Genomic DNA, 144179 nt, shown 5'->3' with positions numbered 1-144179 from the left:
ACGCTCCTAGGCACCTGCCTAGAGGGAGGTTACAACCCCTCCCGGTTCCACAACGGCCCTGGTCTCATCTATCGGTAGATTTTCTTACTGATCTTCCCCCATCTCAGGGGAACGTTGTGGATCGGTTCTCTAAGTACTGCCGTCTCCTCCCATTGCCTGGTCTCCCTACGGCCCTACAGACTGAGGAGGCTCTACTCACCCACGTCTTCCGGCACTAAGGGGTTCCGGAGGACATCGTATCTGATCGAGGTCCCCAGTTCACGTCCCGGGTTTGGAGGGCGTTTATGGAGCATCTGGGGGTCTCGGTAAGCCTTACCTCTGGTTATCACCCCGAGAGTAATGGGCAGGTGGAGAGAGTGAACCAGGAAGTGGGTAGGTTTCTGAGGTTGTATTGCCAGGACCGGCCAGGAGAATGGGCGAGACATTTTAGATCCTTCCCTCCCTCCATCACCTCTACAATGTGATTTTATGGATTTTTTTTCTCATTTTGTCTGTCATAGTTGAAGTGTACCTATGATGGAAATTACAGGCCTCTCTCATCTTTTGAAGTGGGAGAACTTGCATAATTGGTGGCTGACTAGATACTTTTTTGCCCCACTGTATATCTTAAATGTCCAATTCAGTCGTTTTGATCTAAATATCTGATCATTCCTGTGTAACAATACTGCACCTTACTGTGATTGTTTTCAATTAAAATGCTTGAAAAGAAACAAAAAATGCTTCTTGGCAAAAAGCAATTTCTCAAGTAAGAATTTTGCTAGGACTGTCTGGGAGTGGTCTGAGTGGGGAGGGGGAGACAGAAAACTAGGTTTGGAACTATTTCTTATTGGAACTCAATTACCACCTGGTGATGTCACCAGGCAGGCCAAAACTCCATCCCACCAAAACAGGCTGAAATTTCAGATGATATTTCACTTAAAAGGCATCATCATAATGTTCACAATTTCATAGCATTATTCCAACCTCCTAGTGTGGAAATATACAAAACACAGAAAAATCCTGTTTTTGTCTGCACTGGGCCTTTAAGTAACCACGTTTTCACGATTTGAATGATACATTAAAGACCTTAACCCAACACCTAGCAACCTTGTCAAGAGGTACCCATGAGGCCATTGGACAGGCATGTACACATAAGGGACTTGGTATAAAGAAGTGTGGTGGGACACTCTAAAGAAGCGGGTAATATAGCTACCTTAACCCAACACCTAGCGACCTTGTAAAGAGGTTTGGCTCTCTTGGTGTAACATTTCAAGGTGTTGGCTTAACAGTCGCTGTACCTGGGTTTGAGTCCTGGCGGGGTTACCCCCCAGACACCAACTGTCACGTTCTGACCTTTATTTCCTTTGTTTTGTATTTATTTAGTATGGTCAGGGCGTGAGTTGGGGTGGGCAGTCTATGTTTGTTTTTCTATGATTTGGGGATTTGTATGTTTCGGCCTAGTATGGTTCTCAATCAGAGGCAGGTGTCATTAGTTGTCTCTGATTGAGAATCATACTTAGGTAGCCTGGGTTTCACTGTTTGTTTGTGGGTGATTGTCTATGTTGATTGCTTGTGTCAGCACAGGTCTAATTTGTAGCTTCACGGTCGTTATTTGTTTATTGTTTTGTATAGTGTGTTTCAGTGTTCAGTGTTTTCTTTATTAAATTTCATCATGAACACATACCACGCCGCATTTTGGTCCTCCGATCCTTCTCGCCTCTCCTCTTCAGATGAAGAGGAGGACGCCCGTGACACCAACGTCACTTTCCCAGCGTATTATGTCACTTGTTTTATATATTTTTTGTCTTTTAAGCTCTGGGTTTGTGTTAGAGCACATTGCAAATTAAATTGATGTATTAGAGCAGGATCTTGTTAAAGTATTCTGTAGGCAAAGAACATGAAATAAATATGCTTTTACTGTTGTATTAAGAAAATGTAATAAATGTAATGTAATAATGTAATAAATATGCCTTTACTGTTGTATTGCTGTTATTACTATTACTATGTTATTACTATGATGTCTGACTAAATGACTAGGCTACAGTATTCACATAACATTAAGATATGACATTTAAGATATGATATCATCACTTGATTGTCTGTTGTGGGAAAATGAAACATGAGAATTAAGGGCTAAATAAAGTGAAGCAGAAATATTTGAAAGTATTGGACAGTATGTATTTGACCCCAGGTCTGAGTCTAAGGTACAGTCAGGATTAGTTTATTAGAGAGCCACATCTGTTTAGAGGATTTTTTTTAACCTTTATTTAACTAGGCACGTCAGTTAAGAACAAATGGGTTAACTGCCTGTTCAGGGGCAGAACGACAGATTTTTACCTTGTCAGCTCTGGGGTTTGAACTTGCAACCTTCCGGTTGCTAGTCCACCGCTGTAACCTAGTGGTTACCCTGCCGCCCCTATTAACACATCCCTGACATAAGTGAAAGATGACGTTAATTTCTCTATGAAGAAATGTAAAATAAAATTAAGAGACTAATCGGTTGGTAGTCTTCTTTTGTATATTTACATTATGCCGTCTATGTTACTGTCTCTGTTGAACTTTGTTTGATGTCGGGCACATCATAATAAACTCAGCAAAAAAAGAAACGTCCCTTTTTCAGGACCCTGTCTTTCAAAGATAATTTGTAAAAATCCAAATAACTTCACAGATCTTCATTGTAAAGGGTTTAAACACTTTCCAATGCGTCCTTTTCCCATGTTCAATGAACCATAAACAATAAATGAACATGCACCTGTGGAATGGTCGTTAAGACAGTAACAGCTTACAGATGGTAGGCAATTAAGGTCACAGTTATGAAAACTTAGGACACTGAAGAGACCTTTCTATTGACTCTGAAAAACACAAAAGAAAGATGCCCAGGGTCCCTGCTCATATGCGTGAATGTGCCTTTGGCATGCTGCAAGGAGGCATGAGGACTGCAGATGTGGCCAGGGCAATGAATTGCAATGTCCGTACTGTGAGACGCCTAAGACAGCGCTACAGGGAGACAGGACGGACAGCTGATCGTCCTCGCAGTGGCAGACCACTTGTAACAACATCTGCACAGGATCGGTGCATCCGAACATAACATCTGTGGGACAGGTACAGGATGGCAACAACAACTGCCCAAGTTACACCAGGAACGCACAATCCCTCCATCAGTGCTCAGACTGTCCGCAATAGGCTGAGAGTGGCTGGACTGAAGGCCTGTTGTATGCCTATTGTAAGGCAGATCCTCACTAGACATCACTGGCATCAACGTCGCCTATGGGCACAAACCCACCGTCGCCTGACCCTCCAGCCCTCCATGACCCTCCAGCTTGACAATTCCACCAGCCATACTGCTCGTTCTGAGCATGATGTCCTGCAAGACAGGAATGTATGTGTTGTGCCATGGCCAGCGAAGAGCCCGGATCTCAATCCCATTGAGCACGTCTGGGACCTGTTGGATCGGAGGGTGAGGGATAGGGCCATTCCCCCCAGAAATGTCCGGGAACTTGCAGGTGCCTTTGTGGAAGAGTGGGGTAACATCTCACAGCAAGAACTGGAAAATCTGGTGCAGACAACAAGGAGGAGATGCACTGCAGTACTTAATGCAGCTGGTGGCCACACCAGATACTGACTGTTACTTTTGACAGTTAATTTTGACCCCCCCTTTGTTCAGGGACACATTATTCCATTTCTGTTAGTCACATGTCTGTGGAACTTGTTCAATTTATGTCTCAGTTGTTGAATCTTATGTTCATACAAATATTTACACATGTTAAGTTTGCTGAAAATAAACGCAGTTGACAGTGAGAGGACGTTTCTTTTTTTGCTGAGTTTACATATGTCTGTCCTCTGTAGCTTCGTTTCTCTCTTTATGAAATGTTAATCATGTACAACCATCGACTGATTCCTCTGATCATGTAACATCTCAATATGCAATTGTGGGAAAAACACAACTTTAGAAGCTTCGTCCCCTTGTTCAATAGCAACTATTTTACAACCAAGATATCTGATATGGCTTTGAGATATGAGGTGGCGCTCGTAGTGATGTGGACTGGTGTGGATAAAATGTTAGGGCCTAATTCTTGTCCCAGTCCGCCCCTAGTCATAGTAAAATGAAAGTGAAATCTAGAATTATGTAGAGCATAGGCAGTTGAGCAAAGACTGCAGGTATACATTTGCTCATTTGAGAATCCGGTTGACAAGGTACGTGGCAGTTTTTGACAAGGTACATTTCAAAGCAATTTACAATTGATAAAGGTTGAAATTCTATAATACTTATAAAACTTAATTATATAATAGTAATAGACCAATGGTAATAAAACTGTGCTCTACATTTTCTTTGGAATATGCTGGTGGACAAGATGCTGTAAATGTACAGAGAACAGATCACAGAGACAATAGAAATAAAGGTGTATATATAAGCTATGTATATCCTGATACAGCCATTTTTGGTGCTAGTGAAAATGAAAAATAAATGACTCCATGATAAATGCTGAATCATATATAAATATTTATATATATATGGCTCTGTAAAAATGTAATTATGAAACTGGTTGTTTGTATCCTGGATGCTGATTGGACGCGTTCCAAGCTGTGCTGTTTTGGCCATCATAGGCGCCCGCCCAATGCCTGCTAACACTTCAATCTGAATTATCACTGCGCCTCCATAAGAAAATCATCATGTTCATGTTGCAGTCTGTGATCATCTCTTGGATTTATCTCAAATCGCACATCATTTCCCCTTGCTTCTAGCGTTTGGTTTGGTACAGCGGGGGTTAACATGTCTAGCTGTCTGCCTGTCCAACCTTGGAAGATTGGTTTCACTATTGAAGGGCTGAACTCCCCTTTAGCCTACAAAAGAGAGTGAACAGACCAGACTACATTTTTTCTGAGCCAGGCGAAATGACGCATGAACCTCATTATTATGGATTAAACAAAACAAACTAAAATGCAGAAACTGCAGTAGGGGTCTGTCTGTAAAATAAATGGGGAAGCCAAGCCAGAAAAAAATACACATTACTGTCAGGTGCGTGAATGAGGACCCAAAAGCGATTTAACAAAACAGAGTTTCTTTAATGATGAACACACGTGGGCTCAGATGGACAGGCAGATTCCGACAGGACAGGACAAGGTTGCAGCAAACACGATGATAGTCTGGTTCAGGCATGAGACACACAAACAAGAATCCGACAAGGACAGGAACAAAAACAGAGAGAGATATAGAGGACTAATCAGAGGGAAAAAGGGAACAGGTGGGAAAAGGGGTGACGAGGTAGTTAGGAGGAGACAAGGAACAGCTGGGGGAAAAGAGGGGGAGAAAAGGTAACCTAAAACGACCAGCAGGGGGAGACAGGGTGAAGAGAAAGGACAGAAACAAGACACAACATGACAATACATGACAGTACCCCCCCACTCACCGAGCGCCTCCTGGCGCACTCGAGGAGGAAACCTGGCGGCAACGGAGGAAATCCTCGATCAGCGCACGGTCCAGCACGTCCCGAGAGGGAACCCAACTCCTCTCCTCAGGACCGTACCCCTCCCAATCTACTAGGTACTGATGACCACGGCCCCGAGGACGCATGTCCAAAATCCTACGGACCCTGTAGATGGGTGCGCCCTCGACAAGGATGGGGGGGGGGGGGGAAGACGAGCGGGGGCGCGAAGAACGGGCTTGATACAGGAGACATGGAAGACCGGGTGGACGCGACGAAGGTATCGCGGAAGAAGAAGTCGAACTGCGACAGGATTAATGACCTGAGAAATACGGAACGGACCAATGAACCGCGGGGTCAACTTGCGAGAAGCCGTCTTAAGGGGAAGGTTCTGAGTGGAGAGCCAAACTCTCTGACCGCGACAATATCTAGGACTCTTAGTTCTACGCTTATTAGCAGCCCTCACAGTCTGCGTCCTATAACGGCAAAGTGCAGACCTGACCCTCTTCCAGGTGCGCTCGTTGCGTGCGAGTTGGACAAAAGCCTGAGCGGAGGGGACGCTGGACTCGGCGAACTGAGATGAGAACAGCGGAGGCTGGTACCCAAAGCTACTCTGAAAAGGAGATAGCCCGGTCGCAGACGAAGGAAGCGAGTTGTGGGCGTATTCTGCCCAGGGGAGCTGTTCTGACCAAGACGCAGGGTTGCGAAAAGAAAGACTGCGTAAGATGCGACCAATAGTCTGATTGGCCCGTTCTGCTTGACCGTTAGACTGGGGGTGAAAGCCGGAAGAGAGACTGACGGAAGCCCCAATCAAACGGCAAAACTCCCTCCAAAATTGAGACGTGAATTGCGGACCTCTGTCCGAAACGACGTCTGACGGAAGGCCATGAATTCTGAAAACATTCTCGATGATGATTTGTGCCGTCTCTTTAGCAGAAGGAAGCTTAGCAAGGGGAATAAAATGAGCCGCCTTAGAGAACCTGTCGACACCCGTAAGAATAACAGTCTTCCCCGCTGACGAAGGCAGTCCGGTGACAAAATCTAAGGCGATGTGAGACCACGGTCGAGAGGGAATGGGAAGCGGCCTGAGACGGCCGGCAGGAGGGGAGTTACCGGACTTAGTCTGCGCGCAGACCGAACAAGCAGCCACGAAGCGACGCGTGTCATGCTCCCGGGTGGGCCACCAAAAACGCTGGCGAATGGAAGCAAGCGTACCCCGAACGCCAGGGTGGCCGGCTAACTTGGCAGAGTGAGCCCACTGAAGAACGGCCAGACGAGTAGGAACGGGAACGAAAAGAAGGTTCCTAGGACAAGCGCGCGGCGACGGAGTTTGAGTGAGTGCTTGCTTTACCTGCCTCTCAATTCCCCAGACAGTCAACCCGACAACACGCCCCTCAGGGAGAATCCCCTCGGGGTCAGTGGAGGCTACTGAAGAACTGAAGAGACGAGATAAAGCATCAGGCTTGGTGTTCTTAGAGCCCGGACGGTAAGAAATCACGAACTCGAAACGAGCGAAAAACAGCGCCCAGCGCGCCTGACGCGCATTAAGTCGTTTGGCAGAACGGATGTACTCAAGGTTCCTATGGTCAGTCCAAACGACAAAAGGAACGGTCGCCCCCTCCAACCACTGTCGCCATTCGCCTAGGGCTAAGCGGATGGCGAGCAGTTCGCGGTTTCCCACATCATAGTTACGTTCCGACGGCGACAGGCGATGAGAAAAATACGCGCAAGGGTGGACCTTGTCGTCAGAGAGGGAGCGCTGAGAAAGAATGGCTCCCACGCCCACCTCTGACGCGTCAACCTCGACAACGAACTGTCTAGTGACGTCAGGTGTAACAAGGATAGGTGCGGATGTAAAACGATTCTTGAGGAGATCAAAAGCTCCCTGGGCGGAAACGGACCACTTAAAGCACGTCTTGACAGAAGTAAGGGCTGTGAGAGGAGCTGCCACCTGACCGAAATTACGGATGAAACGACGATAGAAGTTCGCGAAGCCGAGAAAGCGCTGCAGCTCGACGCGTGACTTAGGGACGGGCCAATCAATGACAGCTTGGACCTTAGCGGGATCCATCTTAATGCCTTCAGCGGAAATAACAGAACCGAGAAATGTGACGGAGGAGGCATGAAAAGAGCACTTCTCAGCCTTCACAAAAAGACAATTCTCTAAAAGGCGCTGGAGGACACGTCGAACGTGCTGAACATGAATCTGGAGTGACGGTGAAAAAATCAGGATGTCGTCAAGGTAAACGAAAACAAAGATGTTCAGCATGTCTCTCAGGACATCATTGACTAATGCCTGAAAGACAGCTGGAGCGTTAGCGAGGCCGAAAGGAAGAACCCGGTATTCAAAGTGCCCTAACGGAGTGTTAAACGCCGTCTTCCACTCGTCCCCCTCCCTGATGCGCACGAGATGGTAAGCGTTACGAAGGTCCAACTTAGTGAAAAACCTGGCTCCCTGCAGGATCTCGAAGGCTGAAGACATAAGAGGAAGCGGATAACGATTCTTCACTGTTATGTCATTCAGCCCTCGATAATCTATGCAGGGGCGCAGGGACCCGTCCTTCTTCTTAACAAAAAAAAACCCCGCTCCGGCGGGAGAGGAGGAGGGGACTATGGTACCGGCGGCAAGAGCTACAGACAAATAATCTTCGAGAGCCTTACGTTCGGGAGCCGACAGAGAGTATAGTCTACCCCGGGGAGGAGTGGTTCCCGGAAGGAGATCAATACTACAATCATACGACCGGTGTGGAGGAAGAGAGGTGGCCCTGGACCGACTGAACACCGTGCGCAGATCGTGATATTCCTCCGGCACCCCTGTCAAATCACCAGGCTCCTCCTGTGAAGAAGAGACAGAGGAAACAGGAGGGATAGCAGACATTAAACATTTCACATGACAAGAGACGTTCCAGGAGAGGATAGAATTACTAGACCAATTAATGGAAGGATTATGACAAACTAGCCAGGGATGGCCCAAAACAACAGGTGTAAAAGGTGAACGAAAAATTAAAAAAGAAATGGTTTCGCTATGATTACCAGAAACAGTGAGGGTTAAAGGTAGCGTCTCACTCTGAATCCTGGGGAGAGGACTACCATCCAGGGCGAACAAGGCCGTGGACTCCCTTAACTGTCTGAGAGGAATGTCATGTTCCCGAGCCCAGGTCTCGTCCATAAAACAGCCCTCCGCCCCAGAGTCTATTAAGGCACTGCAGGAAGCTGACGAACCAGTCCAGCGTAGATGGACCGACAAGGTAGTGCAGGATCTTGAAGGAGAGACAGGAGTAGTAGCGCTCACCAGTAGCCCTCCGCTTACTGATGAGCTCTGGCTTTTACTGGACATGAAGTGACAAAATGACCAGCAGAACCGCAATAGAGACAGAGGCGGTTGGTGATTCTCCGTTCCCTCTCCTTAGTCGAGATGCGGATACCTCCCAGCTGCATAGGCTCAGCTCCCGAGCCGGCAGAGGAAGATGGTAGTGATGCGGAGAGGGGGGCAACGGAGAACGCGAGCTCCTTTCCACGAGCTCGGTGACGAAGATCAACCCGTCGCTCAATGCGAATAGCGAGTTCAATCAAGGAATCCACGCTGGAAGGAACCTCCCGGGAGAGAATCTCATCCTTTACCTCTGCGCGGAGACCCTCCAGAAAACGAGCGAGCAAAGCCGGCTCGTTCCAGCCACTGGAGGCAGCAAGAGTGCGAAACTCAATAGAGTAGTCTGTTATGGATCGATTACCTTGACATAGGGAAGACAGGGCCCTGGAAGCCTCCTCCCCAAAAACAGATCGATCAAAAACCCGTATCATCTCCTCCTTAAAGTCCTGATACTGGTTAGTACACTCAGCCCTTGCCTCCCAGATTGCCGTGCCCCACTCACGAGCCCGTCCAGTAAGGAGAGATATGACGTAGGCGACACGAGCAGTGCTCCTGGCGTAAGTGTTGGGCTGGAGAGAAAACACAATATCACACTGGGTGAGGAACGAGCGGCATTCAGTGGGCTCCCCAGAGTAACACGGCGGGTTATTGATTCTGGGCTCCGGAGATTCGAAAGCCCTGGAAGTGGCCGGTGGATCGAGGCGGAGATGGTGAACCTGTTCTGTGAGGTTGGAGACTTGGGTGGCCAGGGTCTCAACGGCATGTCGAGCAGCAGACAATTCCTGCTCGTGTCTGCCTAGCATCGCTCCCTGGATCTCGACGGCTGAGTGGAGAAGATCCGAAGTCGTTGGGTCCATTCTTGGTCGGATTCTTCTGTCAGGTGCGTGAATGAGGACCCAAAAGCGATTTAACAAAACAGAGTTTCTTTAATGATGAACACACGTGGGCTCAGATGGACAGGCAGATTCCGACAGGACAGGACAAGGTTGCAGCAAACACGATGATAGTCTGGTTCAGGCATGAGACACACAAACAAGAATCCGACAAGGACAGGAACAAAAACAGAGAGAGATATAGAGGACTAATCAGAGGGAAAAAGGGAACAGGTGGGAAAAGGGGTGACGAGGTAGTTAGGAGGAGACAAGGAACAGCTGGGGGAAAAGAGGGGGAGAAAAGGTAACCTAAAACGACCAGCAGGGGGAGACAGGGTGAAGAGAAAGGACAGAAACAAGACACAACATGACAATACATGACAATTACAAACAGCGTTGTGATAACTGTGTTGTTTTCTCTACCACATAGCTCATAGTGATATAAGGCCTAGACAACAAGAACACAACAGCCGGTAACCATGTTTCCATCCACAGTTTTGTCCTACGATAATCATGACAGCTGTGATGGACACAGATCATTCATCCGACATATCATTTGTTCGTTCAACATGGTGGGATTTTGTTTGCATTATGTCATCATGCAAGGATTTTGATTCACACAAAACCGTGTGTTCTCTACTCCTACAAATAATCCCCAGATAAAAGGAGAAACCTTTAACTAATTTATATGTTTGTGTGCAAGTAGAAAAAACACATTAACACATCCTACTTGTAGAGGAACAGTCCTTGCTTTCCTGAATCCTTGGGATGACCCTTCCCCAATTGAAGTTAAACATTTCAAATGGTTAAGCTAAGAGTTAAGGTTAGGGTTAGCTAAGGGTTATGGTAAGGGTTGGGGTTAAGGTTAGGGCAGTTCTCAAACTTTTTTTGTACACAACTTCATTTGATATCTGAAAATTCTCTCGACCCCAACCATGTGAAAAAAGTATGTAATTAACCAACCACCTAGAGTCGATTGATGCACCGGTGTGTCATCTAAGTAACATTTTAAAAAATCCCCATCAAAATCCATCAGTTTAAACTAGAGATATTAGGTTTTTTGCTTTGCTTTTCAATCCCCTGCATCCCCCGATGTCGCACTTCCACATCTGTGTTGAAAGTTGGCAGAGCTACAACGCTGTGTACTACTCCCTTCACAGAACAGTGTAAACTGGCTCTAACCAGAATAGAAGGAGTGGGAGGCCCCGAAGCACAACTGAGCAAGAGGGCAAGTACATTAGAGTGTCTAGTTTGAGAAACAGATGCCTCACAAGTCCTCAACTGGCAGCTTCATTAAATAGTACCCGCAAAACACAAGTCTCAATGTCAACAGCTTCTAGCCCCGTCTGGATTGTCTGTTGAAACCTAGCACTATACAGCACACTTGTTAGCACCCACATGAGGGTGAAGCTAGAGTGGCTATCCGAATTAATGTGGATAGTGGAATTCCCCTGTAAGGGCTCTTTCCCCTACTCTTCCCTTCCCGTCAGGCCTAAGAACAGCCCTTAGTCGCTAGTTATTCACACTGTATACACAACAAACTAGAATGGTCCAAACACACCAATACAGTCATGAAGAGGGCACAACAAAGCCTATTCCCCTTCAGGAAACTAAAAAGATTTGGCATGGGTCCTGAGATCCTCAAAAGGTTCTAAGCTGCAACATCGAGAGCATCCTGACCCGTTGCATCACTGCCTGGTACGGCAATTGCTTGGCCTCTGACCGCAAGGCACTACAGAGGGTAGTGCGTATGGCCCAGTACATCACTGGGGCTAAGCTGCCTGCCATCCAGGACCTCTACACCAGGCGGTGTCAGAGGAAGGCCCTGAAAATTGTCATCGACCCCAGCCACCCCAGTCATAGACTGATCTCTCTACTACCACATGGCAAGCGGTACCAGAGTGCCAAGTCTAGGACAAAAAGGCTTCGCAACAGCTTTTACCCCCAAGCCATAAGACTCCTGAACAGATAACCAAATGGTTACCCGGACTATTTGCATTGTGTGCCCCCTAACCTCTCTTTACGCTGCTGCTACGCTCTGTTTATCTTATATGCATAGTCACTTTAACTATATATGTACATACTACCTCATTAAGCCTGACTAACCGGTGTCTGTATATAGCCTTGCTACTCTTATTTTCAAATGTCTTTTAACTGTTGTTTTATTTCTTTACTTACCTACACACACACATACCTTTTTTTCCGCACTATTGGTTAGAGCCTGTAAGTAAGCAATTGACTGTAAGGTCTTATTCGGAGCACTTGACAAATAAACTTTGATTTGATTTGAATTAGTAATTCCTGGATTCTCATGCGGTATTGCTTAAATATAACCGAGTTGCTAAAATAGTGTAATGACAATACTCACTTTTGAAGTTGTAAGTCACTCTGGATAAGAACGTCTGGTAAATTACCAAAATGTCAATTATATTTAATTATGCACACTATTTACATTATATGTAGTAGTTGAACAGACCTGAAACACTGGACAAAGATATGGCGGGAAACGGTACTTCAAAACCAGCAGCCCCAGCCCCAGCCCCAGCCGCAGCTCCACCTAAAGGTAAGATGTGCATGTGTTCAAATGCATGGGGTTAAATTGTGATTTAAAAAATGTATGTAAGGGATAATCAACAAGGAAAATAATGAATGACGTGTAAGGTGTGAATGACGTGTAGAGCCCCGAGTTAATTATCCCTTTTATACCATGGCTATAATTTAACACATTTGCAACTAGAAATGTGTTCATTTGCTGATATAAACTTTCAAGTCTGTTTGGTTACCTTGGCAAATGCTGTAGCTATCTAGAAAACTTGCTAACTAATTCAGTGGATGTAGAACACATTTCTATCTAGCAAATGTTCTACATAGCTACAGTAGTTGTCGTGGTAGCCAAACAAACAGACTTGCTAGTTTAGCAAACCAAACCATCAGTACTAGCTTGCTGAAAACATTATTCAACAATACCAATACGCAGCTCAAACAAAATGTAAAAATGAACTATAGCCATTGAATTCTACCGTGCAAATTCTACAGGTTTTTTTATAGGGAAATAATGCATGCTCTAGAATGCCCTTCAGGACAATCAGAAAAGAGCATTCAATCATGCCATGGTGTAATATTGTAACAACCCTGGGTTTATGAGCGCGGAAATCGACTCGTGCTGGAAGGTCGAGACCTGCTCACTGTTGTTTCATTACATTGGTGCCAAAGGTGCCAAAAGTGTCATTGGTGTCAATCAAGTTGATGAAATTGAATCAATAACAACAATACAGAGAATATACAGGTATTTGAACGTGATACGCCGTGTGTAACGTCAATTTTTATAGTATATTCCACTTCTTGAGTCATCCCTCTCCACACAGACCTAGCCCCACCCCGTTACTCAAGGAGCATATTTGTTGTTTGACCAGGAGACACTTTTGTTTTTTTTTAAGAACTTATTTTCAATGACAGCCAAGAAACAAAGACCCCAGAACTGCCTTGTTGAGGGGCAGAACGACAGATTTTTGACCTTGTCAGCTCGGGGATTTGATCTTGCAACTTTTCATGTACTAGTCCAATGCTCTAACCACTAGGCTACCTGCCGCCGCTCATTCAGTTTGCATGGTCACATGCAACAATGTTGATGACAACGATGTTGTTTCCAATTTGATCATGCCTAAATCAGCATGTTGTTTGTGCAACAGTATCTTCTAAATCAAAGAGGAATAAGCGAAGCATGAATACGTTGGCTACATGAATAAGGATTTAATGTAGCCAAAGACTATAGGGTCCCCTAGGAAACACTGAACATCACATTTGGTTCCTACCCTGTCACAATAACTCATCCATGGCATTTTAATTTGTTGTCATGTCAAACACTGTTTTCAAAATGCCCACTATTATTTATATTCTAACTATAGAGTTAGAATAAACATTATATTTCCATGATTCCAGAAGTTCACCTAAGTGTTTTGATCTAAATCGCAATTGCAACATTTGGTTAAAAATAGGGCCTAGTTTTTTTGCCCATATCGTGGCAGTGTGGAAATGATCTCAAATGAGTGCAGGAAATACAGAAATGGATGGAAATGCAGGAAATTATTTTAGGTTGAAGTTGAATTGAACAGTATAAAACAATCAGAATGGAGAAAGACCACATATATAATGGGTGCCACCCTAGGGTCACACACTACTCATAAAACACATTTTGAACTTTTATTAATCAAAAACATAAAATACTGTCATACTGTCAAAAATGTGAAGAAAAAAACATGATATGATATTTTTCCCATGTCGCCCAGCCCTATATCAAAGTATGCACTCAATGTATTTTGCAGTTTTTGACAAACCATGGAGGAACACACCTTGGGGGTAAGTTTTGAATAATCAACTCCCTTTGTGATTTGGAGTTTCTGAGCTTTTAAGAACTTATATAAAGAGGAGGTTAGTGATTTAAGTTCTTAAAGGGGAATTCCACCACTTTTCAACCTCATGTTCTTATCTTTTTAACTACAGAACATAGAAATTAGCCGTTTTCACAGACATTGGTATGGTGCTGGAGATAACGAATATGAGATTGAAAAGTAGTGGAATTGCCCTTTAAGTCACCAGCAGCATACCACCCTTTGTCCAGAGTGGCTCGCCATTTGAGTGCTATCAAGCCAACAGCATTTTCGGTCACAGGAGGTAGGTGGCACCTTAATTGGGGAGAATAGGCTTGTGGTAATGGCTGGAACGGAGTTAGTGGAATGGTCTCAAATACATCAAACATTTTTATTTATTTTATTTTATTTTTACTTTATTTAACTAGGCAAGTCAGTTAAGGACAAATTCTTATTTTCAATGACGGCCTAGGAACAGTGGGTTCAGGGACAGAACGACAGATTTGTACCTTGTCAGCTCTGGGATTTAAACTTGCAACCTTTCGGTTACTAGTCCAACACTCTAACCACTAGGCTACCCTGCCGCCCCATAGTTTCCATGTGTTTGATGCTATTCCATTTGCTTCGTTCCAGCCATTATTATGAGCCGTACTCCCCTCAGCAGCCTCCATTGAGCTATGTAGTGCTAGATATCAACAGCCAATCATCACCTGGCATCGCCTCTAGTGGACATAGGTTACTTACTGCATAATGGACATGGTTGTTGAGGTATTTTGACTTGAGATCCACACGTGCAACTTACTCAGACTTGTTACTCATGTTAATCAGTCATTGATGTCAAGGGGAGATTTATGTGAAAAATGTTTCTCACAATAGAATACCGCCCATCATCATTATTGTAACCCAGTATATACATTTTAAAAAGTGAATAAGGGCATTTGTCAGAAAGGTATTTCCCATATACTGTAACATTACATTGCAATCAGGACACTGAACATGTTTTTCTCTGACAGTGGAAGAGATCAGTTGTTGGAGGACCTGAAGGCATATGTTCCACGTAACCCTGGCATAGAACATGTTAGGATTCTGCTAAGTGGACCAATCGGAGCGGGCAAATCAAGCTTCATCAACTCCATCAACAATGTCTTTCAGAATAAAATGACAATGAAAGCCCAGGTTGATTCTGCTATGGCTGATAAAAGCTTCACCACAACAGTAAGTCTGTGTCCAGCTTATTTGTAGCCTAGACCTACTGCTTACTAAAAGTATATACTATGTATTAACCATTATACATACTACTTAGAACATACTATTTAGTAAAAATGTGTGTAGTATACAGTATAACGCATCATCTAATGCACAAAAGCTTTGTTTTACCACATTTGTTCATTTCATTACAGCCTGTCGTCCTTATCTTATTTTCAGCTGTTGTCAAAAACAATGGACTGAAAAGACAATTTGCTTCCTTATTAGTGCGCATCAAACTCATTCTAGAAGACGAAAAGCAGAAGTTAGTATGACATCCTGGCATTTAAAGTATACTCAATTTTGTAATTTCACATGCTAAAAACATTTCAATTATTACTGCATACCCCAAAAGCCTAAATTGAGTAAACTAGGACAAGGATTTGGTCATGGCCTAAGTCATTTTGCACATATGGTAAAAGTTCAGGGTAGCAAACATAGACAAATACTTGCAACCAGGGTATTAAAGGGTAAATGAATTTACGTAAATACAGAAAATACATGGGACATTTGTCTCGCCTCTACTAAAACTACATCCTGTATACTAATGGTACTATATAGAGTGCCTTGCGAAAGTATTCGGCCCCCTTGAACTTTGCGACCTTTTGCCACATTTCAGGCTTCAAACATAAAGATATAAAACTGTATTTTTTTTGTGAAGAATCAACAACAAGTGGGACACAATCATGAAGTGGAACGACATTTATTGGATATTTCAAAAGTTTTTAACAAATCAAAAACTGAAAAATTGGGCGTGCAAAATTATTCAGCCCCCTTAAGTTAATACTTTGTAGCGCCACCTTTTGCTGCGTTTACAGCTGTAAGTCGCTTGGGGTATGTCTCTATCAGTTTTGCACATCGAGAGACTGAAATGTTTTCCCATTCCTCCTTGCAAAACAGCTCGAGCTCAGTGAGGTTGGATAGAGAGCATTTGTGAACAGCAGTTTTCAGTTCTTTCCACAGATTCTCGATTGGATTCAGGTCTGGACTTTGACTTGGCCATTCTAACACCTGGATATGTTTATTTTTGAACCATTCCATTGTAGATGTTGCTTTATGTTTTGGATCATTGTCTTGTTGGAAGACAAATCTCCGTCCCAGTCTCAGGTCTTTTGCAGACTCTTTTGCAGATTCTTCCAGAATGGTCCTGTATTTGGCTCCATCCATCTTCCCATCAATTTTAACCATCTTCCCTGTCCCTGCTGAAGAAAAGTAGGCCCAAACCATGATGCTGCCACCACCATGTTTGACAGTGGGGATGGTGTGTTCAAGGTGATGAGCTGTGTTGCTTTTACGCCAAACATAACGTCTTGCATTGTTGCCAAAAAGTTCAATTTTGGTTTCATCTGACCAGAGCACCTTCTTCCACATGTTTGGTGTGTCTCCCAGGTGGCTTGTGGCAAACTTTAAACGACACTTTTTATGGATATCTTTAAGAAATGGCTTTCTTCTTGCCACTCTTCCATAAAGGCCAGATTTGTGCAATATACGACTGATTGTTGTCCTATGGACAGAGTCTCCCACCTCAGCTGTAGATCTCTGCAGTTCATCCAGAGTGATCATGGGCCTCTTGGCTGCATCTCTGATCAGTCTTCTCCTTGTATGAGCTGAAAGTTTAGAGGGACGGCCAGGTCTTGGTAGATTTGCAGTGGTCTGATACTCCTTCCATTTCAATATTATTGCTTGCACAGTGCTCCTTGGGATGTTTAAAGCTTGGGAAATCTTTTTGTATCCAAATCCGGCTTTAAACTTCTTCACAACAGTATCTCGGACCTGCCTGGTGTGTTCCTTGTTCTTCATTATGCTCTCTGCGCTTTTAACGGACCTCTGAGACTATCACAGTGCAGGTGCATTTATACGGAGACTTGATTACACACAGGTGGATTGTATTTATCATCATTAGTCATTTAGGTCAACATTGGATCATTCAGAGATCCTCACTGAACTTCTGGAGAGAGTTTGCTGCACTGAAAGTAAAGGGGCTGAATAATTTTGCACGCCCAATTTTTCAGTTTTTGATTTGTTAAAAAAGTTTGAAATATCCAATAAATGTCGTTCCACTTCATGATTGTGTCCCACTTGTTGATTCTTCACAAAAAACACAGTTTTATATCTTTATGTTTGAAGCCTGAAATGTGGCAAAAGGTCGCAAAGTTCAAGGGGGCCGAATACTTTCGCAAGGCACTGTATTTAGAACATACTGTTTAGTAACAATGCATGCAGTAAGCAATAACATCTAGGCTCACCCATACTGAGAATGTATTTTAATTAGCAATTGCGTTTTTTTCCCGCTATCCATTCCCTGATCTGATTAGCAGCTGTTGTCAAACACATACAACTATTGCCTTCCTCAATAGCATGTAACAAATTCTACTAGATGGATAGCTGAAATGAGAATGACTTCCTGTTATTTAAAGCAAACCACACTTTCTAAATGTCACATATTATAAAACGTTCTATTGTCATATGCCCTGTTTATCAAAAGTGTTGGAAAAACTTGTCAATAATCAACTGACTGGCTTTCTTGATGTCTATAGTATTCTCTGATATGCAATCTGGTTTCACCTCAGGTTATGGATGTGTCACTGCAACCTTCAAGGTCCTAAATGATGTCACCATTGCCCTTGATTCTAAGCAATGTTGTGCTACTATTTTTATTGACTTGGCCAAAGCTTTTGATACGGTAGAATATTTTATTCTTGTGGGTCGGCTAAGGAGTATTGGTGTCTCGGAGGGGTCTTTGGCCTGGTTTGCTAACTACCTGTCTCAAAGAGTGCAGTGTGTAAAGTCAACTGGACAGTTTCATGTCCATCTCTACATTCAAAGACTCAATCATGGACATCTTACAGTCAATTTCGGCTTGATCCGAAAATGTGGTCGGAGGCGCCATATGGATGGTGTGACGCATTTGCGGAGCCTCGGGAGTCATGCAGAGGCCAAATTGAGCTCTGTACCACATCGCCGTGCGCCTCTCAAATTTTGTAACAATGCAGAGGGCGCCGCATAGACATGATTGGTTGACGGTAGGTGAGGGCGGGAGGTCCTGTATAAACACAAACTCATTTCCATGACAACTTCCTTCACAACAGCTCTGCGCTGCTCTGTGAATCGTAAGAAGTATGAATGTCCTGACTTCTGCAGAGGCCATATCACCTTAAATTCACTTCTTAAGGATAGGAGTCCAGTTAACGAAGGACAGTTGTAAATCATACAGCGTCTTGTGTCACCATCGCAGATTTTAGAGAAACAACAAATGTCGGTACATATAAGTGTCTTATATCGGCTGAAAGCTTAATTTTTGTTAATATAACTGCACTTTCGTTTATACAGTAGCTATTACTGCAAAAAAATGCCACGCTATTGTTTGAGGAGAGCTCCTAACAGAATACTTTTTTCACCGCGATAGGTTTGATATATTCACCTCTGAAGGTGAAATGTGTACTTACATTCTGCAATCTTGCTTTGATTTATCATCCAAAGGGTCCCAGAGATAACATGAAGTGTTTTTTTGTTAGAAAAAAATATTTTTTCATATCCTAAAAATGTCCATATAGCATGCACGATCGATTTTGCATTTCCACTTGTTCAATTTGCAAAGAAAGAAATCTGAAAATCTAACCCTAAACGTTGCTTCAAGCAGTCAAATCACATTTGTATGTATTCCTCAGAGATCCTAGAACGTAACCAGACTTCACTATATCATTAGGGGTGTAGTATATCCTATAGGACACCAAATTTGGTCAGAGAGCTACGCCTTCATGGCACACCGATGCCAGTCTTAATTTGATCAACTGTATCTTTGTCAAATGAGCACCAATCGGGTACAAACAAAGCTAGCTAGATTGCCAATGAGATGGGCTTTATGGGAGTATCTGGAAACCCTGTATCTGTCGTAAAATGTAGCTTCTAACCTTTTGCGACAGCATGCCTTTTCCTTTTAGACAAAAATGATAAGAATATTCAGAGTAATGAAAACTGGTTGTTTTGCAAATGTTGAACTTATAATGGGGCGGCAGGGTAGCCTAGTGGTTAGAGCGTTGGACTAGTAACCGGAAGGTTGTGAGTTCAAACCCCCGAGCTGACAAGGTACAAATCTGTCGTTCTGCCCCTGAACAGGCAGTTAACCCACTGTTCCCAGGCCGTCATTGAAAATAAGAATTTGTTCTTAACTGACTTGCCTGGTTAAATAAAGGTAAAATAAAATAAAAAATAATATGGCTACTAATACCGGAAAAGCTAAACCAAAGTCCAAGTATACAGATTTGATGATATTCTTGCAAAAAAATGAAATATGAATGCAAATGTCTCCTTCACGATTTGCCCAAATGTACCTGGGTGATTTCACACTAAATGTCATGTAGTTCTTTCATACTTCAAGTTATCCGTCTAAATGACTCAAAATGGCGCCGGAAGAAATGGCAGCAGTTTTACGGACGCCCAACCAACTGCTGTGTTTTTTTTTTGTGTTATTTGCAACTTATTTTGTACATAATGTTTCTGCAACCGTATCTTACGGCAAAAAAGAGCTTCTGGATATCAGGACAGTGATCACTCATCTCGGATTAGACAAAGATTTGTGAGAATGCTATTCATTGACTACAGCTCAGTGTTCAACACCATAGTACCCTCAAAGCTCATCACTAAGCCAAGGATCCTGGGACTAAACACCTCCCTCTGCAACGGGATCCTGGAATTCCTGACGGGCCACCTTCAGGTGGTGAGATTAGGTAGCAACACATCTGCCACGCTGATCCTCAACACTGGAGCCCCCCAGGGGTGCGTGCTCAGTCCCCTCCTGTACTCCATATTCACCCACGACTGCATGGCTAGGCACGACTCCAACATGATCATTAAGATTGCAGATGGCACAACAGTGGTAGGCCTGATCACCGACAATGATGAGACAGCCTATAGGGAGGAGGTCAGAGACCTGGCCGGGTGGTGCCAGAATAACAACCTATCCCTCAACGTAACCAAGACTAAGAAGATGAATGTGGACTACAGAAAAAGGAGGACCGAGCACACCCCCATTCTCATCAACGGGGCGTACTGGAGCAGGTTGAGAGCTTCAAGTTCCTTGGCATCCACATCACCAACAAACTAGAATGGTCCAAACACACCAAGACAGTCGTGAAGAGGGCACGACAAAGCCTAAACCCCCTCAGGAAACTAAAAAGATTTGGCATGGGTCCTCAGATCCTCAAAAGGTTCTACAGCTGCAACATCAAGAGCATCCTGACCCATTGCATCACTGCCTGGTACGGCAATTGCTTGGTCTCCGACCGCAAGGCACTACAGAGGGTAGTGCGTACGCCCCAGTATATCAGTGGGGCTAAGCTGCCTGCCATCCAGGACCTCTACACCGGTCAGAGGAAGGCCCTGAAAATTGTCAAAGATCCCAGCCACCCCAGTCATAGACTGTTCTCTCTACTACCGCATGGCAAGCGGTACCGGAGTGCCAAGTCTAGGACAAAAAGGCTTCTCAACAGTTTTTATCCCCAAGCCATAAGACTCCTGAACAGATAATCAAATGGCTACACCGTACTTTTTGCATTGTGTGCCCCCCCAACCCCTCTTTTAAGCTGCTGCTACTCTGTTTATCTTATATGCATAGTCACTTTAACTATACATTCATGTACATACTGCCTCAATTGGCCCGACAAACCAGTGCCCACATTGGCTAACCGGGCTATCTGCATTGTGTCCCGCCACCCACCACCCGCCAATCACTCTTCTAAGCTACTGCTACTCTCTGTTCATCATATATGCATAGTCACTTTAACCATATCTACATGTACATACTACCTCAATCAGCCCAACTAACCGGTGTCTGTATATAGCCTCGCTACTGTTATAGCCTCGCTACTGTATATAGCCTCGCTACTGTTATAGCCTCGTTACTGTTTATAGCCTCACTACTGGTATAGCCTCGCTACTGTATATAGCCTCGCTACTGTTATAGCCTCGCTACTGTTATATTCTCGCTACTGTTATAGCCTCTCTACTGTTATAGCCTTGTTACTGTTATAGCCTCGCTACTGCTATTTTTCACTGTCTTTTTACTGTTGTTTTTATTTCTTTACTTACCTATTGTTCACATAATACATTTTTGCTCTGTTGGTTAGAGCCTGTAAGTAAGCATTTCACTGTTTAAAAATGTTTTATTTCACCTTTATTTAACCAGGTAGGCTAGTTGAGTACAAGTTCTCATTTGCAACTGCGTCCTGGCCAAGAAAAAGCATAGCAATTCGACACATACAACAACAGAGTTACACATGGAATAAACAAAACATACAGTCAATGATACAGTAGAACATAGAAAACAAAAAGGCTACCGTAATTTCCGGACTATAAGCCGCTAATTTATTCCCACGCTTTGAACCTCGCACTTTATACAATGACGTGGCTAATTTATGGATTTTTCCCGCTTTCACAAGATTCATGCTGCCAAAAAACTGAGCACCGTCACATAATGTGACGTAAATCGAGCGCGCTCAAACTTCCCATCATTCTGATTACGGTAGTCATTTTGTCACCCTCATCATGGCAAAGACACGGCGAAATGTATATGATGCAGCTTTCAAGTTGAAGGCGATCGATCTGGCTGTTGGAAAAGGAAATAGAGCTGCTGCACGGGAGCTTGGCCTTAATGAGTCGATGATAAGACGTTGGAAACAGCAGCGTGAGGAACTGACTCAGTGCAAAAAGACAACAAAAGCTTTCAGAGGGAAGAAAAGCAGATGGCCCAAAGTATTTGCAGCCACTCGACATCAGTGTAAATCGTGCATTTAAGGTGGCGCTCCGTGTTCAGTGGGAGGCTTCGATGACAAGTGGGGAGAAATCCTTCACTAAAACGGGCCGCATGCGAAGAGCAACTTATGGTCAAGTCTGCCAGTGGGTCCTGACAGCGTGGAGCATTGTCAAAAAATCCACTATCATCAACAGGTTTCGAAAGGCTGGACTGCTGTGTGTTGAAGAGGGCAACAGGAGCTCAGCGGGGAATTTGCCTCCGGATGAAAGTGACGAGAGCGACAATGAAAACGATCAAACATCGGATGAAGCAATTTTGAGGCTATTCAACTCCGACACCGAAGGAGATGACTTCAGTGGTTTCAGTGCACAGGAGGAAGAAGATAGTGACCAATGACTTTCTTGGTAGGCGACTGTTTACTGTTATTTTTTTTTTTAATTGTTACAAGCCGTGTTTCGTTAAAGCCTATTTATTTTTGTTACAAGCCGTGTTTCGTTTAAAAGCCTATTTACTTTTGTTACAAGCCGTGTTTCGTTTATAGACTGTGTAAAGTTAATTTGTTTCAATGTACCGGTAGGCACCTGCGGCTTATAGACATGTGCAGCTTATTTATGTACAAAATACATATTTTTTAATAATTCAGTGGGTGCGGCTTATATTCAGGTGCGCTTAATAGTCCAGAAATTACGGTATATGCAGTGAGTGCAAATGAGGTAAGATAAGGGAGTTAAGACAATATATAGGCCATGGTGGCGAAGTAATTACAATATGGCAATTAAACACTGGAATGGTAGATGTGCAGAAAATGAATGTGTAAACACCTGTTGTATTCGGTGCACGTGAAAAATAAACTTTGATTTGATTACAAGGTTTCAACTTGTTCCTTTTTCCACATCTCATAGCTTCCCTCAAAAACAGTTAGTTATGACTGAGTGTCTGTGTAACTGTGAGATGATTTGATTTGAAACTTTGCGCATACACTGCTGCCATCTTGTGGACACCATCGGAATTACAATCAGTGTGATGGCTAGAACTGGGACCTTTCTGTTGCATTTCAAACATGGTGGTAGAATTTTTTTTTTCTTTGTATTTTCTTCTACCAGATCTATTGTGTTATATTCTCCTACATTCAATTCACATTTCCACAAACTTCAAAGTGTTTCCTTTCAAATGGTACCAAGAATATGCATATCCTTGCTTCAGGGCCTGACCTACAGGCAGTTAGATTTGGGTATGTCATTTAAGGCGATATTTTAAAAAAGGGGGGGCTATCCCTTAAATTCTGCACTACCAATGCAGACGTTGGATTGACCATGCAGCGCCTTTTGCTGACAGTTGTGGCTGCTTCGCGTGATGCACTGTCATCTTTACCTTTTTGCCTTTTGTGCTGTTGTCTGTGCCTAACAATGTTTGTATCATTTTTGTGTTGTTTCCTTGTTGTCGTGTGTTGCTACTGGGTTGTTGTCATGTGTTGCTGACATGCTGTAGCCTTATGTTATTACACAATTATTAATGGCCATGTTTAATTAATTAAATTGGAAGTTATCAATTGTGATCATGGTCACAGCTCTATAGCAATTGCCGATCAGCTGTTGTTTGAATGCATAAGATTGACAGTAAGTCAGTCAGATTAGGCTACAGGTAAAATCTTTTAAAACTATGGCTGTTGTTGACAAGCATATTCAGTTCATAGTTAGTAATATTTGATTCAGTGATTGGAATTGCATGGGGTCGTAATTTCAACAGGCTATTGAGAAACACAAGCACTTCTTGGATTGATATTGCCGAAATGAGATGCAAGCCTATCAGGGGTTATATGCTACCTTCACCTAGCTAAGCAAACCATGGCAAAGTTGAATTACAATCATAAACACAGATTTTAGTCAATAGCCTATGCCTATTGAGATGACAATCTTACGAATAGGCCATTTATAATAGTTTGTTGTCTTGACATCTGAGTAGCTTGGATTAATAAGGTGCCCAGAGTAAACTGCCTGCTACTCAGGCCCAGAAGCTAAGATATGCATATTATTAGTAGATTTAGATAGAAACTTCAGAGTGTTTTCTAAAACTGTTTCAATGATGTGAGTATAGCAGAACTCATATGGCAGGCAAAATCCAACCAGGAATTGGGAAATTTGTAGGTTTTTGCCTATCCAAGATAGTGTACATTTTGTCCAATTGCACTTCCTATGGCTTCCACTAGATGTCAACAGTCTTTAGAACCTTGTTTCATGATTCTACTGTGAAGGGGGAGCTAATAAGAGCTGTTTGACTAAGAGGTCTGGCAGAATGCCATGAGCTAAATCATGCGCTCGGCCGCGAGAGCGAGCTACGTTCCTTTTCATTTCTAAAGACAAAGGAATTGTCTGGTTGAAACAGTAATGAAGATTTATGTTAACATCCTAAAGATTGATTCTATACATCGTTTGTCATGTTTCTACGAACTGTAATATAACTTTTTGGACTTTTTGTCTGGACTAACTGCCTGCGCCTCGTGAATTTGGATTAAATGCGTGAACAAAAAGGAGGTATTTGGACATAAATGATGGACTTTATCGAACGAAACAAACATTTATTGTGGAACTGGGATTCCTGGCAGTACATTCCGATGAAGATCATCAAAGGTAAGTGAATATTTATAATGCTATTTCTGACTTCTGTTGACTCCACAACATGGCGGGTATCTGTATGGCTTGTTTTGGTGCCTGAGCGCTGTACTCATAATGTGCTTTTTCCGTAAAGCTTTTTTGAAATCTGACACAGCGGTTGCATTAAGGAGAAGTATATCTTTAATTCTATGTATAACACTTGTATTTTTATCAACATTTATGATGAGTATTTCTGTAAATTGATGTGGCTCTCTGCAAAATCACTGGATGTTTTGGAAGCAAAACATTACTGAACATAACGTGCCAATGTAAACTGAGATTTTTTTATATACATTTGAACTTTATCGAACAAAACATACATCTATTGTGTAACATGAAGTCCTATGAGTGTCATCTGATGACATTTTATCTCTATTTCTGCTTTTTGTGACTTCTCTTTGGCTGGAAAAATGGCTGTGTTTTTCTGTGACTAGGTGCTGACCTAACATAATTGCATGGTATGCTTTCGTCATAAAGCCTTTTTGAAATCGGACACCATGGTGGGATTAACAACAAGTTTATCTTTAAAATGGTGTATAATACTTGTATGTTTGAGGAATTGTATTTATGAGATTTCTGTTGTTTGAATTTGGCGCCCTGCACTTTCACTGGCTGTTGTCAAATCGATCCTGTTAACTGGATTTCAGCCATAAGAAGATAACACGCAGTAATTATTTTGATAGAAAACCTCAGTTGTTTCTTACGACGATATTCCTTCTTAATAATTTGCTCAAACGTTATGGAAAAAGGGTTTAGACCATTTCTATTGGATATACAGTACGTGGCAGCTCCTCTCTTGCTTCACCCAAAAAATGTGGGCTAGTTTTTAGGCCTTGTGGGTAGGTTATGAGTGGTCACTGTGCTAGAAAGTTTGGCTACACCTGTCAACCCTGCATGTCATTGGAGGAGTGGGTGAGTGGCAGACTCCCCCCTCCCCCCATATAGTTTTTCTGTGGCTACAGCTAGAGATACAGGTGTCATTTGGTGTGAATCACTTTGCTAGCTTGCTATGTTGAACTTGAATGACTGTTATCCACTGTTAGCATATCTCTTAGTTGTCAATCAAATGTATTTGGCATCAACCAAATGTGAGGGCAGGCAGGAAAGTTTCCATTCAGTTGTCAACATTTGGGTCGGGACAAGCATGCAATGGCAGGCAAACTGCAGAAGGGCGAGCAGGCTACTATTCCCCATCGTTTATCAGTGCAATTATGACGGCCAACTACAAGCTGAAAAAGTTTGAGAGGGTTTATCTACTCCCAAATGTAAGAGGACTCCTGTGGTATTTACAAATTTGCAGAAATCCATTCAGGTGTATTTTGTGGCATTTGGTGAATGTTTTCGAATGATCTAAAGTCACGCGAACACATGATGGCAAATGGCTTATGTGCATATAGGCCTACTGTTGCTCGGACTGGCTATGGTTCACCGGTCTGTGTAGAGTTCGGTCCTGGACAAGACAGATGTTTTATTTACTTCAGTGACTATTAATTGTCCAAACACACGGCCACTTTCCCACTCTATATTGCTATAGAATTTTCACAAATGCCTTACTCTACGTAATTCCCAAACATTCTATGAAAGTAGGTGAAAATAACCACATTTAAGTGCTCGCTTGTCAGAAAATGTTTAAAAAATGTAGATGTTACTAAGATTTCATGTTGCTAAAATGCTGTCAGTTCCACTTTAACATGACCATTTTGTTTTTCTTGAAGAGAGATTGTGATATTGGTTGAGGGTTGGGGTCAATTCTGTTTAAATTCCAGTCAATTCAGAAAGTTAACCAAATTCCAATTAAACTATTTCCTAATTGAAAAGCATTGCCGAAAATTTTAATTGCAATTTAAGTGTATATCTTGAATTGATACGGAATTGACCACAACCCTGATTGGTTGATGACGAGTGGCAAAAATTCATGCACGTTTCTCTCTCATTTCAGTACACAACACACAAAATTGAGAATCGAAAAACTGGATCTTATTACCCATTTGTCTTCAATGATGTCATGGGTTTTGAGAAACCGAATGGCAAAGGAGTGCATGAAGATGACCTTAAGAAAGCACTGACAGGACATGTGAAAGAGGGTCACAAGGTAAAATCTATCTAGCACAACAGCACTGCATGCTCATTACTATGTGAAAGAGATTTTGTGATTTAATAATTAAATTCCTGCCATTGTTAATATGCTGGAACTCAATATGAAGTCTTGTTTTTGTACTTTGTCTCATTCTGTCTAGTTCAATCCGAGTCATTCATTGACCGAGGGCGATTTGGGCTACAATAAGTCCCCCAGTCCAAGTGACAGAGCCCACTGCCTGGTCAATCTGATTCCAGCAGATAAGATTGCTCTCATGGATGATGAGGTCATCAAGAAGATGAGGGCCATTAGATTAGTGGCCAGTGATTTGGGTAAGTGGAGAAAGACATTATTGAGCACTATTACTGTAGTCACTGATATATAAGATAAAATATATACTGTAGCGACGCTGGTTTATAAGCTTGGTTATCAACTATGACACTTGAGCATGTTTTTGTGGCACAGTCAATGGCACTCTGGCCTTCACGCCAGAAGGTTTAGGGTTCGAGTCGCACTCCTTGCCTGTTTCATTACAATACTTTATTGTCCTTTGTGCTTACAACCCAACCCACTGAGTCGCACACACTCCCCAATGGTCTGGAAGTAATGGGTCAGTCACAGGCAAATACTTATTACACATAGGCAAATACTTATCAGAGACTCTTTTTCAGGAATTCCCCAAGTGGTCATCCTCACCAGGGTTGATATAGCTTGTCCATTGGTGAAAGAAAACTTAAGAAATATGTATCTAAGCAAGTATATCAAGGAGATGGTGAGACATTTTCATGAACTTAATAGGGTCATAATATTCCAGTTCAGTATTTTACAACTTTTTCTAACAGGCAGCTAGCTGCATGCCCTTACCACTCTAATTAGCTAGTGGTGGTATGAGTTAACTGAAGCTTGTAGTGGCTATTTAAAGAAAACTAATGGATTACAGTTTATCCTTGCCCATGAACTACTAAAGTTGAGGAACCGTCTACCATTAAGTTGTAAAATACTGAACTTCCCATTTAAATCACAGTGTATAGTGAGCTCAAATGTATATGACAAATACTTTTGGAAGGCACGTGTGGATATATTCAACTAATTTTATGTTTTTGTTGAAGATGGAGAAATGCAGTATAAAGCTGGGCGTCCCAGTGAACTGCATCTTTCCTGTGAGGAACTACCACGAGGAAATCGAATTGGACGAAGACATGGATGTGCTGTTATTTAGAGCACTGAAGCAGATGGTCGACTTTGGAGACGATTTCCTAAAGGAGATGGAACAATCTTAAACAAGACTTGTGCCTAAGCTATCGACACCATCTGTGTGAAGCATGCCCGACATAGAATAACAGAGATTGTGGTCTCAGCCATATTTAAAAATGGCAAATACAGCTCCCCATTGATATAGTGAGATAGTTATTATTACGGCGCATTTCATTCTAATAATAATAATACAGCATCATCATCTAAATGTTGATAATACGATCTGTGTTCTCCATTGATGTCTGTTTATCTGAGTTTGATTGGTTATATATATATATATATATATATATCAAACATTATTTTAACATTTCTACAAACTTCAAAGTGTTTCCTATCCAATGGTACCAATTATATGCAAATCTTGGCTTCTGGCCCTGAGTAACAGGCAGTTTACAGAAATTCAGAAAAAATACCCTAGCCTGAGTAAGATATTTGTGCTCTATTGATGTCTGTTTTGAGCTGAGTTTGATTATACCTATAAATTCCTAGAGGTGCATGCCATGTTTGTTTTGTGAAAATACTTATTACAAGTGACTTGCAGCCAAAATCTACATCTCTGTGTGAGTTTTTTCTATATTTCCCTCCTTTCGAGGAATAACATTTTGGAAGTTCTATTGAGATTAATGCGCCTAGGATCGTCACCACAAGATACAAAGATCCCTCAACTGGCAACAGTGGAGGCTGCTGAGGGGAGGATGGCTCATGATAATGGTTGAAACAGAGCGAAAGGAATGCCATCAAACACATAGAACACGTGTGTTTGACACCATTCCACTCAAGTCATTACTCCGTCCTCCCCAATTAAGATGCCACCAACCTCTTGTGACTGATATTCATCTTAAAAAAAGAACTCAGGCAGACGACAGACTGGACGATGGAGGTTAGACAGACACTGGAAAAGGAGTGCGTGCAAATGAAGGTCAGTGAACATCAGGGAGCAGCAAGGTCCATTCAGTAAGAGAGACCCTTAATTAACCATTGTGTGGTGTTCAGGTCTGTGGGACCCATTTTCAATGTTAACAAAAAGAAAAATTATACCAATAATTATTTTTTCAACCTGAGACTCATTGGCCTTGGCTCATTTTATGTGAAGAACATGCAAAATAACACCTTTTCATTGAGTGCACCCCCTTCACATTGATATTACATATGTGGTGTTCGGGCCCACTGGACCCGAGGGTAATAAAAGTGTGGAGAAAAAGTGTGTATAGGTGAAAACAAGTATAAAATGAAACAAACAGGTTTTCCTCCTCCCTTGGCCTGATGTTTCAACATAGACAGGCAGGATCTTGGTGCTCCCTGCCTGTCTGCCACTTTTCTCACAGTCTTTACGCTTTGTAGAATGTAAAACTACACAATGTCTTGCGGGAACCTGAACCACATTATTACAATACAATATTTCAATACGTTGTAAAAAAAATATTAAAAAAAGAAGTATTTTCCCATACTCTACCCCAGCCTGGTGCAAATTGGGGGAAGGACACAACAAATAAACAGCTTTGCATGTGTGGCTCTTTACAACAATCAATCAGTATGGCAAAAATGATCACTGCTCAGAGGGCCATAGAAACATTTTTTTGTAGAGAGAGAAGCTGGTGTGGAAGGATCGTCTTCCACTTTGGAAGATGAAGAATTTTCTTAATATTATTATGAGGATCATGTCTCTGTCAATTCGGAGTCTGACAGTGAGTTCGAAGAAGAGGATGAGATTGACCCTAAGCCAGCCCATCAGCAGCCAGCCCCAGGACCAGCCGGTCAACAACCAGCTCATCAGCAGCCTGCAGGAGGAGAAATATGGATGTCAAAACATTTAGAAAATGAATGGTCTTCTTGCCCAAGGAATGAGCCACCCCTCATGGCTGCCAATGTGATAATAATGGAATCAGGGTGGACAAGGATGGTGGTTACTCATGTTCAGGACATAAAGTCTTCTTTTGAACTGTTCATCCCAGACAATCATTCTGGACTGCACTAATTTGGAGGGAAGGTGTGTTTTTGGAGAGAGATGGAAGGAGATGGACCAAGCTCATTTACATGCATACTTTGAGGTTCTTATCCTTTCTGGTGTTTTCAGATCCAATAGGGAATCCACAGAATCCCTGTGGGATGCAGAAACTGGCAGAGAACTTTCCTGTGCAAAAATGTCTCTGGAAAACTTCCACATGATTTCCAGGATTATCCTCTTCGATAACTGAGACACCAAAGCAGCTTTGCGGCAGAGAGACAAGCTAGCTGCAATCAGGTCAGTGTAGAACAGGTGGGTGACCCACCTTCCCCTGTTTTACAGCCCTGTGCCCAAAGTTACTGTTGATGAGAAGCTTATGCCATTTAGGGTCCGCAACCCCTTCAGGCAGTACATACCGTCTAAACCCGCAACATATGGAATCAAGATCTGGGCTGCCTGTGATGCTGCTTCATCATATGTGTGGAACTTGCAAGTGTATACGGGGAAGTCAGATGGAGGAGCCCCTGAGAAGAACTAAGGGATGCAGGTTGTCCTGGACGTGACACAGGAACGTGGCCACAACATCACATGCAATAACTTTTTTACTTCGCACAAGTTGGGACAGGAGCTCCTCAAGAGTGAGCTGATGATGGGAGGAACAGTATGAAAAAACAAGCCAGAGCTCCCACCTTAGCTGTTGAATACACGGAACAGGCCTATCAATTACTCTAAGTTTGTGTTCAGGGCCGACACATCCCTAGAGTCCTACGTGCCAAAGAAAGGTTGCTGTCTATATTGCTTGTAATTGATAACAGTCAACATCTAAGTATTAAGTAGTTTCACGTAAATTGTATTGGCTGTATTGTTTTAAAACCCCAATAATGTTGTGGGTTCATCAGACCTGCAAACATTGAGTGAATAATAAAAACATGAACACCACACAAGGGTTAACAGCACTGTTGTCAACTTTTCTGCTATTAAAGAGAATCAGCATTAAAGGATATGCAAATGGGAGTGGATGGAACATTGTATGAACTGACTCAAGATAATCCTATTGAAATAAGTGACTTTTTGAAAATATCAGGAACAAACCAAGAAAGAAAATGTAACTGGTAAAACACGCATGGCCCTTGTTTCACGTTATTAAATATCTTGAAAGGGATTAAGTAAAAGGGCTAGAGGATGATGGTATGTCTGAACCTTAAAGGCATGATAAATGAGATGCAGGAGGTTAGTGACGTTAGCTCCACAGCAAATTGAAATGAAGAGCAAGAAAACCTGCAAACAGAGCTAGAGCAATTAAGGCTTTCACTAAAACTAAAGGAAAGTGAGATGTTGGAGCTCGTTAACCAAAATGGAAATGACACAGACGCAAACCAGACCACGCAACCCTCCTCAAAACACAGTGCCAATACAGGGACACGCCACAGAATGGCACAAAGAGTTCAAGACATCCGGTCAAATAGGTGAACCAGGCCAGAAAGACAGACTCACGTTCTCCAGTCTAGCTCACCAAATCAAAAACGGACTGACTACAGGGTATCCAGAGATAGAAATAGTGGATGCAGTGGTAAGAGCTATTGCACCAGGGCTGCAAATGTGGAGCTATCTGGAAGGAAAGTCAGAAATTGCTCTCCACACACTGAGGAGAATAGAGTGCCACAGTATGAGTCATAATACCCATAAAACCTAGAAGTCAAACAGGGAAATGGTTCCAATCCTTTTTCCACCATTCATTTTAGAAACATAAAATAAGGACTGTGTTTTGTGGAGGCTTAGCCTAGCGTGAAGTTTTGATAACCGTGTAAATCTCTCTGGAACAAGGAGACTTTTAACAATATATTCGCTTGTATTTACAAATATGAAATGCTAATTAGCTGCTACTGTGACTATCATAAAAAAACTACAAATGCCATGATAATCTGGACGAGACTGCTAAATTGAGGCAAAGGATACAATCTCTGGATTAACGACCTAATGTTAGCTAAAGGCAGTATTGAAATGAATTGACTAAATGGCTAATTTTGTGAACTGCCTCGTGAAAGTTTTAAATTGACACAATACAATACTTGTTAGCAAAGGTGTCAGCTAGAGATGACGTGCAGGAGCTTGCAGGGATTTGTAGTTTTGTATTATGTCTACTTTGATGCTAATCAACAATTTCAAATCTGAGTAGATAGAGCGGAATATATAGATAAGTCACCTTGCCCTAGACTTACAGAGATTTAAATTATTATCAAAACCTCACGGCAGGGTACGCCTACATGAAACACAGACCTTATTGTAACTGTGTATTGGAAAAATGTATGGTGGAAAAATTATTGGAACCATTTCCCTGTTTGACCACTAGGTTTTATGGGTATTATTACACCTCCACTGTGGGGCTCTAAACTGCAACAGAACTGTATAGCCAACTCACATCAGAAATCCAGAGCAGCAAAGAGGCCCCACAAAATGTTCTTAGATATAATCCATTCCTTAGATATGAGACAGAAAATCCTATTTGCCTTACAGAAAGCAGTCTGTCCTCATGAATGTCCCAGCAGTGGTCCAGAGCATGTTCATGCATACTGGTCCACAAAATGACAACATAAGAACATACATGCAGCCATATCTCCTAGACACAAAAACTACAGATGCTGCTTCTAGAGAAACTGAACACTGCATGTGCTAATGAGACAGAGTAACAGAACAAAAGGAAAATGGATATGCCACAGCGGCTCGTCACCAGCAGAACACACCAAAACTCCCCACTGAGCTGGTATCAGAGCTAAAATGACTGAGGTCTGATATGATGGTGTTAAAGAACCTGAATGTTGGATTCTCACAAATCTGAGAATCCATTTAACAACCTGTGTTCATACCGCAGCAATAAAAATAAAATAGTGCTTTTCTTGTAAGAAAACACTCTCTGTTAAAGAGAATATCAAAATGAACACTGCTGAACACAGAAAATACTGCACACAGAGACCGTACTCCGGCATGAAGTGGAATGTAACGAAGAAGAACTCTAAGTCAGTGCTCTCCAACCCTGTTACTGGAGAGCTACCCTCCTGTTGATTTTCAATCAAACCCCAGTTGTAACTAACCTGATTCAGCTTATCAACCAACCAATTATTTGAATCAGGTATGCTACATTACGGTTGGAGAAAAAAACCTACCAGATAGTAGCTCTCCAGGAACAGGGTTGGAGACCACTGCACTAAGGTAAACCAGCCTTCTACTGTAACTGCCTTAGTCGGAAAACAATATCTTGTTGCTATTTGCAGGATCAGAGAACTCAGGCCTTGTGGGACACTGGCTCTCAGGTGTGTATCATTGATGAACTGTGGAAAACTTACCTGGTGTTAGGCTGAGAAATGTTTCAGATATAATTGACTCGCCTGACTCACTAAAGATAGTATCTGCCAATGGAATGAACATGCCTTATGTAGGTTGGATAGAAGTGACTTTCAAACTGGCCTCAAGAGGCAACTGACATTGATGAACAAGTCATCCCAGTGCTTGTGATGAAGGGAAGACATCTATCTCATTCCATTATTGACTTTAATGTGATTGAGAAAATTGTCAACAACAGTGAACAGTCAGGAGGCACATGCATAGAAGGTCAAAGGTGATGTTATCGGGATGATAACACGTTTTTAGGGGAGTGTGTGATAGAATGAAATGTGCCTTAATAATGCCGAAGTAGTACAGCATCATAATGTGTACGGGTAAGCGATATGCTGTTCATTTATTTGAATTTTGAAAATATGATCTGGGTGCTATGCTATATTGATGTCCATTTGATCTGAATATGATTGGTTATACCTGCGAATGAAATGTTGATATTACCGTCTATGTGCTCTATTCAGATTCAGAGATTTAGAGGGTTTAATAGTCACATGTACAGGGTTCAAATCTAATTTTATTTGTCACATGCGCCGAATACATCAGCTGAAGACCTTACCGTGAAATGCTTACTACAAGCCCTTTACTAACAATGCAGTTTTAAGAAAAGTAACAATAACAAGCCTATATACAGGGGATACCGATACCGAGTCAATGGGCGGTGGTACAGGTTAGTCGAGGTCATTTGTACATGTAGGTAGGGCTAAAGGTACTTTGCAGAAATAATAAACAGCGAGTAGCAGCAGCGTAAAAGAAAGGGGGGAGGGTCAAGGCAAATAGTCCGGGTTGCCGTTTGATTAGCTGTTCAGCAGTCTTATGGCTTGGGGGTAGAAGCTGTTAAAAAGTATTTTGGACCTTCACTTGGCACTCTGGTACCGCTTGCTGTGCGGTAGCAGAGAAAACAGTCTATAACTTGGGTGACTGGAGTCTCTGACAATTTTTAGGGCTTTTCTCTGACAAGCCTATTATATAGGTCCTAGATGGTGTTGTTGCCTACTCTTACCACCTGGGGTCGGCAGTCAGGAAATTCAGGATCTAGTTGCAGAGTGAGGTGTTTAGTCCCAGAGTCCTTAACTTAGTGATGAGCTTCGTAGGCACTAAGGTGTTGAACGCTGAGCTGTAGTCAATGAGCAGCATTCTCACATAGGTCCGGGAGGATGATGTTGATATGAGCCATGACCAAAACACTTCATGTCTACCGACGTGAAGTGGGGCGGTAATCATTTAGGCAGGTTACCTTCGCTTCCTTGGGCATGGGGACTATAGTGGTCTGCTTGAAACATGTAGGTATTACAGACTCGGTCAGGAAGAGGTTGGAAATGTCAGTGAAGACACTTGACAGTTGGTCCGCGCCTGCTTTGAGTACACGTCCCGGTAATCCGTCTGGCCCAGCAGCTTTGTGAACGTTGACCTGTTTAAAGGTCTTGTTCACATCGGCTACCGAGAGCGTTATCACAAAGTTATCCAGAACAGCTGGTGCTCTCGTGCATGCTTCAGTGTTGCTTGCCTCGAAATTGCATGAATCCCGGAACATATCCCAGTCTGTGCTAGCAAAACAGTCCTGTAGTGTAGCATCCGCTTCATCTGACCACTTCCGAATTGAGCGAATCACTGGTTTTTCCTGCTTTAGTTTTTGCTTGTAATCAGGATATAATTATGGTCAGGTTTGCCAAATGGAGGGTGGGGGAGGGCTTTGTATGCATCTCTGTTTGTGGAGTAAAGGTGGTCTAGGATTATTTTATCCCATGGCTGCACATGTGACATGCTGGTAAAAAATTTGGTAAAACTGATTTGAGTTTGCCTGCATTAAAGTCCTAAGCCACTAAGAGCACCGGTTCTGGGTGAGCAATTTCTTCTTTGCTTATGGCCTTAGAACTGGTTGAGAGTGGTCTTAATTCCAGTTTATTTATGTGGTGGTAAACAGAAGGCTATGAATAATATAGATGAGAATTCTCTTGGTAGATAGTGTGGTCTACAGCTTATCATGAGGTGCTGTAGCAGGCTCAAGGGTGTGGGATTTCAACGTCACTAAGTTCAATACCAAAACATGCACCAGTAGCACAAATAGAATGCAAATGGGGAGTTGTAGGGATTTCGGTACATGAGGAAAGAAGAGGGAATTCACCAATCACCTAACAGTTCACAAGCCGTTCTCATTGTCCGGTCCATTTTCCTGGGGAAATCCTCACACCCGGGTCCTCAGGCAATCCAGGCTGGTACACAAGGGGGGTTGTCCGACAGTCCAGGTCACAACGTGTTATCACACAGATATTGTTCTCGCTTCTTCCCCTCTTCATAACACTCTTGGTTCTCTCCTACTCTGCCCCTTTGTGCAGGCTGCTTCCTCCTTTATCCAAAAGCACTCCCTTGATTAACGAACAACAGCCTTGCCTCGTTGGGGCAGGAAGTTCAAATATGGCTAAGGGGGGGAGCCAGCGGCCTGACAGATATCTCCCCTCAATCCCCATTCCCCTCACCTCCCTCTGCCGTCTGCCACAGAACTCTACCTCAGGCGAGCAATACCTCAAGGCTTCTTTAATATTAGCATTCACGCACCAGCTGTTATTGACAAATAGACACACACCCCCACCCCTCGTTTTACCAAAGGTAACGTCTCTCTTCTGCCGGTGCATGGAAAATCCCGCTGGCTCTATATCGTCGTTCAGCCACGTCTTGGTGAAACATAAGATGTTATAGTTTATAATGTTCCGTTGGTAGGATAATCCTAATCGTAGGTCATCAATTTTATCTTCCAATAATTGCATGTTAGCAAAAAGAATGGATGGCAGTGGGAGTTTACTCGCTGGCCTACGAATGCTCAGAAGGCTGCCCGTTTTTCCTGCGTTTTTTCTTCACGCAAAAGGCAGGGGTCTGGGCCTGTTCCCGTGAAAGCAGGATATCCTTCTCGCCAGACTCGTTAAAGGAAAACATTTCTTCCAGTCCATGCTGAGTTATCGCTGTTCTGATGTCCAGAAGTTATTTTCTGTCACAAGAGATGGTAGCAGCAACATTATGTACACAATAAGTAAAAAAATAAGTTACACAAAGCGCAAAAAACGAACAAAATAGCACAATTGGTTGGTAGAATGAAAAATGTCAGCCATGTTCTTCGGCGCCATCTTGTGTGTGTGTATGGATAGAGTTCCAAGAAAAGACAGGAGAAGATGGCAAAGGAGATAGTGATGAGAGTGAGAGCATACAGTATGAAATTAAATACCCCTTGGGATCTAAAATGAGTTTGGGGTGCCCTCTTGTGTCTCTCTTTTGTTCATTTGAGGATACTACAGTCACCTCTAGTGGAGGTTCTTAGAACACTGCTATTCAAATCAAATCAAATGTATTTGTCACATACACATGGTTAGCAGATGTTAATGCGAGTGTAGCGAAATGCTTGTGCTTCTAGTTCCGACAATGCAGTAATAACCAACAAGTAATCTAGCTAACAATTCCAAAACTACTACCTTATAGACACAAGTGTAAGGGGATAAAGAATATGTACATAAAGATATATGAATGAGTGATGGTACAGAGCGGCATAGGCAAGATACAGTAGATGGTATTGAGTACAGTATATACATATGAGATGAGTATGTAAACAAAGTGGCATAGTTAAAGTGGCTAGTGATACATGTATTACATAAAGATGCAGTAGATGATTTAGAGTACAGTATATACGTATACATATGAGATGAATAATGTAGGGTATGTAAACATTATACTAGGTAGCATTGTTTAAAGTGGCTAGTGATATATTTTACATCATTTCCCATCAATTCCCATTATTAAAGTGGCTGGAGTTGAGTCAGTGTGTTGGCAGCAGCCACTCAATGTTAGTGGTGGCTGTTTAACAGTCTGTTGGCCTTGAGATAGAAGCTGCTTTTCAGTCACTCTGTCCCTGCTTTGATGCACCTGTACTGACCTCCCCTTCTGGATGATAGCGGTGTGAACAGGCAGTGGCTCGGGTGGTTGTTGTCCTTGATGATCTTAATGGCCTTCCTGTGACATCGGGTGGTGTAGGTGTCCTGGAGGGCAGGTAGTTTGCCCCCGGTGATGTGTTGTGCAGACCTCAGTACCCTCTGGAGAGCCTTTACGGTTGTGTACCAGGCGGTTGCCGTACCAGGCGGTGATACAGCCCGACAGGATGCTCTCGATTGTGCATCTGTAGAAGTTTGTGAGTGCTTTTGGTGACAAGACAAATTTCTTCAGCCTCCTGAGGTTGAAGAGGCACTGCTGCGCCTTCTTCACAACGCTGTCTGTGTGGGTGGACCAATTCAGTTTGTCCGTGATGTGTATGCCGAGGAACTTAAAACTTACTATCCTCTCCACTACTGTCCCGTCGATGTGGATAGGGGGGTGCTCCCTCTGCTGTTTCCTGAAGTCCACGATCATCTCCTTTGTTTTGTTGACGTTGTGTGTTATTTTCCTGACACCACACTCCGAGGGCCCTCACCTTCTCCCTGTAGGCTGTCTCGTTGTTGGTAATCAAGCCTACCACTGTAGTGTCATCCGCAAACTTGATGATTGGGTTGGAGGCGTGCATGGCCATGCAGTCGTGGGTGAACAGGGAGTACATGAGATGGCTCAGAACGCACCCTTGTGGAGCCCCAGTGTTGAGGATCAGCGGGGTGGAGATGTTGTTACTTACGGAGTAGTCTTTGTGTCTTGGGAACATTTGGTTATCAATATACAGTTTATCGACTACAAGAGCTACACGTTTCCCTTTTAATCTATTCTCCTTGAAGATTGGGTACAGAACTTTGCGCCGTTCTGCAATTTCCTTTGGGAACTGACCATTCATGCCTATTTTCGTGCCAGCGCGTCTTTTACCCAGGCTTTGAACCATTATTTTATCAACGACTGGGCGCTCATATCTCTGTCCGAAATGGTGTACAGGTTCGAGTTGGATTTTGTAGACAGCTTTGCGTGGAATCTGAAGCGCTGTAAGAAGGAATTCCTTCACCCCACTTTCAGGAACTTCAGGAACAGATTTTCTCTCATAGATCTAGTCTGTATGTCAAGTAACGCTTCTCTCAGAAAGATGTTCTCCTTTTAAAGTTCATTAATATCAATTTCAGTCCCTTTTAGCTTGTTTGTTTCTTTCTCCATTGTCACATCTTTTTCGTCACTCATCTTGAGGTTCGCCTTCAACTCCTTTATATCTTTACTGACTAATTCAAGTATGCCCAGTTTGTCATTTATTGATTTTAACAAGCATAAATCGTCTGTGTCTGTCGGAGTCGCGTTTTCTTTTGTAGATTGGATCTCCTTGTTTACTCTCCGTCATGTTTGGGTGTTGCTTGTTTACGTAATATTTGTCTCTACCTTTTTATAGTCTCTAATTTGTTTTGTGTCAGTCCGCCATCTTACCCTCTCCCATCTCACAGTTGTGTCAGTCCGCCATCTTACCCTCTCCCATCTCACAGTTGTGTTAGTCCGCCATCTTACCCTCTCCCATCTCACAGTTGTGTCAGTCCGCCATCTTACCCTCTCCCATCTCACAGTTGTGTCAGTCCGCCATCTTACCCTCTCCCATCTCACAGTTGTGTCAGTCCGCCATCTTACCCTCTCCCATCTCACAGTTGTGTCAGTCCGCCATCTTACCCTCTCCCATCTCACAGTTGTGTTAGTCCGCCATCTTACCCTCTCCCATCTCACAGTTGTGTTAGTCCGCCATCTTACCCTCTCCCATCTCACAGTTGTGTCAGTCCGCCATCTTACCCTCTCCCATCTCACAGTTGTGTCAGTCCGCCATCTTACCCTCTCCCATCTCACAGTTGTGTCAGTCCGCCATCTTACCATCTCCCATCTCACAGTTGTGTTGGACCGGTGTTTCCTGACTTAAAGGGAACCAGCAGCACTTTGTTCTCCACCCCCTCCATAGCCCCAATGCAATACTGTCCATGGGATACATTTAGGGTTGTGGAGGATAACTATTATACCTGTCTTAGCTAAAGTGGTGTGGGAAATGCTCAGTAGGGTCTCTACTAACCATTGGGGGCTGTGTCGTACATATCCAGCAGCAGTTCGTTCTCCACCCCCTCCGTAGCCCTCCGTAGCTCTCCGTAGCCCTCCGTAGCCCTCCATAGCCCCCAATGTAATACAGTGTGTTACAGTGTATTGCATTGGTGCCTATGGAGGGGGCGAATTGAAAAGCCAGCAGCAGGCCGTGCGACACAGTCCACCTCAAACTAACCATATTTGTTTAGTAGAGACCCCGATTGAGTATTTCCCACCCCAGATTATGACAGGGGGTAAAGTTCTCTACAACCAAATATGTATACCATTTACAGTGTATTGCATTGAAGGCTATGGATTGGGCAGAGTGAAAAGCCAGGACTGAGCACTCTCTATTAAACCTGTGGCCCAGCACACGAGACAAATTCAAGTTTTCCAGACTCTATTGAGTAATTCCAATAACATCTATTTGTACTTTATTTAGTGCATTTATTTAAATATAGCCTACACAGTAGTTTCAACATATAACTATTTGTTTAAACTTTCAAAAGAAATGCTGGTATAAATAATATAATATTTAAAGTAAAATAAGTCAAATTATCCATACATTTTTTCTAAGGTGGTTGCAATGCTGGAAACAGGAAACTGTTTCACATTAGGCCTGTCGTGACATTTTACTGACTATCCCTAATTGCACTGTGCTCTTGTAGTAAATCACATGACTTCTTCAGAACTCACACTCCTTAGATAGACATCTCTAACCTGTTCCCATGAACATGTGATCAAGCTAGTAACATTATAGATTTTTTAAAAGATACATCCTGATTAAGGTCAATAGACTGAAACGTGGAATAAACTGTGGTAACGTGCGTCTCGGTGAGAGGTGTAGGAGTCAGGCGCAGGAGAGCAGGGATGTCTGAGAAGCGTGTTTAATAATATAGTCCACCAATACAAAAATGGCACAGACGAAAATCCAAACGAAGCTCTCGAATACTCAAACTCGTGCAAACGCACGGAGGAACAAACACAGTTCCGACACTTTACATACACGTGCGTAATAGTGAAAACATCAAATATAATCGAGCACAATACACACAAATCTAATCCCGCACGAACTAAGGCAGGCAACAGGTACCCTATATATACACAGAAATAAACGTAAATTAAACCAGGCGTGAAAAGAATCACAGACAAAACAAACCGAAAAGGAAAAAGGTATCGGTGGGGGCTAGTAAACCGGCGACGCCGACCGCTGAGCGCCGCCCGAACAGGGAGAGGAGTTACCTTCGGTAGAAATCGTGACATAAACAGATTAAGAAAACCATAAATGATGCTATCGGAGCATACCTGATACAGTGTATTCTCTGAAATATATGACTACAATGGCACTAGATTAACCAGTAAATGCTTGCCTAACAACAGTGACCTTGATGCGGTGGCTAGACTTCACTGATGTAAGAGGGGCCTCTAACTTTTACTTTCACTATTGTCATGCCTGAAGCTGGTAGGGAAAACTGATTAGTAAGAACAGGTTATGTCCTTTTTGAAAGTAGACTTGAACAAACAATACCAAACAATCAATCCCATGTTGGTGTTCCACATGAGCATGTTGTCTTAGTTTATTCACTTAGTTTAAATCATTATTTGAAAACAATTTCTAGAGACACTATTTCAAACTGGTCTGTTTCTGTGTCCTCAGAGGTGTGTTGACATTGCACAGTACCATATTTCCGATAGAGTTAGTTGACACTTAATTTATGAAATACATATATAGGACTCATACCACTGGAATGCTAATTTTCAACAATGTCAGGTTAGTGGCGAGCCAGCAACCAGAGGGTTGCCAGTTCAAATCCCGGATCCGATGGGTAAATTCTGTGGGGAAGTGAGCTGGCAACCGGAGGGTTGCTGGTACAAAATCCCAGATGCCATTGCCTGCTGTTGTGCCCTTGAGCAAGTCACCCCACAACAACAGGTCCCAGGGCACCCAGTGTGGCAGCCCCCTGCACCTCTCCAAAACCTGTATGTGTATGTATGTATGTGTGTCTTTCGTAGGGGTTGGGTTAAAAGCTGAAGTAACATTTCGGTTGGACCTTGTGTGCATTTGACCAATAAACGGATCTTAATCTATAGTCTGTAAATGTACAGTAAATTATCCAGGACTGCAACAGCAACTTCAACAATTATGACACTCACTTTATAAAATATGAGCATAGACATAGCTACTCAGCCATTTCATACAGTAACAAGTTCACTTTGAACCTTATGATAGGTAAAGGAGGACTGAAACTATTGTTGAATGAATGTCCTACCAACACTAACAGACTTTCACAGACCATTCCCAGAGTAGAGGGACATAGATAAGCAGATTGGGAAGCAGTTGATTATACAGTACAGACAATTATAATTCAAACTCAAGATTTGAATGAAATTCTAAATGTATTTTCAGTTAGAAATCAGAAATGATGCCAACCCTTTTGTGGACGCACTGGACCATAGTTGGAGAGTAATCTGATCATGGTGATTGGATCACAAAAGTCAGGTGTAAATACCAGGTGTGAACAGGGCTTCTTTAGATGGAGGTATTATACAGTGACACGCTGTAGATCGAGTACTGTACATCCATCAGTCAGCTTGTGATAGCTTGAAGCCCTCTGCAAAGTCCACCATCTGCCTCAGTGCTCTCAATAGCAGCACATCCATGTCATCATCCAAGTCGATTTCCTCGTGGTAGTTCTTCACAGGCAGGATGCAGTTCACTGGTACCCCCAGTTCATTACTACACTGCTCCATCTGCAAGAAAGAATATGGTTGCAATTCAATCAGATGAGTAGAATAAGACATTTGGACATGTACCTCACAGGAAGACGAAAAAGCATAAATTAAAGTGCTCCCTCAAACCATTTATTTCATACTGTAGGCCAGGGCCTATGGTCCAGGAGTGCCTATCTTGGCAACCCGGAACCAGTCCGAGATACGAAACTCATGAAAACTGCGAAATCCTATAATTAATCCAAATAGCAAGTAACACAAAACCAGCGCACCAAAATAATCTCCCGACAGACATAACATGTAAATGTTTTCCTCATCAAGAGAGATTATGGAGCTCCAAATCTGCAAATACTTGCATTTCTAGCAAAACTTTCATAATATCATTCACTTACCTTCTTCTTTATATACTTGCTCCAATAGACCTTTTTCAGGTCTTCCCTCACCAATGGACAGGCTAAATCCACTTTGGTGAGAATAACCATTTGGGGAATCCCTGCCAAATACATGGAAACCAATTGAATCTTGTGTCTCTTCCATCTTATTACTACTAAACATCTAAAGTATCACATCAGTTTGTAAATTTATTAAATAATTTGTTTATTTTACATGAAAATATACTGTGTTATTAGTGAAAAATGCATATTTAAAACTGGGTTCAAGACCAGGGCAACATTCATTTTCCAAACGTTGTTGAATGTTGCAGATAGAAATGTCATGACCGGAGAGGACATGAATCCTTGGTCTATAGGTTGGAGAGGCATGTTTGTTCTACACTAAATATTTCTATCTGAACGATCCAAAACGTTGCATACTGCTGAACGCGCCCCAGGGTTCAAACTCTGCTCTGATATGGGCTGATAAGCACCGACTAGTCGAATGTATGATGAGGCCCCGCCACAACATTATATATTATAAACAATGTTCCATAAAACCTTGTTACCTATGTTACTTGCAACTAGTCTGATGGCTCTCATCTTCTTGAAGATATCATTCGCCTCGTCATTCTTGTTGGCATTCATCATAGGTAGTTTATCAGCTGGTATTGCACTAACTAGGCAGTGAACTGTGTCAGATGGAGTGGGGGCCTTGACATAGTACTCATTCTCCTCTTCTAAAGGTGATACAGGATTAAACTGGTGGAAAAAGAGGGGGAAACAATGTTTATTATAGACAGCAAACATATTTACAGACTGAGAAGTTGCTGTGTTCAGTTCTTACCATGTAACCCTCTTTTACATGCCCCTTCAGGGCCTTGACAATGTCCGCATCATAAACTCCTTTGTTAATACCATTCTCCAGCCCCATGACATCATAGAAGAGGAAGGGGTAGTAGGTTCCAGGTTTTTCTTTCACAATTTTGTGGGTTTCATACTGTAGAAATACATTGCAGAATTACAACTACGTACTGTTTTAAAACCATACGGCAATAATTCAATGCTCATGTCAGTTGTCTACCTTCTAGACCAGGGGTCGACAACAGGCGGCCCGGGGTTCAAAACCGGCCTGCAAGTGATTTTTCTTTTAACAAATACAGTGCCTTGCGAAAGTATTCGGCCCCCTTGAACTTTGCGACCTCTTGCCACATTTCAGGCTTCAAACATAAAGATATAAAACTGTATTTTTTTGTGAAGAATCAACAACAAGTGGGGCACAATCATGAAGTGGAACTACATTTATTGGATATTTCAAACTTTTTTAACAAATCAAAAACTGAAAAATTGGGCGTGCAAAATTATTCAGCCCCCTTAAGTTAATACTTTGTAGCGCCACCTTTTGCTGCGATTACAGCTGTAAGTCGCTTGGGGTATGTCTCTATCAGTTTTGCACATCGAGAGACTGAAATTTTTTCCCATTCCTCCTTGCAAAACAGCTCAAGCTCAGTGAGGTTGGATGGAGAGCATTTGTGAACAGCAGTTTTCAGTTCTTTCCACAGATTCTCGATTGGATTCAGGTCTGGACTTTGACTTGGCCATTCTAACACCTGGATATGTTTATTTTTGAACCCTTCCATTGTAGATTTTGCTTTATGTTTTGGATCATTGTCTTGTTGGAAGACAAATCTCCGTCCCAGTCTCAGGTCTTTTGCAGACTCCATCAGGTTTTCTTCCAGAATGGTCCTATATTTGGCTCCATCCATCTTCCCATCAATTTTAACCATCTTCCCTGTCCCTGCTGAAGAAAAGCAGGCCCAAACCATGATGCTACCACCACCATGTTTGACAGTGGGTATGGTGTGTTCAGGGTGATGAGCTGTGTTGCTTTTACACCAAACATAAAGTTTTGCATTGTTGCCAAAAAGTTCAATTTTGGTTTCATCTGACCAGAGCACCTTCTTCCACATGTATGGTGTGTCTCCCAGGTGGCTTGTGGCAAACTTAAAACGACACTTTTTATGGATATCTTTAAGAAATGGCTTTCTTCTTGCCACTCTTCCATAAAGGCCAGATTTGTGAAATATACGACTGATTGTTGTCCTATGGACAGAGTCTCCCACCTCAGCTGTAGATCTCTGCAGTTCATCCAGAGTGATCATGGGCCTCTTGGCTGCATCTCTGATCAGTCTTCTCCTTGTATGAGCTGAAAGTTTAGAGGGACGGCCAGGTCTTGGTAGATTTGCAATGGTCTGATACTCCTTCCATTTCAATATTATCGCTTGCACAGTGCTCCTTGGGATGTTTAAAGCTTGGGAAGTCTTTTTGTATCCAAATCCGGCTTTAAACTTCTTCACAACAGTATCTCGGACCTGCCTGGTGTGTTCCTTGTTCTTCATGATGCTCTCTGCGCTTTTAACGGACCTCTGAGACTATCACAGTGCAGGTGCATTTATACGGAGACTTGATTACACACAGGTGGATTGTATTTATCATCATTAGTCATTTAGGTCAACATTGGATCATTCAGAGATCCTCACTGAACTTCTGGAGAGAGTTTGCTGCACTGAAATTAAAGGGGCTGAATAATTTTGCACGCCCAATTTTTCAGTTTTTGATTTGTTAAAAAAGTTTGAAATATCCAATAAATGTAGTTCCACTTCATGATTGTGTCCCACTTGTTGTTGATTCTTCACAAAAAAATACAGTTTTATATCTTTATGTTTGAAGCCTGAAATGTGGCAAAAGGTCGCAAAGTTCAAGGGGGCCGAATACTTTCGCAAGGCACTGTATTTTAAAATATTTGTTCCCAAGTACTCCCACAAATATAAATAAAAGACGTGATCGTGTCTCAATGTAATCAAGGTATGAAATGATTGTTATTTTTCTATTTTTGAGCTTAGTTGCAGTAAATTTGCAGTGTACACGTTATTATAATTATGTTCTGGCCCCCCGATCATACACTCTGACAAAAATCATCCTGTGGCTGAATCTAGATGCCTACCCCTGTTCTAGGCCATGCAGTTACAGTATGTTAGATATAGGTTAATATATATATATATATATATTGTTGTGCTACTTTGAATGTGTCACACAATACCAAAGAATGTACCTTTCTTGTGAAGCTTGCACCTGCAGAGCAATTATCAGCTAAGGCAATGTTCATACATTTGTCCTGAAAGATATTGTTGATGGAGTTGATGAAGCTGGACTTGCCCGCTCCAGCTGGTCCATGGAGGAGGATTCTGATAGTCTTCACCTGAGGGTTTCCAGGCACATAGTCTTTCAGTTTCTGCAGCATTTCCTCTTTCTGACTGTCAGATGGCAGTAGAAACCAGAGAAAGGGTTAAAGAAAGGGTTAGGCTAAATCCTGATTAAGTTCTGAAGCACTTAATTCAACAACCCACCACCCCTACTTAAAAATATGTCTCTCTCTGGTTCATCATAAAATATAAGTAGGTGTAGTAGGGTAGATAACAACATAAACATCCACATTGGGGTTATAGTGACCTGAGACCAAACAAATTAGACTTGTGATCAATCTTACACTTCTCACATTTCCATGTATTTTTGTGCATCTGAAAAGGTTAGTGCATGCTGAACTTACCCCCAAGGTGTGTGTCTCCATTCGTTGCTAAAAGCTGTTAAACAAGAGAGTCAGTACATATTCTGATAAAGAACTTCTCACTAAATATTTTTTATGAAATATTGAAATTTCATCAATTTCAAATTACATAACACTCCCCTGGACTAAATATTTAAAAGCAAAACTCTCCCCAGAACTGAAATTCAAAAGGCATGATACTCCCCAAAATTACTCCATGTACCCGTTCCATAGATTCTGAAAGTTCCCTTAGCTATGTTACAAAACCATTCAGCCTCATTGAGGCTCTGTAAAGCATTACAATGTCCTCAAACTCAAAGTAAAATATTTTTACCTTAAGAAGTTTTATGCCTATTTACAGTATGAAACAATATTGTAGCTGATGTTTTTGGTGGCTCTTTCTGGGTCGGTTGAAAGCAGCCCAGGTAAGGCAAGAAGTGTCAACACTTTAGGGTAGTGGTTAGAGTGTTGGACTAGTAACCAGAAGGTTGTAAGTTCAAACCCTTGAGCTGAACAAGGTACAAATCTGTTGTTCTGCCCCTGAACAGGCAGTTAACCAACTGTTCCTAGGTTTCCTAGGTCATTGAAAATAAGAATTTGTTCTTAACTGACTTGCCTAGTTAAATAAAGGTTAAAAAAAATCACTGATTTGATTTTTAAAATGTATTTCAATGGAAGTTTTAATACATTTCTGGAACAATTTTTTATGAAAAAGTCAACATTTTGGGAACATCACCATCAAGTACAAAATGGTGATTAAACCCCTGCATACATATAAACATACTAATTACCTGGTGATGGAGGTGGAGGTGGAGGGCTAGGTTTGGATTTAAACAACCCCATGCCTTTCTCCTCAAATTATTCTTCAGTTTGTTTCAACTGAAATACAAAATAAATACTCTAAACAAACAAACAAAAACACACACACACACACACACACACACACACACACACACACACACACACACACACACACACACACACAGCATCGTTTATACCCGGTGCTTACATGCATCCTTTGTCTTCATCTTGTCCACAATATAATTGTTCCCACATTTTCTTTTACAGGGTAGAAAATTAAAGACGCATTGTGATATGATTGTGATCTGATCTTCCAGACCACTTCCGGAGGTAATCAGGGACAGATTGCATCTGGATATCAACCAAGTGTAAACAGATCTGGATGGTCAAACAATTCAAATCATAATTATACCGGCTTCTAAAATAATTGACAGGTAGCACCACTGACTTATGGCGTCAATAGTTGGTGTAAACTAGAAAATATTATTTTGAAATAAATAATATCTTTCAACAAATTTGCATACAGGCTGGCACCAGGAAATCTGGTCCCAATGCAACAAGAGACATATTTTAAAACCATGTCACTTAAAATATATATGGACCTCCCGGTCGCGGCCGGTTACGACAGAGCCTGGGCGCGAACCCAGAGTCTCTGATGGCACTGCCCCACCCGGGAGGCCTATTTAGTCCTATCATACAACAAGTTCACTTTGAACCTTATGATAGGTAAAAGAGGACTGAATGTCCTAACAACACTAAATAGTAGACAGACTTTGACCGACCATTCACAGAGTAAAGGCACATAGGTTAGTAGATTGGGTAACTGTTAAATTTGACAGTACAGACAATTTATAATTCAAACTCAAGATGTGAATTGGAATTCAAAATGTATCCTCAGTTCAATTCAGATGTGTAAACTGGTGTAAACAACAGGTGTGAACAGGGCTTTTTTAGATGGAGGTATTATAGTGACAGGCAGTTCATCCTTCCTTCAGCTTGTGGTAGCTCGAAGCCATCTGCAAAGTACACCATTTTATTTATGCCTAATTTCTGAACATAACATCAACGGTAAAACAAGAAACAAATGGACCAAAATTGTCTATAGCCTACCTCAAGTCTTCCAGTGATAAGATGTGTCAAGAATTTGATGAAGTCCCAAATAAGTGTCAAGGTTAAGTCTGACACTCCTTTTTATACCTCTTGAAGGATAGTTATTTCTGTTTGGTTTTTAGTTTCTGTTTTGGTTTCATCTGCATAAAGAATGTCCCACTATGTTCTATTCTGCCAGCAGCACAATTGATGACATCGTCTTCATATGGTAACGAGGAAACCTTCAAAATACAATCCCACATTTCAACACATTGTAATATCATTAGCTGATAAAACATAATACATTTTAATCAAGGGCCACTTTTATTGTGCCAACAAGAAAAGGAAAAAAGTCATTTATGAAAACAAATACAAAATCTGGTTTTAAAAACATATTTTAAGACCAACAATGACAAAATAGATTGGCTTCGAGAAATAACTATTCTGGGTGTAAGTAAGGAATATGTATTGTTGCTGGCAGATATAGCAGCTCTGCTTCTAGCTCCGAAGCAACTTTGCAGTATTTTTTGGGATGTGTTATTTCTTACATTATTATCCCAGAATTGTTTTTGTGCTATTACTTACAGCTGGAAATAACTTTTGCATATCAGAGCGGAGGTGAATCCCCAGCATTACGACCAGCAATACGAATTTCCCAAATTGTTCGTACCCCCCACGGCAATGGAACTTTTCCCAGAGGCTGCTCCAAGACGCCGCCGGCGGAGAAGAGGTATACAGAGTGGACTTCTAGTCCGACTAACGAGACGTGCACACCATCCGCAGCTTCTGAGTATATTACTCACTAATGGTCAGTCTCTGGGCAATAAAGTAGACAAGCTCAGGTGAGGATCTCCTTCCAGAGAGACATCAGGGACTGTAACATACTCTGTTTTATGGAATCATGGCTCTCTCAAGATATACTGTCCCCGTCCATACAGCCAGCTGGGTTCTCAGTACATCGCACAGACATTAATAAAGAACTCTCTGGGAAGAAGAAAGGCGGTGGTGTATGTATCATGATTAACTACTCATGGTGTGATTGCGATAACATACAGAAACTCAAGTCCTTTTGTTCACCCGACCTAGAATACGTCACAATTAAATGCCGACCATATTACCTCCCAAGAGAATTCTCTTCGGTTATAGTCATAGCCGTGTATATTCCCCCTCAAGCTGATAACACAACGGCCCTCAACGAACTACATTGGACTTTATGCAAACTGGAAACCACATAACCCGAGGCAACATTTATTGTAGCTGGGGATTTTAACAAAGCAAATTTCATGAAAATGCTACTGAAGTTCTATCAACCCACTGACTGTAGTACTCGCTCTTGTAAAACACTTGATCACTGCTACTCCCCCTTCCGGGATGTTTTAAAGGCCCTGCCCGCCCTGCCTTTGGCAAATTAGATCACAACTCCATTTTGCACCTCCCTTCCTATAGGCAGAAACTCAAATAGGAAGTAACCGTGCTAAGGTCTATTCAACGCTGGTCTGACTAATCGGAATCCATGCTTCATGATTGTTTTGATCACACGGACTGGGATATGTTCTGGGTAGCCTCTGAGAATAACATTGACGTATACACGGACATGGTGACTGAGCTCATCAGAAAGTGTATAGGGGATGTTGTTCCGACTGTGACTATTAAAACCTACCCAAACCAGTAACCATGGATAGATGACAGAATTCACGCAAATTGACTGGGAATATGGTTAAATACAAAAAGTGTAGTTATTCCCTCCGTAAGGCAATCAAACAGGCAAAACGTCAGTACAGAGACAAAGTGGAGTCGCAATTCAACTGCTCAGACACACGATGTACTGTATGTGGCAGGGTTTAAAGACAATCACGGATTACCGCCCCAATAGATCCACAGCCAATGCATTCGCCATCGCACTGCACACTGCACTATCCCATCTGGACAAGAGGAATTCCTACAGTATGTAAGAATGCTGTTCATTGACTATAGCTCAGCGTTCAACACCAAAGTACCCTCCAAGCTCATCATTAAGCTCAGGCCCTGGGTCTGAACCCCGCCCTGTACAACTGGGTCCTGGACTTTCTGACTTGCCGCCCCCAGGTGGTGAAGGTAGGAAACAACACCTCCAATTCGCTGATCCTCAACACAGGGGCCCCACAAACTTGCAGACAACACAACAGTAGTAGGCCTGATTACCAACAATGATGAGACAGCCTACGGGGAGGAGGTGAGGGCTCTGGCGAAGCGGTGCCAGGAAAATAACCTCTCCCTCAATGTCAACAAAACAAAGGAGATGTCGACTTCAGGAAACTTCAGAGGGAGCACTCCCCTAACCACATCAACGGGACCGCAGTTGAGAAGGTGAAAAGCTTCAAGTTCCTCTCCATACACATCACTGACAATCTGGAATGGTGAGCGCCTCTTCAACCTCAGGGGGCTGAAGAAATTTGGTTTGGCCCCTAAGACCTTCACAAACATTTACGTATGCACAATTGAGAGCATCCTGTTGGGCTGTATCACCGCCTGGTACAGAAGCTGCAGGGCTCTCCAGAGGGTAGTGCGGTCTGCCCAACGCATCACTGGGGGCACAAAGTGAACCCTCCAGGACAACTAAAGCACCTGATGTCACAGGAAGGCCAAAAATATCCAGGACAACAACCACCCGAGCCACTGCCTGTTCACCCCTTTATCATCCAGAAGGCGAGGTCAGTACAGGTGCTTCAAAGCTGGGACCGAGAGACTGAAAAACAGCTTCTATCTCAAGGCCATCAGACTGTTAAACAGTCAGTCATCACTAGCACATTAGAGGCTAATGTTTACATACTTTAGAGGCTAATGTTTACATGCTTTACTCATCTCATATGTATATACTGTATTCTATTGTATTATATTTTCGTCAGTGCCACTCCAACATTGCTCGTCCTAATATTTATATATTTCTTAATTCCATTCTTTTACTTTTAGATTGGTGTGTGTTGTTGTGAATTGTTAGATGCTACTGCACTGTTCGAGCTAGGAATACAAACATTTTGCTACACCCGCAAAAACATCTGTTAATATGTGTATGTGACCAAAAACATCTGTTAATATGTGTATGTGACCAAAAACATCTGCTAAATATGTGTATGTGACCAAAAACATCTGCTAAATATGTGTATGTGACCAAAAACATCTGCTAAATATGTGTATGTGACCAAAAACATTGCTAAATATGTGTATGTGACCAAAAACATCTGCTAAATATGTGTATGTGACCAATAACATCTGCTAAATATGTGTATGTGACCAAAAACATCTGCTAAATATGTGTATGTGACCAAAAACATCTGCTAAATATGTGTATGTGACCAAAAACATTGCTAAATATGTGTATGTGACCAAAAACATCTGCTAAATATGTGTATGTGACCAATAACATCTGCTAAATATGTGTATGTGACCAAAAACATCTGCTAAATATGTGTATGTGACCAATAACATCTGCTAAATATGTGTATGTGACCAATAACATCTGCTAAATGTGTATGTGACCAAAAACATCTGCTAAATATGTGTATGTGACCAAAAACATTGCTAAATATGTGTATGTGACCAAAAACATCTGCTAAATATGTGTATGTGACCAATAACATCTGCTAAATGTGTATGTGACCAAAAACATCTGCTAAATATGTGTATGTGACCAAAAACATAGCTAAATATGTGTATGTGACCAATAACATCTGCTAAATATGTGTATGTGACCAATAAAATGTGATTTGATTTGTCCTTTTACTCCACTCCTCCCATTCCATAGGCGGCCGAATCACATCAAGTGGGCTTACATCACTACAAAAAACCTGCTAATCAAACAACAGTGCAGGGCATGTGCACTGAATTAAAGGTTAACCACACTCAAAAATCGTTTCTTAGATTTTTTCCCGAATATCTCAAAAGTCCTCCACTGATGTGGCTTAAGCATTGTTATGAACACAGAAAATCCAATTTAGTTTTTCTATTTCAAAAGTGTGAAAAAATAGTGTAAACCAGAAATAAAAAATGGGGAAATCCAAAACCTGTGAAATAAAATAAAAAAACAGATTTTAAAAAGCCCTACCAATGTGTTTTGCTGTGCATGACTGCACTTTGGAGCGTGTGTCATCCTGCAGCACAGCATTTTGTGGGAAGTTGAGGTCAGGTCCAACACTGACTACGCACCCAAGAGGGAAAGAGGTTGATATATTGTTTAGTGATTATATATTATATATCAAATTTAGCAGCCACTTTTATCGAAAGTGACTTACAGTCATGTGTGAATCAATTTAATATGATTTATAAGACCTTTTATTAAGGTATCATATTTGACCTAGTGGGTAATGCCACATTTGACATTGGTGATTATGTCACACAGTTATTCCACATTTATGAACCCTTTATAAAGCATGATACACAGTTATAGATGATTTGTAAAACATTTCTGTAGTGTTTATGAAGGTTTTATCAAGCATTTATAAGATGAATGTAATATAAAGTGGAACCAATCAGGGTCAATTCCGCTTTGTAAAACAATAAAATGAGAAATAAATCCAAATCCCACTTTGTAACACAATACAATGTGAAGAAATCCAAGGGGTATGATTACTTTTGCAAGGCACTGTATATAAATCACTGTCTCAGATTATTGTTTTTTGGTTGGTTTTGGTTGGTTGTACTATGCTCTTCTAGTAAATCACATGATGAAATCATCCTTCTCAGTTAGAGACCTCTAACCTCAGACACCTCTAACATGTGCTTCCTGTTCCCATAAACATGGAATCAAGTAACAGAAAGAAATGTTAGAAGATACATCCTGATGAAGGTCATTAGACTGAAAGGTGGATTAAATAGATAGGACTAATTGATTTAATTGTAAAAAAAAATTGTCATCAATCTACTCAAAATACTCTAATGTCAAAGTGGAAGAAACCTTTTTAAAATAAATTCATTCAGGATTAACATTTGCCTTAACAAATCACATACAGTGCCTGTGGAAAGTTTTCAGACCCCTTGACTTTTTCCACATTTTGTTATGTTACAGCCTTATTCTAAAATTGATGAAATGTTTTTTTTCCTCCTCATCAATCTACACACCCCATAATGACAAAGCAAAAACAGGTTTATTGACATTTTTGCTAATATATATATTTAAAAAACTGGAATATTACATTTACATAAGTATTCAGACCTTTTACTCAGTAATTTGTTGAAGCACATTTGGCAGCGATTACAGCCTCCCTTCTGTATTTGGGGAGTTTCTTCCATTTTTCTCTGCAGATCCTCTCAAGCTCTGTCAGGTTGGATGGGGAGCGTTGCTGCACAGCTATTTTCAGGTCTGTCCAGCGATGTTGGATCAGGTTTAAGTCCTGCCTCTGGCTAGGCCACACAAGAACATTCAGAGACTTGTCCCTAAGCCACTCCTGTGTTGTCTTGGCTGTGTGCTTAGGGTCGTTGTCCTGTTGGAAGGTGAACCTTTGCCCCAGTCTGAGGTCCTGGGAGCTCTGGAGCAGGTTTTTATCAAGGATCTCTCTGTACTTTGGTCTGTTCATCTTTGCCTTGATCCTGACTAGTCTCCCAGTCCCTGCCACTAAAAAACATCCCCTCAGCATGATTCTGCCACCACCAATCTTCACTGTAGGGATAGTGCCAGGTTTCCTCCAGACGTGACGCTTGGCATTCAGGCCAAAGAGTTCAACCTTGTTTTCATCAGACCAGATAATCTTGTTTCTGATGGTGCTTTTCGGAAAAATCCAAACGGGCTGTCATGTCCTTTTTACTGAGGAGTGGCTTCCATCTGCCACTCTACCATAAAGGCCTGATTGGTGGAGTGCTGCATAGATGGTTTATCTTCTGGAAGGTTCTCCCATCTCCACAGAGGAACTCTAGTGCTCTGCCAGACCATCGCGTTCTTGGTCACCTCCCTGACCAAGGCCCTTCTCCCCTTTCTTAGTTTGACCGGGCAGCCAGCTTTAGGAAGAGTCTTGGTGGTTCCAAACCTCTTCCATTTAATAATGATGGAGACCACTGTGTTCTTGGTGACCTTCAATGCTGCAGAAATTATTTGGTACTGTGGTGGAAATTCACACCAGGGACACATGAAGCCAATATTAAAATGAATCACTCTTTATTATCAGCAAGCTGGAGAGGTTATAACAAACACTGCACACTGTACAGGTCTATTAGAAGTTTTGTTGGGGCAGTCCCAGCAGTGATCTCGTATACGGCATAATTAATTCATCACTACTGGTGGCTCGCACATGTGACTGACCAATACCTCACGAGGCTCTCTCTCCAAGTTGAGACCTTGAAACTGACATACCTCGGTTGTTCCCATAGCAATATTCAGGATGAGTGATAGTGAGGATTCCTCCATACACGATCAGTCACCTGCATCTAATTAGTTATTAGAAAGTGGCATTGATTTGATACATAAACATAACATTTTCCTCACAGTACCCTCAACTCAATCCTGTCTCAGAACTCTACAGACAATTCAATTGAATTTACCACAGGTATGAGTCTGAATACTTATGTAAATAGGGAATTTCTGTTTTTTTTAAATTATATATTTGCAAACATTCTAAAAACCTGTTTTCGCTTCGTCATTATGGGGCATTCTGTGTAGATTGCTGAGGATGTTTATTTATTTAATCAATTTTAGAAAAAGACTAACGCAACAAAATGTGGAAAAGTCAAGGGGTCTGAATACTGTCCCCTATACACACAAAATCTATAAGGTTCCTTAGTCAAGTATTGAATTTCAAGCACAGATTCAACTAAATAAACCAGGGAGCTTTTCGAAAGCCTCATAAAGAAGGGCAGTGATTGGTAGATGGGTAACAATAACAAATCAGACATTGAATATCTCTTTAAGCATGGCAAAGTTAATACTTATGCTGTGGATTATGTATTAAACCACCCATACACCTCACCCAGACCTTTTGAACTGAGCTACAGGACAGGAATGAAACTGCTCAGGGATGTTCCCATGAGGCCATTGGTGATTTTAAAACGGTTACAGAGTTCAATGGCTGTAATGTGGAAAAATGGATGGAGGATGGATCAACAACATTGTAGTGATTCCACAATAATGACTTAAATGACAAAGTGAAGAGAAAAAAAATCTAAATATACAGAATAAATATATTCAAAATGCATCTTGTATGCAAAAATATTTTAAGAATGCACTTTTTAGCCTAATTCAAATTCTTATGTTTGGGGCAAATCCAACACCACACCTCACTGAGTAATTGCCTCCTTATTTTCAAGCATATTGGTGGCTGCATCATGATATGGCTATGCTTAACATCAGCAAATACTGGGGAGTTTTTAAGGATAAAAAGAAACGGGATGGGGCAACATCCTAGAGGAAAAAATCTGGTTCAGTCTGCTTTACACCAGACACTGGGAGAGGAATCTACCTTTCAGCAGGACAATATATATATATATATAAAATCTGGTTCAGTCTGCTTTACACCGAGGAATCTACCTTTCAGCAGGACAATATATATATATATATATATATATATATATATATATATATATAAAATCTGGTTCAGTCTGCTTTACACCAGACACTGGGAGAGGATTCTACCTTTCAGCAGGACAATATATATATATATAAAATCTGGTTCAGTCTGCTTTACACCAGACACTGGGAGAGGAATCTACCTTTCAGCAGGACAATATATATATATATAAAATCTGGTTCAGTCTGCTTTACACCAGACACTGGGAGAGGAATCTACCTTTCAGCAGGACAATATATATATATATATAAAATCTGGTTCAGTCTGCTTTACACCGAGGAATCTACCTTTCAGCAGGACAATATATATATATATATATATAAAATCTGGTTCAGTCTGCTTTACACCGAGGAATCTACCTTTCAGCAGGACAATATATATATATAAAATCTGGTTCAGTCTGCTTTACACCAGACACTGGGAGAGGAATCTACCTTTCAGCAGGACAATATATATATATATAAAATCTGGTTCAGTCTGCTTTACACCAGACACTGGGAGAGGAATCTACCTTTCAGCAGGACAATATATATATATATAAAATCTGGTTCAGTCTGCTTTACACCAGACACTGGGAGAGGAATCTACCTTTCAGCAGGACAATATATATATATATATAAAATCTGGTTCAGTCTGCTTTACACCAGACACTGGGAGAGGAATCTACCTTTCAGCAGGACAATATATATATATATATAAAATCTGGTTCAGTCTGCTTTACACCAGACACTGGGAGAGGAATCTACCTTTCAGCAGGACAATATATATATATATATAAAATCTGGTTCAGTCTGCTTTACACCAGACACTGGGAGAGGAATCTACCTTTCAGCAGGACAATATATATATATATGTAAGAGGCAAAAGGCGGGGACGGGGGCTGGGATTAAAAATACAAATGTAGGATAAAACACACACCACGACAAGAGAAACATCACAACACTACATAAAGAGAGACCTAAGACAACAGCATGGCAGCAACACAGCATGACAACAACAAGGTAGCAACACAACATGGCAGAAGCAGAACATGGCAGCAGCACAAACACGGTACAAACAATGTTAGGCACATGCAACAGCACAAAGGACAACAGGTAGAGACAACAATACATCACGTATCAGCATCAGTAAGAGTCCATGATTGACTTTTGAATGTAGAGATGGAGAGCCCTTTCCTGCAGTCAAATGACCTAGTGGACTAATGGCTGGGATGTTTTGTTTTTCTTTTTCATAATTTCTTTATTAATAAACATTATTTTTTTTAAAAAATCTGGTGTTTCTATGTCAAACAGTTTTGTTATTTCAGTCTTCTGTGATGTATATAAAGTGTAATACTAATGTGCAAACTCAAAAAATGTATCTAACCTGGTATAGGTCTTCTTTTATAAACCAATAACTAAACTTTTTCAGGACCCTGTCTATCAAAGATAATTTGTAAAAATCCAAATAACTTCACAGATCTTCATTATAAAGGGTTTAAACACTGTTTCCCATGCTTGTTCAATGAACCATAAGCAATTAATGAACATGCACCTGTGGAACGGTCATTAAGACAAACAGCTTACAGATGGTAGGCAATTAAGGTCACAGTTATGAAAACTTAGGACACTAAAGAGACTTTCTACTGACTCTGAAAAACACCAAAAGAAAGATGCCCAGGGTCCCTGCTCATCTGTGTGAACGTACCTAGGCATGCTGCAAGGAGGAATGAGGACTGCAGATGTGGCCAGGGCAATACATTGCAATGTCCGTACTGTGAGATGCCTAAGACAGCGCTACAGGGAGACAGGATGGACAGCTGATCGTCCTCGCAGTGGCAGACCACGTGTAACAACACCTGAACAGGATCAGTACATCCGAACATCACACCTGCGGGACAGGTACAGGATGGCAACACCAACTGCCAGAGTTACACCAGGAACACACAATCCCTCCATCAGTGCTCAAACTGTCCGCAATAGGCTGAGAGTGGCTGGACTGAGGGCTTGTAGGCCTGTTGTAAGGCAGGTCCTCACCAGACATCACCGGCAACAACATTTCCTATGGGCACAAACTCACCATCGCTGGACCAGACAGGACTGGCAAAAAGGGCTCTTCACTGACGAGTCGTGGTTTTGTCTCACCAGGGGTGATGGTCGGATTCGCGTTTATCGTCGAAGGAATGAGCGTTACACCAAGGCCTGTGCTCTGGAGCGGGATCGATTTTGAGGTGGAGGGTCCGTCATGGTCTGGGGCTGTGTGTCACAGCATCATCGGACTGAGCTTATTGTCATTGCAGGCAATCTCAACGCTGTGCGTTACAGGGAAGACATCCTCCTCTCTCATGTGGTACCCTTCCTGCAGACTCATCCTGACATGACCCTCCAGCATGACAATGCCTCCAGCCATACTGCTCGTTCTGTGCGTGATTTCCTGCAAGACAGGAATGTCAGTGTTCTGTCATGGCCAGCGAAGAGCCCAGATCTCAATCCCATTGAGCACATCTGGGACCTGTTGGATCGGAGGGAGAGGGCTAGGGCCATTTCCCCACACATGTCCAGGAACTTGCAGGTGCCTTGGTGGAAGAGTGGGGTAACATCTCACAGCAAGAACTGGCAAATCTGGTGCAGTCCATGAGGAGGAGATGCACTGCAGTACTTAATGCAGCTGGTGGCCACACCAGATACTGACTGTTACTTTTGATTTTGACCCCCCCTTTGTTCAGAGATACTTTATTCCATTTCTGTTAGTCACATGTCTGTGGAACTTGTTCATGTCTCAGTTGTTGAATCTTGTTATGTTCATACAAATATTTACACATCTTAAGTTTGCTGAAAATCAACGCAGTTGACAGTGAGAGGACGTTTCTTTTTTTGCTGAGTTTGTGAGTGAGGTGTATACTTTTGTTTCAAAATAAATTTGTTTAAGACTACCAAGAAACACTGTGTGACCCTGATTTAGCCCACTGCAGTAAAAGGTTAAGATAATGTGACTGGCAGAACATGTTACGGTTTTCTTCTGGTGAAAGAGAGGAGGACCAAAATGCAGCGTGGTTCTTTAATGAAAGATGAAAAATACAAACAATTTACAAAACAAGAAACATGAAAAACCGAAACAGCCCTATCTGGTGCAACAAACAAAGAGACAGGAACAATCACCCATGAAATACCCATGAAATTCTCAAAGAATATGGCTGCCTAAATATGGTTCCCAATCAGAGACAACGATAAACACCTGCCTCTGATTGAGAACCACTCTAGGCAACCATAGACTTTCCTAGACTACTTAACTAAACACAATCCCATAAACTACAAAAACCCCTAGACAAAACAAACCACATAAATCACCCATGTCGCACCCTGGCCTAACCACAATAATAAAGAAAACACAAAATACTAAGGCCAGGGCGTGACAGGTGTTGGTGTTGTATGTGGAGGATGGGGGTTGCAGTAGGTATCTCAGATAGGGGGGAGTGAGGCCTAAGAGGGTTTTATAAATAAGCATAAACCAGTGGGTCTTGCTCCGGGTATACAGTGATGGCCAGTTTCCAGAGTGCAGTGATAAATCGGTGGCAAATCTGATGGCTAAATGGTAAAGAACATCTAGCCGCTCGAGAGCACCCTTAACTGCCGATCTATAAATGGGTAGATGGGTAGATGGTCATCTGAATCAGGGTTAGTTTGGCAGACGGGGTGAAAGAGGAAACCAAGTCTAGGTGTAACCTTACCCTGCAGCTTGGATATGTGCTGAGAGAAGGACAGTGTACTGTCTAACCATACTCCCAAGTACTTGTACGCTCTCACATTTTGTACACAAATTTGTTTACATCCCTGTTAGTCAGCATTTTTCCTTTGCCAAGATAATCCATCCTCCTGACAGGTGTGGCATATCAAGAAGCTTGCATTGGGTACAATAAAAGACCACTCTAAAATGTGCAGTTTTGTCACACAACACAGTGCAACAGATGTTTCAAGTTTTCAGGGAGCTGCTATTGGCATGCTGACTGCATGAATTCCAACAGAGCTGTTGCCACATCATTTTATGTTCATTTCTCAACCAGTGGGCAAAGTCGCTTCCAATGTCGTTTCAGAGAATTTAGCACAACCACAGACCATGTGTAACCACACCAGCACAGGACCTCCACATCCGGCTTGGACTGAGGAGAACGGGAGCTACGGGTAGTACCAGGGTGTTAGTAGGTGACACAAGCACCCAGATTAAATAAAATACATTTAATGAAACAAAACCCCTACTGTAGCTGCCTACCTAACATCAACAGGCAGCACCAGTAGCGCAACAATTAAAAATAGACACTAAAAGTAAAGTTCCTGGCGATCATAGCGATCTGACTCCCCGATTCCGTCTGAACTTGGAATATTCCTGTTCACGGGCTTTTGCCACTGACCCTCAACCTGGTTGTTCTGTTCTGCGTTGTGTACTATTAATTTGAAGTTTGATGGAATAACAATTTTAACTCTACTACACTCGCTGTCTGCCATCTGCCCGGTACAGTTTAAACCGGGATTCATCAGTGAAGAGCACACTTCTCCAGCATGCCAGGGGCCATCGAAGGTGTGCATTTTCACACTGAAGTTGGTTACAATGCCGAACTTCAAGACCCTGAAGACGGTTTCTGTCAGTTTGTGCATAAATTCCTTGGTTGTGCAAATCCACAGTTTCATCAGCTGGTGGCTGGTCTCAGAGGATCCTGCTTGTGAATAAGCCGGAGAAAACACAGAGAGAAAGGTATGTGTTGCAGATTACTCCTTTGTAGAAGTCCATAACGTTAAATAAATAAAACATCCCAAGGTTAATGCTGTAGATATTGTTATATGGTAGTGTGAGACTATTGAAACATGTAACTTTCAGAGTTTATTGTTGTTATTAATATAGTTTACAGAGTGCTAAAAGTGCTGCTGTTGCTAGCTAGCGGGCCTTTCTGTGATGCAGACGGTTAGCTGAGCTGCCAACTGGTGCTGGCGTTGCATTATGGGAGATGTAGTTTGGTCCTCTACGGTCCGAATGGAATAGAGGCGATTTCACGTTGTAACTTGTTTATGTTGCAGTGTTTTTGTACATGAGTTGTTGTATTTTGCTACTGTCAACACTGAAAGCACCTAGCAATGTATTGGGGATGTGAGACAGGATATGTGTTTTACCTTCATGTTCCTGTGTTGAACAACTTGTCAGATGGTGCATTGGAGACTGATGTGTTCCTGTCCTGTCTTTTCACAATACTATTGCAGGTAAGGTTATATTGTCTAGGAATTAAGATTATACATTCTCTGTATTAAGGACTGGTTATTATTTTATAGTATACATTATGGCTTTATGTATGAGTGTGATTGTGTGAGTCCGAGAAAACACTGAGAGAGAAAGAACAACTTGTCAGATGGTGCATTGGAGACTGATGTGTTCCTGTCCTGTCTTTTCACAATACTATTGCAGATCAACATAAAAGCCTAAAAGACAGCCTTGGTGTCGCTCTTCATTTCTTGGTTATCCTGTGGTACATAGGAAACCCGCTACACGAGCATGGCTTCGTTTGGGAGAGCGGTTTGCTGATGTCAACGTTGTGAACAGAGTGCCCCATGGTGGCAATGGGGTTATGGTATGGGCAGGCATAACGAACACAATTGCATTTTATCGATGGCAATTTGAAAGCACAGAGATACCGTGATGAGATCCTGAGGCCCATTGTCATGACGTTCATCCGCCATCATCGCCTCATGTTTCAGGCCCCATGTCGCAAGGATCTGTACACAATACGGAAAATGTCCCAGTTCTTCCATGGCCTGCATAATCAACAGACATGTCACCCATTGAGCATGTTTGGGATGCTCTGGATCAATGTGCATGACAGCATGTTTCAGTTCCCGCCAATATCCAGCAAGTTTGCACAGCCATTGAAGAAGAGTGGAACAACATTCCACAGGCCACAATAAACAGCCTGATCAACTCTATGCGAAGGAGATATGTCGCGCTGCGTAAGGCAAATAGTGGTCACACCACACCTGACTGGTTTTCTGATCCAAGATCCAACCTTTTTTTTAAGGTATGTGTGACCAACATATGAATATCTGTATTCCCAGTCATGTGAAATCCATAGATTAGGGCCTAATTAATTTGTATATGTTGATGAATTTAATTATATGAACTGTAACTCAGTAAAATATTTGAACTTGTTGCATGTTGTTATATTTTTGTCAGTGTACATCATTGGTCAGAGAGGTATAAAAAGGAATGTCAGTCTTAACGTGACACTTATTTAGGACCTCATCCAGAGTGGCGCAGTGATCTAAGACACTGCATCTCTTTGCAAGAGGTATCACTGCAGCACCTAGTTCATATTCAGGCTGCATCACATCCAGCTGTGATTGGGAGTCCCATAGGGCGGTGCCCAATTGGCCCAGTGTTGTCCGGGGTAGGCTGTCATTGTAAAAAATAATTTGTTCTTATCCTTGCCTAGTTAAATGAAGGTTAAAACATTTAATTCTTTGGGCATTTTATCAGTGGGATTCTTGAGGTAGGCTACAGACAATTTCTTTCCTTAATTTTTTTTTTTTATGTTACATTCAGACGTTAGGCAAACATATTATAATTTAGTTATTTATTTTTTATAGAGTTGGGTGTTTAACCACATATTTTTAAGGGTCATTTTAGTGTTTTTATTAGTCTACTGTTGATATGCAGCCAACAAATTGTGCATCAGCAGTAGTTTTCAAGATAGAGCACTTATAGTAAAAATCTAAAAGTGTGATTATAATATGTTTTGCATCATTTGAAGCATTTTGTACACTACACTCACAGTCTGAGAAGACCTGGGTAAAAAATCTCAGCTAAATAAAATGCACCAATATCATAAGTGAAAGTATAAATAAGAGACTTGTCAGTGTGTGGGTGGGTAGTCTGTGTTATGTACAGTAATTACATTGGACTTTGTCTTTGAAGAGATGTTGCTGTTTATATCACCTGCACAACCTTTGCCTTGTATAGGTTAGTTGTGTAAGGTTCTGTACTTATTTTCTTAGTGAACCTTGTATTCTGTTTTGTTGTGTTCTTGAATGTATCCCTGTTTCTTTGTGTTCCCGAACGAACGTAGCCCTGTCTTTAATTTTTGTTCATTGATTTCACCTGTGTTAGTTACTCACCTGGTCTCATCAGCTCCTAATTTAGTTCAGTTCATTCTGATTGTGCCTTTGTGAGGCATTGTGCATTTTGACTCTACTAAGCCTTTTCCTGGCTCGTTTGTGAGAACCAGTTCTAGCAGTCAGTCCTAGTTTTGATTCACCTGCCTACTTGTGTATGACCATTGCCTACCTGTGACCACAATTCCCGGAATAAACACCTGCCACGCTCTGTGTATGAATCTATACCTTTTTCTCCCTGACTATTCATTACAAGTTGTAGTGTGTTTGTACCTACAGTATGTGATGGACTTGTTTTTGATAAATACCTAATCACTCTGGTGTCTCTACTGTTTCGGTTAAACTCAGTCTTATGTGTCGTGTGCATCATAGCAGCTCGGCATAGGATTTTATGCCCCCCTTATTAGCCCACACACAATACTTATTTGGAGCAGTATAAAAATAAGAAACTAACAAATAAACAGAAATTGTTTAATGACTCATAAGGAAGAGCTATATGATCTAAGATCATAGTACTTAATCATAGTATGTTGATTGCATTTATTTCAACATACTCGACCGATCAAAGGTTTTAGAACACCTACTCATTCAAGGGTTTCTCTTTATTTTTACTATGAAACAACACTTGGAATCATGAAGTAACCCAAAAAGTGTTAAACAAATCAAAATATATTTGATATTCTTCAAATAGCCACCCTTTGCCTTGACAGCTTTGCACACTCTTGGTATTCTCTCAACCAGCCTCATGAAGTAGTCACCTGGAATGCACCTCAATTAACAGGTGTGTATTCTTAAGTTCATTTGTGGAATTTCTTCCCTGAATGCTTTTGAGCCAATCAGTTGTGTGGTGATAAGGGGGGGGGGGGGGGGGGGGGTACCTCTGCTGCAGATGGAAAGTCCATTAGAGTTACCAGCCTCAGAAATTGCAGCCCAAATAAATGCTTCACAGAGTTTCAAGTAACAGACACATCTCAATCTCAAACTGTTCAGAAGAGACTGTGTGAATCAGGCCTTCATGGTCGAATTGCTGCAAAAAAAACACTACTCAAGGACACCGATAAGAAGAAGAGACTTGCTTGGGCCAAGAAACACGAGCAATGGACATTAGACCGGTGTATCTTTGTCCATTGGAGTCCAAATTTGAGATTTTTGGTTCCAACCCCTGTGTCTTTGTGGGTGAATGGATGATCTCCGCATGTGTATTTCCCACCGTAAAGCATGGAGGAGGAGGTGTTATTGTGAAGGGGTGCTTTTCTGGTGATACTGTCTTGTGATTTATTTAGAATTCAAGGCACACTTAACCTGCATGGCTACCACAGCATTCTGCAGCGAAAAGCCATCCCATCTGGTTTGGGCTTAGTGGGACTATAATTCGTTTTTTCCACACACCTCTAGGCTGTGCAATTTTACCAAGAAGGAGAGGGATGGAGTGCTGCATCAGATGACCTGGCCTCCACAATCCCCTGACCTCAACCAAATTAAGATGGTTTGGGATGAGTCGGAAGGAAAAGCAGCCAACAAGTGCTCAGCATATGTGGGAACTTCTTCAAGATTGTTGGAAAGGCATTCCAGGTTAAGCTGGTTGAGAGAATGCCAAGAGTGTGCAAAGATGTCATCAAGGCAAAGGGTGGCTATTTGAAGAATCTCAAATATAAAATATATTTTGATTTGTTTAACACTTTTTTGGTTACTACATGATTCCATATGTGTTATTTCATAGTTTTGATGTCTTAAAAATAAAGAAAAACCCTTGAATGAGTAGGTGTTCTAAAAACTTATGACCAGTAGTGCATGTTTGTTTAATAGTTTTTGACAAGGAATGGAGGATCACACCCTGGGGGTTCGTTTGAAAATGAATGGGAGAAAAATATATTTTAAAATCATTGTCAGTTGAAAATGCTGTGTACAAGGACCACCTCCCGTGAAAATTATGCAATAAAGTAAATGGCATCATTCCAAGTCCATTGCTTTTTTATTAACTTAAAGGTACACTCCGTGATGTGACAGCATCATGCAAAGTGGCGACAAACAAGTCAAAACAACAGATTACAAATCACCCAAATGATGTGGCAGTCTTGGAAGATTAGAATTTTGTTTTTGTTTTCTGTAAGCCTGCTGTGACATGATATTGTATCGCTGAGTCTACCTCTCTAAATCTGTCCTCTACTGCCCTCTGATAGTCAGGAAGTGGAAATGCTTAAGGAACTGAAAGACTATGTGCCTGGAAATCTTAAGTGAAGACTATCAGATTCCTCCTCCACTGACCAGCTAGAGCGGGAAAATCCAGCTTCATCAACTCCATCAATTGTGTGTTTCAGGGTCACATTACGAGTATCACCTTGGCCAACTTCGCAGCTGCAGGTGAAAGCATTGCCAGAAAAGTAAGTTAGTTAAGTTATAAGCAAGTGTTATATGAAACCCATTGAGAGAAACCATAACATATTAAAGCAAATGGATGTGAATGTCAACCATTTTATTTTAATTATCAGTGCATACTCATCAAATTGTATAATTCATTAGAAATGCACATCCTATTTTACAGTACGAAACCCACAACATCTAAAAAAGAAAAACATGGAATCTATTTCCCATTGGTGTTCAATGTTGTCATGGGTCTGGAGAAAAGTGTCAACGGTGTGCGTAAGGCTGACATCATCAAGGCCCTAAAGAGCCATATAAAAGAGGGCCACATGGTAAAGTAAACAATGCGAAAAACTATATCACCAACAAGGAATCTCTGATACAGGTCAGTTAGTCAGTATTGATTAAAACAATTTTTTTAATTTTCACTCTTGGCTAGTTTAATCCCATATCAGCATTATCAGAAGAGGATCTTGGCTACATAAATACCCACAGTTCGGAGGACAGACTTCATTGTCTGGTCAGTGTCATACCAGCTGATAAAATGGCTGTCTTGATTGGTGTCATCCAGAAGATGAGGAACATCGGAGTAGGAGCCGCTGATATGGGTGAGAGTGCAAATTTTAGTGTCAGACCTGTGTTCAAATACTATTTAGGATATCTCAAAAGTCATTTGGAAGTCAGTATTTTGATATATTTTATTTGAAAGTACAAGTAGTTGAATATTGGAATATATGTGGAAATACACTTGGAAAGTATTGGCATGTATTTGAAAAAAATACAAATATACTTCTATACTCCCATGCATTGGAACCAGGTCCGGTTGGTATTTGAAATAATCTATTTGGAAATAAGTATTTGAAAATACTTTCAAATTATAATGTAAGTGTATGGGTAAAGGTCAGGGTTAGGGTAAGGATGTCCCAAGGAATCCTGGATAGCACTGACTAAAATGGTGCGTTGGGATGCTATCGAAAACTTTTACATTTGAAACAAACATGGGAACAAGCATCAGTTGTTACACCTCTGTAATTACCACCAGTTACATGTTGTTATTAAAGTGTAACTATGAATTATCACAATTCATTACAATACTTGTAATGAATTACACTGTAATAAGTCCTTATTACAGCAATCACACTGTAATAATGAACTTGAAAATGAAGTGTTACGCAATCATTTGAAAAAACGTTGAAATACTTCCAATAGAAGTAGTTGATTTGGGCCACATTATTTAAAATACTCAAATACACAGAAAATATGTATTTAAATAGAAAATGATCAAATACACATATATTTCAACCCAGGTCTGAAAATTACTGTACATTGCTATTATTTTGATGGCTACACAAACTAATAGTATTGTAGGTGTACTATGTCTTTGAGTAGGAGCGTCATCGCATTGCCTGGAGAGAAAAAGGACTGCTGGATTAAATCAGTTTGCTCTGGCAGGGATTCCCCAAATGGTTATTCTCATCAGAGTGAATGACGCCTGTCCATTGGTGAAGAAAGACCTGAAAAACATCCATCTGAGCAAGTACATAAAGGAGAAGGTGAGTACAAAAACCATCCGATTGTATTATGAAAGACTGTTCAATTTGTTAACCATCAATGGGTGGCTAGCCAGTGTTCCTAATACATATTCCATGGTAGTTACATACACAGGTACAGCTCATTCAATTTGGCAGATTACTTCATCAGAAAGCCCCCACAAGATATCAAGTGTTGTGTTCAAGACCACCTAAAGGGAGACTGATTCAAGATCGAGACCGGAGCAAATCCAGTCAGAGTCGAGACCAAGACTGGAGGGTGGAAGAGACCAAGACAAGGTCGAATCTAGCAAAATGCGAGTCCAATTGAAAAGACCATGGTTGCCACTAGGGCTGTACCAAGTACTCAGACAAAACGAGCATCGTAATGGATATGGAGAATTTTCAGAATATGACTATGACACAAGTATTTTTGTTTATTATCTGTAATCTGATTATCCGTAATTTTTGCTGCCAGCACACATCTCTCTTTCACTCAAAGTGTGAAGCTTTGTGTTCTCGAAACAACTATGGGCTAGTTCTTCTGTCTTAATTGGAACAGTATATGGGGCAAGTGAATTAGCCTACCTTCAGCCTACCTTTTCCGTTGATAATAAATATACCACCCCCTGCCAGTCTAATTGAATAGGATTAAGTAAGTAAATCATGTGCATTTTGATCTGTCGGGGTCATTTACCTTTGAACAATGTGTGTGAATGAGTGAAGGAACATAATGATGCTCTCTGAGGAGCGCTTTGAGTGACAGCGCAGTAATTCACACTTGAGGTATAGGCTTTACCGGCATTTAAAGCGCACTCCAGGGTTTCTGATCAAGAGTAATCAAGAGTAAATCCCATTATGTCGGCACACCCCTAGTTGCCACCATAATAAAAGTTCAAAATGGCCACTGTGTTCATACAGTATTTCACAAGAACATATGGATTCTAGAGAAACTCAGAATGGTGACAAATGCATGCTGAGGGCAAATAGAGAGCCACTCTACAAATGATCACTAACTCAAACAGGTCTATAACAGATACAAATATAAAATATGTTCTCCCCTTACTAATAGTGAGCGAGCAACTTTCAAACAATGATCCCCACTTTTCCCTACCAGCAAATCAAGGAAAAGATGAGGAGCACTACAAAGTTTAAGGATATTTTTCAATGAAAGTAAAGGACAGTAATGTTAAGAGTAAAGTAGGAAGACCAGAAAATAGTCCATAAGATATCAATGTGTCATGAAAGGAGTGTGGCTATTATTAGCGGCTTGTGTCTTTTTTAATATGAAGGGATATTTCACTTTCTCTGGTCATAGGAGTAACAACATCAATTGGTGCAGAAATAATGCAGTGCAACTTAAGTTTCGCCATCAGCTGGAAGACTGTCCTCTTTTTTTCAGTGAAGGGAGGGAGAGAGGAGGGACGGTAAGTCAGGTGAGAGGCAGCTTCACGGCTGCTCCCTCCCTCCTCTCAGTGACCATCAGATAGAAGACTGTCCTCTTTTTTCAGTGAAGGGAGGGAGAGAGGAGGGACGGTAAGTCAGGTGAGAGGCAGCTTCACGGCTGCTCCTTCCCTCCTCTCAGTGACCATCAGATGCAGACCATCAGTCCCAGTAAATAAAGGCTGTATATTATGCTCACTCAGCAGTGCCCCGCAAGTAATACAACAAATGTTCCATTACCCGTGTGATCATGGACCTAAAATGTTCTATTACCTGTGTGATCATGGACTTAACATGTTCTATCACCCGTGTGATCATGGACCTAAAATGTTCTATTACCTGTGTGATCATGTACCTAAAATGTTCTATTACCTGTGTGATCATGGACCTAAAATGTTTTATTACCCGTGTGATCAAGGACCTAAAATGTTTTAACATAATTTGAAAATGGTCTGAGAAAAACAAGGGTAATGAAGAGTAAATCCGATTATGTCGGCACACCCCACGTTGTCACCATAATAAGAGTTCAAAATGCCCACTGTGTTCATACAGTATTTCAGGAGAACATATGAATTCTTTAGACATTCAGAATGGTAACACATGTATGCTGAGGGCAAATAGAGAGCCACTCTACAAATGATCACTAACTCAAACAGGTCTATAACAGATAAAAATATCAAATATGTTCTAACTTCCCCCAGTCACACCTTACTAATAGTGAGCGAGCAACTTTCAAACAATGATCCCCACTTTTCCCTACCAGCAAATCAAGGAAATGATGAGGAGCACTACAAAGTTTAGGATATTTTTAAATGAAAGTAAAGTACAGTAATGTTAAGAGTAAAGAAGGAAGACCAGAAAATAGTCCATAATATATTATTATAATTGTTTTCCTTTTGGAAAAGTTTTATTATGACATTTCCTTTAAAAACAGATCATTTATATTTGTACAACATTTATACACATAAAAACAGCATTTGAATATTACATTTACATTTGTTAAAAACGACATGTTGTTAAAAACAATAGAAACAACCATGAATAAAATGACATTTTCTTGTAAAACATCCAATCTGTAAAAGCTATTTAAAATGTATACTAATGATTTAACAAAAGTAATGCTAAGATATTAATGAGTCATGAAAGGAGTGTGGCTATTTGCGCTGGCAAAGCGGTTTTATGGGATCTGATAATTATGAGTTTTTCACTCCCCTGGTATTGGTTGGTGTCGGCAAGAAATTACGAGTAAAAATGTATCTGACACCAAGACAAGACCGAGACACTCCTAGGCCGGTCTTGAGTAGGCTATTACAACACTGAAGATAACTGAGGGATGCATACATTATCCAGAGTCACTAGCCTATACTAGCCTACACTGAATCATAATACAAGTGGGTCTGTCATACAGCCACATAAAACCTCACTGAATAGTGAAGGCTACTACTTCCGGTCATTTCTTTCACATTGTTTGCTTACCCTGGGGCGGCAGGGTAGTCTAGTGGTTAGAGCGTTGGACTAGTAACCGGAAGGTTCAAATCCCCGAGCTGACTAGATACAAATCTGTCGTTCTGCCCCTGAAAAGGCAGTTAACCCACTGTTCCTAGGCCGTCATTGAAAATAAGAATTTGTTCTTAACTGACTTGCCTAGTTAAATAAAGGTAAAAATAAATAATAATAATTGAGTAGGACAATTTTGCCACTTGTTTTTTCTGTTGGTTTGTTTTTGTCTGTTGTTTAAATTATACAATGTATAATTTATTGAAGAAATATGTTATTTATTGCATATATTATTTGTATATTTTATTTATTTATTATTTAGCTACTTTATTGAGGAAAACTTTACTTACTTTACTTGCTGATAGCTATCTTATTAAGGTCAATGCACTGTAAACTGTAAACTGTAAACTGTAAATCGCTCTGGATAAAAGCATCTGCTAAATAACTAAAATGTAATTGTTATTAGAGCAGGATCTTAAAGTATTTTGAGGACAATGGAATTTAAATAAAGATGCCTTTATTAACAGTATACTTTCGTATTACTATGTTATTACTATAATGTGTTTGACTATATCATATGACTAGCCCTAGGCTTAACATTGTAGGCTACAAATATTCGGTAAAACTACATTGTCCACGTTAAAAATGTGACGTCACCACGTCATACTCAGCTGGGCTGCATTCAGTAAGTTTTTACGTTCTGGAACGTTCAATTGAACGGAAATGGTACTGTACGACCAGTTGAATAACGTGGAGGTTGTGGGTTGGGGAAACTGATGTATAATAATAACGGTTGCGGGAACGCTGTCAGCATGGCCACTGCCCTTTAAAACGTCACTCGTTGCTTCAAGTCACACCTCACCACACCTACCAAACGGGAGCAAACGTACCTCAGTCTGTTCAAGAACGTACGAAAACGTTTTTGAAAACGTGTCGTTCAGTACAAACAGTTCTGCAACGTAGCAAACGTTCAAGTGAACTGAACGCACCTCTGTTGTGAGAGGACGGAACCGGAGAGAAAACATTATCCACGTCTATCGAAGGCTTCCAGTGAGGGACAATTACACGGATATTGCCATTTCAATTGAAGCTTTTAAAGGGAATACACATTCGATTTTCTTAAAGAAAATAACGGAATTCATAGTGGCGGGGTAAGTGTAAATCCTATTTACAGGACCTATTTGTTCAAGGAAGGGAAGAAAATGGAGTTGGAGGACGGAGTAGTGTACCAGGACGACCCGGGGACATCGGCTATGATGTCGGAGCGGGTATCGGGCCTGGCCAACTCCATCTACCGCGAGTTCGAGAAACTGATAGGAAAATACGACGAAGATGTGGTGAAAGAACTGATGCCGCTCGTCGTGGCTGTGCTGGAGAACCTGGATTCGGTGTTCGCGGAAAACCAGGAGCATGAAGTGGAGCTAGAACTGTTAAAGGAGGACAACGAACAGCTCATCACGCAGTATGAACGGGAGAAAGCGCTGAGGAAACACGCAGAGGAGGTGAGTCCGGGCAGCGAACGACGGAGAGAGGGAGTGAGATGGAGGACATTGACAGCGGATTTTAAACGCAGCCTCTAGCTGCAAGGCCACCCAAGCCAGTGTTTTTCATCACCAAAGCATCCCTACCGATGTCTATGTGTAGTGTAGAACATGCACGTGGTGCAACGTTGTCAACAAGGGATACCCACGAGGCTAATAATCTTATATTGTGGAAGGAGAGCCACGTTCGTAATATCTGCTTCCCAGTTAGAGGAGTAACTGTGTGATTAGTTTAGCATCATGCTAACAGTAGCCTACCCATCCATGGTGGATTGATTCACAGTAGCCTCAATTTCATCACGCACTAACACACAGCATGCCTGCGACAGATATGTTTTTCTCCTCTAAGTATATAGGTGCGCGTTTGATGTTGCCATGAGAGGACGTAGACCCCAGTTACAGTCAACCATCCATTCATTTTTTGTCAGACTGTTTGCCTGCTTGGCTACTGTAGCCTGCAAAAACAGCTGTCAGCCTCTTATCACTTTGCATGAAAACATCTTTAGTATATTATTTTTTTGTCCAAAGATAAACAGAGCCACTGGGAGAACTGTCTTCCTGTCAAGGTAAATCCAATCATGTCATCAGAAACATCCCACCTGTGTTCTGCTCTCACACACCATTAGCTCCTGTCTAGACCGGTGATGTGTATAAACCCTGGATGACTGACAGGGGTGGTGTATTTAAACCATCTTGGTACTTGTCACTTGTAAAAGAAACTACACATGTTACTGACCCCTACTTAATTCAATGTAATTCTGTTCTCAAAACATTTAATGGAAATACTGTAGAATTCCATTAATTCATATGGAGGACTGCTCCTACTAGGGAGTGCCAGTATGGCTTCAAAGCCTCTCAATTAAGTGATAATGCTCGAGAAGCCGGTGTTTGGAGGATATATTGGAACGGGTGTTGTTACCGTGCCAATATATCCTCAAAACACTGTTTTCGAAGGCTTTGAATCACTTTTATACAATGGGTTACCAACATAATGATTGACATATTATTATTCCGTTATTATTAGAGGCTTGTGCCTTTTTTAATATGAAGGGATATTTCACTTTCTCTGGTCATAGGAGTAACAACATGAATTGGTGCAGAAATAATGCAGTGCAACTTAAGTTTCGCCATCAGCTGGAAGACTGTCCTCTTTTTTCAGTGAAGGGAGGGAGAGAGGAGGGACGGTAAGTCAGGTGAGAGGCAGCTTCACGGCTGCTCCCTCCCTCCTCTCAGTGACCATCAGATGGAAGACTGTCCTCTTTTTTTCAGTGAAGGGAGGGAGAGAGGAGGGACGGTAAGTCAGGTGAGAGGCAGCTTCACGGCTGCTCCCTCCCTCCTCTCAGTGACCATCAGATGGAAGACTGTCCTCTTTTTTTCAGTGAAGGGAGGGAGAGAGGAGGGACGGTAAGTCAGGTGAGAGGCAGCTTCATGGCTGCTCCTTCCCTCCTCTCAGTGACCATCAGATGCAGACCATCAGTCCCAGTAAATAAAGGCTGTATATTATGCTCACTCAGCAGTGCCCCGCAAGTAATACAACAAATGTTCTATTACCCGTGTGATCATGGGCCTAAAATGTTCTATTACCCGTGTGATCATGGACCTAAAATGTTCTATTACCCGTGTGATCATGGACCTAAAATGTTCTATTACCTGTGTGATCATGGGCCTAAAATGTTCTATTACCTGTGTGATCATGGACCTAAAATGTTATATTACCTGTGTGATCATGTACGTAAAATGTTTTAACATAATTTGAAAATGGTCTGAGAAAAACAAGGGTAATGAAGAGTAAATCTGATTATGTCGGCACACCCCACGTTGTCACCATAATAAGAGTTCAAAATGCCCACTGTGTTCATACAGTATTTCAGGAGAACATATGAATTCTTTTGACATTCAGAATGGTAACACATGCATGCTGAGGGCAAATAGAGAGCCACTCTACAAATGATCACTAACTCAAACAGGTCTATAACAGATAAAAATATCAAATATGTTCCAACTTCCCCCAGTCACACCTTACTAATAGTGAGCGAGCAACTTTCAAACAATGATCCCCACTTTTCCCTATCAGCAAATCAAGGAAATGATGAGGAGCACTACAAAGTTTAGGATATTTTTAAATGAAAGTAAAGTACAGTAATGTTAAGAGTAAAGAAGGAAGACCAGAAAATAGTCCATAATATATTATTATAATTGTTTTCCTTTTGGAAAAGTTTTATTATGACATTTCCTTTAAAAACAGATCATTTATATTTGTACAACATTTATACACATAAAAACAGCATTTGAATATTACATTTACATTTGTTAAAAACTACATGTTGTTAAAAACAATAGAAACAACCATGAATAAAATGACATTTTCTTGTAAAACATCCAATCTGTAAAAGCTATTTAAAATGTATACTAATGATTTAACAAAAGTAATGCTAAGATATTAATGAGTCATGAAAGGAGTGTGGCTATTTGCGCTGGCAAAGCGGTTTTATGGGATCTGATAATTATGAGTTTTTCACTCCCCTGGTATTGGTTGGTGTCGGCAAGAAATTACGAGTAAAAATGTATCTGACACCAAGACAAGACCGAGACACTCCTAGGCCGGTCTTGAGTAGGCTATTACAACACTGAAGATAACTGAGGGATGCATACATTATCCAGAGTCACTAGCCTATACTAGCCTACACTGAATCATAATACAAGTGGGTCTGTCATACAGCCACATAAAACCCCACTGAATAGTGAAGGCTACTTCTTCCTGTCATTTCTTTCACATTGTTTGCTTATAACTGATGATCCCTCTTGCGTAGGACAATTTTGCATAGGCAAGCATAGTCAACATGCAGTGATGATATATTGGGTCTATAGGCCACCTCACAAACCTCATTGTTACGGAACTGTTTTTAATTGCTTAACATTGCATAGGTTTAGGTTTAAAAAAAATTCTGAGCGGTAGATCTTGGATTGCATTTTGACTCAAAGTGATTTTGAATCCGTTGGTGACCACTGCTCTAAACTAAAGCATCAGTAATCAGACAAGAGTATAGACAAATACAGTCAGGCTATACAGCGTTCCTAAGTGGGCCGCAATTACCTATTGTAGTCTAGGAAAAGCCCTTGAAACGGTTTATGAATGAGTAGTTACACATTTACATTTATGAGAAGTGAATTAGGCCTCTTGTTATAGAGACAAACATTCCTAATCGGGCAAGGTACATTGGACACACACACACACACACACACACATACACACACACACACACATAGAGAAGATGCTGTATTCTGCCTCAGAAACAGCAGGTTTAGTGACTCTGCAATTTATCAAGACTGCTCATCGGATGGAGAGAGGAGGAGAGGATGAGGTGAGAAAGGACAGAACAGAATTAAGAGGACAGGACAAGCGAGTGGAGAAGAGGGGAGATAAAACAGAACTGGGTTTTACTGGCACTTGCAGTATGAAGGGCTTTCATGCTATTTCTGTAGTTACACCGTTTCTCACTGTATCATCCTGAATGAGTTGTTACTTGAGTAATCATGACATTACTACTCAAATATGTAAAAAAAAAAATAATAATAATTTGGAGTGTATAATACTGTGAGAATAAAGTTCCATCCAAAGCAGACTGACCTGCATCGTTTCGACTGCTTTGGATATGCATCTTAAGCTCCTCTAGTAAAGGTAACATATTAAGCTCCTCCCTCTAGTAAAGGTAAAGAAATAGGCATCAGGAATAGAAGAGGAACTTAGCATCTGTCCAGGCCCATACACAGAGTCATGACCCTACCTCAGTGGGGAGAACGATCACCATAGAACTAAAGGTTGCCTTGCCCCTACAGCAGACCTAGGATCAGCTCAGCCTACCACAATTTTTACCACAGCCATTTGGGGTCAAAATGACTATACTGAGCTTTGATCAGTGGTTACAGACAACTTCAAGACTGCGGGGCTTCACTTGCAGCACTGCCCAGTCTGGTTTGACCTATTTCTGTGTGTGTTTTGGTTTGTGTCCATGTGTGTGTTTGTTGGACCTCTTGCTGCCTGGCCCTGAGTCATAGTGAGGGAGAGTTGGATGTGACTCGGACCGTTTGTCTCTCTGTAGTCCCATTGGAGCAAACTCAGCGTGTAGTGCTGTTTTAGGCTTATCCGCTCTGTCCAGGCTGTGACACAGAAACAGTGAGACACACTCCTCCAGCCCACCTTGGGTTTCTTCATCCCAGGAAGCCTTGTGTTCCCCAGAAAAGATGATGCAGATGAGGAGGAGGGGGGCGAGGTTTTCGTATTGTTGGCTGTGTGGGTTATGATTTCCAGGTCATGTGATCCTTTGTGATGGCCAGGGCTCACTGAGAGGGAGAGACTTCCCTGTGCCTTGTCTTCTATTACGTACTCTTGGGCCTGGTGTTGCACCATAAACCTTCCCCATTTTACTCAATATTGACCTAATCTGTTTCCAAGGGAATGGTTTGTCAAACCCTGTTGGATTTTAAAGAGCAACATCTGGAACATAAAGAGCAACATCTGTTCCCCTAATGTCTTATAGGCCACTGTGAAATGTAAAAAGGAAAACGCCACATTGCTGCTCATGTTCCTAAGTGATGTTATTATAACAACGTTTCCACCTTTAGGTCTTCATCAGGCAAAAGTACCTGGATGTGCGTGTGTTCTTCAGATTTTATAGGCCCCTCTGCCACACATTGAATCTGTTGTTGTTATTTATTAACAGATCGCTCAAATCGAAAACACAAACCTGGAAAAATAAAGAAGGGTGTTCAGCTGTGTGCATCTTCTCACCACTATGAGGAGTAAAGTCTCCATGATATAGTAGTTCATCACACAGTTCCCTTTGTACAAATGATACACTGTTTGACTGTTTATAGAAATGTGAGTGAGCGTAAGTAGATTTCACTCCAGTTCGACATTCATCCCTAAGGTGTGGTTATAAACTGCCACTTTACAGACATGTGGCAAGTAATACTTCATCCTTAACCAATGTTTTGAATCACAACTCCCTCAGAGGTGGCACCATTGCTTCAAAAGTGGTGTGGCAAAATGTGTCTGTGTCTTTTCTGGGGCATGGAGTTTTTCCTGATCATGACCTGGTCAGGTAAAACTCTGGGTCCTATTCGTAGGCTATGACAAAATATTCTTATTATACATAGCTTCCCTTTTCATCTGTGTTATGACTATAGGCCTGTGCTTTTAATTGTCTGCTCATGTGAATTGAAAACCATCTTGACCTGAGGTGACTCACACTATCACAAACCTTGTTGTTATTCATTGTGAATATAATATCAAAAGAGCCAGAGACAACAACTTCAATGGACAATATACTCTGTAGTTTAGTGAACTACTATAGCAGGGCTGAGCGTTATGCAAAGAATGGTTACAATGACTTTAAATATGAATTACACTCTACACACACACATACACACACAATGTTAAGCAGTGGACTTTGAAAAATAAATACAGAAAGGTTTCAATGTAGAAAGTATACATTTTATGTCATCTGATTAATGATGCTCTTCTGCTATTAATTCTGTAAGCTTTATGTAAGGCAGGGTTACATTTAACATTATACACAGTATACTTTGTAACAGTTTTTTATGTGTAAGTTATAAAACCACTAACCTTCTGTTGTTGTCTGACAATGTTGTTATTATCATGGTTGGCCAGCCTAGTGAAGCAAAGACACAGCCAAGGCTGACTCATCTACAAATCAACATACAGCGCTCAAAAAAATAAAGGGAACACTAAAATAACACATCCTAGATCTGAATTAATGAAATATTCTTATTAAATACTTTTTTCTTTACATAGTTGAATGTGCTGACAACAAAATCACACAAAAATGATCAATGGAAATCAAATTTATCAACCCATGGAGGTCTGGATTTGGAGTCACACTCAAAATTAAAGTGGAAAACCACACTACAGGCTGATCCAACTTTGATGTAATGTCCTTAAAACAACTCAAAATGGGGCTCAGTAGTGTGTGTGGCCTCCACGTGCCTGTATGACCTCCCTACAACGCCTGGGCATGCTCCTGATGAGGTGGCGGATGGTCTCCTGAGGGATCTCCTCCCAGACCTAGACTAAAGCATCCGCCAACTCCTGGACAGTCTGTGGTGCAACGTGGCGTTGGTGGATGGAGCGAGACATGATGTCCCAGATGTGCTCAGTTGGATTCAGGTCTGGGGAACGGGCGGGCCAGTCCATAGCATCAATGCCTTCCTCTTGCTGACACACTCCAGCCACACGAGGTCTAGCATTGTCTTGCATTAGGAGGAACCCAGGGCCAACCGCACCAGCATATGGTCTCACAAGGGGTCTGAGGATCTCATCTCGGTAGCATAGGAACTGAGAAGTGGTCTGTGGTCTCCACCTGCAGAACCACTCCTTTATTGGGGGTGTCTTGCTAAATGCCTATAATTTCCACCTGTTGTCTATTCCATTTGCACAACAGCATGTGAAATGTATTGTCAGTCAGTGTTGCTTCCTAAGTGGACAGTTTGATTTCACAGAAGTGTGATTGACTTGGAGTTACATTGTGTTGTTTAAGTGTTCCGTTAATTTTTTTGAGCAGTGTATGTAACTAGGCCTACTCATTATTATTTGTAAATTAGTCAGTCACCATTTACCCACAATGCATCACATATAAACCCAGCAAAAAAAAAATCTTCCCTTTTTCAGGACCCTGTCTTTCAAAGGTAATTCATAAAAATCTAAATAACTTCATAGATCTTAATTTTTAAGGGTTTAACACTGTTTCCCATACTTGTTCAATGAACATGCACCTGTGGAATGGTCGTTAAGACAGTAACAGATTACGGACGGTAGGCAATTAAGGTCACAGTTATGAAAACTTAGGACACTACAGAAGCCTTTCTACTGACTCTGAAAAACACCAAAAGAAAGATGCCCAGGGTCCCTGCTCATCTGAGTGAACGTGCCTTAGGCATGCTGCAAGGAGGCATGAGGACTGCAGATGTGGCCAGGGCAATAAATTGCAATGTCCGTACTGTGAGACGCCTGAGACAGGACGGACAGCTGACCGTCCTCGCAGTGGCAGACCACGTGTAACAACACCTGCACAGGATCGGTACATCCGAACATCACACCTGCAGGACAGGTACAGGATGGCAACAACAACTGCCCGAGTTACACCAGGAACGCACAATCCCTCCATCAGTGCTCAGACTGTCCGCAATAGGCTGAGAGAGGCTGGACAGGTCTTGTAGTCCTGTTGTAAGGCAGGTCCTCACCAGACATCACCGGCAACAGTGTCGACTATGGGCACAAACCCACCATCGCTGGACCAGACAGGATTGGCAAAAAGTGCTCTTCACTGACGAGTCACGGTTTTGTCTCACCAGGGGTGATGGTTGGATTCGCATTTATCGTTGAAGGAATGAGCGTTACACCGAGGCCTGTACTCTGGAGCGGGATCGATTTGGAGGCGGAGGGTCCGTCATGGTCTGGGGCGGTGTGTCACAGCATCATCGGACTGAGCTTGTTGTCATTGCAGGCAATCTCTACGCTGTGCGTTACAGGAAAGACATCCTCCTCCCTCATGTGGTACCCTTCCTGCAGGCTCATCCTGACATGACCCTCCAGCATGACAATGCCACCAGCCATACTGCTCGTCCACTGTGCGTGATTTCCTGCAAGACAGGAATGTCAGTGTTCTGCCATGGCCAGTGAAGAGCCCAGATCTCAATCCCATTGAGCACATCTGGGACCTGTTGGATCGGAGGGTGGGGGCTAGGGCCATTCTCCCCAGAAATGTCTGGGAACTTGCAGGTGCCTTGGTGGAAGAGTGGGGTAACATATCACAGCAAGAACTGGCAAATCTGGTGCAGTCCATGAGGAGGAGATGCACTGCAGTACTTAATGCATCTGGTGGCCACACCAGATACTGACTGTTACTTTTGATTTTGACCCCCCCTTTGTTCAGGGACATGTTATTCAATTTCTGTTAGTCACATGTCTGTGGAACTTGTTCAGTTCATGTCTCAGTTGTTGAGTCTTGTTATGTTCATACAAATATTTACACATGTTAAGTTTGTTGAAAATAAACACAGTTGACAGTGAGAGGATGTTTCTTTTTTTTCCTGAGTTGAGATGTTCTTGACCATGGACAGTGAAAACATATTTCACCCTTAAAGACTCTGCTTGCTTAGACTCACTGCACTGCTTCCAACAACACATTGTTGGGACATGAGACGGTCGATGAAACACCAACGTTTCAGATGACACAAACTGACACTGGTAGTACTCCAAAACATATTTTGCAATTTTAACCATCGGTTCAAGAAGTATCTCTGGGTAGGCCAAGGGGCCTCGTTCAGAAGAACAACATTAGATAACTAAAGTGCTGCAGTGGAGAGTGGAGATGATGACAGGGCAGTCCGTGTCCCAAATGGCACCCTATTCCATATATAGTACACAAGTTTTGACCAGAGCCCTAAGGGCCCAACCTAACTGTTGAACCGCATTAACCAGAGTCCCGATGAGGGGTGTTAGGAATCATGGGGGTATGGAATGTTCAATGCTGTGATTCCTCATATGTATCCTCTCCTCTCTCCTTTCCTCTTTATTGTGTCCATCCTTCGCAGCATATTTTGGTTCCCTAGTACTCACGGTAGGAACTGATTGCCAGTCAAATCCATATATTCAATTATTGAATCAACTTATTTCAACATTTTAATTGAAAATAATGTATATTTCATGAAAATAATAATTTTCATGAAGTAGATTTTATTGAATGTTACTCATTCTGTTGCACTCTATTCTAACCAAACCTGCATTACCAGTTCATATCACTAGGTGTCACTATGCACTAGCTCGTCGAAAAAGATGGCTGCCTGTCTCTGTATTTGGTGGTGCTAGAATCCATAAATTCACTCTTTATGGTTGTGTTCATATTGTCTGTAGACTGCTCTGTGGTGGAATTTGTAGGTTTTTTACTTTTAAGACAGTGAAATTTGCAACACAAACCTTTGTGAATAATCACCAGCAGTGCAAATAAAATAATATGCCAATGAACATTACTGGACTAACAAACTTTCCAGGAACTTCCGTATCCATTGTCCTTGGGTAGCAGCAGCAGATTGTTTCATCTTCTTTATCCTGTGCCAAACACATTTATTCAGTGAGTCTAAATCATAATGTTAGCTGCTGGCTACATGATTGCATCAACCTAGCTAGCTAATGTTAGCTAGCTAGCTATCTAGCAAGGCTACTCTAAAGCTAACATTAGTAGTTTTGTTAGCTAGCTAGCTATAGATTGGATCATTCTAGATAGTTTTAGATGACTAAACTGCTTTTATTAACTGCTTTTATTCACACATGCCTTGTTTTCCATGAAAATGTGTGTTCATTTGCAGGTTTAAAAATATATACTTGTGTATTGATTTTAAGAAAGGTGTTGATGTTTATGGTTAGGTACACATTGGTGCAACGACAGTGCTTTTTTTCGCAAATGCGCTTGTTAAATCACCACCCGTTTGGCGAAGTAGGCTGCGATTCAATGATAAATTAACAGGCACCGCATTGATTATATGCAATGCAGGACAAGCTAGATAAACTAGTAATATTATCAACCATATGTAGTTAACTAGTGATTGTTTTTTATAAGATACGTTTAATGCTAGCTAGCACCTTACTTTGTCTCCTTGCTGCACTCGCATAACAGGTAGTCAGCCTGCCACGCAGTCTCCTCGTGCAATGTAATCGGCCATGATCGGTGTCCAAAAATGCGGATTACCGATTGTTATGAAAACTTGAAATTGGCCCCAATTAATCGGCCATTCCGATTAATCGGTCGAGCTCTAGTTTCCACTAGACCACAAAGTCAGATTGCTCCAGGATTCCACACTGGAGAGGAGTGTGAGCGAAGAAATAAACCAAGTGCAGAGTCAAAAAACGATGTGCTGGTGCAACCAAACATAGTTGTTGAGAGGTGTGGTTAATTAGGCTCTGTAGGCTGTAGCTAGAAGACCACTGTGACTGACAAGTGAATCCACCTGTCACAGCGAGCGTGGGGGTTACCACATGAAATCCCAGGGACAGGGTTTTATTCACTAAACATGCAAACGGGCTGAAATTGGGGCAGGTACTATGTCAACTTGCCCAATAAGAAATGCCTGCTTTCTTTTCTGTTGCAAAATGTTTTTCTATGACGTGAACTATTAAATTTGTCTGGTAAACGTGTTCAGTGCCGCTGCATTCACACCAGATTGAAGTACTGGGGCAAATGCCGTCTTGCCACACGTTTTCCAGCGGCGCTGTGCTCCCTGGTTTGTTCTTCTAGGGGAGAGGAGCACAGAAGGCCTGGGTAATACAGTATGGTGGCCAGATGATTAGCTGCAGCCTTTCTAGCTGTGTTGAACGTTACAGGTAGAAATGTATTCTATAGAATGTTATGGCTTTGTTTAACGATGAAAAAAGATCATTATCTGATGTACTGAAGGCAGCTCTAATTTCAATGCATCTATAAATGTGAAAACAGAAAAGAAGAAAGGAGAGGACTGAAGAGCAGGCTAGAGTAAAGTATTACAGCTGGCAGGATGTGAAAGCACACACACACACACACACTGGATTTCTGTCCAGGACACACTTCTCTGACACACCAGGAGGATGTGGGAGTGGAGGGGACCTGCATTTCCGGGTGAACAGAAGACTTCCAGATCCTGGTCTCTCTATGTAACATAGTAGTAGACATCCTGCTTCTTAGAGTGTAGTCTAGACTATGTTGTGGCAGTAGCTACACATGTACCCCTCTGTATAACGTACAGGGTGGTCCTGTATTTGGTCAAATAATAATTCTGCTCTCTATATTCGCAGTGTCTCTTTTAAACTGTATTATGTAATGTGTGTGTGTGTGTGTGTGTGTGTGTGTGTGTGTGTGTGTGTGTGTGTGTGTGTGTGTGTGTGTGTATGTGTGTGTGTGTGTGTGTGTGTGTGTGTGTGTGTGTGTGTGTGTGTGTGTGTGTGTGTGTGTGTGTGTGTGTGTGTGTGTGTGGTGTGAGAGAGTGGTGTGTGTGTGTACAGTCGTGGCCAATTTTTTTTAGAATGACACAAATATTAATTTCCACGAAGTTTGCTGCTTCAGTGTATATTTTGTCAGATGTTACTATGGAATACTGAAGTATAATTACAAGCATTTCATAAGTGTCAAAGGCTTTTATTGACAATTACATGAAGTTGATTCAAGGAGTCAATATTTGCAATGTTGACCCTTCTTTTTCAAGACCTCTGCAATCCGCCCTGGCATGCTGTCAATTAACTTCTGGGCCACATTCTGACTGATGGCAGCCCATTCTTGCGTAATCTATGCTTGGAGTTAGTCAGATTTTGTATTTTTTGTTTGTCCACCCGCCTCTTGAGGATTGACCACAAGTTCTCAATGGGATTAAGGTCTGGGGAGTTTTCTGGCCATGGATCCAAAATATTGATGTTTTGTTCCCCGAGCCACTTAGTTATCACTTTTGCCTTATGGCAAGGTGCTCCATCATGCTGGAAAAGGCATTGTTTGTCACCAAACTGTTCCTGGATGGTTGGGAGAAGTTGCTCTCGAGGGATGTGTTGGTACCATTCTTTATTTATGGCCGTGTTCTTAGGCAGAATTGTGAGTGAGCCCACTCCCTTGGCTGAGAAGCAACCCCACACATGAATGGTCTCAGGATACTTTACTGTTGGCATGACACAGGACTGATGGCAGCGCTCACCTTGTCTTCTCTGGACAAGCTTTTTTTTCGGATGCCCCAAACAATTGGAAAGTGGATTCATCAGAGAAAATTACTTTACCCCAGTCCTCAGCAGTCCAATCCCTCCCTGTACCTTTTGCAGAATATGAGTCTTTCCCTGATGTTTTTCCTGTAGAGAAGTGGCTTCTTTGCTGCCCTTCTTGACACCAGGTCATCCTCCAAAAGTTTTTGCTTCACTGTGCGTGCAGATTCACTGACACCTGCCTGCTGCCATTCCTGAGCAAGCTCTGTACTGGTGGTGCCCCGGTGCCACAGCTGAATCAACTTTAGGAGACGGTCCTGGCGCTTGCTGGACTTTCTTGGGCGCCCTGAAGCCTTCTTCACAACAATTGAACCGCTCTCCTTGAAGTTCTTGATGATCCGATAAATGGTTGATTTAGTTGCAATCTTACTGGCAGCAATATCCTTGCCTGTGAAGCCCTTTTTGTGCAAAGCAATGATGACGCCACGTGTTTCCTTGCAGGTAACCATGGTTGACAGAGGAAGAACAATGATTCCAAGCACCACCCTCCTTTTGAAGCTTCAAGTCTGTTATTCAAACTCAATCAGCATGACAGAGTGTTCTCCAGCCTTGTCCTCGTCAACACTCACACCTGTATTAATGAGAGAATCACTGACATGATGTCAGCTGGTAATTTTGTGGCAGGGCTGAAATGCAGTGGAAATGTTTTTTGGGATTCAGTTCCTTTGCATGGCAAAGAGGGACTTTGCAATTAATTGCAATTAATCTGATCACTCTTCATAATATTCTGGAGTATATGCAAATTGCCATCATACAAACTGAGGCAGCAGACTATGTGAAAATGAACATTTGTGTCATTCTCAAAACTTTTGGCCACGACTGTATATGTTACTGATGAGAGAGAGTTACTGAGAGTCCTCTCTGTGTGTCTCTGAGCAGAAGTTCATGGAGTTTGAGGACAGTCAGGAGCAGGAGAAGAAGGACCTTCAGAACCATGTGGGCAGAATGGAGTCCCACTCCCGCCAGCTTGAGCTCAAGATCAAGAACTATGCAGACCAAAGTAAGTTTACACATCACTCACTCACTCACTCACTCACTCACTCACTCACTCACTCACTCACTCACTCATTCACTCACTCACTCACTCACTCACTCACTCACTCACTCACTCACTCACTCACTCACTCACTCACTCACACTCACACTCACACTCACACTCACACACACACACACACACACACACACAGGCTGAATCCCAAATCGACCCCTTACCCTCCACTTCGCGTTCACATGCACCTCCGCCATTTGCACTAGTGTCCCAAAGCTGAGTGAGTGAAAGGGTGTGTAGGGGCTTATTAGCCCCTCCGGTAGGCACTTCCACTGAGTCTGCAACACTGCCTGATCCATAGCAATGTGCAATCCCGTAAAGCACTGCGTTATTTTTGAGTTCTTGCAATTTCACATAAAAGAATGGAGAGACGTGCCTAATGCATTTGTTTGTCTAATGTCGAAACTTGATACATGTAAAAGAAGAAATAACACCCAAATGAAATGTTTAACTGTTGCTGAGGTTTAGATTTTGTAAAACGACAGGGTGGATTTGTTCATTTGAATTTCATGCTTGTTTTATTATTTAAAAAGGTAACATGAACTGCATCATTCAAGTCAGGAGTGTGTCCTGGCGTTGATGGGCTTATTGATCCCCTCGCCGCTCTCTGGAAGTTACCCTCAGAGTTTCGTGAGCAACACGTGACAACGGAGTGATTTGGTAGGGGCGAGGAGGTGGTTTTAGATTCACCATCTCACTCCTGTTTCTCCTCTCTCCCTCTCACACTGAATCCACACATACATTACCCACCCACCCACACAGCCACATACATGCATTTCACATCATTGGTATGCCTACCATTTTGCACACAGCAGTCCATATATAGCATCTCCATGGAGCCCAGTGCAAATGTATTTCCATGATATTCTCTGCCTCTGCCTTTCTCGTCTCCCATTAATCCCTCGGACAATTAATTAGACGCACGCACACACGCACGCACACACACACGCATTCATTCACACTCTTTTTGGGTGACAGTAATGGGATTACAGGATTACTGTTACTCCCATCCTCTTTAAGTGGCAGCCAGGCACCACATCCCATTGGTGGATTTAGGAGGGGAGTCTGATGCGGTGCCTTTAGGGAACACATGCATCCACAGTGTGATGTGTTAGCTCAAACCTCTGTTAGCAATGACTTATTGAGGAGGAGAGAACCATAGCTTCATAAACTGACATACTGCTGTTGTTCTTCAGTCTTAGGAAAATGACAATCTGACTGCCAGTTCCTGCTTCAGCCATTTGCTTTATTGTTGTCATGCTAAACAATTGCTAAAGCAGAAACAGACTGGCAACCCAGGCCTGGGAAATGCAGATCGTAACGGCACACGCCCTGTGTGTATAAACAGTTACGAGTCCTATTCATATAGTTAACCATCTGTAGAGCACGCTGTCCTGGCTGCTGCCACTCCCAGTCTGTGGTGAATAATTCATGGGTCAATTCATGCGTTCTCCAACCAGGGCAGAGTCCACAGCTACTCTATGTGTAGAGTTGCCCACAAGCTACTCTGTGTGGATAGTCTTAGACTGCAGGCATCATCTCTTACTTGCCCTCTTACTTCAATTGGGAAGCTTGTATGGAGGAGAAGATGAGTGGACTTCCAGATCCGTGGTTACTTTGCAGGACAGTGATACACTAGAATGCTGTTTAGACATGGTGTGTATCTGCTGCAGGGTTGTGGTCAATTCCATTTCAATTCCAGTCAATTCTGGAAGTACACTGAAATTTCAATTATCTTCAATGCTTTTCAGTTAGGAAAATTGGAATTTGGTTTACTTTCTGAATTGCCTGGAATTAAAATGGAATTGACCCCAACCCTGATCTGCAGACACAACTCTTGGTTTCTTTGACAATGGCGTTCATTGTCTTTTGTCAAAAAGAAACAGAATATTGCGTAGATGCAGTTCTTCCTCTCACACAGTCCACCCATCAGAGTGAGCCAACGTTCTAAACACACTAACTCGGTCTACATCCTACCCACTCTCGCCACTCCTCAGAGAAGGACCACATAGCTGTCCTGCGGATGCCTGTTGGGCAGGCAGAGAGAAAGGCCCCTACCATAGCTGGCCACAGTCACTGTGGTTCGTATGAGTGGCTGGGAAGTATTTCCACCACAATGTGCATGTTAATGTAATACACTGCACTGATGCTTTAAAACCGTGATGAATCAATCCATTCATATGTGGGAACAGTTAGACACCAGGCTAGACATATACAGTATACATGGTATATGGGTGCAGTTGTATAGCACATGCAGTATATGGCTCTGGCTAATTAGCCCTGAGACAGGGAGACCTACCTACCTACCTAACTAACTAATCTGGAGTCAGAACAATCTGTCCTCCTCTATGTGATGCGGAGTAGTGGTCCCTCATTCAGGAGATGTGTAATGGCTTGATATAATATCAATAACACCACAGTGAGATGATGTTAATTAGGGAGATGGGGATGGGGCCCTTATCCTGTAATCTACAGTCAGATAGAATGAATTCATTGGTCCCTGCTATGCTGATCAACGGGAATTCATCCACCAAAGAGGAACTGATCATACTGTAATGAAGACCCATGAATAACGACACGCTGCACCCACTACTGGACTGCACTGCCAGTCCGATGACATCATCATAAATGGCCCACCACCACAGCCTTGTGTGACATGCGTTCCTAGTGCCAGTCGGCTACATCATGGAAATGGTACCGTTGACCTTGTTGTAGTGGTGCCATGTTCCCATGTTATATCATTCTCCCAGTACGCAATTATCTGACTTTCCAGATTATTCTAGGGTTATCCCTGTACCAGAACATCACCATGAAAACCTCTAGCCTCTTCAACTCTGTTTCATCTAGACACAGAGTGGAGATGCTCTGTTTCATCTAGACACAGAGTGGAGATGCTCTGTTTCATCTAGACACAGAGTGGAGATGCTCTGTTTCATCTAGACACAGAGTGGAGATGCTCTGTTTCATCTAGACACAGAGTGGAGATGCTCTGTTTCATCTAGACACAGAGTGGAGATGCTCTGTTTCATCTAGACACATAGTTGAGATACTCTGTTTCATCTAGACACAGAGTGGAGATGCTCTGTTTCATCTAGACACAGAGTGGAGATGCTCTGTTTCATCTAGACACAGAGTGGAGATGCTCTGTTTGATCAGTATACATCAACAGCACATATCAATTCATCACATGAAGTTACCCCGCCCTTATTTTCCTTTCACATCAGAAACAGACACAGATTCCCTCTAGAATAGTCATGGCATTTTCAATTCAAACTTTACCATAACCTCACAGCAGTATTTTCAATTCAAACATTATCCCAGTGTCCCAGCAGCGTTTGAAGAGTGTTAATGTCAGTGTAAGTGATAGTATCCCTGTGCTGTTCTCCGGCTGTTGTGCTGCTCCACGCCAGGTTTAGGCTAAACCAGACAGACTAATGGGAGGATTAGGGGTTTTTGTCACCTCTTAAATCGGGCCTATTTAAAATCATTTGAGAGAGATTACTTCCTCTGTGCTGTGAGTTCCCCGCCCCATTGGCGTCACACATCAGTCTAGTGTCTGATGGCTTATTACCGTTGAACCGACGACACCTAGTGGCAGATCATTGTCATTACAGGGAGTAGAGTATAGCTTGTCCCACATCTTTCCTTGTTGGGCTGCTTTCAATAGATGTTGATAATGTGGGTTGGCTGTAGTGGCTATAACAGCGTTGATAACAGACACAGTCGTCTCTCTGGAAACACAAGAATATGAAAGTATTTTATCTCAGTTCAAAGCAGTTCAATTTGTGTGGTCATTGAAGCTTTACCTTTTGGCACAATATGGTGTTACTAATGACTCATTGGTTAGCCTCTGTGTCTGTGTGTTTCCTTATAAGAACAGCTACTCATTTAACAGCTGACTAGACTGGCGTTGGAAAAGACTAACTGACTGACTGTCTTGTCTGTCTGACAAACGGATCATCTGACTGACTGTCTGTCTGAAAAACGGATCATCTGACTGACTGTCTGTCTGACAAATTGATCATCTGACTGACTGTCTGTCTGACAAATTGATCATCTGACTGACTGTCTGTCTGACAAATTGATCATCTGACTGACTGACTGTTTTGTCTGTCTGACAAATTGATAATCTGACTGACTGACTGTCTGACAAACAGATAATCTGACTGACTGTCTGTCTGACAAACTGATAATCTGACTGACTGTGTGACAAATTAATAATCTGATTGACTGACTGTCTGACAAATTGATAATCTGACTGACTGACTGTCTGACAAACTGATAATCTGACTGACTGACTGTCTGACTGATGTTCTTTCTTCTCTTCTCCTTCAGTCGGCAGGATGGAAGAGCGAGAGTCTGAGCTGAAGAAGGAGTTCAACTCACTCCATCAAAGACACACAGAGGTAAAGAGAGAGAGAGAGAGAGAGAGAGAGAGAGAGAGAGAGAGAGAGAGAGAGACAAGGGAGAAAATAGGGAACTCTTCCTATCTGTATTGTTTTCCTAAGAATAAGATTTCAAGTACCAAAAGTAAAACGAAAACCCCACCTCCATTACAGATGATCCATAACAACACAGAGCATGTAGAACTAACCTGTCTGTTCTGTCCATTACAGATGATCCATAACAACACAGAGCATGTAGAACTAACCTGTCTGTTCTGTCCATTACAGATGATCCATAACAACACAGAGCATGTAGAACTAACCTGTCTGTTCTGTCCATTACAGATGATCCATAACAACACAGAGCATGTAGAACTAACCTGTCTGTTCTGTCCATTACAGATGATCCATAACAACACAGAGCATGTAGAACTAACCTCTCTGTTCTGTCCATTACAAATGATCCATAACAACACAGAGCATGTAGAACTAACCTATCTGTTCTGTCCATTACAGATAATCCATAACAACACAGAGCATGTAGAACTAACCTCTCTGTTCTGTCCATTACAGATGATCCATAACAACACAGAGCATGTAGAACTAACCTGTCTGTTCTGTCCATTACAGATGATCCATAACTACATGGAGCATGTAGAACTAACCTGTCTGTTCTGTCCGTTACAGATGATCCATAACTACATGGAGCATGTAGAACTAACCTTTCTGTTCTGTCCATTACAGATGATCCATAACTACATGGAGCATGTAGAACTAACCTGTCTGTTCTGTCCATTACAGATGATCCATAACTACATGGAGCATGTAGAACTAACCTGTTTGTTCTGTCCATTACAGATGATCCATAACTACATGGAGCATGTAGAACTAACCTGTTTGTTCTGTCCATTACAGATGATCCATAACTACATGGAGCATGTAGAACTAACCTTTCTGTTCTGTCCATTACAGATGATCCATAACTACATGGAGCATGTAGAACTAACCTGTCTGTTCTGTCCATTACAGATGATCCATAACTACATGGAGCATGTAGAACTAACCTGTTTGTTCTGTCCATTACAGATGATACATAACTACATGGAGCATGTAGAACTAACCTGTCTGTTCTGTCCATTACAGATGATACATAACTACATGGAGCATGTAGAACTAACCTGTCTGTTCTGTCCATTACAGATTATCCATAACTACATGGAGCATGTAGAACTAACCTGTCTGTTATGTCCATTACAGATGATACATAACTACATGGAGCATGTAGAACTAACCTGTTTGTTCTGTCCATTACAGATGATACATAACTACATGGAGCATGTAGAGAGGATCAAGCTCCACCATATGAGTGTAGTAGAGACTTCAGACTCTGGAACTGTGGGCAGAGTCAGGTAAGGCTTGGTGTTATACAGGTAACTGCCAAAATAATTGAAACACTTGATTAAATGAGGGTACAAAGTCTATTGAAAACAAGTACTTCCACACGGGTCTGTTTCCTGAGATCATTAAAGAATTAACATCCCATCCCATGCATAAATATTCTGGGCAGGCCTTTATTTTGGCTACCATGGCTATGCCACCATAGGATGACAATGTCCCCATCCACAGGGGATGAGTGGTTTGATTATTTGACTTTATTTAACTAGGCAAGTCAGTTAAGATCAAATTGTTATTTATAATGACGGCCTACCCCGGGCAACACTGGGCCAATTGTGAACTGCCGTATGGGACACCCAATCACGGCCTGATGTGATACAGCCTGGATTCAAACCAGGGACTGTAGTGATACCTATTACACTGAGATGCAGTTCCTTAGACTGCTGCGCAACTCGGGAGACAGAGTTGATGAGCATGAAAAAGTACTTAAGTAAAAATACAATAAAGTGCTACTTAAGTCATTTTTTGGTATCTGTGCTTTACTATTAATATTTTTGACAACTTTTCAAATAAAATAAAATTGTATTAGTCACATGCGCAGAATACAACAGGTGTAGTAGACCTTACAGTGAAATGCTGAATACAACAGGTGTAGTAGACCTTACAGTGAAATGCTGAATACAACAGGTGTAGTAGACCTCACAGTGAAATGCTGAATACAACAGGTGTAGTAGACCTTACAGTGAAATGCTGAATACAACAGGTGTAGTAGACCTCACAGTGAAATGCTGAATACAACAGGTGTAGTAGACCTTACAGTGAAATGCTGAATACAACAGGTGTAGTAGACCTCACAGTGAAATGCTGAATACAACAGGTGTAGTAGACCTTACAGTGAAATGCTGAATACAACAGGTGTAGTAGACCTTACAGTGAAATGCTGAATACAACAGGTGTAGTAGACCTTACAGTGAAATGCTGAATACAACAGGTGTAGTAGACCTTACAGTGAAATGCTGAATACAACAGGTGTAGTAGACCTTACAGTGAAATGCTGAATACAACAGGTGTAGTAGACCTTACAGTGAAATGCTGAATACAACAGGTGTAGTAGACCTTACAGTGAAATGCTGAATACAACAGGTGTAGTAGACCTTACAGTGAAATGCTGAATACAACAGGTGTAGTAGACCTTACAGTGAAATGCTTTCTTACAAGCCCTTAATCAACAATGAAGTTTTAAGAAAATACCCCCCCCCCCCCAAAAGTAAGAGCTAAGAGCTGCAGTAAATAACAATAGCAGGGCTATATACAGGGGGTACCAGTACAGAGTCAATGTGGAGTCTATATACAGGGGGTACCAGTACAGAGTCAATGTGGAGGCTATATACAGGGGGTACCGGTACAGAGTCAATGTGGAGTCTAGAAGCCTCTTGGTCCTAGACTTGGCGGTCCGGTACCGCTTGTGTGGTAGCAGAGAGAACAGTCTATGACTGGGGTGGCTGGGGTCTTTGAACATTTTTAGGGCCTTCCTCTGACACTGCCTGGTATAGAGGTCCTGGATGGCAGGAAGCTTGTCCCCGGTGATGTACTTTTACTTCACTACATTCCTAAAGAATATGATGTTCTTTTTACTCCAAACATTTTCCCTGACACTCAAAAGTACTCCTTACATTTTGAATGCTTAGCAAGACAGAAAATGGTCCAATTCGCACACTTATCAAGAGAACATCCCTGGTCATCCTTACTGCCTCTGATCTGGCGGACTCACTAAACACACATGCTTTGTTTGTAATGATGTCAGAGTGTTTGAGTGTGACCCTGGCTATCTGTGAATAAAAAAAACAAGAAAACTGTGCTGTTTGATTTGCTTAATATAAGGATTTTTTAAATTGTTTGTACTTTTACTTTTGACACTTAAGTATATTTTAGCAACTACATTTACTTTTGATACTTAAGTATATTATATATATATATATATATATATATATATATATCTCAAGTAATATTTTACTGGGTGAGTTTCACTTGAGTGGTTTTCTATTAAAGTATCTGTACTTTTCCTCAAGTATGAGAATTGAGTACTTTTTCCACCACTGCTTATGGGAGATTCTGAAGCGGAGCCTGAGACTGTATTTCCTCCACCATCAACAAGACAACAAATGATGGAATTTCTTGTGGTAGAATGGTGTCACAGCCTTCCAATAGAGTTCCAGACACTTGTAGAATCTATGTCACGGCACATTGAAGCTGTTCTCATGGTGGCCCAACACCCTATTAAGACACGTTATGTTGGTGTTTCCTTTATTTTGGCAGTTACCTGTAGATGATTGTAACAACTGTTATTTATAGCAGGTGGAATTTAATGACTTGGAACATTCTAAAAGTATATATTTTTAAAAATGTTATTTAACCAGGGGAGCTCATTGAGACCAAACATTAACATTCCAATAAAACATTTATAAAAACTACAGATTACAATTTAAAAAACTACAACTTCAACATCTGAGTAAATGTTGACATTTAATCAAGACAAATGCAATTCCTATTTAACAAATTCAACATTAGACTCCTAAACTGCCCTAGCGGAACCAGGGAATCAGGACACTGGGAGTTCTGCAGGTTATTCCAAAAATCGTGGGCATTGAAACTGAAGGCGGATTCACCTAATTTGATTAGTAGAGCTTTGTAAACAAAAAGGGAATAGTGAAGTGATCTATGGGACTTTAATGAGGACCAGCCAACCTTTTGATACAGGATGCAGTGAGGAGTATTACAACTGTCACCTGTGATAAAGCGAACGGCGCTGTGGTAGACGGCATCCAAAGGTTTAAGAGTAGTGGCTGCTGCATTCTGGTAAATAGTGTCACCATAGTCAACAACTGGCAGTAAAGTTGACTGTACAACCTGCTTCCTACTGTTTAGGGAGAGGCAAGATCTGTTTCTAAAAAAGAAGCCCACTTTAAGTCTTATCTTTTTAACTAGCTCATCAGAATGTTTTTTAAACGTTGTCAACACGAATGGCCAGATATATTTATAGTGTAGTTAGTGTAGCCAGTCATGCTCAACATGTTCCTCTGTATAATCTGACTGACCGTCTTCCTCTTCTGTCTCTCTAGGAAAGAGCGTCCCATGTCTCTGGGTGTCTTCCCCATGTCAGGAGGGGGGGCAGTTCTGACCCCTGACCTCCAGGCCAAGTCTGAGACGCCGGGCGCAGAGGCCTGGAGGTTCAACGACCTGGAACATCCGCGCTCCAATGCCAGCCTCAAGGTGGGAAATGGGGACGGCTCGATAACAGATACACAGAGATGTGATTGACACAGCCTAGAAAAAAAGTGGGCAAATGAAACTGTCTATTTTAATGATCCGATACATTTGAATAAACATGAGTCTGTTTATTTCTGCCTGGGTGAGGCTATAGGGCCCTGTTGAAATACATTTGAAATGCCTCTTTCTGCAAGAAAGGGGGCTTTGGACTAATCATGCACAGTGTGAGAGAGCAAGGGTGCACCTCAATAGTCTAAAGTGGCTGCCTCCTATTGTTTCCTCCCCCTCATGTGCTTAGAGTACAGGGCTTTGGACTAGGCACGCTTAGCATGCCTAATGAAGAGGCCTTTGGAAAGGGCTCTGAGAGGGGAGAGAGTCGGCACCCCTCTGTGATGTCTTCTAGAAGGATCTGACAGGGGCTTCTGTGTATTCATACAACCGCCCTCCCCTCCTGCATGTTTCAGAGAGGGCCAACTTCATGAATATGCATAACTTAGCAGGATAGAATGCTCCTTATTTAGTCATTTGTCCTCATGCTGTTCGATGTCTGTCAGATGGTAACATAATGACATCATCGCTCTCTGGCGTTGGATGAGATTCTCAGTAGTATACCAAATGCCGTCACTCTCCCCCACAGACCCACAGTCACAAAGACTTACAGTGTGTTATTGTACCGTCCTGAACGGGGCTTTGCAGTTCCTTTACATAAGCGGTAGGAATAAGCATCACCACTTTGAATATTACTGCATGGAGTCTGTATACATATCTGTTTTTCTCTTCAGTGATGATGATACCCTAAAGGTGCCTGTGTTATTTCGGCTGCTGCTCCGCTTCGTTCAGAAGTGGGGCATGGTCTCCGTGACGAGGGGTAGATGGTCTGTGCCGTGGTACATTCTGGGATAGAGGCTGCTGGCAGGCACCCAATCACTGGGGGAGAGAGAGCGCAGGCCGGCACGTGATTGGATGTTTTGACTCTTTGTAAATGAGGAGTTGTATTGATTGTCAAAATGTTCTACTACATAACATTTTATGGTGTGGCCTACCTAGAAATAGATTTTTCTTTTTGGAATCGTCTATTGTTGATCTGTAAGTGTAGTGACGGTGGGATCTCTTAGACTGTATTGGTTTTCTTTAAATAGGCTAGAAATACTCAGTCCCAGCGTTCAAAGCTGGTTGAAATGATGTCATAAGAACAAGTTGGGGGTTATGTGCAAACCCCATGTTGACATGACCATAGTTTTCTGACATGTATTCTCTTCAGATGAACTGCTCTGAGTTCATTAACAAATGCCATCGGTCACTCACTACCATTGATTAAGCACTGCTCTCGTCCAGCTGTCAATTCAAACTGCAAACATATGTCTCGCAGCCATGAACCAAATGCTGTGTGCCATTTCAACCAGATTACCACTGCTTCTGATGCCTGGACTTTTAGAATGGTATCGGAATCATTCATTGCAATAACCCGTCTCTTACCCATACTGAAGAACATAGAAAAGAGAGTTTGCAGCCACCAATGGAGGATGTGAACACATGTATTTTCAGATTTAGTTTGTAATTCGAGTGTGTTCAGGGTTTTTGGGTTCTCCCATAAATAAGGGCGACCTCATAAGCGTTCAACCCAAAGAGTCAGTATGTGAGTAACTCAAACCCTAAACTTCATTGACACAATAATACTCTGACTATGTAAGTAGGGTTCTTCTGTATGGTTCAGTGACTGGACTTCATAGGCTTCAGTCAGCTGTGGTGAGATGGTAGTCACTGGGCTAGTGGGTCGCCTCAAAACCTCCCACATGTTGAATCTAATAACCTTGACTTTCAGCCAGCCATCACCAGCTGTGAGCAATGTTGTTACGGTGCGTGAATGAGGACCCAAAAGCGAATTAACTTAAACAGAGCTTCTTTAATTACCAAACATAGGTAGGCTCAGACGGACCGGCAGATTCCGACAGGACAAGACAAGGTTACAGCACACATGACGACAGTCTGGTTCAGGCATGAAACACAACAAACAAGAATCCGACAAGGACAGGAGCAGGAACAGAGAGAGATATAGGGACCTAATCAGAGGGAAAAAGGGAACAGGTGGGAAAAGGGGTGACGAGGTGGTTAGGAGGAGACAAGGCACAGCTGGGGGAAAGAGGGGGAGAAAAGGTAACCTAACAACGACCAGCAGAGGGAGACAGGGTGAAGGGAAAGGACAGAGACAAGACACAACATGACAGTACATGACAGTACCCCCCCACTCACCGAGCGCCTCCTGGCGCACTCGAGGAGGAAACCTGGCGGCAACGGAGGAAATCCTCGATCAGCGCACGGTCCAGCACGTCCCGAGAGGGAACCCAACTCCTCTCCTCAGGACCGTACCCCTCCCAATCTACGAGGTACTGGTGACCACGGCCCCGAGGACGCATGTCCAAAATTCTACGGACCCTGTAGATGGGTGCGCCCTCGACAAGGATGGGGGGGGGGGGGAAGACGAGCAGGGGCGCGAAGGACGGGCTTGATGCAGGAGACATGGAAGACCGGGTGGACGCGACGAAGGTATCGCGGAAGAAGAAGTCGAACTGCGACAGGATTAATGACCCGAGAAATACGGAACGGACCAATGAACCGCGGGGTCAACTTGCGAGAAGCCGTCTTAAGGGGAAGGTTCTGAGTGGAGAGCCAAACTCTCTGACCGCGACAATATCTAGGACTCTTAGTTCTACGCTTATTAGCAGCCCTCACAGTCTGCGTCCTATAACGGCAAAGTGCAGACCTGACCCTCTTCCAGGTGCGCTCGCAACGTTGGACAAAAGCCTGAGCGGAGGGGACGCTGGACTCGGCGAACTGAGATGAGAACAGCGGAGGCTGGTACCCGAGGCTACTCTGAAAAGGAGATAGCCCGGTCGCAGACGAAGGAAGCGAGTTGTGGGCGTATTCTGCCCAGGGGAGCTGTTCTGACCAAGACGCAGGGTTGCGAAAAGAAAGACTGCGTAAGATGCGACCAATAGTCTGATTGGCCCGTTCTGCTTGACCGTTAGACTGGGGGTGAAAGCCGGAAGAGAGACTGACGGAAGCCCCAATCAAACGGCAAAACTCCCTCCAAAATTGAGACGTGAATTGCGGACCTCTGTCCGAAACGACGTCTGACGGAAGGCCATGAATTCTGAAAACATTCTCGATGATGATTTGTGCCGTCTCTTTAGCAGAAGGAAGCTTAGCAAGGGGAATGAAATGAGCCGCCTTAGAGAACCTATCGACAACCGTAAGAATAACAGTCTTCCCCGCTGACGAAGGCAGTCCGGTGACAAAATCTAAGGCGATGTGAGACCACGGTCGAGAGGGAATAGGAAGCGGCCTGAGACGGCCGGCAGGAGGAGAGTTACCGGACTTAGTCTGCGCGCAGACCGAACAAGCAGCCACGAAACGACGCGTGTCATGCTCCCGGGTGGGCCACCAAAAACGCTGGCGAATGGAAGCAAGCGTACCCCGAACGCCAGGGTGGCCGGCTAACTTGGCAGAGTGAGCCCACTGAAGAACGGCCAGACGAGTAGGAACGGGAACGAAAAGAAGGTTCCTAGGACAAGCGCGCGGCGACGGAGTGTGAGTGAGCGCTTGCTTTACCTGCCTCTCAATTCCCCAGACAGTCAACCCGACAACACGCCCCTCAGGGAGAATCCCCTCGGGGTCAGTGGAGGCTACTGAAGAACTGAAGAGACGAGACAAAGCATCAGGCTTGGTGTTCTTAGAGCCCGGACGATAAGAAATCACGAACTCGAAACGAGCGAAAAACAGCGCCCAACGCGCCTGACGCGCATTAAGTCGTTTGGCAGAACGGATGTACTCAAGGTTCCTATGGTCAGTCCAAACGACAAAAGGAACGGTCGCCCCCTCCAACCACTGTCGCCATTCGCCTAGGGCTAACCGGATGGCGAGCAGTTCGCGGTTACCCACATCATAGTTACGTTCCGACGGCGACAGGCGATGAGAAAAATACGCGCATGGGTGTACCTTGTCGTCAGAGAGGGAGCGCTGAGAAAGAATGGCTCCCACGCCCACCTCTGACGCGTCAACCTCGACAACGAACTGTCTAGAGACGTCAGGTGTAACAAGGATAGGAGCGGATGTAAAACGATTCTTGAGGAGATCAAAAGCTCCCTGGGCGGAAACGGACCACTTAAAGCACGTCTTGACAGAAGTAAGGGCTGTGAGAGGAGCTGCCACCTGACCGAAATTACGGATGAAACGACGATAGAAGTTCGCGAAGCCGAGAAAGCGCTGCAGCTCGACGCGTGACTTAGGGACGGGCCAATCAATGACAGCTTGGACCTTAGCGGGATCCATCTTAATGCCTTCAGCGGAAATAACAGAACCGAGAAATGTGACGGAGGAGGCATGAAAAGTGCACTTCTCAGCCTTCACAAAAAGACAATTCTCTAAAAGGCGCTGGAGGACACGTCGAACGTGCTGAACATGAATCTGGAGTGACGGTGAAAAAATCAGGATATCGTCAAGGTAAACGAAAACAAAGATGTTCAGCATGTCTCTCAGGACATCATTGACTAATGCCTGAAAGACAGCTGGAGCGTTAGCGAGGCCGAAAGGAAGAACCCGGTATTCAAAGTGCCCTAACGGAGTGTTAAACGCCGTCTTCCACTCGTCCCCCTCCCTGATGCGCACGAGATGGTAAGCGTTACGAAGGTCCAACTTAGTGAAAAACCTGGCTCCCTGCAGGATCTCGAAGGCTGAAGACATAAGAGGAAGCGGATAACGATTCTTCACTGTTATGTCATTCAGCCCTCGATAATCTATGCAGGGGCGCAGAGACCCGTCCTTCTTCTTGACAAAAAAAAACCCCGCTCCGGCGGGAGAGGAGGAGGGGACTATGGTACCGGCGTCAAGAGCTACAGACAAAAAATCTTCGAGAGCCTTACGTTCGGGAGCCGACAGAGAGTATAGTCTACCCCGGGGGGGGGTGGTTCCCGGAAGGAGATCAATACTACAATCATACGACCGGTGTGGAGGAAGAGAGGTGGCCCTGGACCGACTGAACACCGTGCGCAGATCGTGATATTCCTCCGGCACCCCTGTCAAATCACCAGGCTCCTCCTGTGAAGAAGAGACAGAGGAAACAGGAGGGATAGCAGACATTAAACATTTCACATGACAAGAGACGTTCCAGGAGAGGATAGAATTACTAGACCAATTAATGGAAGGATTATGACAAACTAGCCAGGGATGGCCCAAAACAACAGGTGTAAAAGGTGAACGAAAAATTAAAAAAGAAATGGTTTCACTATGATTACCAGAAACAGTGAGGGTTAAAGGTAGCGTCTCACGCTGAATCCTGGGGAGAGGACTACCATCCAGGGCGAACAAGGCCGTGGGCTCCTTTAACTGTCTGAGAGGAATGTCATGTTCCCGAGCCCAGGTCTCGTCCATAAAACAGCCCTCCGCCCCAGAGTCTATTAAGGCACTGCAGGAAGCTGACGAACCGGTCCAGCGTAGATGGACCGACAAGGTAGTGCAGGATCTTGAAGGAGAGACAGGAGTAGTAGCGCTTACCAGTAGCCCTCCGCTTACTGATGAGCTCTGGCCTTTTACTGGACATGAAGTGACAAAATGACCAGCGGAACCGCAATAGAGACAGAGGCGGTTGGTGATTCTCCGTTCCCTCTCCTTAGTCGAGATGCGGATACCTCCCAGCTGCATGGGCTCAGCACCCGAGCCGGCAGAGGAAGATGGTAGTGATGCGGAGAGGGGGGCAACGGAGAACGCGAGCTCCTTTCCACGAGCTCGGTGACGAAGATCAACCCGTCGCTCAATGCGAATAGCGAGTTCAATCAAGGAATCCACGCTGGAAGGAACCTCCCGGGAGAGAATCTCATCCTTTACCTCTGCGCGGAGACCCTCCAGAAAACGAGCGAGCAAAGCCGGCTCGTTCCAGCCACTGGAGGCAGCAAGAGTGCGAAACTCAATAGAGTAGTCTGTTATGGATCGATTACCTTGACATAGGGAAGACAGGGCCCTGGAAGCCTCCTCCCCAAAAACAGATCGATCAAAAACCCGTATCATCTCCTCCTTAAAGTCCTGATACTGGTTAGTACACTCAGCCCTTGCCTCCCAGATTGCCGTGCCCCACTCACGAGCCCGTCCAATAAGGAGAGATATGACGTAGGCGACACAAGCAGTGCTCCTGGAGAAAGTGTAGGGCTGGAGAGAAAACACAATATCACACTGGGTGAGGAACGAGCGGCATTCAGTGGGCTCCCCAGAGTAACACGGCGGGTTATTGATTCTGGGCTCCGGAGATTCGAAAGCCCTGGAAGTGGCCGGTGGATCGAGGCGGAGATGGTGAACCTGTTCTGTGAGGTTGGAGACTTGGGTGGCCAGGGTCTCAACGGCATGTCGAGCAGCAGACAATTCCTGCTCGTGTCTGCCTAGCATCGCTCCCTGGATCCCGACGGCTGAGTGGAGAGGATCCGAAGTCGCTGGGTCCATTCTTGGTCGGATTCTTCTGTTACGGTGCGTGAATGAGGACCCAAAAGCGAATTAACTTAAACAGAGCTTCTTTAATTACCAAACATAGGTAGGCTCAGACGGACCGGCAGATTCCGACAGGACAAGACAAGGTTACAGCACACATGACGACAGTCTGGTTCAGGCATGAAACACAACAAACAAGAATCCGACAAGGACAGGAGCAGGAACAGAGAGAGATATAGGGACCTAATCAGAGGGAAAAAGGGAACAGGTGGGAAAAGGGGTGACGAGGTGGTTAGGAGGAGACAAGGCACAGCTGGGGGAAAGAGGGGGAGAAAAGGTAACCTAACAACGACCAGCAGAGGGAGACAGGGTGAAGGGAAAGGACAGAGACAAGACACAACATGACAGTACATGACAAATGTAGACCGACACTCACACTCACACACACACGCACGCTTGGCAGTGTGTGTTGCCTCAGTGCTTCTGCAGAAATGCGCCTCTTCATTGTATCTCTCTTCCCAAGCAGTTGGATACAGACGACCCCCCAGAGAAAAGGGATGGTTACAGTACGCTGCAGATCTCTTGGGGGAATTCTCTCCCAGACGACTGCAAGGTAGTTGTCTCTGTGGTGGTGGAGAAGAAAAGTGTCACTGCAACCCGCTTGTACATGCCATGGAGACCCCATGTTGTGTGTGTGTGTGGGCTTTAGTAGTTGTCTTCAGTGTGCTGTTTCATTTTTTCAGAGCAAGCAGCATCTCTTTGCGCATTATTCAAAGTCCCTCACTTCACAGACCACCTGAGCCCAATGCAACCATGTCAGGTTTCCCTTCAAATCCTAGATAGATCCTCCTCAGTGAGCTAAATGAACAGTCAATGATCACCTCCATTTAGTTTCCCCCCTAAAATGAGCTGTTTTGATCAGTCAGTGGTCTGTAGAGTGGGGAAGGCGTGGTTCCATTCAGCTTCTATGTTTCATTTTGCCAAACTGCATGGTACTAGCTGTACTTCTTACACACGCTGTTGCTTTCCTAGCTCCGTTTCATTGTTTTCACGTGAACTTGGAAGCAAATTGTCTCACAGTATGTTGTTATCTCACAGTTTTAGCATGCATACCACTCTCCATAGTTAAATAACAGTCTTCGTAGTTATAACACTCTTTGTAGTTTTACACAGTAGAACTCCACTCTGTAGTTTTCTATCTTATTGTACTCTATGTAGACTTAACATTGGAGATTAGTTCACTTATTATTGTGTTGTCATTCATAGTTAACCTTGTGTTTGTTTCTGTTATGAGCTGACCTTTGAGTTGTGTGTGTGTTCTGTGTTGTTGTCTCTCAGTGGAGGAATGGCACTCCCCACTGGGCCCATGATTGGTTTATGTTCTGTGTTGACCTCTGACCTCTTGTGAAGTCCATGTGAACCCTGTGATCTGATGTGAAGTGTGAATTAGTGTGTATTAGCTGTTGACTGTGTTCTACCCTTCCTTGTCCCAGTCAACATGTTCCTGGTCCTGAGCTCAAACTACACAAAATAGATAATCTACCATCAAATTCATATTTGATTATTGTACAGAATAATGGATACCAATTTCAGTTTTTTAGAGCTTATCCCAATGAAAAAGCCATCACTTCAAATAAATACCTTTAAGAAATGTTATATATTAAAATGAAACATCTTTACTCCCGAGTGGCGCAGTGGTCTAAGGCACTGCATCTCAGTGCAAGAGGCGTCACTACAATGAATTACATCCAGCTGTGATTGGGAGTCCCAATGGGCGGCACACAATTGGCCCAGCATTGTCCAGGTTTGGCTGGTGTAGGCCGTCATTGTAAATAAGAATTTGTTCTTAACTGACTCATAATAGAATACATTTTTAATGGAAGTTGATGGATCACAGGCGATGGGTTTCTGTCTGTACTACTTGTATCCTCAATGTCTGTAACTAGTGCTTGTTTAGTTTTGTCCCCAGCTCCAGTGTGATTGCTTTAAGCCAGGCTGAGCTGTGGTGTTGTGGTGTCTCCCCTGTCGGACCTGTTACCATGGTGACGTCCCTGTGTTCCTTAGTTCCTGTTCTGTCTCTACTGTACCTAGCACTAGAGGCAGGAGTTTTTCCTCCGCACATGACCGTACCATGAAAAACTCTGGGCCCTAGTTCAGGAAAATGGGTCAAGGTCAAGGTTAGGGTTAACCTTTGACTCTTGACCTCTCTATGACCTCTATGATGACCCTATCGGTTGTGGTTGCAGGACGAGCTGTCGGACCTTGGCTCAAAGTCGGTCACTCCCATGTCCACCACGGCATCAGACGTCGCCATGGAGGGGGAGGGGCCAAACAGTAAGAGCATGGAGTTGCTGGCGGCACTGGGGAACAGGTCAATATCAGTGGGTATGAAATGTTACTCACGATACTGCAGCTAAGTTCTCACGACAAGTATTATAATGGTAGATGACAGAGAGATTTATCTTTGTATCCATTCTTGATGATCTAATAGCACATAATGAAGGTCTCTTTGATTTGATTCTATTCCGTATGATATGTGTCCTGTAGGTTTGCCAGAGAACGAGGATAGCTCAGAGGTGCATGACATCATTGAGTCCACCCCTGAACTGGACATGGACCTCAGTGGATACAAAGCATCCAGGTAACCCCTACAAAACCATCACCATTGGGTATTACTCCTGTACAATGTGCTAAATGCTAACTGCTAATCCCTTCACTATGCAGCACCCCGACCAAAGGAGGCATTGGCATTGAGAACATGGCGTTTGACCGCAACACAGACTCTCTGTTTGCGGAGCTGTCGTCTGCAGGCATAGGGGACGTCATCGGAGACGTGGACGAGGGGGCCGACCTGCTGGGTAAGCGAGGGAAGGACCTCTTTCCTATAGCAGCAAAACCCCTCCAAGGATGTGTAGTGTTTAGGATTGTAGTAACATTGTTATAACACTAGTGACTCTAATGAAATATAACACCTTTAACGATCTGTGGCTATTTTAGTAATGTTGTAGTAACATTGTAGTAACGTTGTGATAATGAATTACAACACAAGGATCCGTTTCTAAATAAGCTATTCTGTAAGAACTAAATTAAGCCTGACACCTTCAAGAAACAATATTCATTTCCCCCCAACATTACAGCAACTTTTGGGAAGATTTATCTATTTTAAAAAATGGACGAACAAACTGTGTGACACTGTCAACTACAAAGTTCAACAATTGGATTCATTTAAAAGTGTATCTTTAGAATATGTCTCTTGACAGATGAAGTTAAACTCGTTTTGGAATGTCTTTTGACAGATGGAGTTGAACTAGTTTTGGGATGACTTGTGTTAACCCCTTGTGAGTGTCTGAGTGTGTTGTTTACCCAGGTGACCTCCCTACGTGGTTCCTGCTTCTGTGTTCAATGCATGCTAACTCATGAATTACTATAGTAGCAGGCCACTGAGTTAGACAATAAACGGACACTATTGTACTACATTCAGCTCACTAATACACACTGGCTGTTGCACTGAAGTGAAATAACCGTTGCTGTTAGGTAAAAACAAAGCTAAACTGGATTTAGAAATTCTGCTTGTATAAGTTGAAAGTCATTCTCTGCTGTTAGCTCCATCAGTGTCTAACCCGCCTCTCTCTCTCCTCGTCATGTCCTCTCCTCTGGCTCTTGTCCCTAACCCCAGTGGAGTACTCTGGTGTGTATTATGACCTCAAAACCTCTCCTTTGTTATTTCTCCTCCGATACCTCTCTCTATGCCCTCAGAGAAAAACTCTATTCCAGGGATGGGTATCTGCAGTTGTGGGTGCAGGATTTTGCTCCACCCTAACACACCTGACTTAATTAAAGCAAACATGGTCTATATTGGAAAACCATGGCTAGTTTATCAGGCTTTGTGAATCTGGTGTGTTTCAATGCTGGGCTGGAACAAAAGCCTGCCTGTATACACTGTGGCCCTTCAGGACCAGTTGCCCATCCCTGCTCTACATTTGGCCTGCTCTACATTCGGCCTCTCACCACCTCATATCTTCAGCTCATTGCTCTACTACTACTGCCTTGACCTGCATTTGACCCCCGCTCCTCGCTAGCATTACAGTGGAAACAAAGGTTGATCACAAGATGAAACCAGACATATGAAAACTGTTAGAAGGGCTAAATGCATTTGGAAAATGTTTGTTCTTCATATAACTGCTTTGGTTATACTGATTTCTGTCTAACATGCACCATAAGCATGAAGAATAACTCATCGTACAGCTTTAATAACACCTTTTTTACTATACAGCTGAAATAGTTTTAGTCTGTGTGTTTGTTTTTATAGCTTCTCTAGCTTTCCCAACTGTCTCTCTACCCTAGAACTGTAACTCATTCCTTTCCCCACTAGCATGTTAGGAGTACCCTAGTTCTCATTCCTTTCCCCACTAGCCTGTTAGGAGTACCCTAGCTCTCATTCCTTTCCCCACTAGCCTGTTAGGAGTACCCTAGTTCTCATTCCTTTCCCCACTAGCCTGTTAGGAGTACCCTAGTTCTCATTCCTTTCCCCACTAGCCTGTTAGGAGTACCCTAGTTCTCATTCCTTTCCCCACTAGCCTGTTAGGAGTACCCTAGTTCTCATTCCTTTCCCCACTAGCCTGTTAGGAGTACCCTAGCTCTCATTCCTTTCCCCACTGTCTCTCTACCCTAGAACTGTAACTCATTCCTTTCCCCACTAGCCTGTTAGGAGTACCCTAGCTCTCATTCCTTTCCCCACTAGCCTGTTAGGAGTACCCTAGCTCTCATTCCTTTCCCACTAGCCTGTTAGGAGTACCCTAGCTCTCATTCCTTTCCCCACTAGCCTGTTAGGAGTACCCTAGTTCTCATTCCTTTCCCCACTAGCCTGTTAGGAGTACCCTAGTTCTCATTCCTTTCCCCACTAGCCTGTTAGGAGTACCCTAGCTCTCATTCCTTTCCCCACTAGCCTGTTAGGAGTACCCTAGTTCTCATTCCTTTCCCCACTAGCCTGTTAGGAGTACCCTAGTTCTCATTCCTTTCCCCACTAGCCTGTTAGGAGTACCCTAGTTCTCATTCCTTTCCCCACTAGCCTGTTAGGAGTACCCTAGTTCTCATTCCTTTCCCCACTAGCCTGTTAGGAGTACCCTAGTTCTCATTCCTTTCCCCACTAGCCTGTTAGGAGTACCCTAGTTCTCATTCCTTTCCCCACTGTCTCTCTACCCTAGAACTGTAACTCATTCCTTTCCCACTAGCCTGTTAGGAGTACCCTAGTTCTCATTCCTTTCCCCACTGTCTCTCTACCCTAGAACTGTAACTCATTCCTTTCCCACTAGCCTGTTAGGAGTACCCTAGCTCTCATTCCTCCGTTGTGTTTCTCATACACACCTCATGTCTCACTCTCTCCACCTCTCTCTCGTTCTCTTGCCTGACTTGGATTGCATGGTTTTCTCAGACCTTAGCTTGCTCGGTAAGACCTCACCCGCTCGCTCCATCCTACTCTGTTGCAACATGTAACATGTTCTGTGTGGTGGCTGTTGGGGTTGTCCCTGTTTTGTTCTTCTTAGAAATATGTCACTATGAGATATTTAACACCCTGAATGGACTGATTCTTTATTATATCTATATGAATATTAAAGTCAGTCAATGTGATGATGTGTTCATCCATTGAAGTAAATGCACCTCCATAAATATTGATTTATTCATAGTTGATTAAGAACTATTTGATACATAATATAATCTATCCAGGCCTTCTACACATGCTGTTCTATAAACTCCAGTTGTATAAACACAAAGCAGAAAACAAGCTAATTTCTCCCCTGGCTGGTGTTGCTCCTTGTTTACAGGTATGGGTCGTGAGGTTGAGAACCTGATCACGGAGAACACACAACTAATGGAGACAAAGTAAGAAAAACACACTGAGATCGGTGTAGTTTTAGATTTATTTGACGTTTATACTCAACAAAAATATAAACGCAACATGCAACAATTTCAAGGATTTGATTTACAGTTCCATAAATTCATTAGGTCCTAATCTACGGATTTCACACGACTGGGAATACAGAAATGCATCCGTTGGTCACAGATACCTTAAATGTAGGGGCGTAGATCAGAAAACCAGTCAGTATCTGGTGTGACCACCATTTGCCTCGTGCAGCGTGACACATCTCCTTCACATAAAGTTGAGCAGGCTGTTGATTGTGGCCTGTGGAATGTTGTCCCACTCCTCTTCAATGGCTGTGCAAAGTTTCTGGATATTGGCGGGAACTGGAACACGCTGTCCTACACATCGATCCAGAGCATCCCAAACATGCTCAAGGGGTGACATGTCTGGTGAGTATGCAGGCCATAGAAGAACTGGGACGTTTTCAGCTTCCAGGAATTGTGTACAGATCCTTGAGACATGGGGCCGTGCATTATCATGCTGGAACGTGAGGTGATGGCGGCAGATGAATGGCACGACATTGGGCCTCAATATCTCATCATGTTATCTGCCCATACCATAACCCCACCGCCACCGTGGAGCACTCTGTTCACAACGTCGACATCAGCAAACCACTCGCCCACGCGATGCCATACACATGGTCTGCGGCTGTGAGGCCAGTTGGCTGTACTGCAAAATTCTCTAAAACAACGTTGGAGGTGGCTTATGGTAGAGAAATTAACATGAAATTCTCTGGCAACAGCTCTGGTGGACATTCCTGCAGTCAGCGTGGAAATTGCACACTCCCTCAATTTGAGACATCTGTGGCATTGTGTTGTGTGACAAGAAATGACATTTTAGAGTGGCCTTTTATTGTCCCCACCACAAGGTGCACCTGTGTAATGATCATTCTGTGAAATCAGCTTATTGAAATGCCACACCTGTCAGGTGGATGGACAATCTTGGCAAAGGAGAAATGCTCACTAACAGGGATGTAAACAAATTTCAGCACAAACATTTTAGAGAAAGAAGATTTTTGTTTCTGGGATCTTTTATTTCAGCTCATGAAACATGGGACTAACACTTTACATGTTGCATTTATATTTTTGTTCAATGTATACCCCCCAAAGTTATTAAAATGTTATTAGTCTTTTAAACTGGTCTAAAGTCTATTCCATATTTAGATGTATTTAGCTTTGTAGATCCCACTATACCGGACTATATACTGGAAGCACAACATAACACAAACATCTTGCATGCAGTGTTGTAAGGTGTCACATTCATTCCTTTCCCCCCTTGTTTCCTGTAGGAACGCTCTGAATGTGGTGAAGAATGACCTGATAGCGCGGGTGGATGAGCTGTCGTGTGAGAAGGAAGTGTTGCAGGGGGAACTAGACGCTGTGACACAGACCAGGAAAAACCTGGAGGAGAAGAACAGAGAGCTGGAGGAGGAGCTCAAGAAGTGGGTGAATAACAACAACAACACACGATAACACACTACACACAACTGATCATGTAAGTTCTACACCTGTTGTATTCAGGGCATGTGACAAATCAGATTTGATTTGATTTGACAACAGCAACACACCATATTAATATGGCCACCCCAATTATAAGACTGTTTTTAGGGAAATCACCAAGAGTAAACTGTCAACATGAACACATGGCATAGCATATTGTTGATGAACCTGATTGAACCAATTCTTCTGTTTTTCCAGAGTGCGTGTGGAGATGGAGGAGGTGAAAGGGAAGCCAAACGAGGAAGAGGATGTGAGTGCCTCTTACCATATGTATAACATTGTCCTGTATAATGTGACTGTACCTCTTCATGTCCTATAGTGGTGCCCTTTTCTATATTGTAATCACTGTTAAATGTATATTTTTATGATATTGCTGCAAAATGTACCTTCCTTAAAATTCAGCTTGTTACTGTGATTGGTGCGTTGTATGGCCGACCAATTAAAAACACCCTCTCTCTCTGGTGTTCCAGAGTGACGTTCCTACAGCCCAGAGGAAGAGGTTCACCAGGGTAGAGATGGCTAGAGTCCTCATGGAGAGGAACCAGTACAAGGAGAGACTGATGGAATTACAGGAGGCTGTTAGGTGGACAGAGATGATCAGGTGAGGAGGAGGAGAGGAGAGAGTAGGATTGAAGGGAATCGAATAGAGCCAGTATACAATGCAATCCCTCAGCTAACCATGTATTTTTAAACAATATGGCCAATTAAACAATTTGGTCAATTATATCTCCACATTTTAAGAGGACTTTCCTCTTAATCTGAATGCTAGACTTGAAACTAGGCCACTGCCATACACTTGAGTCAGTGGCGGTCGGTGCCATTTAAGATCAGGGAGGACAATTTTTAATGAGCATGGCCTTATTTCTATTACAGCATATTGGATAAATGTCATTCACATTCCCCATTTTTTCCCGCTTGCTTCTGTTTAAGATTTGTTTTTCAACAGAATCGGCAGAATGAATACACCCCTGATCACCCGCAAACACAGTTTGCTTTCATAGAAGCCACATACAAACAGCATAATCACTTTGCTTGTTGTATGATTCCTTCTCACATCCACGTTCTCTCCTCGTCTCACCTTTTCCCTTCGCTTGTGGACTTCATTGCACAACACAACAGCTGTCTGTGCCCAGGCGCAAATGATCGCTAACCACTACACCAAGCCTACATTGTTGTCACCATGTTAGCTAATGTCATAGTCCACATACCTACCAGAACTAATGTGTTAGTAAACCTGCTACAATCATGCATTACGGTGTACAGTCAGTAAGTAGTGTAGCAGTTATACTGGTGAGCCCCGTGGCAATACATTTATTAAACCAAAAGCTTACCTTGACTTGGAAGAGTTCCAATGTTGGATAGCCATAGCCAGCTAGCTAACGAGAGAGAGAGGCTCAATATACAGTGCCTTGCGAAAGTATTCTGCCCCTTTGAACTTTGCAACCTTTTGCCACATTTCAGGCTTCAAACATAAAGATATAAAACTGTATTTTTTTGTGACGAATCAACAACAAGTGGGACACAATCATGAAGTGGAATGACATTTATTGGATATTTCAAACTTTTTTAACAAATCAAAAACTGAAAAATTGGGCGTGCAAAATTATTCAGCCCCTTTACTTTCAGTGCAGCAAACTCTCTCCAGAAGTTCAGTGAGGATCTCTGAATGATCCAATGTTGACCTAAATGACTAATGATGATAAATACAATCCACCTGTGTGTAATCAAGTCTCCGAATAAATGCACCTGCACTGTGATAGTCTCAGAGGTCCGTTAAAAGCGCAGAGAGCATCATGAAGAACAAGGAACACACCAGGCAGGTCCGAGATACTGTTGTGAAGAAGTTTAAAGCCGGATTTGGATACAAAAAGATTTCCCAAGCTTTAAACATCCCAAGGAGCACTGTGCAAGCGATAATATTGAAATGGAAGGAGTATCAGACCACTGCAAATCTACCAAGACCTGGCCGTCCCTCTAAACTTTCAGCTCATACAAGGAGAAAACTGATCAGAGATGCAGCCAAGAGGCCCATGATCACTCTGGATGAACTACAGAGATCTACAGCTGAGGTGGGAGACTCTGTCCATAGGACAACAATCAGTCGTATATTGCACAAATCTGGCCTTTATGGAAGAGTGGCAAGAAGAAAGCCATTTCTCAAAGATATCCATAAAAAGTGTTGTTTAAAGTTTGCCACAAGCCACCTGGGAGACACACCAAACATGTGGAAGAAGGTGCTCTGGTCAGATGAAACGAAAATTGACCTTTTTGGCAACAATGCAATGGCGTAAAAGCAACACAGCTCATCACCTTGAACACACCATCCCCACTGTCAAACATGGTGGTGGCAGCATCATGGTTTGGACCTGCTTTTCTTCAGCAGGGACAGGGAAGATGGTTAAAATTGATGGGAAGATGGATGGAGCCAAACACAGGACCATTCTGGAAGAAAACCTGATGGAGTCTGCAAAAGACCTGAGACTGGGACGGAGATTTGTCTTCCAACAAGACAATGATCCAAAACATAAAGCAAAATCTACAATGGAATGGTTCAAAAATAAACATATCCAGGTGTTAGAATGGCCAAGTCAAAGTCCAGACCTGAATCCAATCGAGAATCTGTGGAAAGAACTGAAAACTGCTGTTCACAAATGCTCTCCATCCAACCTCACTGAGCTCGAGCTGTTTTGCAAGGAGGAATGGGAAAAAATTTCAGTCTCTCGATGTGCAAAACTGATAGAGACATACCCCAAGCAACTTACAGCTGTAATCGCAGCAAAAGGTGGTGCTACAAAGTATTAACTTAACGGGGCTGAATAATTTTGCACGCTCAATTTTTCAGTTTTTGATTTGTTAAAAAAGTTTGAAATATCCAATAAATGTCGTTCCACTTCATGATTGTGTCCCACTTGTTGTTGATTCTTCACAAAAAAATACAGTTTTATATCTTTATGTTTGAAGCCTGAAATGTGGCAAAAGGTCGCAAAGTTCAAGGGGGCCGAATACTTTCGCAAGGCACTGTATATATATTTATTTTTCTAGAATCAGATACCTACATGAAGGAATAGGCAAAGGACTATGGATACAACATATAAATCATTTCCACAGTTGTTTCCATGGCCTCTGCTATAGTAATATGCTGCAGTTGTTTCCATGGTCTCTGCTATAGTAATATGCTCCAGTTGTTTCCATGGCCTCTGCTATAGTAATATGCTCCAGTTGTTTCCATGGTCTCTGCTATAGTAATATGCAGCAGTTGTTTCCATGGCCTCTGCTATAGTAATATGCTGCAGTTGTTTCCATGGCCTCTGCTATAGTAATATGCTCCAGTTGTTTCCATGGCCTCTGCTATAGTAATATGCTGCAGTTGTTTCCATGGTCTCTGCTATAGTAATATGCTGCAGTTGTTTCCATGGTCTCTGCTATAGTAATATGCAGCAGTTGTTTCCATGACCGCTGCTATAGTAATATGCTCCAGTTGTTTCCATGGTCTCTGCTATAGTAATATGCTCCAGTTGTTTCCATGGCCTCTGCTATAGTAATATGCTCCAGTTGTTTCCATGGCCTCTGCTATAGTAATATGCTGCAGTTGTTTCCATGACCTCTGCTATAGTAATATGCTCCAGTTGTTTCCATGGCCTCTGCTATAGTAATATGCTCCAGTTGTTTCCATGACCTCTGCTATAGTAATATGCTCCAGTTGTTTCCATGGCCTCTGCTATAGTAATATGCTCCAGTTGTTTCCATGGTCTCTGCTATAGTAATATGCTCCAGTTGTTTCCATGGCCTCTGCTATAGTAATATGCAGCAGTTGTTTCCATGGTCTCTGCTATAGTAATATGCTCCAGTTGTTTCCATGGCCTCTGCTATAGTAATATGCAGCAGTTGTTTCCATGGCCTCTGCTATAGTAATATGCTCCAGTTGTTTCCATGGCCTCTGCTATAGTAATATGCAGCAGTTGTTTCCATGGTCTCTGCTATAGTAATATGCTCCAGTTGTTTCCATGGCCTCTGCTATAGTAATATGCAGCAGTTGTTTCCATGGTCTCTGCTATAGTAATATGCAGCAGTTGTTTCCATGGCCTCTGCTATAGTAATATGCTCCAGTTGTTTCCATGGCCTCTGCTATAGTAATATGCTCCAGTTGTTTCCATGACCTCTGCTATAGTAATATGCAGCAGTTGTTTCCATGGCCTCTGCTATAGTAATATGCAGCAGTTGTTTCCATGACCTCTGCTATAGTAATATGCAGCAGTTGTTTCCATGGTCTCTGCTATAGTAATATGCAGCAGTTGTTTCCATGGTCTCTGCTATAGTAATATGCAGCAGTTGTTTCCATGGCCTCTGCTATAGTAATATGCAGCAGTTGTTTCCATGGTCTCTGCTATAGTAATATGCTCCAGTTGTTTCCATGACCTCTGCTATAGTAATATGCAGCAGTTGTTTCCATGGTCTCTGCTATAGTAATATGCAGCAGTTGTTTCCATGGTCTCTGCTATAGTAATATGCTCCAGTTGTTTCCATGACCTCTGCTATAGTAATATGCAGCAGTTGTTTCCATGGTCTCTGCTATAGTAATATGCAGCAGTTGTTTCCATGGTCTCTGCTATAGTAATATGCAGCAGTTGTTTCCATGGCCTCTGCTATAGTAATATGCAGCAGTTGTTTCCATGGTCTCTGCTATAGTAATATGCTCCAGTTGTTTCCATGGCCTCTGCTATAGTAATATGCAGCAGTTGTTTCCATGGCCTCTGCTATAGTAATATGCAGCAGTTGTTTCCATGGCCTCTGCTATAGTAATATGCAGCAGTTGTTTCCATGGTCTCTGCTATAGTAATATGCAGCAGTTGTTTCCATGGCCTCTGCTATAGTAATATGCAGCAGTTGTTTCCATGGCCTCTGCTATAGTAATATGCTCCAGTTGTTTCCATGGTCTCTGCTATAGTAATATGCAGCAGTTGTTTCCATGGCCTCTGCTATAGTAATATGCAGCAGTTGTTTCCATGACCTCTGCTATAGTAATATGCTCCAGTTGTTTCCATGGTCTCTGCTATAGTAATATGCAGCAGTTGTTTCCATGGCCTCTGCTATAGTAATATGCAGCAGTTGTTTCCATGGTCTCTGCTATAGTAATATGCAGCAGTTGTTTCCATGGCCTCTGCTATAGTAATATGCTGCAGTTGCTTTATAACTGGTTCCCAGAGTGACGTCAAAGTTCATTGTTTCAGAACAACTTCCAGAATGTTCAAAAGTAAATCAACATTTTTGGAGATCAAATGTTAATAAATAGAATGAAACATAATACTATGTTGCCTAGTGAAGGGTTTCCTTCTCCACAACCCCTTTCATATACACTCTTTAAGCTCCACTCTGAGACGCCACTCTGAAATCATCCGTCTGCTCTATCCTTGCTCTACCAATTTAAATGAATGAGTTGAAGGGATAGTTCAGAGAAGTGACATAGTTATCTAAATATCTCTTTACTTAGAAGGCTTTTTATGGACAAGGAGTGACTGCAATCAACACTTTGGTTTGGTTAAACTAACCAATGTCGTAAGTAATTGTGCTGAACAGTCCCTTTAACATGATGCTGTGTTGTCTTACCAGAGCCTCCAGAGAAAACCATTTAACATGATGCTGTGTTGTCTTACCAGAGCCTCCAGAGAAAACCCTTTAACATGATGCTGTGTTGTCTTACCAGAGCCTCTAGAGAAAACCCTTTAACATGATGTTGTGTTGTCTTACCAGAGCCTCCAGAGAAAACCCTTTAACATGATGCTGTGTTGTCTTACCAGAGCCTCCAGAGAAAACCCTTTAACATGATGCTGTGTTGTCTTACCAGAGCCTCCAGAGAAAACCCTTTAACATGATGCTGTGTTGTCTTACCAGAGCCTCCAGAGAAAACCCTTTAACATGATGCTGTGTTGTCTTACCAGAGCCTCCAGAGAAAACCCTTTAACATGATGCTGTGTTGTCTTACCAGAGCCTCCAGAGAAAACCCTTTAACATGATGCTGTGTTGTCTTACCAGAGCCTCCAGAGAAAACCCTTTAACATGATGTTGTGTTGTCTTACCAGAGCCTCCAGAGAAAACCCTTTAACATGATGCTGTGTTGTCTTACCAGAGCCTCCAGAGAAAACCCTTTAACATGATGCTGTGTTGTCTTACCAGAGCCTCCAGAGAAAACCCTTTAACATGATGCTGTGTTGTCTTACCAGAGCCTCCAGAGAAAACCCTTTAACATGATGCTGTGTTGTCTTACCAGAGCCTCCAGAGAAAACCCTTTAACATGATGCTGTGTTGTCTTACCAGAGCCTCCAGAGAAAACCCTTTAACATGATGCTGTGTTGTCTTACCAGAGCCTCCAGAGAAAACCCTTTAACATGATGCTGTGTTGTCTTACCAGAGCCTCCAGAGAAAACCCTTTAACATGATGCTGTGTTGTCTTACCAGAGCCTCCAGAGAAAACCCTTTAACATGATGTTGTGTTGTCTTACCAGAGCCTCCAGAGAAAACCCTTTAACATGATGTTGTGTTGTCTTACCAGAGCCTCCAGAGAAAACCCTTTAACATGATGCTGTGTTGTCTTACCAGAGCCTCCAGAGAAAACCCTTTAACATGATGCTGTGTTGTCTTACCAGAGCCTCCAGAGAAAACCCTTCCCTGACTGAGAAGAAGAAATCCAGCATCTGGCAATTGTAAGCATTTCTCCTTCAATGACTACCTGTACCAAAAAAATACATTTCTGATATGATGTATTCAACACTATCAACATGCTAACATTCTGGAAATTCCATCCCTGTTTTCTTTCTTTCTGGATGTGCTATTAAATGTTCAGTCTTAGGTAAATGTTTTAAAAATCATAGCCATCCCTCTCTTGCCCCTTGGTACAGTAACTACAGTCTAGCCATGGGTTTAAATACTATTTCAAATCCGTTCAAATCCTTTAGCTTTGCTTGATTGAGCTTGCCTATTGCACCGGAACCAATAGACAATTCCCAACTGCGTATATCTCACCCACCTGGCAGTCCATGCAGGCTAAAGCAAACGTTCAAAGTCTTTGAAGGATTTTGAATAGTATTTCAACCCAGGTCTGCTACAGTCCCCTGAACAATAGACATATCCTGGATGTGTACTACTCTTCATGTTTTCCATCCAATCCACAAACAAATCAGTCCAATGTGATTCTCTTGCCCTCCCCCCGCCTGCCCCTGTTGCCTTATGTTGTCCTGCTAGTCTGCTTAAAGACTGCTGAGAGGGAGAGGTCTATGTCAGCTGATTGTACCTCCTTCATGTCCTCTCAGAAGTTGTATTTGTTTACAGGAAAATGTATGGACAAGTGCTTCGTTCTGCAATAGGCCTATAACCTGTTGTAGTGCGGAGATTTAAATATGTCCAACTCTTTATTAATGCACACTCTTGTAAGATCTACTGTCCATTACAGTATGATGTGTAGACATATGAAGAAAATAATGAAAAATATAATTGCATGCTTCTTTTGATCAACTGACAGAGGTGTCCTCCTTCATCCCTGTGAGTTTTACTGTGATTAACTGTCTTAACATGGGGCTCTTTCCTCTTACTGTCCTGTGGAGCTCATTGTAATCACATGTTATGCAGTCTATTGAAATCTATCTGCTTGATTACCATCTGTCCCACACTATCAGATTACTATCTGCTATCAACATTCAGATAACAAATGCCAAAACGTATATACAAACACAGAAATACACAGGTGTAGGTGTCCTAATATACAGTACTAGTGTACTGTATGTAGGCTTATAATACTATATATTAATATGTATGACTCCCGTTCAGTTAAGGGGCCACGAGTGGTATTGTGATGGGTGGGCCTTGGTTTTGTTAATTAACGTACCCAAATCCCCAGCATGCTTCACTTCACTATACTTGAGGTGATGGTGGTGGTGGTGGGTGACTGTTTACTGTTGGTTGGTGGTTGACCCCCGGCCTTGCGCCTCCCTATACCAACCCCTCCCCCCCCTTCGCATCCCTATGGTTTCTCTCTCCCCCCCGCAGTTTCAGCCGCCTCTTTAGCCCCTCCTCCTCCAGCACGGCAGTGATGAAGAAGGCGGAGTCCCAGGGGAGGGAGGTGAAGTACATGCCCCCTGCAGGAGGGGGAATGAAGAAGAGGAGCAGCACCTTCTCCCAGTTCCCCACCGAGAAGTCCAAGGCCTTCGACTTCCTCAACGAGGAGTGAGTAGTGACACAGCACTCATTCTGTCATGTGTTAGTAATGTTGCAGCTCTCCTTATTCCTCTCTTGACCTCTGCCATGATGAGCTATGGTCATTCACTCCATGTATTACACAGCACTTATAATAGAATCATGGATATGTGGGTCAACTACTTATGATGGTTAAAACTGTTCATAACCTGTTCTATTTTAGAACTCTTCATAACCTGTTCTATTTTAGAACTCTTCATAACCTGTTCTATTTTAGAACTCTTCATAACCTGTTCTATTTTAGAACTCTTCATAACCTGTTCTATTTAGAACTGTTCATAACCTGTTCTATTTTAGAACTCTTCATAACCTGTTCTATTTTAGAACTCTTCATAACCTGTTCTATTTTAGAACTCTTCATAACCTGTTCTATTTTAGAACTCTTCATAACCATGCTACACAAACGTTCATATACTCCTAGGGCTTGTTTCCCATATTGGGCATATTTCTGGACCTCAAAGCTTTTTCATTGGAGAATCTCATTTGACAGTGCTTTCTAGTACAGGATTCAGCAAACCGGCCCATAATGTAATTTTTTGTAATGAAATTCCCTTTTTGTCCTGTCTCCCTGTCAGAATGGACCCGTGCGCCTCTCCGTCCCGTAGGGAGCAAAAGAGGGCCCAGTACAGACAGGTCAAAGCCCACATGCAGAAGGAGGATGGACAGGTACAGGCCCACGGATGGAGTCTACCCAGCAAATCTAAGGTAGGAGAGGAGGGGATGGGAGGGAGAGAGAGAGGGAGAGAGTTCGCAATAATAACCATATCCAAGTTTTTATTTGTTATATGACATCTTGTGTGTCCTTTCAGGTAGTGAACGGGGGCCCAACAGAGAACAAAGAGAAGAATCTACCTGTGCCAGTCTACCTGAGGCCCCTGGACCAGAAAGATGCTTCTATGAAGGTGAGCACAGCACACACTGTGATTAAGTTAACTTCATTTTGATCTGTGAAAACATACATTACTATTGTGCACAATGCAACATTTTAATACCAAGTTGTGATACACTAGTATAATACATGTTTTGCAATGGAGGCTGCTGAGGGGAGGACGGCTCATAATAATGGCTGGAATGGAGCAAATGGAGTGGCATCAAACACATGGAAACTTTGTGTTTGATGTTGTTGATACCTTTCCACTCATTCCGCTCCAGCCATTACCACGTTCCCGTCCTCCCTAATTAAGGTGCCACTAACCTCCTGTGGTGTATTGAGCTTTTTTAAATGCAATTTCTATAAATTGTACGTTGTTTGATTGATTGATTGATATGTCTGCAGCTGTGGTGTGCTGCGGGTGTGAACCTGTCAGGAGGGAAGATCAGAGAGGGAGGGTCCATGTTGGAAGGACAGAGCAGGAAGGGCTCTGTGAGCAGCCTGGACCATTTAGAGACAGAGAACAAGGTAAGGGGGAGGTGTTTTGAGCATGTTGGCCAAGGGGGGTGTACCCGTACCTTAAGCACCTTGACGTAAGGAGGGTGTCTCATCAGGATCACAGGACAGTATATGGAAACTTCTGACTGTTTTAGAGAGCTTGTATATCAGTCAACAAAAGTACTGTATGCTGGAACTTTATACAATATAAGTGTGTTTAAAACAGTTTAATGCTGTTTTTGAGAGCTTGTACTGTAAATGACTGGAGAAAGCAGACTGGATGGTAATACATACAGACACAAGTTAAAGCTCTCATATTTACTAGTACTGGCCTCAAGCCATCATGACAGGCCTCAGTCGAGTCAACATCGTTAGCCCTTATACATACTAGTCCTGGTATAATGGAGCTCATGATCAGTCTGTCCTGTCCTTGCTCATGATCAGTCTGTCATGTCCTTACTCATGATCAGTCTGTCCTGTCCTTACTCATGATCAGTCTGTCCTGTCCTTGCTCATGATCAGCCTGTCCTGTCCTTACTCATGATCAGTCTGTCCTGTCCTTGCTTCAGGAGCAGGAGAAAGGTGACCAGGAGAAGGAGAAGGAGCTGCGCCTGCAGGATGAGATGTCCTGCAGGGTGTGGATCTGTACCAGTACCCACTCCTCTACTAAAGTCATGGTGCTGGAGGCCAACCAGCCCTCTGACCTGCTGGACAGCTTCTACGCCTGCAACTCACACGTCCTCTGCATCGCCAGCATACCAGGTGTGTGTGTGATGTTTGTGTGTAGTTTGTGTGTGTATGTTTGTGTACAGTTTATGAGGAATTTATAGTATTAAAATTCCTCATAATGTCTCAAGATGGGTCTGTGTATGTCAGTGTTGGCTGGTGTTACCCTCAATCAGATGAAGGGGTCATTGTAACGTCTGAATGGAATGAATAAAACGGTACTGTGTGTGTGTGCTCACTTCTGTGTGTTTTCACATGTCTGTTTCTCAGGTGTGTTGGAGACAGACTACCCTGCAGGGGAGGAGCTACCTGTACCCCAGGACCTGGAGTCCGGGCCAGTTGATGGCGTGTCATTGACAGGCAGCGTGGCCAGTCTGGGCTCCGCGGGCAGCGACGGCGCCTTGGCAACGGAAGGGACCACCGCCGTCCTCCAGATGGCCGGGGCAGGGCTCAATGACCTCCCGGCCCAGCACAGCTCAGGTAACACAGACACAGGAACTGGCCGCGGTTCAGGACATTATAGCAGTGGTCACCTCCATCACTAGTCCTGGAGAGATACAGGGTTTGAAGGCATTTGTTCCTGCCCAGAACTATACCATTTCATTCAACCAGGAGTAGTTGAATGAGGGGGTTTTAGTGTTGGCATTTTCACACTTTCACACACATTAAAACTGGGGTATGCCCTGGGTTCCACCCTGAATCATCCTTTTGTATCTAATGCATACTTACTGTAATATTTTCTCTCTACAAATTCCCCCTACCTCCACCCAACAGTGGATCTGTCCAGAGAGCCCAGTCCTGCAGAGGATGGGGTCCCCACGGCGGAAGAGGCCACAGAGGCTACAGAGGAGGGGGAGGAGAACCAGGGGCTGGTCGTCAGTCAGCCAGGCATCTACACAGAACACGTGTTCACAGACCCTCTGGGAGCCGGTCACCATGAGTCCTCCACTGCAGACACACAGAGGTGAGACTGTCTGACCTAGTACTAGTTAGTAGTGACCTGACCAGGGACAACTCTGGTCCCTTGTTTAAGGCACTGGGTTTTATACATGAGTGATTAATGTGTGTTTGATACACTAAAGCTCACCAGCCCTGTTCTTTCTCTCTGTCTCCCAGGGACCAGGATGGGGTGGGTGAGGCGTCTCTTCCCGACGACATGCTCCCTGCTGGGGAGGACGTCCAGAGGATGAGCAGCGCCCTGCCCACCATGTGGCTGGGGGCCCAGAACGGATGGTGAGGACAAGGGAGTGGTCACCAGGGGCCACTAGGGCCACACAGAAATAAATGAGTATGGAATATACAGTAGAATCTCTTTGGTCAAGAAAAGAAAAATGCATTATAAATTTTTTGTAATTTCTCTGTTAATTTTTTTTTATGCACCCTGATCCATATAATTATCTTTAGAAAATCAGCCCCATTTATTTGGGGATTGTGTTTCTTAATCTTTGTCTCCTCTCTTGTCTCCTCCCTCTCTAGTTTGTATGTGCACTCGTCTGTGGCTCGGTGGAGGAAGTGTCTCCACGCCATCAAGCTAAAGGACTCCATCCTCAACATAGTGTGAGTACTCTGAGGACTCTTTTCCAACAGTCTTGAAGGAGTTCCCACAAATGCTGAGCACTTGTTGGCTGCTTTTCCTTCACTCTGCAGTCCAACTCATCCCAAACCATCTCAATTGGGTTGAGGTCAGGTGATTGTGGAGGCCAGGTCATCTGATGCAGCACTCCATCACTCTCCTTCTTGGTCAAGTAGCCCTTACACAGTCTGGAGGTGTGTGTTTAGGGTCATTGTCCTGCTGAAAAACAAATGATAGTCCCACTAAGAGCAAACCAGATGGGATGGCGTATCGCTGCAGAATGCTGTGGTAGCCATGCTGGTTAAGTGTGGCTTGAATTCTAAAAAAAAATCACTGACATTGTCACCAGCAAAGCACCCCCACACCATCACACCTCCTCCTCCATGCTTCACGGTGGGAACTACACATGCGGTAATCATCCGTTCACCTATTCTGCGTCTCACAAAAACACAGAGGTTGGAACCAAAAATCAGAAATTTGGACTCATCAGACCAAAGGACAGATTTCCACCGGTCTAATGTCCTTGGCGCTTGTTTCTTGGCTCAAACAAGTCTCTTCTTATTATTGGTGTCTTTGAGTAGTGGTTTCTTTGCTGCAATTCGGCCAATTCACACAGTCATTTTGATATAATGTATTTTACTATAATGAACTTATCCTCTGCAGCAGAGGTAACTCTGGGTCTTCCTTTCCTGTGGCGGTCCTCATAAGAGCCATTTCATCAAAGTGCTTGGTGTTTGTTGCAACTGCGCTTGAAGAAACTTTGAAAGTTCTTGAAATTTTGCGGATTGACCGACCTTCATGTCTTAAAGTAATGATGGACTGTCATTTCTCTTTGCTTATTTGAGCTGTTCTTGCCTTGTCACAACACAACTGATTGGCTCAAATGCATTAAGGAAAGAAATTCTGCATATTAACTTTTAACAAGGCACGCCTGTTGATTGAAATGTATTCCAGGTTACTACCACATGAAGCTGGTTGAGAGAATGCCAAGAGCGTGCAAAGCTGTCATCAAGGCAAAGAGTGGTTATTTTGAAGAATTTCAAATATTAAATCTATTTTGATTTGTTTAACACTTTTTTTGGTTACTGCATGATTCCATATTTGTTATTTCGTAGTTTTGATGTCTTAACTATTATTCTACGTAGAAAATAGTCAAATTAAAGAATGAGTAGGTGTGTCCAAACTTTTGACTGATACCCTACATGATTGATATGATTTATTGATTATTTCACACACAAAGGTTCTCAAAGAGAGACAGACAGTACTTGTACTGACTATTCAGGCCATGTAAATCTCACCAGACATGTCTTGTAGTGAGTATTCAGGCCATGCATATCTCACCAGACATGTCTTGTAGTGAGTATTCAGGCCATGTATATCTCACCAGACATGTCTTGTAGTGAGTATTCAGGCCATGTGTATCTCACCAGACATGTCTTGTAGTGAGTATTCAGGCCATGTATATCTCACCAGACACTACTTGTAGTGAGTATTCAGGCCATGTATATCTCACCAGACATCTCTTGTAGTGAGTATTCAGGCCATGTATATCTCACCAGACACTACTTGTAGTGAGTATTCAGGCCATGTATATCTCACCAGACATGTCTTGTAGTGAGTATTCAGGCCATGCATATCTCACCAGACATGTCTTGTAGTGAGTATTCAGGCCATGTATATCTCACCAGACATGTCTTGTAGTGAGTATTCAGGCCATGTATATCTCACCAGACATGTCTTGTAGTGAGTATTCAGGCCATGTATATCTCACCAGACATGTCTATGTGTGCGCTCTGTCTGCAGGCATGTGAGAGGAAGAGTCCTGGTTGCCTTGGCTGATGGCACGTTGGCTATATTCCACAGAGGCCTGGGTAAGGATGCATTGATTCAAGCCATATTGTGATGCAGGTTAGCGTTTTTGTAATAAATCTTCTAGCTGGCCCAGCCACAAAGTAATACAAAATTAATTTAAACCTAACCATAACCGTAACCACACTGCTAACCCTAATGCCTAACCCTAACCTTAAATTAAGACCCAAAAGCAAATGTGTGTTTATATGAATTTTTACAATATAGACAATTGTGACTTTACAGCTGTCCTATCTAGCGGAAATCACTCAGTTCTGCCTCCAGGACCAGACTCTAATAAACGTTAACCTGTATTGTGATGCTCCCTGGAGTAAAACGGCTTGGCAGCCATTTTGTGTCACAAGCATATAGTTTGTGTGTGTTTCTCCCTATGCAGAGGGACAGTGGGATCTGACCAACTACCACCTACTAGACCTGGGCCGGCCGCACCACTCTATCCGCTGTATGACAGTGGTGCATGACAAGGTGTGGTGTGGCTACAGGAACAAGATCTACGTCATCCAACCCAGGGCCATGAGGATAGAGGTACATCATCTGACGTGGTTTATACTGGAAACCTTCTGATGGTAGAAGGGGGGACAGTGTAAAGCGATTTGTGTTTCAGAAAAGTGCTAGATAAATGGGAATCCTTATGACTTTCCCCACAGCTGTTAGAAGTCTTTTCCAAAACACCCAAAAGGAAGTTTCACAAAATGACACTTAAAGTTATTGTATAATCTCCCTTTTGGTTTGAAGATGTTTTGTTGCTCTAATTGTCGTAGTTCTACTTTTAAGACTTTCATCCATGAAATTGATGAAGGCCCTTTGGTGACTTATTCCACATAGGTTAGAATAACTCCAGCCCACTTTGTCCTTTGAGATCTCATTGTCTTATGTTTCTTGTGATCTAACACTTGTGTATTCTCTCAACAGTACAACCACAATCAAATAGAATATACACTGTATATCGGCCCATGATGTCTGTGCAATATCTGATAGTGATATAGTGTGGTTTAACATGGTTATAATGCTACCTTCTCTATTTCCTCCTGTGTAGAAGTTGTTTGACGCCCACCCCCGGAAGGAGAGTCAGGTGCGTCAGCTGGCCTGGGTGGGAGATGGGATCTGGGTATCCATCCGCCTGGACTCCACCCTCAGACTGTTCCACGCCCACACCTACCAGCACCTCCAGGATGTCGACATAGAGCCCTACGTCTCCAAGATGCTGGGTACTGTACATTGACTCATTGTTTAAATCAATACAACTTTATTGGCATGAAGTATTGACATTGACAAAGCAGAGGAGTTTTAGGATGGTAGATGAAAAAGGACTTTGTTTCAATAGAATGCATGGGGAATACGTGAATGATTGTGCTTAGGGCTGTTGCGGTTACTGTATTACCACCACACCGGCGTCATGAGTCATGGCCTCGGTCAAATTCCACATGACCGTTGATTCACAGTAATCTTCTCTTATGCACTCTGGACATGCGTTGGTACAGTAGCACCCAACTCGCTAACGACCGTCAGGTCGCTAATGGTCCGGTACTCAGGGCTCTATTGTCCCTCTAACCACTCTGACATCAATGCAAATGAAATCGAAAAACACATCAAACACATCATCAAAACAGTACCATGCTTATATATTTTGTCTTGCCCATTCACCCTCTGAATGGCACACAAACACAATCCATGTCTCAATTGTCTCAAGGCTTAAAAATCCTTCTTTAAACGGTCTCTTCCACTTCGTCTACGCTGATTGAAGTGGATTTAACATGAATAATGGATCCTAGATTTCACCTGGATTCACCTGGTCAGTCTGTCATGGGAAGTGTTTTGTACACTCAGTGTACATTGTTACCCTGTAACACTGTCAATTTAGCATGAGTTTAAGCAGTGTTATGACCCTGTCCTCTCTTCTCTCCCCTTCTCTAGGTACGGGTAAACTGGGCTTCTCCTTCGTCAGGATCACAGCCCTCATGATATCCTGTAGCCGTCTGTGGGTCGGAACAGGAAATGGTGTCATCATCTCCATCCCGCTGTCAGAAGGTAAGTCCATACCAGCTACATCTCAGTCATCTAAGATGGCCTCCTCTCCTCACCTTCCCTCAATCATTGTTCCTTGCCCCTTGAAAATGTTCACGTCCCTCAAAAGACCATGTTTTATAACAACGCAACGATCAACAAATATTTTTTAAGCCACTGTATAAAGTTGTTGGATGGTGAAAAGGTTTATCTACTTTAACTTGGCCCATTCATTCATGCAGGTTGACGTTTATTGAGCGATTTCCACTTGATGGGCCAGCTGCAAAGTCAAAATTGGCTATATTGTACAAAGTCATTATCAGAAATTAGCTTTTTGGTCTTAATTGAAGGTTAGGCATAAGGTTAGCAGTGTGGTTACAGTTAGGGTTTAATGTCTGTGGCTGTGCCAGCTAGTGGCTATCCTGCTGAGCTGCCTCAGTACATGAGTCATCCCAATAAATACCAACCTGCTGAATTAACACTCATACAGTGAATGAAACAGCTCCAATTAGCTGTCTGTAAAGGAGAGAGTGGGTATTCATAGACTCTCTACTCCTCCGCTGCTCCATATATCCCTCCTCCTCTCCTCCCTCTTTCACTGAAGCTATAGGTCCTCCTCAGCATGGAGTCTTACTGAGGGGCCTCAGGGGTGAGTCTCCATCACACAGCAAGCTTAACCAGACTTCTCTCTTTCTTTACTACTCTGTTTCTCTCCCTCTGTCCCTCCTCCTCTGTCCTGCTGTCTTGCCCTTTCTATCTCTAGTGCTTCTATTCCTAGTCAGTTCCATATAGCTGCATCTTCTCCTCTTTTCTCTCTACCCTTCTCTCTCTCTATCCTCCTCTCCGTGTATTTGGGCCTGGTTTGTGCTCTTTGGTCAGTTCTGGTCTCTCCCTGCCTGTTGTTTCTGATCCTAGTAGTGGGTCTCTGGTCTCTCCCTGCCTGTTGTTTCTGATCCTAGTAGTGGGTCTCTGGTCTCTCCCTGCCTGTTGTTTCTGATCCTAGTAGTGGGTCTATGGTCTCTCCCTGCCTGTTGTTTCTGATCCTAGTAGTGGGTCTCTGGTCTCTCCCTGCCTGTTGTTTCTGATCCTAGTAGTGGGTCTCTGGTCTCTCCCTGCCTGTTGTTTCTGATCCTAGTAGTGGGTCTCTGGTCTCTCCCTGCCTGTTGTTTCTGATCCTAGTAGTGGGTCTCTGGTCTCTCCCTGCCTGTTGTTTCTGATCCTAGTAGTGGGTCTCTGGTCTCTCCTTAAGTTAGTTTTCTGCTTCTCTCTATGCGGCTAAACAAACAAACAGACCCAACTGACTGCTTCATTGTCTGTGCAGGGCAGGGCAGTCACAGTCATTGTCGCTCTGTTGATGTCTTTTAGTTTTAACTTGTCTGTGTTGTTTCTAAATGTTTCACTCCATTCATTCATTTCATAACGACTCCTTCCTTTCCATGTGTAGCATGTTTACAGCGTGACCTTGGCTTTGGGTCTACTGTATGTGTTTTCAGGATGGCCTTGCTGTTCTTAGGCACAGCCCTTAGCCGTGGTATATTGGACCTATACCACAAACACCCAAGGTGCCTTTTTGCTATTATAAACGGGTTACCAACGTAATTAGAGCAGTACAAATAAACATTTTTGTCATACTCGTGGTATACGATCTGATATACCATGGCTGTCAGTCCATCAGCATTCAGGGATCGAACATCCAGTTTATAATGGAGGCTTTGCAGTGTGCCGCTTGCTATGGATGGATAACAAGCTAAATGGATTCACTTCGCAAAACATTACAGTTAAGAAATTCTTAATTTAAGGCCAGGAGTTTTTCCTGACATCATTACTCTATAGGTTTTGTTTTTAACTCTATAGTTGTCTTGTTGTTGTTGTGATGTTGTAGCCAACAAGACAGCGGGTGCAGTGCCAAATCGCCCTGGCGGTGCCGTGCGGGTGTTCAGTGAGGAGGGCACGGAGAGCACTTTGCCAGGCAGCTTCGTGCCCTACTGTTCCATGGCACAGGCACAGCTGTGTTTCCACGGACACAGAGATGCAGTCAAGTTCTTTGCAGCCGTCCCAGGTAAGTAGCAAGGGGTAGTGATCATTAGGGTGTGCTACATTTTGCAACAGAAAATACAAATTATTCTGCGCAGGCAGTCCCTTCCTACCTGTTTCATTCAGTTTTCTTCCTGAACTTGACCGAGGAAGTACTCAATACTTAACTTCCTGTTCCAGGTCAGGTGATCCCGTCCCCCGGGCCCGGAGGGGATTCTGGGTCGGATGACCCCGCCTCTGAATCGTCTGACATGGCGACCTCTGAACCTGCCAAAACCTTCCTGGTCATGAGTGGAGGAGAAGGCTACATCGACTTCAGAATGGGTGAGTGTGTGTGTGTGTGTGTGTGTGTGTGTGTGTGTGTGTGTGTGTGTGTGTGTGTGTGTGTGTGTGTGTGTGTGTGTGTGTGTGTGGGTATGACATTATATGACGTATCTCTCCTCAACAGGTGATGATGTAGGAGAGGTGGATGGCAGCCTATCGGAGCCCACCATGAAGCAGGCCACCCCCGCCAAACCAGAACGCAGCCACATCATCGTCTGGCAAGTCACTTCCTGCCAGGAGTGAGCCAATCACAGACTGCCACATCACTACTCGGTCGCACAACCCCCCCGCATGCCCCTCCCTTAGGTTTTAAGTTGTTATTATTGATATTATTATTACTACTGTGGATGACTACATTGTTGCTAAGGATTCTTTTAGTGTCTGTTTTAAATGTATCCATGAATTTGGGGCCTAATGTTTGCCAGGCAAGGTTAAAGTGAAGCAGTGAAGTCAACTCCTGATAAGTGCACATGGGATAGATAAGTGCACTCATTTTAAGTGCAGTGCACTTCACCGGGCCCTTTTCAAACCGTTGTTTTCACTTGCTCCAGATATCTGCAGCACATTCTAGAAGTCGACTGCGGTATAAAGGCAGCTCAGTGTTTTAAAGTAACTGTCCAGTGAAAATCTCACTTTTAGAAGTTTGTATTCTGTTAACTCATACTCAAATAATATTGTTGACACTTCAAATCCTCCACCTCAAACTTGTATCTCAAACGGACCGTTTCAAAAATGCTTGCTTTTCCTCATTGAGGATGATGTCATCCTCCTGAGGAGGATGAGCTGGCCAATCAGCGGTCTACTCACATAAATAGTTTTAATGACCGGTATATGCCCACACCATTCTGTTGTTGGGGTAAGTCCACACCATTCTGTTGTTGGGTTAAGTCCACACCATTCTGTTGTTGGGTTAAGTCCACACCATTCTGTTGTTGGGTTAAGTCCACACCATTCTGTTGTTGGGTTAAATCCCACACCATTCTGTTGTTGGGTTAAGTCCACACCATTCTGTTGTTGGGTTAAGTCCACACCATTCTGTTGTTGGGTTAAGTCCACACCATTCTGTTGTTGGGTTAAGTCCACACCATTCTGTTGTTGGGTTAAGTCCACACCATTCTGTTGTTGGGTTAAGTCCACACCATTCTGTTGTTGGGGTAAGTCCACACCATTCTGTTGTTGGGTTAAGTCCACACCATTCTGTTGTTGGGGTAAGTCCACACCATTCTGTTGTTGGGTTAAGTCCACACCATTCTGTTGTTGGGTTAAGTCCACACCATTCTGTTGTTGGGTTAAGTCCACACCATTCTGTTGTTGGGGTAAGTCCACACCATTCTGTTGTTGGGTTAAGTCCACACCATTCTGTTGTTGGGGTAAGTCCACACCATTCTGTTGTTGGGTTAAGTCCACACCATTCTGTTGTTGGGGTAAGTCCACACCATTCTGTTGTTGGGGTAAGTCCACACCATTCTGTTGTTGGGTTAAGTCCACACCATTCTGTTGTTGGGTTAAGTCCACACCATTCTGTTGTTGGGGTAAGTCCACACCATTCTGTTGTTGGGTTAAGTCCACACCATTCTGTTGTTGGGTTAAGTCCACACCATTCTGTTGTTGGGTTAAGTCCACACCATTCTGTTGTTGGGTTAAGTCCACACCATTCTGTTGTTGGGGTAAGTCCACACCATTCTGTTGTTGGGGTAAGTCCACACCATTCTGTTGTTGGGTTAAGTCCACACCATTCTGTTGTTGGGGTAAGTCCACACCATTCTGTTGTTGGGTTAAGTCCACACCATTCTGTTGTTGGGGTAAGTCCACACCATTCTGTTGTTGGGGTAAGTCCACACCATTCTGTTGTTGGGTTAAGTCCACACCATTCTGTTGTTGGGGTAAGTCCACACCATTCTGTTGTTGGGGTAAGTCCACACCATTCTGTTGTTGGGTTAAGTCCACACCATTCTGTTGTTGGGTTAAGTCCACACCATTCTGTTGTTGGGGTAAGTCCACACCATTCTGTTGTTGGGTTAAGTCCACACCATTCTGTTGTTGGGTTAAGTCCACACCATTCTGTTGTTGGGGTAAGTCCACACCATTCTGTTGTTGGGTTAAGTCCACACCATTCTGTTGTTGGGTTAAGTCCACACCATTCTGTTGTTGGGGTAAGTCCACACCATTCTGTTGTTGGGTTAAGTCCACACCATTCTGTTGTTGGGGTAAGTCCACACCATTCTGTTGTTGGGGTACCTCCACACCATTCTGTTGTTGGGGTAAGTCCACACCATTCTGTTGTTGGGTTAAGTCCACACCATTCTGTTGTTGGGTTAAGTCCACACCATTCTGTTGTTGGGGTAAGTCCACACCATTCTGTTGTTGGGGTACCTCCACACCATTCTGTTGTTGGGTTAAGTCCACACCATTCTGTTGTTGGGGTAAGTCCACATCATTCTGTTGTTGGGGTAAGTCCACACCATTCTGTTGTTGGGTTAAGTCCACACCATTCTGTTGTTGGGTTAAGTCCACACCATTCTGTTGTTGGGTTAAGTCCACACCATTCTGTTGTTGGGTTAAGTCCACACCATTCTGTTGTTGGGGTAAGTCCACACCATTCTGTTGTTGGGGTAAGTCCACACCATTCTGTTGTTGGGGTAAGTCCACACCATTCTGTTGTTGGGTTAAGTCCACACCATTCTGTTGTTGGGTTAAGTCCACACCATTCTGTTGTTGGGGTAAGTCCACACCATTCTGTTGTTGGGGTAAGTCCACACCATTCTGTTGTTGGGGTAAGTCCACACCATTCTGTTGTTGGGGTAAGTCCACACCATTCTGTTGTTGGGGTAAGTCCACACCATTCTGTTGTTGGGTTAAGTCCACACCATTCTGTTGTTGGGTTAAGTCCACACCATTCTGTTGTTGGGTTAAGTCCACACCATTCTGTTGTTGGGGTAAGTCCACACCATTCTGTTGTTGGGTTAAGTCCACACCATTCTGTTGTTGGGGTAAGTCCACACCATTCTGTTGTTGGGGTAAGTCCACACCATTATGTTGTTGGGTTAAGTCCACACCATTCTGTTGTTGGGGTAAGTCCACACCATTCTGTTGTTGGGGTAAGTCCACACCATTCTGTTGTTGGGTTAAGTCCACACCATTCTGTTGTTGGGGTAAGTCCACACCATTCTGTTGTTGGGGTAAGTCCACACCATTCTGTTGTTGGGTTAAGTCCACACCATTCTGTTGTTGGGTTAAGTCCACACCATTCTGTTGTTGGGGTAAGTCCACACCATTCTGTTGTTGGGGTAAGTCCACACCATTCTGTTGTTGGGGTAAGTCCACACCATTCTGTTGTTGGGGTAAGTCCACACCATTCTGTTGTTGGGTTAAGTCCACACCATTCTGTTGTTGGGGTAAGTCCACACCATTCTGTTGTTGGGTTAAGTCCACACCATTCTGTTGTTGGGGTAAGTCCACACCATTCTGTTGTTGGGGTAAGTCCACACCATTCTGTTGTTGGGTTAAGTCCACACCATTCTGTTGTTGGGGTAAGTCCACACCATTCTGTTGTTGGGGTAAGTCCACACCATTCCATAGAAAAGCAGATTTTATTTATTTTTTACATACTTACATTTTTAAAACTAGGAAAACTATTTCACTCATATTGTCATTAACTATAGGTCATATTTCATTGAAATGTGGAAACACTGGACAGTTACTCTAAAGGGACAGACTTATTATGCCAGGTTATTACATATGTACTGTACCACCATGTGTCGGTGCTACGTACTTCCTATAGTTCAATAAGGATCAAATAATGTCATTTTCCTGTGAGGCAAACTTCTTATATGACATTTACTGCACGTACAATAATGGCACAGGATGAACAAATAATTAAAATAACAGTACAGTCAACAAAGATGAGGAACTGCATTATATTGATTTAAGATGACACTGAATAAGGGAACATCAGTATTGTATGTTTAGAAACAGAAGACAAAAGGGAATGGTTAAGGGGTTTTGCACTGAATTGATATCTTATGTTGTAAAGTTCTGATATGGGACTGTATGTGTGTGGGTTCACTGTCGCCTTTACCGTGTCGAGCATTTTAGATCGTAACCTTTGAACAAAACAGATTTATTTTTGCTACCTTTGTGGTGTTGGTAATGTGAGCAATGTTTGGGCACCTCTGTGTGTAGAACGGACTGTGAGATGTAATGTAGGGCCCTGTTCCAAAACTTTAAAAAGCCTTTCTTATTTCCTCACTTTCTTGAAGTAATCGGGGAGAAAAGATCCACTTTGAAGTATTGTAACGGTGTCGAAGTTAGTATCAGCCTGCATGGGGAAGTCTTGTACTGTATCTCCGTCCAAAGGTCTGCTTGCTCTGCCATTTTGGGCCAAACTCTCTGTTCCGCCATTTTGGGGAAATGTGCTCCTGCTGCAATTTAGGGTCTTCCCTCATGCTAGATCTCCCTGGCACTTTTAAACATAATGTAGGCCGCTTGAAGTAGAACACCCGTCCGTGGTAATGTTCACTTATACTAAAAATGTGCTAACTATTTTAGGGGAAAAGGGTGTAACGGACTATTTATTTCTGTCAAGGTGTACCCAGTTACCAAAGGACAAAAAAAATGAAGTATGAAAATAATATTACATGTCATTCGTATCTAACATTATCCATTTGCATCTTCTCTGGGGGTTTTAAGTAAAGTCATAATAGCAATGATTTGATGATGAATATATATTTTTTAAGGTTTCATCTCTGATAAATGGTATATTTCACAGGGAATTTATTAATGAGCGTAAGTGTTTACGTTGCACCTTAAAAAGCATTGTCCACACAGAACTAAGTCTGCTTTGCGTTGTCCACACAGAACTAAGTTTGCTTTGCGTTGTCCACACAGAACTAAGTTTGCTTTGTGTTTCATTTGTTTTTGTGTTTTTACAAATGCATTCAAATAACTTTTTTTACTTTTGATTTTGTGCTCTTTGTACTTGTTGTCTGTGAGACACTTCTATAAATGAATCTGTATTTTGATGGTGTCTGTTATCCGAAAGCAGAAAAACCAATAGACAAGTGTTTCATTTTTATATATGAAAAAGGAAAACAAACTGGGTTGGGATTGGTTAGGCCTCGGCCTATTTATTTTCCAATTCAGAAGAAATAACGTTCACATCGTGTTGTAGCCATTCCAGTATTTATTTTTCTTATTGAGCCTCGGTGGTTCAGAATGTAACTTTCTACATGAATAAACATACTAGGAGAATATTCAAAGTGATCAGTAATAATGGTGCCATAAAATGAAACCATGGTCAATAGAAACTGGAAAATACACAAGGATCAACGCTAAACAGTCCTGTAACGTCTGTGGACTGATCAGGACAACTACACATTCATGGTACCAAGCTATGCATGTTTTTTTTAAAGAACACTGCTAAGTATTGTTTGGTTCAAATCCTTGTTAACTGCCACCGTTTTGGGTGGGTAGATGTCTGCATGTGTGTGTGGCTTGCATTTGAGTGTGTGGGTGTGTGTGTGCGCGTGCGTGCGTGTGTGTATCTCCAGAGGATGGTCTGTAGTATGTACCAGGCCTTTCTCTGGGCCCCTAAAGCCGTATGGCCATAACTGTGGTTTCTCCTGGTAAATGTTTGCTAAAACAGCATCATAGCCTTATTTTTAACAATCTATTAAACTCAATTTCATGGGGAATTCATGACGGTTGATTTATTGATTCAGCTGATTGATTCATTGATTGATTGTTTGATTGACATTTATAAGTCAACATAGCAGTTGTGCGTCAATGCATTCCACAGGTGACAGCCAGGAAGCATAACATCACACAGAAATACTACATATCTGATTCAGAGGGGTTAAATGCAGAAGACACATTTCAGTTCAAGACATTCAGTTGTACAATTGACTACCGGTAGGTATCCCCCTTTCCCTTAATATATTATGAATTATAATGTGACCTTAAACCTAGTGATAACCTATTTCAAATACAGAAGTTACATGTAAAAACAATACATTCTCACTTTTATCTCAATGAGACAAATGTGTTGTAAAAAGTGGAGTAAAAATGGATAGATGAGTGGCACAAATCCATTAGCAGCATTCAATGTAGCATTAACATTTTTAAGAGCTTAGTGCCATGCATGTCCCATTCTCTGCCAGTAGGGGGCAACATTATTCTGCACACAGTCAAGGGCTACAGCACCTTAAAAAACGACTTCCATGAAATTGTATTATGATGTAATTTTACCCCACCTCCTACTCCACCCAACTCCTCTCATAAGCCATGCAGGGGCTGTGCCCAGTCTATCCTACGGACATATGTACACGCATGCTGACGTGCTTGGGTGTCTGATGTCACGCATAACCAGAGATGGGATTCTGAGTCTGTTATGTAGCCAAGCGAGCTACTGCTACTGTTGCCATTCGTTCAGCCTCAGAGGGATGATGGTACTCTGTTAGGAAAACACCTATGACGTCCAATAGCCTGGTCTGCATCGTTTTAATGCTGTTTATGAAGAGAGAGACAGTTATGGTACACAGTCAGAACACCTCTGGCATGCCAGCTATAGCTAGTGTTTATGTAGATACATCTGTGTTTTTGTGTTCCACCCCCTCATCTCTTTCCCTCCCTCTCCTTCCTCTCCTTCTTCTTCTGCCTGTAGGTCCAACTGCTCTCCAGGTGATGACTCCACAGCAGCAGCAGGGTAACGGTATACTTGGTTATCAGGTGGATCTCACGGATCGTCTCCCACACACGTTACACAGAGGGAGATGGGGGAGGCGAGAGAGAAAAAGAGACTGTTCCGGTGGGACATACAGAGATAGAGAAAGAGATCCTGTGTACTAGGTAATATGGTGCTCTGTGGTAGGCTGTTGTTACAGCAGTCAAGGGGTAGACTAGCCCAGTCTATCCTCCCCTATCTCCCAGACTAGCCCAGTCTATCCTCCCCTATCTCCCAGACTAGCCCAGTCTATCCTCCCCTATCTCACAGACTAGCCCAGTCTATCCTACCCTATCTCCCAGTACATGGAGTTAGACTCGGCTACAGTATTACATTACCAGACCAGCTGTTCTCTCTGTGTTTTCCATTTCTCTCTGTCTCTCTCTTCCTGTCTGTCTAGTGGTCTCAGACAGAGGGTGGGATGAGGCTCTGGTGCCTGTGCCTTTCTCTAGTCCAACCATCCATCCCATCTGTCTGTCTAACCCTGCCTCGAAACCAGCATAACTCTATCTCTCACTGAGCCCTAAGGATGAGGGAGTCAGATGAGGGTTGGAGGGGTGAAAAGTGAGAACCAAGTGAGAAGAGAGAGGGTGATGATATGTAGTGACAGAAGAGGGACTTGGCCCTACTGCCAGAGAGGGGAGTGTCACAGGGCAAATAGCCAGGTCAGAGAGAGAGAGATGGTGAGAGAGGGTAGATGAGAAAATGAGAGGGGGGAGATGGAATAGGAAAATAGATTGGGTGAGGGGATGATTTTAAAGGAGATAGGAAAGGGGAGAGGCTGGGCAGATGACAGGAAGGAGAAGAGGAGAGAGAGAGAACTTCCTGTGTATGTACAGCAGCCTGTGTGTGCGAGCATGCCTACGTAATTCTGTGTGAGCACATGCACAAAATGTCTCCCAACTTTGTCTCCCCACAAACTGTTCAGCCACAGCTATTGTTGTTAATGTATGTAAAGATGCTCACGTGTCCCGCCAGACATTTAACACTGTCTACTCCACAGAGCCTGACCAGACACAAAACACACACATACAACCATGTTTTGAACTCTGGCCCCTATAGAGGAATTCATGGACACCCATGTCCAGTTCAGTCCAGCAGTGACTGATTCCCTCTCTTCAATTACTGACCCTCACTCTCTGTGTTTCTGGGTACAGGATGTTCAGATGCAGGGAGGGGCTGACCATTAACGAGGACAGGAGGACAACAGGACCATAAAAATCACCCTCTCACCTATTCTGCAGTGGGGATGTGAGCACTCACGTGTTTATGTTGTGTGTGTACCTCCTCCAGTGCTGTGTGATTTAAAGCCCCTGAATGAGGAGTGTGTGCCCTTGTCCGCCCGTGGAAGCGTGCAGTATTTCACAGTCACGGCTGCAGTAGGCATTTTCCTAGCCAGCGCAGCACAGTACAGCACATTACAGCACTGTCAGGAGACACACAACGCACACAAATAAACAGAAAACACAGGACTGGGCGGGGCTTGGACATGATTGACAAGTCCATATCGATCAATAAAAGGTCACGAGAGCAGGTAAACAATGATTGACATCTCTGTATCGACCAATGAGAAGTTGTGAGAGCATATAAACAATGCTAGGGGGGTGTGGCTGTATCTGGGGACCCTGTGTGAGTTATTTGTAGAGTGTGACAGAAGCGCTGAGGGGTTGAGAGGGGGATGGTATTCAGCGTAACACCATGTGCTCCGTGAGTGAGGGAGGTCATGTCCATATGGGTGCAGTGGAGAGAGACTGGTTCCTTCTATATCTATGCTGGGTTTAATGCACAGTCCTGTCAGTCCTATCTATCTGTCTAGGTGTATGCATTGGGGGTGTTGTTCTGTGGCCCACTTTTTCATGTTTTCTGAGCAGGAGAACATGGAACTGTGTTTCCCTCTCTCTCTCTTCGTCTCTCTCTTTCAATTCAAAGGCTTTATTAGCATGGGAAACGTATGTTAACGTTGCCAAAGCAAGTGAAATAGATAATAAATAAAAGTGAAATAAACAATAAAAATGAACAGTAAACATTACACTCACAGAAGTTACAAAAGAATAAAGACATTTCAAATGTCATATTATATATATACAGTGTTGTAACGATGTGCAAATAGTTCAAGTGCGAAAGGGAAAATAAATCAACATAAATATAGGTTGTATGTTTCTCTCTCTCCATCTCTCTCTGTCTTTCTTTTTCTCTCACTCCTCTCTCCATCTCTCTCTTTTACTCCTTCTCTCTCTGTCTCTCACTCTCTCTTTCTCTCTCTCTCTTTCTGTCTCTCTCGCCATCTCTCTCTCTCTCTCTCTCTTTCTCTCTCACTCCTCTCTATCTCTCTCACTCCCCCCTCTCTCTTTCTCCCTCTCTCCATCTCTCACTCTATCGCTCTCTCTCCCCGTCTTTCCCTCTCTCTGTCGCTCTCTCTATAACTCTCAATTCAATTCAATTCAATTCAAGGGCTTTATTGGCATGGGAAACATGTGTTAACATTGCCAAAGCAAGTGAGGTAGACAACATACAAAGTGAAAATATAAAGTGAAAAACAACAAAAATTAACAGTAAACATTACACATACAGAGGTTTCAAAACAGTAAAGACATTACAAATGTCATATTATATATATATATATATATACAGTGTTTTAACAATGTACAAATGGTTAAAGGACACAAGATAAAATAAATAAGCATAAATATGGGTTGTATTTACAATGGTGTGTGTTCTTCACTGGTTGCCCTTTTCTCGTGGCAACAGGTCACAAATCTTGCTGCTGTGATGGCACACTGTGGAATTTCACCCAGTAGATATGGGAGTTTTTCAAATTTGGATTTGTTTTCGAATTCTTTGTGGATCTGTGTAATCTGAGGGAAATATGTCTCTCTAATATGGTCATACATTGGGCAGGAGTTAGGAAGTGCAGCTCAGTTTCCACCTCATTTTGTGGGCAGTGAGCACATAGCATGTCTTCTCTTGAGAGCCATGTCTGCCTACGGCGGCCTTTCTCAATAGCAAGGCTATGCTCACTGAGTCTGTACATAGTCAAAGCTTTCCTTAATTTTGGGTCAGTCACAGTGGTCAGGTATTCTGCCGCTGTGTACTCTCTGTTTAGGGCCAAATAGCATTCTAGTTTGCTCTGTTTTTTTGTTAATTCTTTCCAATGTGTCAAGTAATTATCTTTTTGTTTTCTCATGATTTGGTTGGGTCTAATTGTGCTGTTGTCCTGGGGCTCTGTAGGGTGTGTTTGTGTTTGTGAACAGAGCCCCAGGACCAGCATGCTTAGGGGACTCTTCTCCAGGTTCATCTCTCTGTAGGTGATGGCTTTGTTATGGAAGGTTTGTGAATCACTTCCTTTTAGGTGGTTGTAGAATTTAACGGCTCTTTTCTGGATTTTGATAATTAGTGGGTATCGGCCTAATTCTGCTCTGCATGCATTATTTGGTGTTCTATGTTGTACACGGAGGATATTTTTGCAGAATTCTGCGTGCAGAGTCTCAATTTGGTGTTTGTCCCATTTTGTGAAGTCTTGGTTGGTGAGCGGACCCCAGACCTCACAACCATAAAGGGCAATGGGCTCTATGACTGATTCAAGTATTTTTAGCCAAATCCTAATTGGTATGTTGAAATTTATGTTTCTTTTGATGGCATAGAATGCCCTTCTTGCCTTGTCTCTCAGATCGTTCACAGCTTTGTGGAAGTTACCTGTGGCGCTGATGTTTAGGCCAAGGTATGTATAGTTTTCTCTCTCTTACTCCCTCTCTCTGTCTCTCTCTCCAACTCTCTGTCTCAGACTATTCCCTCTATCTTTTTATCCTATCTCTAAGCAGTGTTTCTCATGTGCCCTAGGGAGTGTGATAGCTAGGAGAGTATGAGGAGGTGAGTGAAGCAGAAGACAGGACTAGGGGGTTATACACAAGAGAGTGGGTGAATGAAGAAGTGAATAGGTGAGTTAGTGAGAGAGTGGTTTAGTGAGTATGTGAAGGAGGGAGTAAGTGTTATTGAATAGGTGATGAGCATCAGAGTGTAGGAGACCTGTGTGTGTGGGGATAAAAGGGATGTGAGGGCGTTGGATTGTGAATATGTGAGAGTGAGTTGCCCACATGAAAAAAATACTAGTTTACTATAGAATACCACAGTACTTACTAGAGAATTCTAAACTGTAGTATACTATAGGATACTATACTACACACTGTAGTATCCCTCAATCATGGGTAATACTTACTATTGCATGTTGTAGTATACTGGAGAATACTACAGTAAAAACTACAGTATTACAGTGCATTCGGAAAGTATTCAGACCACCTAAATTACAGCCTTATTATAAAATAGATTCAATTAAAAATTTAGCTAAAAAAAAATACCTTATTTACATAAGAATTCAGACCCTTTGCTATGAGACTCAAAATTGAGCTCAGGTGCATCCTGTTTCCATTCATCATCCTTGAGATGTTTCTACACTTGATTGTAGTCAACCTGTGGTAAATTCAATTGATTGGACATGATTTGGAAAGGCACCTGTCTATCTACAGTGGCTTGCGAAAGTATTCGCCCCCCTTGGCATTTTTCCTATTTTGTTGCGTTACAAACTGGAATTAAAATATATTTTGTTTTTTGGGGGGGGGGGGGGGGTTGTATCATTTGATTTACACAACATGCCTATGACTTTGAAGATTCAACCTATTTTTTATTGTGAGACAAACATGAAATAAGAAAAAAAAACTAAACTAAACTAGCCAATGGTATTTTTGCCCATTCTTCTAGGCAAAACTTCTCCAGCTTCTTCAAGTTGGATAGGTTCCGCTGGTGTACAGAAATCTTTAAGTCATTCCACAGATTCTCAATTGGATTGAGGTCTGGGATTTGACTAGGCCATTCCAAGACATTTAAATGTTTCCCCTTAAACCACTCGAGTGTTGCTTTAGCAGCATGCTAAGGGTCATTGTCCTGCTGGAAGGTGAACCTCTGTCCCAATCTCAAATCTCTTGATGACTGAAACAGGTTTCCCTCAAGAATTTCCCTGTATTTAGCTCCGTCCATTCCTTCAATTCTGACCAGTTTCCCAGTCCCTGCCGATGAAAAACATGCCCACAGCATGATGCTGCCACCACGCTTCACTGTGGGGATGTGTTCTCCGGGTGATGAGAAGGAAACCTGTCTTCAAGACAATTGGATATGACGAAAAGGGGGTACATGTATTCAACATTTTTTTGTCAATGGGTATAATGTGTATGTATATAATGTATAATAGTAATATTTCAATACTAAATCGGGTAATTTTGTATACATTTATTTAAAATTGCATCGGGGTGCTTCTGGGGTGATTCTGGTAAGATGCAAAAGAAAAGTCTGCTGAATTCCGGCAGATGGAAAAGACCTGATGTACTTGGGCCGATTCTGGGCAGTCATTCATTTTGAGGACGTCCTCTAGGTTGTGGATGTTCTCCCCATCAAAGGCCATTCCGGGGCAATTCAATCAGTTCCAGCCCCCCGGAAGAGCGCCACTTCTGGGCCAATTCCTCATTGCTAGCTGGGGTGTGTGTGTGTGTACAGTATGTCAGTAAGTACATTCGTGCATGTGGGTCTGATTCTGGGTCCTTGTGTGTGTGTGTGTGTGCGTTCGTAACTATGTGCATGCATCCGTGTCTTAATGTGTGTGTCTGAGTGTTGGGACGTGAGTGAGTGACATCAGCACCTAGTGGAGCGTGACGGTAGCTGGGGGCAGCAGGGGAACATGGGTAATATAACACTCCTTCTCTTCTTTATAGATCCCCCTTGGCCCCTTAGCCCCGGCTACTGTTACACAGATGACAAACACACACTGCCTGCTGTTCTCACTCTCTCGCTTAACTCTTTCCCTTCTGTCTGTCTGTCTGTCTGTCTGTCTGTCTGTCTCTGTTTCTCTCTCTCTTCTTCTCCCCCTCGTCTCATTTGTTGTACCACACATTCCCTCTGCTCTGGTGTGCGTCACATGTCCAGTAAACACTCACCCAACGTCACCTGTCCCTCAGAAACCTGACCAACTGCTGGGCAGTGGGTGAGAGGAGAGGAGGGGGGTGGACAGTGTTGTCAACTTATCTCTCATTCCTTTTGCTCCCACCTTTCTCAATTCACCCTTTACCCTTTTCTCAGTTCTACCCTATGGTTCTTCTTCTCTACCCTCTTTTCCCCACAAACCTTCCTCTCTCTGCTCTCCTCTCCCCAACCTTTTCTTTTCTCCCTCTCTCCTGTCCCCAACCTGCCTACCTCTTTCCATCTCTCCCCTCCTCTGTCCCATCCACATTCCCTCTCCCCCATCCCTCTCTCCCACTGGACCTAAAGCTCCCCTGACCTTTCCCCAGCAACATGGCCTGCCCACCATCGCCCCCTCACTCTGATCACACTGACGACCCTTGAAGCCTCAGCCAGGGGGAAATACTGACTCTGTTACATCACATTCTCCATTACTCTGCCAAGCTGTAGAGCATTATGTGTATCTTTGTGTATGTCTGTGTGTTGGTTCTTTGTGTGTTTCCTCGTGTGCATCTCACCCCCTTTGTTTTGTCTGTCATTACCCTTTGATGAGGAGGTGACATGAACGCTTCCTCCTGTTCCTTTCAGCACCCTCTCAGACGTGTGTGAGTATATATAAACGGCACGACCGTTTACGGAGAGTTTTTTTCTTAAACGTTTTTGCCCAATTGTTTACACACTAAAACTGGCCCACGAGGCACAATGACCCACACTTTTAACTCATTTAGCAGAACCAGACACCAGATCTACATTACTACTGGCCCATGTTTTACACTCAGATTGCAATTGTATAACAAACATTTGGCAAAACACAACACACAATTCTCTAGGTTAGGTTATTGAAAACCGTGCCATCTTCCATAACATCAGAGGGAGCTTATCAACCACAGCCTCCATCCTTCAGAAACACCATCTCCAGATGAAGCACATCTACAGAGTCCCATTTGAAAGGAATTCCCAGAGTGAAGGATAAACGGTGTGCAAGTAAGCAATGTAGTAGTACTACACTCTTGAAACATTAGAGATGTTGCCAGTGAACTTTACTATACAGCAATTACAGTATTTACTGTCCTTTCAGAGAATCATGGAGTTGGATGGAAGTCCCATCTCCCAGGAACTCGTATTCATAGATGAGGATTCAATTTAGGAAAGATGAGGAGGAGAGGAAGGAAGATCATTGGTCAACGCGCCATTATTGAGGTACTGTACCTGGCCAGCGCTGGGGAAATGTCACCATATGAGCCTCAATGGTGTTCTCCACTGCCATGCCACCCTTGGACCATACAACAATGCCCATCTCCTTAATTTCCTGAACACCTTTTCAGCCAGAGCAGAGCAGGCCAGGTGATCCTGAGCAGCAAATGTATGTTCTAATTTGGGACACGTTTCCATCTGGCTGCTCAGATCTGCAACTGGTTCCATGACCATCCCAGGTTTACAGTTCACTATCTTCCACCATATTCCCCAGTTCTAAACCCCACTGAGCAGTTGTTTTCAGCATGGCGGTGGAAGGTGTATGATCACAAACCCCATGAACGGATGGCCTTTCTCCAGGCCACTGAGGAGGCCTGTGGTGTGTGTGTGTGTGTGTGTGTGTGTGTGTGTGTGTGTGTGTGTGTGTGTGTGTGTGTGTGTGTGTGTGTGTGTGTGTGTGTGTGAGTGGTGAGCTACTGATTAGTTCCAACCCCAAAAAGATGTTACCCTCGTGGGTTAAAAATCTGTCAGCCTTGGGGGTAAGCTAACTCAAGCTCGATAACACCTTGAGTGCGAGCTATGGTGGGAAGTGGAGAAAGAGGGGCAGAGGGGGGTGTAGGGGAGAAGTGGATTGTGAAAACAGGCCTAAATTTGGAGAGGGGACCCAGTCAGTGTGGGTGGTCCTGTTTAAAGGATGTACAACCTGAGACCATGAAAGTGTTACTCACTAATATATACATAGACATTCTATAGATACAGAATACGTGCTGTATATATTAGTCTACACATTCTACCTATACATGGTTTATGGAGTGTCTTTCTATACAACTGATGAGACAATGCGGCTAATAATAGAGCCTAAGCACCGCATCTTTTACACAATCACCAGTTGTGAACGCCCACACGTGATTCTGATTAAATGGGCCACTGGAGAAATGTAATTTAATAGATGGTGTGGGTTCTTCCAAAAGATCTGTTTAATGATGCATGATGATGAGATGATTCATTAAAATGTAGATAACATATTTTACAGCTATGAGGATCTCTCTGTCCTTGACTGCGACTTCTATACTGAGGCCGTCTATTATTTTACTGTGTTCACAGAATTCATGTTCACAGAAATTGTGTTCACAGAAATTGTGTTCACAGGAAAACATCTTGGCAGCATGTGGGCACGAGATAAAGCAAATCAAATAATCTCACAGTTACAGACACTCAGTCCTAACTGTAACTGTTTTTGAGGGAAGCTATGAGATGTGAAAAAAGGAACAAGTTGACACCTTGTAATCAAATCAAAGTTTATTTGTCACGTGCGCCGAATACAACAGGTGTGGGTAGACCTTACAGTGAAATGCTTACTTACAGGCTCTAACCAACAGTGCACTTTAAAAAAAGTATTAGGTGAACACTAGATAACTAAAGAAATAGAAACAACAGTAAAAAAGACAGTGAAAAATAACTGTAGCGAGGCTATATACAGTAGCGAGGCTATATACAGTAGCGAGGCTATATACAGTAGCGAGGCTATAACAGTAACGAGGCTATAACAGTAACGAGGCTATAACAGTAGCGAGGCTATAACAGTAGCGAGGCTATAACAGTAGCGAGGCTATATACAGTAGCGATGCTATAACAGTAGCGAGGCTATATACAGTAGCGAGGCTATAACAGTAGCGAGGCTATAACAGTAGCGAGGCTATATACAGTAGCGAGGCTATAACAGTAGCGAGGCTATAACAGTAGCGAGGCTATAACAGTAGCGAGGCTATATACAGTAGCGAGGCTATATACAGTAGCGAGGCTATAACAGTAGCGAGGCTATAACAGTAGCGAGGCTATATACAGTAGCGAGGCTATAACAGTAGCGAGGCTATATACAGTAGCGAGGCTATAACAGTAGCGAGGCTATATACAGTAGCGAGGCTATATACAGTAGCGAGGCTATAACAGTAGCGAGGCTATAACAGTAGCGAGGCTATAACAGTAGCGAGGCTATATACAGTAGCGAGGCTATAACAGTAGCGAGTCTATAACAGTAGCGAGGCTATATACAGTAGCGAGGCTATAACAGTAGCGAGGCTATAACAGTAGCGAGGCTATATACAGTAGCGAGGCTATAACAGTAGCGAGGCTATAACAGTAGCGAGGCTATATACAGTAGCGAGACTATAACAGTAGCGAGGCTATATACAGTAGTGAGAATATAACAGTAGCGAGGCTATATACAGTAGCGAGGCTATATACAGTAGCGAGGCTATAAACAGTAGCGAGGCTATAAACAGTAGCGAGGCTATAACAGTAGCGAGGCTATAAACAGTAGCGAGGCTATATACAGTAGCGAGGCTATATACAGTAGCGAGGCTATAAACAGTAGAGAGGCTATAAACAGTAGCGAGGCTATATACAGTGGCGAGGCTATATACAGTAGCGAGGCTATAACAGTAGTGAGGCTATAACAGTAGTGAGGCTATATACAGTAGCGAGGCTATAACAGTAGCGAGGCTATAACAGTAGCGAGGCTATATACAGTAGCGAGGCTATACCAGTAACGAGGCTATATACAGTAGTGAGGCTATATACAGTAGCGAGGCTATATACAGTAGCGAGGCTATAACAGTAGCGAGGCTATATACAGTAGCGAGGCTATAACAGTAATGAGGCTATAACAGTAGCGAGGCTATATACAGTAGCGAGGCTATAACAGTAGCGAGGCTATATACAGTAGCGAGGCTATAACAGTAGCGAGGCTGTATACAGTAGCGAGGCTATAACAGTAGCGAGGCTATAACAGTAGCGAGGCTGTATACAGTAGCGAGGCTATAACAGTAGCGAGGCTATAACAGTAACGAGGCTATAACAGTAACGAGGCTATATACAGTAGCGAGGCTATACCAGAAGCGAGGCTATAACAGTAGCGAGGCTATATACAGTAGCGAGGCTATAACAGTAGCGAGGCTATAACAGTAACGAGGCTATAACAGTAGCAAGGCTATATACAGTAGCGAGGCTATAACAGTAGCGAGGCTATAACAGTAGCGAGGCTATATACAGTAGCGAGGCTATATACAGTAGCGAGGCTATATACAGTAGCGAGGCTATAACAGTAGCGAGGCTATATACAGTAGCGAGGCTATAACAGTAGCGAGGCTATATACAGTAGTGAGGCTATATACAGTAGCGAGGCTATAACAGTAGCAAGGCTATATACAGGCACCGGTTAGTCAGGCTGATTGAGGTAGTATGTACATGTAGATATGGCTAAAGTGACTATGCATATATGATAAACAGAGAGCAGCAGTAGCGTAAGAGAGGGCACACAATGCAAATGGTCTGGGTAGCCATTTGATTAGCTGTTCAGGAGTCTTATCGCTTGTTGGTAAAAGCTGTTGAGAAGCCTTTTGGTCTTAGACTTGGCGCTCCGGTACCACTTGCCATGCGGTTTTTATTTATTTTACCTTTATTTAACTAGGCAAGTCAGTTAAGAACAAATTCTTATTTTTAATGACGGCCTAGGAACAGTGGGTTAACTGCCTGTTCAGGGGCAGAACGACAGATTTGTACCTTGTCAGCTCGGTGGTTTGAACTTGCAACCTTCCGGTTACTAGTCCAATGCTCTAACCACTAGGCTACCCTGCTGCGGTAGTAGAGAGAACAGTCTATGACAGGGGTGGGTGATGGGTGATTTTTAGGGCCTTCCTCTGACACCGCCTGGTGTAGAGGTCCTAGATGGCAGGCTGCTGAGCCCCAGTGATGTACTGGGCCGTACGCACTACACTCTGTAGTGCCTTGCGGTCAGAAGCCGAGCAGTTGCTGTACCAGGCAGTGACACAAAATGCAAAAATGCAGATTCCCAAAATAAGAAGGCCAAAATAGCTATATGAGCATTAATGGTATACTGTAGCTCATTTAAGGTGCACCATAAAAACATACAGATTATTATTAATATATATCCTAAATTATAAATCACCAACCCTAAATGTTCTGACATGTATGAGGTGTGTACTGAAGTGACCAACAGTTTGTTTTTCCTCAACAATAGGAGTCCTGAAGTGTCCATCTGGAAAACAGTCAAGTGTTAGAGGTGTGGGCTTCCTCTTTTATTTGAAGGTGTGCATGAGTGTGTGCATGTATCACCCTCAGAACCCTCAGCTGTAACCTACGTCTGTTTGTATTGGGCTACTTTGCAGACACGGGCAACTTGACTTTCCATATAGGGCCTACAAGGAGTGAGAACACAATGTGTTGTTTACAGTATGAGTAGTCTGCCAGTGGATGCGATGTGTGGCATGGTAATAGAGATATGGCAGTCACTATGCTACAGTCTGCACGATGGAATGGGCTGACGTCATATCATTAGTAGGCAGAGATAAGGGATATCAGCAGGCCTGAGGTCACCAGCCATTAGCCCTGACAGACAGGGTAGGGTTGACATGCAGCAGGAGACGCCCAGCCAACCCAGTGTCACACTGACATGTCAACACCTAGGGATGTGGCTGGAATGTTAATGTATGGATTGGACTGAGGTTGTGACTCCCTCTCTATCACGATGTCTCTCGTTCTCTTACTTTCTCTGTCATGATGGACTGAGGTTGTGACTCTTTCTCTATCACGATGTCTATCGTTCTCTTACTTTCTCTATGTCATGATGGACTGAGGTTGTGACTCTCTCTCTATCACGATGTCTCTCGTTCTCTTACTTTCTCTGTCATGATGGACTGAGGTTGTGACTCTCTCTCTATCACGATGTCTCTCGTTCTCTTACTTTCTCTATGTCATGATGGACTGAGGTTGTGACTCTTTCTCTATCACGATGTCTCTCGTTCTCTTACTTTCTCTGTCATGATGGACTGAGGTTGTGACTCTTTCTCTATCACGATGTCTCTCGTTCTCTTACTTTCTCTGTCATGATGGACTGAGGTTGTGACTCTCTCTCTATCACGATGTCTCTCGTTCTCTTACTTTCTCTGTCATGATGGACTGAGGTTGTGACTCTTTCTCTATCACGATGTCTATCGTTCTCTTACTTTCTCTATGTCATGATGGACTGAGGTTGTGACTCTCTCTCTATCACGATGTCTCTCGTTCTCTTACTTTCTCTGTCATGATGGACTGAGGTTGTGACTCTCTCTCTATCACGATGTCTCTCGTTCTCTTACTTTCTCTATGTCATGATGGACTGAGGTTGTGACTCTTTCTCTATCACGATGTCTCTCGTTCTCTTACTTTCTCTGTCATGATGGACTGAGTGTGACTCTCTCTATCTCTCTCTCTTCATAACATGTTCTTGAGTAAAATGAGTCTCTGTTTTTGTGTTCTCTATGAGTTTCTCTCTGCTTATTTCTTACCCTTTCTCTGTCACACTCAGTAATATAGAACACGTTCACCCTCTCATGTCTATTATGGTG

General features: G+C 42.8%; 3 protein-coding genes across 17 annotated transcripts; 2 read left to right on the top strand and 1 right to left on the bottom strand.

Annotated features, from left to right (window-relative positions):
* The first annotated feature begins 4095 nt into the window (after window positions 1-4095).
* Window positions 4096-28536, top strand: LOC110538734 (interferon-induced protein 44). Of its 2 annotated transcripts, none has more exons than XM_021625694.3 (8): window positions 4096-4173; window positions 12108-12207; window positions 13967-14000; window positions 15025-15226; window positions 26598-26750; window positions 26896-27067; window positions 27407-27507; window positions 27845-28536. In XM_021625694.3, the coding sequence occupies exons 2-8, from the start codon at window positions 12141-12143 to the stop codon at window positions 28013-28015; spliced, it is 900 nt and encodes a 299-aa protein (XP_021481369.1). In that variant the 5' UTR covers window positions 4096-4173; window positions 12108-12140; the 3' UTR covers window positions 28016-28536. The 2 variants fall into 2 exon arrangements, with proteins under 2 accessions (XP_021481369.1, XP_036794822.1); XM_036938927.2 differs by having other exon boundaries at window positions 4113-4195.
* A 12331-nt stretch (window positions 28537-40867) lies between these two features.
* On the bottom strand, window positions 40868-48107 carry LOC110516286 (interferon-induced protein 44). Of its 2 annotated transcripts, none has more exons than XM_036938924.2 (8): window positions 47938-48107; window positions 46818-46905; window positions 46030-46063; window positions 45535-45736; window positions 43270-43422; window positions 42992-43184; window positions 42444-42544; window positions 40868-42072 (listed from the first exon to the last, which is right to left on the bottom strand). In XM_036938924.2, the coding sequence occupies exons 2-8, from the start codon at window positions 46867-46869 to the stop codon at window positions 41905-41907; spliced, it is 903 nt and encodes a 300-aa protein (XP_036794819.1). In that variant the 5' UTR covers window positions 46870-46905; window positions 47938-48107; the 3' UTR covers window positions 40868-41904. The 2 variants fall into 2 exon arrangements, with proteins under 2 accessions (XP_036794819.1, XP_090050100.1); XM_090193974.1 differs by having other exon boundaries at window positions 46818-47843; window positions 47938-48104.
* A 22010-nt stretch (window positions 48108-70117) lies between these two features.
* Window positions 70118-125685, top strand: spag9a (sperm associated antigen 9a). 13 transcript variants are annotated; one of them, XM_090193967.1, is made up of 32 exons: window positions 70375-70904; window positions 83611-83731; window positions 88115-88185; window positions 89479-89573; window positions 92679-92829; window positions 99824-99910; window positions 101544-101668; window positions 101845-101938; window positions 102022-102155; window positions 102974-102985; window positions 105120-105177; window positions 106506-106658; window positions 106915-106966; window positions 107187-107317; window positions 113358-113414; window positions 114754-114930; window positions 115536-115665; window positions 115770-115862; window positions 116237-116359; window positions 116899-117091; window positions 117326-117535; window positions 117830-118019; window positions 118172-118288; window positions 118532-118612; window positions 120432-120499; window positions 120874-121022; window positions 121534-121705; window positions 122412-122525; window positions 123106-123150; window positions 124384-124560; window positions 124716-124859; window positions 124984-125685. In XM_090193967.1, the coding sequence occupies exons 5-32, from the start codon at window positions 92816-92818 to the stop codon at window positions 125100-125102; spliced, it is 3219 nt and encodes a 1072-aa protein (XP_090050093.1). In that variant the 5' UTR covers window positions 70375-70904; window positions 83611-83731; window positions 88115-88185; window positions 89479-89573; window positions 92679-92815; the 3' UTR covers window positions 125103-125685. The 13 variants fall into 13 exon arrangements, with proteins under 13 accessions (XP_090050092.1, XP_090050099.1, XP_090050091.1 ...); XM_090193961.1 differs by having other exon boundaries at window positions 101544-101682; XM_090193965.1 differs by lacking the exon at window positions 99824-99910 and having other exon boundaries at window positions 70251-70904; window positions 101544-101682.
* Window positions 125686-144179: the final 18494 nt, after the last annotated feature.

Source organism: Oncorhynchus mykiss, chromosome 12 (assembly GCF_057628025.1).
Source record: "Oncorhynchus mykiss isolate SJ-2025 chromosome 12, ASM5762802v1, whole genome shotgun sequence".
In the NCBI taxonomy this organism is placed as follows: Eukaryota; Metazoa; Chordata; class Actinopteri; order Salmoniformes; family Salmonidae; genus Oncorhynchus; species Oncorhynchus mykiss.
This window is presented reverse-complemented; position numbering and strand designations above follow the sequence as displayed.

Bases quoted from the DNA above. Each gene is read 5' to 3' on its own strand.
- LOC110538734 (XM_021625694.3), top strand. From the start codon at position 12,141: ATGGCGGGAAACGGTACTTCAAAACCAGCAGCCCCAGCCCCAGCCCCA. The intron at 12,208-13,966 runs GTAAGATGTGCA...TGTATTTTGCAG, and splicing joins AGCCGCAGCTCCACCTAAAG to TTTTTGACAAACCATGGAGG. The intron at 15,227-26,597 runs GTAAGTCTGTGT...CTCTCATTTCAG, and splicing joins ATAAAAGCTTCACCACAACA to TACACAACACACAAAATTGA.
- LOC110516286 (XM_036938924.2), bottom strand. From the start codon at position 46,869: ATGGGGTTGTTTAAATCCAAACCTAGCCCTCCACCTCCACCTCCATCA. The intron at 46,064-46,817 runs GTAATTAGTATG...CTTGTTTAACAG, and splicing joins ACCTCCACCTCCATCACCAG to CTTTTAGCAACGAATGGAGA. The intron at 45,737-46,029 runs GTAAGTTCAGCA...GCCATCTGACAG, and splicing joins TGGAGACACACACCTTGGGG to TCAGAAAGAGGAAATGCTGC.
- spag9a (XM_090193961.1), top strand. From the start codon at position 70,605: ATGGAGTTGGAGGACGGAGTAGTGTACCAGGACGACCCGGGGACATCG. The intron at 70,905-83,610 runs GTGAGTCCGGGC...GTCTCTGAGCAG, and splicing joins TGAGGAAACACGCAGAGGAG to AAGTTCATGGAGTTTGAGGA. The intron at 124,860-124,983 runs GTGAGTGTGTGT...TCTCCTCAACAG, and splicing joins CTACATCGACTTCAGAATGG to GTGATGATGTAGGAGAGGTG.